This window comes from Homo sapiens, chromosome 4 (genome assembly GCF_000001405.40).
Source record: "Homo sapiens chromosome 4, GRCh38.p14 Primary Assembly".
Classification (NCBI taxonomy): domain Eukaryota; kingdom Metazoa; phylum Chordata; class Mammalia; order Primates; family Hominidae; genus Homo; species Homo sapiens.
The window spans coordinates 135,863,999-136,008,177 of NC_000004.12; the positions used below are offsets into that span (position 1 = coordinate 135,863,999).

At 33.3% G+C, this 144,179-nt stretch overlaps 1 long non-coding RNA gene and 1 pseudogene across 2 annotated transcripts; both read right to left on the bottom strand.

The window, feature by feature from the left end:
* Window positions 1-2,984: 2,984 nt before the first annotated feature.
* On the bottom strand, window positions 2,985-49,682 carry LINC00613 (long intergenic non-protein coding RNA 613). 2 transcript variants are annotated; one of them, NR_103762.1, is made up of 4 exons: window positions 23,973-24,095; window positions 21,419-21,514; window positions 3,838-3,908; window positions 2,985-3,184 (listed from the first exon to the last, which is right to left on the bottom strand). It is a non-coding gene; the product is annotated as a long intergenic non-protein coding RNA 613 (long non-coding RNA). The 2 variants fall into 2 exon arrangements; NR_103763.1 differs by lacking the exons at window positions 21,419-21,514; window positions 23,973-24,095 and adding an exon at window positions 49,624-49,682.
* Window positions 131,931-132,094, bottom strand: RNU1-89P (RNA, U1 small nuclear 89, pseudogene; annotated as a pseudogene).

The following is a 144,179-nucleotide window of genomic DNA, read 5'->3' on the forward strand; positions in this document are numbered from 1 at the left end:
TCTCTTCGTTCCCAGGTAGATCGGCAGTTTGAAAAATAAGACACACAGAAGATAGTGAAAGCTGGGTCCAGGAGGGTCACCGCCTTCTGGTCCCATGGTGCCAACAATGCACTGGATATACCAGCATTTATTATTAAGTTTAGTGAGGGTGGGGGTAGGTTAGTGAGGGATTTAGGGTCATTTGATTATGAGGTGAGATGGTCACATGGGGATGAAGTAATTCTTTAACATAACATTTGTATGTAAAAATACAGTATACAGAGATAAGAATTTCCAATATAGTGTGTGTGTCAGTAATTTCTAACAGAGCCTTAAAACAGAAAAACAATCTTTCCATAACCTATGATTAGCAAGATATTAATCAGCAGTAACTGTTGCAACAAAAGCTGGTGACAAACAATCCATGGAAACAGGACATGAAACTAGACAACCGGTTAGACCAGAAATTCTCAGAAGGGAGTATGCCTTAACCCTAAAGAGGCCTAGAAGAGCCGCAGCAAGATGAGGGCGTTTATAGCCCTATCTTATCCATATGGACAGGCGCCCCCATGCGTCCGTTTATAGGCTCTCCACGTGGGTCGCGTTCCATTCCCAGAGCTATGAACATCTGCTTTTCTGGGATAGGAATCTTGGTGATGTGAAACCTCCCTGACTGCACGTCCATTCATAGGGTCTCTGCAGGGGGAAGCACATCACACACTGTGGGCTCGTTCTGGCAGTCCAACCTGGCATTGTCTTTACACAGTCCTGCATGCAATTTTGTATTTACAATAATCAGGAGCATTTTATCTTTTATTCTATAGCGATAGTTTCAGGGGGTCTCCCTACAGAGAGCAAAATAAATTTTTGATAATATAGGAAGTTTAACTTAGGTAGTTCCTGGACTGATGGATTTATTTTCTCTATGGTTTTCACACTGAATATATAATTGCTTCCTCCATTTAAGCTAGGTTTCAATAAAGACACCTCTAATTTATAATGTACCTTTTAATTGACTTAGTTAACTCTGATTATATAACTGCAAATTGGCAGATGTAAAATTTATTTAAATGGTGTTTCTCAAATTTCAGAATAGAAGCATTTCTGTTTCCTTCAACCATACAATTTAAAATCAAGAAAACATGCAAATGTTAAATTGGGAGGTTGGAGTTTGCCAGTATATTTATTTGATTTTAACAAAAAATGTAGCTTTGCATATAAAGTGCATGCATTTCAATTCAATAATGACATAAGTAGGAATAACAGAGATGATTAAAAATGCTACCTCAATTCCATATTCTAAGTATATCTTTATACCTCCAATTGGCTCTATGCTTTTTTATATCCCATCATCTTTAGTGATAAATGACCATAAAATTTTCACACCATAAAGGAGTTTCAAAATTATAGTTTCAAGTGTTTTTTGCATAGCTTCAAAATATAAAAACCAGAAAATTGAATACAATTTTCCAAACTGGTATGGGTAATGGAAAAAGAAATCCCACCCTGATTTCATTAAGATTAAATGCTGTTTCCACCATACAATAAATTGTCTTTACAATTTGCCAACTAAGTAAAAAAAAATTCTATTATATTCTAATATTAAAGCCACCTCATATGCTACTGTCTTCACAGGGACAATAAAACAATGACATTCTATTTTGTGTTTCTGTTTACTGAAGATAATTGTGTTAAAACAATAGGTAATGATGGATATTTTAGAAGGATATATAAATCAAACACACAGAGAACTTAATGTGGAAGTATGTATGTTTACATGTACACACTTATCTACATATAGTCATTAAACACTTGGATTTGCAAGGACTACACAAATAAACATATGTGCCCTTGAAAAAATCATAAGAGGCTGTGAAATAAGCTTTTGTGTAAGAATTAAGTCTATATACTACACTAGTGCTTATTTAAGATCCATTAATGTGACATCTTAGTTGAAGATCATTTTGTTGTGGAAAGAGATTTCTATTGTGGTCAGAGCCCATGATAGAAGGAAAAAAAAAATACTCAATACTGCAGGGGTTTCAGTTCCTTCTCAAATTCTACCTTATAATGTTCATGATATATTCTTATCTTCATGCACTATGATGTATAGTGTTGCCATTAACTTATAAATTATATCGCCAGACATTTTGGAGAAAACTTAAATTTATTTTGAACTATTTCAAGAATATAAAATGAATAAAGAATACAAAAAATTCTGTCTCCACTATTAACAAATAAAGCTTAAAACAGAGTTGAATCATTCCTACATATTTTACTGATTGTATTCTTCTTCCACATAGAGATATTTACATTTCTGAATTTATATTTATCACCCCTTTACATTCTTTATATTTTACTTCATATGTATGCACTCTGAAACATTGTGACTAAACTAGAACTATGTATATGAATATAAATTAATTTTAAAAACATAATTTTTATGAAATATTAAAAGAAATAAGTTGGTGAAAAACTAAGTAGCATATATAACAACCATTACATGAAGTTTTATTCAGTTTTATGTCTACCTATAAACATTGTGTAATTCTCTATGTCTCTAGTAGTTTCTTCTACATATAGTTTGCTAAACAATACATAAGATTTTCTTAACAAATCTTGACCCCACCAACTTCCACTCACTAGTAGAGTCTTATCAACTTGATTCTATAACCGAGGGACCGTGATCAATCTACCTAATTACTATATTCATTATATCAGATCCCTTGGAAGCAACTAATACTTTCTTTCTGTCTCCTGACATCTGATATTGCCACATAACATCTAACAGCTTTATTTATCAAGAGATACCTTAGTTCTGAGGGTCTGTTTTTTTTTTTCAGTGTCATCATTCATATAAACCTTTCATTCTTTTTTTTTTGAACTGCTGATATTTTATCACTGTATCACTATCTGGCAGAAACCTAGAAGGTCTTTTAAAACTTCATACACATTACACTGATATAAAATATAGCATATAGAATAATAACTGCTCATCAATAGCATTTGACGTCAGGATCTATTTTAATTAAGACTCACATTTTCTGATACATGTGAAACAAACATACTTCTCTGTTAAATGGACTGCTTAATACTTTTACACAAAGATCTTCATAAAGTGTGAGAGACCATTTAAGTATAATAATAATCTGGGTTGCTGCCATTTTTCTTCCTCTTTTTATCACAAAAGGCAATCTGTGCAATCCTGTATTATAGAAGGACATAGAGCATAGAGAGAAAAAAAATTAAATTAATTACATATTCTAAGCAAGATTAGAAAGCAGTAATAACCCAAAGAGAAAGATAAAATACCACTGAATAGTGGAATTCTAAAAACCGTAAAGACATTTCACATTAGAATTAAATTACATAAAAAACAAAGTTACCCCTAGCCCTTATCAAAAGTTCCTGTGTCTTGTGAGAGCAGAAACAATCACATCAGACACATATATTGAGAAAATGTAATGAAGAGCAATGAAACTTAATTGAAGTGCTTTTGGCCATTAGGGTCAGGCCTTCAGTGGATTAGAGGCACATACTATTAGGCACTGCTCTTGCTATTTCCATTTAATGTCAGTTTAATGTAGGTGCACGCACTGGTCTTCTGCTCCAATTAAATTAGTCAAAGTTATATTTTGAAATGTTCCAATACAGAGTTAACCTTGGGGAAATATACTAATAATATTAGAAGATGATATATTTTAAGAAATATTTTACTAAAAGAAATAATTGCATTATATTAACAATCTGTTATTTCACTGGAATAAATTATATTGGCTTTCAACATGTCTACATTTAAATATTTCATCTGCCTTATTCATCCTGAAGTTACACACACACACACTCAACAAGTATCACCTGTTTGCACCTGTATAATGAAGGTTAGATCTTTTCTTCTTTTCTTCAAATATTTTTTTCTGTTCTTTGACCTGAAATAAGATTTATTCTCTTGTGAATTTATCTAGTCATTCCAGTTGTAGCAGTTGCCTATTTGAATAGATAGCTTGAGGTCAGAACTTCACACCAGGAGAGCCTCAGAGGACAATGTTTTCTTTCACTGTGTCTCTCCACTGGGACATGACTGTCACCCTCATAAGTAATAAATAAACAAATACCAGATATTGCTAAAATTGTGAATTGAGATATGTAAATAATCAAGTAGAGATTAAATAGCAGAACAAATGTGATGCATATAAATAAATATGTTATTGATTTTCTTCCAAATATAAAATTGACAAAAGTTATAAAATTAATAGGTGAAATAAAAAGTGGTGAATTATTGGCCTTCTTTCTAATATGTGATTGTAGAAAATCACATAGATATTTAATAATTCCTATTGTTTTCAAATAACTCTGGACATTTATTAACACTCTTATGTTTAAGACTCCCCACACACTCACATATAGAGCAATAGTGCTTTGCTATAAACTCTGAAAAGTTTGAGGTAACTTATGAAGAGCAAATTTCATGAGTTACCAAAAACAATGAAATAAGATGAAGGAATTGATGTTATTCTTCAGATGCCTTAGCCTTTACCCTTGCTGTTCATTTTTATCAAAATCCAGATGTCAAAAACTTTAGTACTTTGCAAGAGAAACTCATAGTTGAAGATGATCTTGACAGACTGTAACATGTGCATAATATGACTTGTTTATGGTTTAAAAGAATAAATATATAGACTTACTAATACAGGCTAATTGATATGACAAAACACATGAGAAAGCAAAGTCCCTGTGATTTAGAATTAATGAAAATACTATTGATGGATAGTTAGGTTGATTCCCTGTCTTTGGTATTATAAATAGTGCTGCAATGAACATGCAGGTGCATGTGTTCTAAAATAGAATAATTTATATTCTACTGGGTATATACCCAGTAACGGGATTGCTGGGTTGAATGCTATTTCTGTCTTTAGGTGTGTGAGGAATTGCCACACTCTATTGTGAGAGCTAAATGATGAGAGCACATGGATACATAGAGGGGAACAACATGCACTGGGGCGGTTCGGAAGGTGGAGGTGGGAGGATGGAGAGGATCAGGAAAAATAACTAATGGGTACTAGGCTTGATAACTGGGTGATTAAATAATCTGTACAACAAAATCATATGAGACAAATTTTCCTACATAACAAACCTGCACTTGTACCCTCAACTTAAAGTAAAAGTTAAAATAAATAAGAATAAAATACAAAAAACAATAATGAAAATAATATTGAGACTCCCTAGGAGCTCTAGTTACAGATACAGCACATACAACTCTGTATGTAATTTAAACAAAATAAGAATACAATCACAAAATTCACCACTTGACAAGGACTATTAGGTATAAAAAGACAAATATTAATTTTAATTAAGAACTAAATTTCTAGAAAGATACATTTATTATAGTTTAATATTTTATTTTCAAAGAAAGAATTATTATACTGAATGATAAACCTAAAGACACTGGAAATATTCACCCAAAAAGAAAATGTATAAAAGAGATAGTACAGATAATATTAGGCAACAATGAAATTTGAAAAATAGCATAACATAGGGAAAACAATAAATGCAGTTTGTTCTTTGAAAAAAAATAAGAGAGAAAAATCTCTGGCCAGACTGACAAGAAAAAAACAGGCTCACATAAAAATAATATTAGTAATGATAAAGCAAAGATAACTGCATTTAAAAATGAGAGTACTGTATTATAGTAATAACTTGAGGATTTTGATGAAATACCAGAATTCTTAGAAAAAATAGAACTTGCATCTGAATCACAAAACATCTGAATACCCCTATAAAATTGAAATAATTAAAATATTTCTTATGAAACTACAAGAAAAACACCAGGCCCAGTGATTGCCAACATAAAGGTCTATAAGGCATTCCTAGAGTATAACATTCTAATGATATCCAAATATTTTAAAGTAATATACAAAGGAATATCTTCTATCTCATTCAGTGAAGCCATATCACCTACGTACCAAAAGATGACAGGAATATTATCAGATAGGTATAGTGAATTTCTTCATCAACAAAGCTCCCAATATTTTCCATAAACTGTTAATGTCCAACTCTAGCAGTATATTAAATGGTAATTCAACATGAAAAGTTGATTTATCCTGGGAACTGGCAACGGGAGGTGAACAAGCAAAATATATTAAAAAAACTATTCAGTACATTAACGGAGTGAAGACAATAAAGAGAATACAAGATAGATGGATTCAGAATAAGTATTCTTCAAGTCTGACATGTCTTCATAATATAAAAACCATCTTAAAAAACTAGAAAACAAAGATAATTTCTTTGTCATGCTAAGGATTACCTGCAAATATCTTATTGCATATCATCAATCAATGAGGAAATGTTGGGAAAATTCTTTTAAAATAAGGAATAACACAGGGATCTCTGCAATCAAAGCTTACCTTTCACATTGTCCTGATAATTCTAATAAGCACACTAAAACATACAAAATAAATTAATTCTATAAAGATTGAAAAAAGTAATAAAAACACATTATTTCCCAAGATATCATGATGGGCTGTCATAGAGAAGTCCCCCCCCAAAAAAATTTGCAGGTGCATTATTAGGAAAAATTGACAAGGTATATAGCTATAAAATTCATAAAAAGAAAATAAATTGTGCTTCTATACATGTACTTTCCATCTGTTTCTCAACAGCCAATGTTGTGTGTAGCATATAAAAATTACCTTGTCTATCAAAGATAACTTTTGCCATCTTTATAAGTCTTGCTGTTATATGTCATTGGCCTAACGAACTATATTTTTTTAGATTTTACTAATTGCATCTCACAAAGGGTATTTTGTTTACTTATTTTTAATGATTCCACTTTAAAATTTCATGTGTATTGTAAAAGAATAACTGAAGAGCAGAAGTAAATTTTTGTTATGTTTAGAAACATAAAACATCTTATTAATCATGCTTTAGAAATAACCTATTTATTATTAATGTGTTTATTTTGATTTTATCCCAAATCCTTTCATCCTTCTTTTGGCTTGACAAGGATTTAGCCTTGTCATTTACAGTTGGGACAGTTTAGTTTTGAGAATATGCACATTTCACACAAGTCTGAGCTGAAGGAAAATATCCTCAAGCACTTCTGAGAATAAATATTTTGCGTGGTAGATAAATGCATTGTCCAATGGTGTTCATACTCTCTAGTCAGTTTTCAGATACATACGTGTGATAGGAAGTTACACATAAAGCAACAAGCTATCTCAGAGGGTTAACACATCATTACAATGGGCATTCTACAACACACAATATATGAACGTAACCCTGAGATGAGCAAAAAATATAAAGAGTCCATGGCTCAGTAGTTTCTGGGGCATACTGCAGCCTTTACTGAGTAAGGTGTACAGTTCCTACCTGCAGGACTTTGGGAACATATAGATATGCATGCTATCTTTGGCTGTAGGATGATAGTACTTAGCATAAATTAAGATAATATTAAAGCCATGTAGTGAGCCAACAGAACACATACAGGAAGGCTGCCAAATATGGAGTCAATAATAAGATAAGAGGATGTGTGCAGTAGCTCATGCCTGTAATCCCAGCACTTTGGGAGGGCAAGGTGGGTGGATCGCCTGAGGTCAGGAGTTCCAGACCAGCCTGGCCAACATGGTGAAACCCCGTCTCTACTAAAAATAGAAAAATTAGCCAGGCGTGGTGGCATGCACCTGTAATCCCTGCTACTTAGGAGGCTGAAACAGGAGAATCACTTGAACCCAGGAGGCAGAAGTTGCAGTGAGCCGAGATGGCACCACTGCACTCTAGCTGGGGCAACAGAGCAAGACTCCATCTCAATAAATGAATAGATCAATAAATCAATCAATAAATAAAACAAGATATGAGGCACAGTTCTGAGACATACTGGTATTGTGCATTTTATTCACAAGAAGGAATGAATGCAAGTCAAATTCATTTAAAAGAATAGATTCATCACTTCAGCCACATCATTTTCTAGGTTCAACTGAACCTAGAAATAAAAGTAGAAGAGTTATTAGGATTTTTTACTCAGTTGGAATTAGATAATCAGAAATGAATTAGTATCGAATGTAAAAAGTTGAGACCAAATATAAATTGCTTCAGTCATTATCTAAACTAGGGAAAATACATATTTTATAAGACCTACTGGTGAGGTTTGTGTTACTCAGGCTATGGAAAGAAAGGGAATAGAGAGGCCAGACTAATGACATAGGTTCTTTTCATATTATTTTAAAAACAATCCCATTTGATATTAGTTTATAGATAGCTATCAGCTCCATCCACTAAAGATGTTTGTAAGAAATAAAAGTAAAATAATAATATCATGAACTCAGAAAAAATAGAGCAGAAGTAGATACATCCTTATCATACAACCATTGAATATTAAATGTACTTCTTTTAAAACTTCCTATATGGAATGATTTTTGATATTGTACCTATTTCCTATTAGTCTACACTATTAGCTTTTTACATAAAGGGGCTGTTAGAAAACAATTAAGCGTAGAAACAAAGATCAATTTATAATAAGATTTTGAAACTACCCAAAGACCTTTTATTATTTTATTTTATTTTATTTATTTTTTGAGACAGAGCCTTGCTCTGTCACCCAGGCTGGAGTGCAGTGGCATGATCTTGGCTCACTGCAGCCTCCACCTCATGGGTTCAAGCGATTCTCCTGCCTCAGCCTCCTAAGACCTTTTATTTTTAACAATGTAGAATGAATAGAAGAGAGGGGCTGCTGTTTTAAATGCCATAAATCAGTTTGGGGATTTTATAATGTCTGTGGGAAATGAATTCAATTTAAAGTACTAACATGATCATGGTGGATAAGCTTTTTGATGTGCTGCTGGATTCGGTTTGCCAGTATTTTATTGAGGATTTTTGCATCGATGTTCATCAGGGATATTGGTCTAAAATTCTCTTTTTTTGTTGTGTCTCTGACAGGCTTTGGTATCAGGATGATGCTGGCCTCATAAAATGAGTTAAGGAGGATTCCCTCTTTTTCTGTTGATTGGAATAGTTTCAGAAGGAATGGTACCAGCTCCTGCTTGTACCTCTGGTAGAATTCAGCTGTGAATCCGTCTGGTCCTGGACTTATTTTGATTGGTAAGTAAATAATTATTGCCTCAATTTCAGAGCCTGTTATTGGTCTATTAAGAGATTCAACTTCTTCCAGGTTTAGTCTTGGGAGGGTGTATGTGTTGAAGAATTTATCCATTTCTTCTAGATTTTCTAGTTTATTTGCGTAGAGGTGTTTATAGTATTCTCTGATGGTAGTTTATATTTCTGTGGGATCGGTGGTGATATCCCCTTTATCATTTTTTATTGCATCTATTTGATTCTTCTCTCTTTTCTTCTTTATTAGTCTTGCTAGCGGTCTATCAATTTTGTTGATCTTTTCAAAAAACCAGCTCCTGGATTCGTTGATTTTTTCGAAGGGTTTTTTTGTGTCTCTATCTCCTTCAGTTCTGCTCTGATCTTAGTTATTTCTTGCCTTCTGCTAGCTCTTGAATGTGTTCACTTTTGCTTCTCTAGTTCTTCTAATTGTGATGTTAGGTTGCCAATTTTAGATCTTTCCTGCTTTTTCTTGTGGGCATTTAGTGCTGTAAATTTCCCTATACACACAGTTTTAAATGTGTCTCAGAGATTCTGGTATGTTGTGTCTTTGTTCTCATTGGTTTCAAAGAACATCTTTATTTCTGCCTTCATTTTGTTATGTACCCAGTAGTCATTCAGGAGCAGGTTGTTTAGTTTCCATGTAGTTGAGCTGGGATGCAAGGCTGGTTCAACATATGCAAATCAATAAATGTAATCCAGCATATAAACAGAACCAAAGACAAAAACCACATGATTATCTCAATAGATGCAGAAAAGACCTTAACGGGTGAAGCACACCAACATGGCCCATATATACCTATGTAACAAACCTACACATTGTGTACATGTACCCTAGAACTTAAAGTATAATGAAGTATATAAAGTATAATAAAAATATATATAAAATAAAAATAAATAAATAAATAAATGCAGCTTTGTTAGCAATGACAAAAAAATAAAGTACTAACATGTAGAAAAAATTATTTCAAGTCCTCTTATATTTGAAATGAGTAACAGTGTTTATAAACTGTCACTATTTACTATATTTTTATGTTTTTTTGTGTTCACAAATAATTAAAATTCAAGAGCTTGACATTCATAAAAATATAAATATTTACCATTTAGACCAGTCAATCTCTGTAATAAAACTAGTCAACCAGAGTTCATATTTATTTCTATTGAATGGAAACTAAAAACAGCAATAGAAATAGAAAAATATATCCTTTTTGATAAAGAGCTTAAAACTTTAATCTCATCAAGAAAATTTCTTAAACTGATTAGTGAAATAAGGTTTTCTGTTCAGTAATAAATTCTCCTTTCAACTCATAGAAGAAAGTTAAATAATTCACCTGAATAAAGAAAGCACTTCTAAGTTCAAAAAGTGTGCTTCATAATAGCTTTCTTTAACTAAAGCGTTGTTCCTTCTAAAAGGGAGAAATATCTGTGATGCATTTTTCTTTCTCAGAGACTTATACTACATTTTTATTGACAAGAGCATACCGATTTTTCTAAGTATATTTTTTCATTTACCCAAAGGGAATGAATCTATTGTTCTACATTATTCATATTATCAATAACATGTAAATACCATGTTATTTTATTAATCAAGTATGCTTACCTGTGATTCATCTGTTTATTCATTAATTTCATTAAATTACCTATAATTTCCTTGTTGTTAGAGACCTACTTTTTTACTTATGTTTTTTTCTTGTACTGATTTCAATTTGAGAAGATATAAATATGAAGTTGATTGTTTTAAATATATAAATAGGAAATGTATACATACATAGGTAGATATAAATATGGGGGATGGCAAATCATCCTCCCATATAAACCATGCTATTGTAGTGTGTGTCTTGACTTCCTGTATTGTTGAAAAAATATCTCAAATGACATTTAATTATTACTTTCTACACTTTTTTAAACATATTATTTTGTCATTTTTTGATCTTTTAAAAATATTTTGACTGGACATAGTGGGTCACACCTGTATTCCTAACAATTTGACTGGCTAAGGCAAGTGGATCCCTTGAGCCACAGGAATTCGAGACCAACCTGGGCAACATGGCAAAACCTTGCCTCAAGAAAATATACAAATATACAGAAACATGTGCACTCCTTTGGTTCTAGCTACTTTGGAGGCTTAGGTAGGAGGATTGCCTGAGCCCAAGAGGTCGAGGCTGCAGTGAGCTGTGATCAGGCCACTGCACTTCAGCCTGGGCAACAGAGACAGACCCTGTCTCCAAAAACAAAACAAAACAAAACAAAACAAAACAAAACAAAACAAAAAACAAAAAAAACTGCATATATGTACAAATATATATATATATTCTTAACACACAGTCTTCTTAAAAATGGGTTTTCAAATATATGCTTATAATTTAAAATGCATTTGTCCTGTAAATAATATAACCCAAAGTATACTATATAATGAATGCAGACATCAATTATAAATTAACCAGATTTATTTTTTTCATGCTCAACAACTCCACATTCATTCATCCTATAAACCATTTATGCAAAAATATATAATATATATTGAATGCAGCTCTATACATTTTCCTAATTAGTGCATGTTTAATTTATCAGGTTTGAATACAAAGCCTCATGACTTTAATTTTTAAGTAAGTTAAACATGGTTTTTATATTTCCATTAACTTCAACATACAATGATACTATATTTAAAAGTTTATTGAATTTTGTAACAAAATCAATGAGTAATTCACATTTACTTAATTACTTTCTTCAGAAGCAGTAAACTCTTCATTAACTAAGGGGTTATGGTTTATGTAAAACACTATAGATTCATTTCAATTTTTATAAAATGTTAAATAGGTACACATAAAACTTTTACAGAATTTGAGCCACAGTCAATATTTGCTTCACCTAACTTTGTAATTCAGCTCTATGCTAGATAAATTATCTTGCTCAATAATACTCGAAATAAACTGCCATTACTAAAATCTGTTGAGAACCTACTGGCTTTAAGTATCTAATTCTTTACCTGTTGGGTCTATCTGAAAAAGCAATGTTCATATTGAGTTGAAAACATATTTATCAGACTCCTGATATGTACCTGGAATTATCTACCCTTGACACTGAAGAAAAGTTGCTGAATAAAAAAGACAAATTCTTGTCATATTAGAGACTAGATTTCGAGCAGGGAGAGAAACAAATACACATACACACTCATACAAATATGGCTCAAAAATACAGCAGCATTAATTCTAATAATGATAAGCACAATAATGCGATAGAGGGAGTGTAACAATAGGTGTTCTATATTCATGTGAGCAAAGGAAGATCTCAGATATGATGGCATTTGAACTAACACCTAAAGGATGAGAAGGAGTCAGGCATAGAAGGAAGGAAAGAAAGAGGAATATGGCAGAAAGAAAAATTAAGTGCACAAGTTCTAAAGCAGAAGCGAGTATGATGTATTTGAGAAACTGAAAGAAGACCAGAGTGGCTGGATCATGATGAGAGATAAGAGTTGAATTCAAAGAATTTGGAGAATACAAGCTACAATCAAACTAATCCATGTGTAAATACAATGTTAGAGACCAGCTTTTACAAATACATAGAAACATAAAGAAGTATGTTTCTCAGTAGAAACAAGGTCTCTTGTGTAGGATAAAGTTAAATGACTTGAACAGGCTAACATTACTAACAAATATACCCCTCAATGTGTAATGTTTCTAGACTATAAACTTATTCTCAATCAAGTATCCAGATCAAGGAATGTACAGGTTGGAGGAAGTGCTCAGTTCTATGTAGTAATTCAATAGCAAAATGTCAGTGACAATACAACTTCAATATGTCTCCTGGAAGAATTTCCTAGTCATCAACGTTCATGTGGCAGAGGGAAAGAGCATAGAAGACCATGGGTGGAAAGTTGTTTTATGTGTCTAAAAGCTCATAGGTTACATTCATTTGCCTCTACTTGAATATAACTCAGTTGCATGGCCGCTCTCAACTGGAAGGAAGGCTGGGAAATACAATCTAGGGAGAAGTACAAATGATGTTTTAATAGACCCTGCCACCGTGCGGCAGTTCTAAATTTGAGATCATGTCATTCCTGTATTTATTAAAGGGACTTTGCTTCCTTATTGTTTGGGCAGTAGGCAGGACCTGTAATCTACTTCAGTAAATTATATGTAAGTTGTTTTTAGCTGATACTTATAGTTTATGATAGCTAATAAAACAACAGTATTTTAAGTAGTTCTTGTCTGACAGCTACATGAATACTATATATTTAGTGATTTAAGACAAAAAAAGAATTACAAGCCTGGTATAGAGAATGATTATTTTGTTCATACAGTATAACAAACAATATGTATCTCGAAATTTGAGTTAGCAAGAAGAAATATTCATACACTAAAATGCCTTCCCTGGAATTTTGATGAAAATCAGACTAACTGTGCATGTACAAAAGAAATATGTACTTAAAGCTTGACCTCTTCATGATCTTCAGCAACTACTTTGAACCACCTATGGTCTAAATTAAAGCGACCATCAACTCTAGAGAAATTTCTAATTATATTTGTGCATTGTCTGAATTTTAATGCATCTGAATGCACCTTCCATCAGCATTTCAGAGTCAGTGCTCTAGCCTGTCATCTGAGAAGACACTTTTCTATGTTGTTCGTCAGTCCCCATAAATATATTGATTTGGAGAAATTATCTGTGTTAAATGCTTTAGATGATATTTAATATAGCCACTCCTCTATGTGATTTTTTTGTCTGTCCTTGAAAGCCAAACCACACAGACATAAGCTCACTGAGCTTTACTTTAGCATTCAGCACTTGGTTGTTGTCTAAAGAAGTTAAACTATCCAGCCATTTGAAATCTGTGATTTCATTATCTGCATGAAGACTGCAGAAAAAAGTATCACTCTGTGCTCTTAAGACAGAGCCTCAGGTGAAGATTTAAGTTCATATTGCTTTTAGAAGAGGTATGCAAGGCACAATTCACATCCCCTAAGGAATCAATGTTCTTTCTCTTTCTGATGATGATAATCCCATAAGTGACCACATGGTACTGTTTCCTCTTGCTTGCTTTTAAAAAAATAAGCAAATAATTAGAAACTAATTTATGGCCTATGAATTTGTGGTCTTCATTTTCTTTGTTATATTTATCTCATACTTTTTTGAGACTAATGCTTTTTTTATTTCTATTATAACTTCCTTTGGCATTCTTACTATTATTTGTCTCAATGCTTTCTTAAAAAGATTAAGAGCTGCACAAATAAAAATGTTACAAACTCTAAGTTTTTCTGAGGCAATTGTTGAAGGTGGGAGTTCAACAGAATTGCTCAGGGCTCTCATCACTCCACATGTCTATCGGTACTATAGCCTGATTTTATGTTCCTCCAAAATGTATATGTCGAAACTCCAACCCCCAATGTGATGATGTTAGGAGATAGGGCCTTTGGGAGTTGACTAGAGGCCAAGAAAGTGAAGCCTTCATGAATGGGATTAACTCTATATAAAGGGATGTAGAGATCAGAGTTCTGCCCTTCTGCCATGTGAGGACACAGTCAAAAGATGGCCATCTATGAACCAGAAAGAGGGCAATACTGAATTTGCCAGTGCCTTGATCTTGGACTTCCCAGACTCCAGAACTGTGAGAAATATGTATCTGTTGTTTATAAATGACCCAGTTTATCTTATTTTGTTATAGCAACCTGAACTAACACAGTGGACAACAACACTTACTTGGATGGATACTTTATTATTGTTTCTATTCAAACTTATTTGAGGATTTACATGGCAAGTTGTATCTCCATATTGCTCTGCTCTATATGTATTAAAAGAACGCAAAACCATTTCCTGGAGTGGATGAGAGAGCTGTCTCTAATCATAATTTTACTGTTTCATGTCTGTGATGTCCTACCTTGTACTAATGTGCAAATACACATATATGACTGTTGTCCTTGGGTTTAAGCAAATCTAAAGATTTTTCAAACAAAAGAAAGAATAGACAAATTAAGAAAGTCTAGAAAGAACTTTCAATTGTAGAGCCAAAAAGGAGAACCAAAATTGTTTGAAGTAGGTTTCTTTCAGCATTGATGAAATGCAGACTCTTCTGAATTTCTCTTTCTTAAATCATGTCTCCTGTCAAACTCTTAGAGCCACTGAAGTCCTGAAAAAATTCTGGAACTACTGAGCACTCAGTATCTCAAATACCTGCTAAGAAAGCACAGGCTGGGTATTTATGCATCAGGAAGCTTGAAAAGGGGGCAAATTTAACAATATCCATATAGTGATTTACATTTTACAAGTTGTTTTTACATAGAATATCTCATTTGATTCAGGGAAAAAAGAAAACAATAAAAATGAATGAATGAACAAAGAAACATTATGAGATGAAGAAAGAAAAGCAGAATTAGTCTTTGGATTTTATATTAATAGTTGTGGAATTTGAATGTCAGAGAGGTTAAATAACTCCTCAGGATTCCATGGTTGAACAACACTATACTAGATCAGTCTATAGATAGATCGCCTCATTCAAGACCTGTGTATAGTTTTGTAATTAAGCTAATTACTTTTCCAGTTCCCCATGTCTGAACACACATGAAAGATTAAATCTAGCTAGACTTACCCTGATAATTTTAGTAAATAATAGTGTCAGAATTGCATTGCAGTTTTAATTTTAGGTCACATTAAAGAAGTCATTTGCTTAAAAGTCCCTATATTTTTACTGGAAGATTATAAACATTAATGTTTGGAAGAGTATAGTGCAAAGTTAACTTTCATCTTGGTTTTCAAAGTTGTATTATCTACTATTAGTATCTACTACTAGTATCTATGTTCCAGGTCTCTTTGCTTGATTTTATCTGTTTGCTTTTCTAGACCAGAAAACAAGAATTTTCATTTTAATATTAAGACAAACTTTTAAGTAATATGTCAAAAGAGAAAATACTCTGGTCTAATGTGCAAAAATAGTACTCTGCAGCAAATTGCTTTATTTTCATTTTTCATTACATAAAATAGGAAAAGTAGATTATGTGCTTGAGAAGGAAAGAAGACATTGGAATACTAATATTTGAATGAATAATTTCATCTTGAGGAATATTGCTAGGAAAAATATTAATAAATATTAATTTTCCAATTTTCCTAAAGATTTGTGTGCACGCAATTGTCAATTTGTGAATTACTTATAAATAGCTATAATTTCAAATATTCACTGATATAATTGTGTCTGGCTGCAGTAAACTTGCATATAGTACTCTGTGTATCCCTCATTCATCATGAAGCATGTCAAATGCAATGAACACTAGAGCATAGCTGGCTTGTGGAAACTTCTTTCCCTTTCTATGCTTCACTGCTTTCTGTCTTGACCCAAGAAAGAATACCAGCATTTTAACATCACAATTAAACTATCAAACAATACAAGTTATATCACTAATCAAGTTGAGGGAGAAAAAAGAAACTATTGTTATTTTGCTTTATAATCAAAACTGATATTTTTTAGGAAATTTATGAACCACTTTAGCAATATTCATTAAATTCCATAAAATAATTATTATGAAGTGTAGGAGGCCCCGATTTTAAGTAATATAAAAAGTTTGTATTTCTCAGCAAAACACTTTCACTAAGAGCAAGATCTAAGAATTAAAGATGAATAAGATATAGTTTTAAATTACATTCACTATACAACACTTAAGATGTCTACATCAGGTGAGAAACATTTGAATTTTCCCTTTTATGACATAAATGCTGTTGGGTAAATATAATTAAAAATAAAATTTACTCCCACCCTAGAAAACCTCTCTGCAAATGTAGAAGTAAAAGAAAACAACTTTTATAACTGAATAGGTATCAAAACAGAATGTGATGTTCATCACAGACAATCTGCTAAGGGAATGCAAAGACAGGAATAAATACTATTATTTTGCATAGTGAAGCAGATCTAATCCATTACATATGTGTTCTCAAGATAAACAATAACTAGTGCTCAAATAAGAGGCCCCGACAGCACCATTTAACACACAAAGGTCATTCTATAATCAACTGGTCATTGAAATGGCCATCTGTGTTTGTTAATAGGCTAATCCAAAATTAATAAATAAATCAACTTTTCACATCCTTCTCATGAGAGAATTTTACATCTTGGAGTGAAGCACCCACTGAGTTAGGCTCCTTCCTTCACAAAAAACTGGGATATAGAGGCATTATCTTTCTTGATGACTACATTTCAAAGAGAAGATTCCCAAGACCTGGAGAAAGATATTCTTGGGTTTTAAACCTGACAGGAAGCTTATTTAACTTTTAAAAAGATTTCCATACATTTCAAAAAGACAAAAAAAAAAAACTTAAAACTATAAGTAATATAAAATAAATGCTATAGGAAAGGGGGGAGTCTCTTCTCTTATTTTAAATATAAATAATTAAGCCTCTTATTTTTTTATTTGTTAGGTTTTATATTCCACATAGATTATGTATCTGTAGAGTGATTAAGTTTTCAATACATTCTACTAAATCATGCCATATGATAAAAAGCTAATTTTTAGGCCACTTTTCTCATAGGCAAATTTTTTTTGGAAATACATTATCTAATGTTACTAATAAGTACTATTCGTTATTAGTAACTACTAGCAACTTTAATAACTATTCAAAACTCAGTGACGGTGGGGGAAAGAGGTGTCATGCAGCATATCAGTGGATGTTGCTTTCAGTAGGCAAATGGAAGCATCATAATGAATCTGCCCTTTTATTATTAAATAACATGCTTTCCTCTGAGACCCTTTAGGCTATTATGCTATTTAAATGATCTGATTTCCTCATCATCTTCTTGGACACCTTGCAGTCTGTTTACGTATGTATATATGCATAAGCATTCAGTAATTACTAATGAAGTTCAGTATCTTTTCATTCATTTCCCAGAAAGGAGGAGGGGAGATTTACATTGAGCTGGACTTATCAAGCCCGAACATGATAGACATTCATACTATTTTTGAAGAGAATAGTTGTTTGCTTTAAATTTATAATTCAGTTACTTTCCAAAAGTTAAGCCTGCAGTGATGTAAGTTTACTATCATAATTAAATTGAATTCACTATGTGCTAAAAATTTTGGATTTTAATGAAAACTTCAGGAAGGTTATGATTCAGGACTTCAGCTTTAAAGGATATATTAGTTAAGTTTAAAGATTGAATGACATCTTCATCTATATGTGTTGTGTGTGTGTGAAATTAATGTCTGTGTATATACATATATAGGTAAAATTACCTATCTATAGGTTAAAAATTATATATATATGGCTAGTCTCTTATCCGTAGGTTATCAATGTCTCTTTAAAACTCACAGTTTATTCAATACAGAAGTTTATCACTTTACAAAAGAGACAATGTATTTGAGGCATTACTTTTTATGATTGTTGCTACGTCCTTCAAACTTTGAAACAGTAACTACTGTTGATTAAATTTCCTGATTTCTAATTTTAGATTACACATAGCGTTGAGATAAAAATCAGATAATTTGTAGCCCCATTGCCTAGAGTCCTAGTTCCAATAATTATTAGCTGTATGACCTTGCGCAAGTTAAGCTCTATGTCTCGGCTTCCTCATCTCTAAAATGAGTATAACAATCATAGTTTCCTCATAGGTAGTTGCAAGAGTTCAGTAAGTTACTACACATAAGAAGGGAAAGTGTAACTACTAAAGGGATTGTGGGGCATGATCCTAACCTCTATGTCTAAAGTTCTTTTCTCTCCTTTAAAAAAATAAAAATTAAAAATTAAAAAAGGCCAATCTTTGGTAATTGGTAATCACATGTTCTTTAATTTTAATTGGCTATGAATTAGAATTCTATTTTCTTCATCTCAAAGACAATACAAAACAAATATTTTTATTGCATATCATGGGTGAAAGTATCTCATAAATTGCAGATATATTGACGGCATATGACAACAATAACAAGATTGCACTAAGATATCAAAATGTAATTTCCTGTATTCTTGACTTAAAATTATAGTTTTAAAATATTTGATTACAGAACACTTTATTTATATGAATTCTTTTTTTTTTTTTTTTTTTTTTTTTTTTCTCGCTCTGTCGCCCAGGCTGGAGGGCAGTGGCGGGATCTCGGCTCACTGCAAGCTCCGCCTCCCGGGTTCACGCCATTCTCCTGCCTCAGCCTCCCAAGTAGCTGGGACTACAGGCGCCCGCCACTACGCCCGGCTAATTTTTTGTATTTTTAGTAGAGACGGGGTTTCACCGTTTTAGCCGGGATGGTCTCGATCTCCTGACCTCGTGATCCGCCCGCCTCGGCCTCCCAAAGTGCTGGGATTACAGGCGTGAGCCACCGCGCCCGGCCTTATTTATATGAATTCTTACTCATGCTCCCAATATTTAGGGGAGATAGAAGAGCCCATTCACCCCTTCCAGCCTGTCTTATACACCAACCAAGACTGCCTTTCATGAAGTGCGACAGAACTCACTGGTCTAGTAGAGTCTAAACTAGTGTTTTGGCCACCATCCAGTGCAATAGATCACAAAAGCGTATTCCTCCAGTCTAAATGAAACAATATACCTTTGACTAATATATCTTACTTTCCCATTCATATATGCAATTATTGTCAATTAAAATTAATTATTAATTATTAACACAATAAAAGTAAAATACACAAAAAAGTGTGATTTGTATAAAGTGAAATAATTACTTATTATTTATCAGTGTAGTCTCTTTTTGGTACTTACAGCTACCAAAAATGGCCGTTGCTTTTATAGTTATTTTAAGAGTACTATCAGTAAGATAAAAGAATCTTATTAATTAGAATAACAAAATGCGTAAGGTCAAGCAATCAGAGACACCATGTTTTGTTGGAATGCAGCAAAGCAGAGGGAGTGCACCATAAACTAAGAAATCAGAATTCTAAAGCTAGGATTTTACCAGGATTTGTTTTGTTATGTTAAACAAATGAAGCAAACTCCATCAATTCACTGACATTTGTTTTAAACAACAAACAGTTCCTGCTGCTTCTTAGATCTCAGCAAAAACTATTTTTAATGTAGTGTATCAGATCCCCAAAACAATTCTTAAAAATATATTTTTTAAAGGAAAAATACTGCAGATAGGCTCCGACTCACAGATTGCTGTGTTTGGTATTATTTTTCTGTACTACATCTAGTATTTACCTGGATCTCTGTTCAGAGTCCTGAGTATCTATTAAGTCAGCAAACTATGACCTTCCTCCTGCTCTCTTGTTTTTCTTGCCCGTTTGTATACCTATTTATGACTTTTATTCTAGTCCTCTCTCCTGTTTCAACCTAACACTAAAAACCATTAAAGCCCTCTGTTTTTAGGGGATACACTCTGTAATCCTCATTTCCTATTTTTTTTTATCACAACCCAATCCAATTAAATACAAGTCTCCCATGATGTATTCTGTCCACTTTGGAAATGTTGTGACTATGCCTCCCTCACTAGAACAAGTCTCTATTAGCTTAGGGGCTTTGGGCATAGCTGAAACCTAAGTTTGTCACACTCATTAAATATTATAATGTGAACTTCTAATGGGTAACTGCTATTGATTTCTCTATTTCTGCCTCTCTTATACCAGGTTTTCTCTTTCTATTATGACCTGCGTCCTTAAAGCCTCACCAGGCTTCACCATAATCTAAGGTTTAATATAAAATTGTCTAACATGAGTTTATTATGAAGATATATAAGACCATTTTGTTAATATTAAATGGTACATAATAACATTTCATTTGATTTTACATGAAATTTCTTAAAATAATACATTCAAATATGTTACACAAATGAAGAGAAACATAAAATCTATAGGATGTTTTTCTCATAAAAATCAGTAAAACAGTGATTTCTCATAAAACAGTGATTTCTCATAAAAATCAGTAAAACAGTGATGTTGACCATCTTGTAGCAGCAACAGACAAAATATCCATGTCATAATCAAAAATGTCCTATTCATATAACTTTCAAGTGACATTACACTTTTGGCAGAAGATAGAGTTTCGGGTAGAGCTTCAGGGTTTGAAAATAATGGCTAACCACTAGACAGATTAAGCATGTATACAGAATGGCAGACAATGGCTGAATTTCACACATCAGATGTTTTCAGTTGCACTATACACATGAGTGATTTTGCATCACATATACATAGATGGTAATTGTAATTTTCTAATACAAAGGACATAGGCATAAGCTAAACTCTCTTTTTTCCCTAGCATCTTGGGTAGAGATAGAAAATTTCTTAATATTAATGCTAATTTTAACAACTCCTAGCATTGTAAAATGATTTATATCACACAGTAGTAATAGCACAAAGAACAATGAACCAGAAAACAAATTGATCATGGTTTTGTTATTGTCTTTTAGGCCAAACTCACCTTCCCTTAAGCAATTGCTCAGTGCTCAGTGAACTGAGTTTAAAAATGCTCATCACCTTCTTTTTCCAATCTTGAAGGATCTGGAAGAGACAGCATCTTCAAGGATGAACAGGGTTTAATAGATTTTAAATTGTTCCCAGAATTCAAGAAACAGTTTTTCATTTGCTTTGCATGCTGTGACACCCAAGGCATTTATGGAATACATCCTGTGTGTGTGTGTGTGTGTGTGTGTGTGTGTGTGTGTGCGTGCGCGCGTGCACTCATGTGTCCACTGGGACGGGGAAAGGTATAATATGAAATATTTGGTAAGGCAAAATGATCAATCCAACAGCTCAGTTCATAGCTCAGTATGTGCCTTAGTGGCTTGGTTTGACATAGTATCTTTATACCAGTTAAATCCTGTAAGACAATCAATTTTAAAAAGTTATAACACAATGTAAATATAATTCAATAAATCTTGGTTTGTTAACATTCATTGACTATTCAATTACCTAAATAGTCTTTGGAGGATCTTTTTAGAATACTAGATTTTATCCTCCTTGTTCTTTTTGTTTTAACTGTTTCAGTTATTTAAGGACCCGTGATCTGAAAATAGATTATTTATTTATGAACAAATGAGACTTGGAGGATGAATTGGAATGTCAGAGGCATAAAAACATTAAATTGCCTAGGATTTTGTCCAGGTGTCTATTCACAGTATATAATCACTAAGCTTGGTAAATACAGAATGAAATAGCAGACGCTGTGAAGAGATTGCATCCCTTCTTGCTCTAAGCCTAAGATCACAACTAAACAAAAGATCTTGTATACCTCATAAATATTGTACCAAAACTTTCTTGACATGGCATTTTCAGAGGTTAGTTAGATACAGGATCTTGAGAAAGAAAGCAAAATTATGAATTTAGAAAACCTCAAAGTACAACAAAGCAAAACTTGGGAAAAATAAATAATCAAACAGCGATTTAGCTAGCAGAACAGTGTTAAACATATTGCAGATTTGCACATACATGTATAGATGTCTGAAATATCTTTGTGTCCAAGAAAAGAAATAACCAAGAGTAGGAATACTATTAGTAATAAAGAATACTAACTATTTCTTTTCTCACTGTCTGTCTGTGTGATCATGGGCAAATAACTTATTTGGACCTCATTTATTTTTACATGTGTTTTAAAACTTACAAAAATGAAAGAATAGTAATACTTGAAGTGAAATATTTCTAAGAACAGACTGCAAAACAGCATTTTTAAAATATATAATACTACCACACACAATTACAAATGTCAAAAATTAGATGGATTTTGGTCAAATATAAAATATTCAGCTAGTTATTGGTTCATACTAATAAAAGACAGCTCATGACAGAATTATCTTTTTTCTCATTTAGAATTAAATATCCACAGCTGTAGTTACACAAATGCACTAAACTTCTCTTTGCAGAGTTTGCATATTATTCAACAAATATTTTAATGGTTAACACCCCAACTTGGTCAAAATCAGAGAGAAAAAATGTTTAAGACAAATGATAGTGCCAGAAGCACATGCAACAGCTGACAAAAGAAAAATGATAACTGCCGTTCCTAATTGCCTGTTAAAAACCAGAAATGTTTAAGTTCATAAGTCAATTTTTCTTTGTGAAACATGGAGTCAACAGTTTGCAACATTAAATTTGGAATATTCTTGTTTGCATTAGTAATAGGGGAACATCCCTTTATTTGGAAAAAGGTTTAATGTATTTTATTTGGGGCCTGATTTATCAACAAGTCACAGAGTCATTTTACAGAATTGTGCTGAAATTAAATGAAATGCATTGAATGAGTACAGCAGAGCACTACATTTTGTGAGGTACAAATATAAAACATATTATACTAGACATATAAACATAACGATTCTGAGAAAATAATAATATGTGAACACATGTAACATAGTGTAGGAAAAGGAGCTGTTGATATTAAATTTAGTAGACAAAGAAGATAATATGGCATAATGGATTGGTTGAGAAAAGAACAGAATTGGTAAGAATTGAAACGTGATATTAAAAAGTAGAAAGTAGTGTAATTATGGTAGATTTTTTTCATATGAGAGTATTGGTTGGATAGCTTTTCATGAAAAATGTCTGTAAGAATATACATTAGATTTGGCAAATGTATTAGTTTTCTATAGCTGCAGTAACAGATTACCACAACTTGGATAGTTTACAAGAACAGAAATTTGGTCTCTGACAGTTCTGGAGACTAGAACTTCAAAATCATATTGTATTTAGTAGATAAAGAAGATAATATGGCAGAATGGATTGGTTGAGAAAAGAACAGAATTGGTAAGAATAGAAACATGATATTAAAAAGTAGAAAATAGTGTAATTATGGTAGATCTTTCATATGAGAGTATTGGTTAGATGGCTTTTCATGAAAAATATCTGTAAGAAAATACATTAGATTTGACAAATGTATTGATTTTCTATAGCTGCAGTAACAGTTTACCACAACTTGGATGGTTTAAAACAACAGAAATTTGTTCTCTCACAGTTCTGGAGACTAGAATTTCAAAATCACATACCAGCAAAATTGGTCCCTACAGAGCTCTGAAGGGGAGTCCGTCCCAAGCTTCTTTTTCTGCTTCTGAGAGTTACCAGTTACCCTTGGCCTTCTTTGGATTATAAATGCGTAAGTGCGAGCTCTGCCTACGTCCACATGCAGAAATCTTTGCTCTGTGTCTCTGTCTCTTCTCTTTTTATAACAATAGCAGTCATTAAGGGCTTACTCTATGCAATTATTGCTTCATCTTAACTAATTATATTTGCAATGACTCTGTCTCCAAATAAGGTCATATTCAGAGATTCTGGTGGTTAGGACTTTAAGTGTTGAGAAGGGAAATTTTTACCTATAACAGAAAGTAAATATTTTATATAATAGGGTTGTATAATATCAATATTAGCTTGAAGTTTACAGGAACTCATTAGATGTACAGATTAGGAGAAAAGCAATTTTGAAAGTGGAACTTTGGGATTATTTAATTGTTTGGAGAATTCTACAAAAATACAAATATGAGGTAATTAAAACATATATAGTAGAAATGGAAAGAACATATTAAACCAGTCTCTTGTTAAAGAATGATATACCCTAATAGTACTGCTGCAAAACAAATAAAAATACCAAGAAACTATAAAAAAAAGCATAACATAAAAACATAACTTTGCATCTATCAATGATATGAAAAATAATTTAAAAATTCTCAGAGGCCAAACGGAAAGTAAAAAGAGGCAAAGATTCTAAAACGGTCGTCAAATTCTATTGATTTTAACCTTCAATTTTTGCTACCGTGTAGCAGAAGACAAAGTGTAGAAACTGACTTTATGGGAAATCTGATAGAAGACTCAAAAAACAAAGCTGACACCTGTAAAGACTATTCTCTTAGTATGACTGTGAACTAAAGAATAATAGCAAAATAATAATAGCAAAATTTGATGTGCAAATGTGACTTAAATTATTGATTTTATTTCTTTTCTAAAAACAATATTAAGGCTATGTAATAAATTTAAATCTTTTAAATTATGCATGTTGAAATGCTGATGGTAAACACTTTAAACAAAACAAAAATAGTGTATTTAATTTCTAAATTAGAGGAAGAAAGTAGAAAAAGAAAGCAAAATAATATCAAACAAACCAAAGTTATTACAATGGAAAGAAAAATAATAACATAAAGCAAAATAAAATTTTGAGCCAAAGAAAGTTGTAGAATACATACATTGTGATTTAATTTATATACAATTCCAACTACAAAGCCAAGTAAGATAAAAAGGAATGCACATATATATTCCAACACCACATAAAAAAGAAAGGGAGTGATTAACATAGAATTGGGGTAATACTTCTCTCCTGAACAGAGAAAGGGAAAAAGAATTGGAAAGGAGGCATACAGGGGATCTAATATTGAAAATTAGGAATTTGTATTACCCGCATTTCAAAGAAGATATACAGTTATGTGTTTTATTATTTGTATTTAAAATTAACAAAAATAATTTGTGCATATTCAAAAATTAATAAAATATTTTAAAAGAGAATAAAAAGATTGTAAAATTATACTAAATTTAGAGAGATACCTTTGCCAAAAGTGGAAATTTGTTACAGGATTTGTTCGTATACTAACATTCTCAAACGGCGATTTTTGTCCTTCAATGTCACTTTCTGGTTGTTATGATTGTTTCTAGACAGAAAGTTGAGGTTTGATGCAGCAAGCTTGTCCTCCTCTAAAATTGCTTTGCACAGTCTACCAAGAAATCTAATTTTCAGGTGTAGTGAACTCATCATAGAAGCATATATGTATGCATATATAATCAAATATATAAATATATATTTCCAATCAAATTAGACAAAGACACTGTCTTTAATGATACCATTATTTAGTATGCTTTATGGTTCTTAGAAATTATAGATTTGTCCCCTTAATCTTTGGTAGAGTCAAAAGTAATGTCTTATTAGTGTCTCTTGAAAACTAGTAAGAGACATTGCCATTGTTCTTAATCTTTTATATGTTTCACTTAATCTCATTCAATATTATAACTTTATTCAGCTCTTGTAAAATTTAATATAGTTGAAATGAAGGAGATATATACTGAAAGATACATTTTTAGAAGGAATTATGGAAATATGTATATATGTTCTATTCACTGATAAATACATATTAATATTAAACATATATAAAAATAAAACTACATAAAATAAAGAAACATATTCACTATGAAGTGAATTGAATTACTGCAACTAATACTCAGTTTGATTGACTTGCCTAGAGTAAAAATCTATAGTAAAAAAAAGAAATCTGACAGAACAATTACACAGCTCAATATCAAAGAGAGGAATTTCAATTATTCAAGAATGAACTTTTATTTTTATGGTCCTTTAAAATTTCTTTATACAAACATTTAACAATACAATCTTTAAATCTATGGATAAATATGTAAATAAGATACTATCATATGTGCTTTTTTTAGTAGTTTTTTTCCTTTTACTTTCCTTTTTAAAATTTGTGTAAGTAGCCTCTTCTCTTACTTTTCATAAAACTGCTACCAGTTGTTAATCCACGTTAGTTCACTAAGATACCTTCTTGTATTTGCCCTTAATTTGTATATCTGAAAACACAGGAAGAATTAAGATCAATTATGACTGTGCAAAAATTGGGTCATCTTACTCATAATTAACTTAATCACAGAAATCTCTCTAAATCAACTGGTATATATCTACCATTGTTGGTTTTGACATTTAAAAAAAAAACTGTCTTTAATGATGGGCGTTTCTTTGCTTCTTTGTCTCACAGTGTATCTTTTTGGGGTGATCGTGTGTGTTTGTGTGTGCGTTTAAATGAATAAATATATATTTGTTAATATATAGGTACTTTGCATTTTTGAAAGTGATCATCTGTTGTTTAATTGTGGGATCAGAGTTTGTGCTACTTAACCTTGATTTTAGTAAGTTGCTAGTTTTCAAATGACTGTAATATTTAAAGTATATGAATACTCCTTAATCCACCATATACAGGTATTTCTAATTTGGAAAATTCTGGTTGTATATTATGACAGGCCCGATATGTCACTAATGTTCGTGTTGAGAATTTCACTATTGGTTAAATAACTAATCTACTTCTCACTGAGATAATACCAACTTCATAATGCAATATTTTCACACATTTTAAGTTCTATTCATATTTTTGTGTAGTTTATTTTGTTCTTTTGATCTGCATACCTTTTCCTATGCAGTTTCCATGTCAACTTGTTTTCAGAGGCTTTATGATTTATTCTCTCAATTCATACACAGTAAGTTTTTAAATATTCTCGCCAGTTGTTCTGTATTCTAGCACAGCTGTTATGCCCTTTGATTTTAAGATCATTTTATTAAATTTCAAAAGCAACAACTAAGACGGTGCTGAATCTAAAAGTAAAACTTTAATAATGGAGCTTACTTAAGAAATGCCACTATAATGGAGATTATTCATAAAAAGTTACCATAGATGCATAAATAATATTCAGTTATGTCATGTGCTAAAACATCATTAATTGTCATTCTTTGATTAAAGCTCATATATTTTATATAGCTGTTAGTCAAAATGTTAGTAATAAACACAGATGACTTCGAAATATATTTCTAATTATCTCTCAAGTGAGATTTAGATAGAATTGATAATTGGATAATGAAAAAATATGCTGTCTGACAGAGATTGGTACTCTATAATTCTCTATAGGTGATTGAAGAAGGATATACTTGTATTTGAAACAAGAACATTACACGGTATAATTGAAATTGTCAATATTTTTTTCATAAAGAAGTACATATTTCAAAGTTTAGTCATAGAAAATATATGAAATAATATAATTAATAGTGATTTGAAAGAGAACACAAAAATGAAAAAAATATGTATAAAAATGTTATAGTCATTGGTGGTTCCTGGAATATGTTAAGTTTACTCGTTGAAGGAATAGAATTATACTAAGGGAGTTAAGCTGAATGGGCATGTTCTCTTATTTTTGTGGGAGTGCTGGTGAGATGGTTTGTTGCTACATTTCTTTTTGTCTTCCATCTTCATTAATTTTCTGCTGTACTTTATTCTATTTCTTTGCTTTCCCAGAAAGTCAACAAGATTATTGAGTCAATGCTCATGTTAAAAAATATGTATGGTTATTTAATAATATGATTTCTAATTATGATGCTTCTGTCATCTTTTATTATGCATGACTTAAAACTTTTTTATAATGAACATGCATATTTTCAGTGCATTTAAACCAATATTCTAAAAGTAATTTAGTCACTAAAAATATTTGATCGAACAAAAAAAAACAAAATATCTAAATCGATTGTTTAAAAAATTGCTACAAACAAAGCCATTCTTTATTTCTGGATTTTAGGATTCATTTCTTAGAGTGCCTTGATGTTATGTTTAATAAATAGTTACTCGCCATAACCTAATAGCATTCTATTTATATGATAGTTATTCTATATACTAATGATTTATTCTGTATTGCATAAGTACATCTTGACTGTCAATTTTCTTCCTATGTCTGTCTTGCTGTGCCTCCCTTGTGGTCCCTCAGAGTAGTTTTGTCCATGATTCTGTCCTTGGACTTCTTCTCTTTCAGCTCTTAAATTTTTCAGCTCATTTGAAAATGACCTTAAATATCACCAAATACCACCTACAAGCTCATCACTGCAGTAGTCCCCCATTATGCATGGTGTTACCACCATGGTTTCAATTATGTGTGGTCAACCGAGGTCAGAAAATCAGTAATTACAGTACAATAAGATATTTTTAGAGAGACCAGATGCACGTAACTTTTGTGACAGTGTATTGTTACAAGTGCTCTACTTTATTAGTAGTAATTGTTGCTAATCTCTTATTGTGCCTAATTTGTATATTAAACTTATCATAGGTATGTAAGTATAGGAGAAACTTGGTAATTATAAAGTTTGGTACTTTCTGTGGTTTCAGGCATCCAACCAGATCTTAGAACACATTCCCTGCAGATAAAGGGGCATACAGCTGTACTTAAGGAGTAATTTCTAGCCAAGAATCTCTCTTCAAGTCACAAATGACCATCAGAAAGGTCCATCAAACGTAAAGATAAAAATTAAATATAATCATCATTTTTACCCTGATACTTCTCCCAGTATGAATGCAAATCAGGTCCACAAAATATTCTTTCTTCTCTAACACTTTTCCCTCTGAAGAGTACTATCCTCCAAATCATTCGAGTCATAAAACTAGCGCCTTCCTATTTTAATTATTCTCCTAACTTCAATCTCCATCCGTCATTAAATTCTATAGATCTTATCTTCTTTATACTTCCCATATCTAGTCTGCCTGTATCCAGTACTCCTATATTATTCAGACAGGTATTTAGTCCTGAGTTATTATCTTCTAAGTATTCTGCATGCCTGCATTCCCACATCACTCACAAACCTTTTATACCTGTTCCAGAGTAATTTTCTTCCAACATAGGCATGATTATACTACATCCATGCTTGAAACTTTTTCATGGGCGTTGAGCTAATTTACACCCCTAACAGTGTTTAAGCATTTCCTTTTCTCCACTGCCTTTCCAACATCTGCTATTTTTTGACTTTTTAATAGTAACTGTGCTGACTGATATGAGATGGTATTTAATTGTGGTTTTAATTTGCATTTCTCTGATGATTAGTGCTGTTGAGCACTTTTTTCATATGTTCGTTGGCTGCTTGTATGTCTTCTTTTGAGAAATGTCTGTTCATATCTTTTGCCCATGGAAAATATTATGGGTCTTTGTCAAAGAACTAAAAATTGATTTACCATTTGACCCAGCAATCCCACTACTGGGTTTCTGCCCAGAGGAAATCGTTATATCAAAAAGACTCATATGTTTACCACAGCACTATTCACAATAGTGAAGTCATGGAATCAACCTAAGCATCCATCAATTGTGCATTGGATTAAGAAAACGTGTTATTTATACACAATTGAATACTACACAGCCATGAAAAATAATGAAATCAGGTCCTCTGTGCCAATATGGATGGACCTTGAGATTATTATCTTAAGTGAATTAATACAGAAACAGATAATTATATACTGCATGTTATTACTTATAAATGGGATCTAAACAATGGGTACACATGTGCATGAGGACAGAAACTATAGACACTAGGGGACTCCAAAGGGAAAATGGAGAGAGACGAGTAAGAGTTGAAAAACTTCCTATTGAGTACTATATCCACTATTTTGGTGATTACTTCACTAGAATCTCAAACCCCAGCAAAATGCTTAAAAATCTGATATGTACTCCAAAATGTAATTAAATTTTTTTTCATAGCTTCTTCACGTTCTAAATCAGGAACTAGTAAACTATGGTGCATGGGCCAAATCTGGCTTCCAGCAGTTTTTGCAAAGTTTTCCTGGAACCAGCCATGCCCATTCATTTATAATTGTATGTAGCTGCTTTGGTCTATAATGGCAGAGTTGAGTAGCTATGATAGGGACCATGTGGTCTACAAAGCTTAAATATCTGGAACTTTACAGAAAGTTTTGATACCCTGCTTGAAATCCTAAACTCTTAATGTTTGACATCTCCTCCGTATAAATCTGAGTTATTTTCAATACCTTATGCTATAGCTATCAGAATACACACTGATAATAAATATGTATCAGAACATACACTGATATCACCTGAGGTCAGAAGTCGGAGACCAGCCTGGCCAACATGGCAAAACCCCGTCTCTACTAAAAATACAAAAATTAGCTAGCGTAGTGGCAGGCGCGTGTAATCGCAGCTACTCAGGAGGCTGAGGCAGGAGAATCGCTTGAACCTGGGAGGTGGAGGTTGCAGTGAGCCGAGATCTTGCCACTGCACTCCAGCCTGAACGACACAGCAAAACTCTGTCAAAAAAAAAAAAAAAAAAATTCTACACTTTTCATGTTGCATCCTAAATCCTCAACTTCTTGATCATTGGGTAATCTTTTAAGATTCAGAACAATTTTTCACCTTATCGTTGAAACCTAACCCCAGGGGAAACTAAATTAATTTCTCCTTGCCTTATGCCCTCTTTTCCTCTCTATGCCCTGCACAAGGTTATTTCCCACACATAAAGGGTTCTCCCCTACTTAATTCACGTGGTTCTGTCTTAGCCTCTCTACTACCCTGTGCAGAAGCAGGGGGCATGTTTTATACTTTTTTATTATTCCCAACATATAACCCAGTGCCTATCGTAAAGTTAGCACTCAACACATAGTTGCAGCATGCATGTATACATAAGTGAATATCTATATATATTTTGGGAAAAATATTTTTTAAGAACAACGGTAATTAGTATCTATGTTATTGGAAAATTGTTGCTCCCTATCTTTCTTTCCCCATACAAACTTTTCTTCTTAAAGGAGAAGACTACAGTCCTGAATCAATTTACTTTCAAGTTCCATTTGATCCCATACTATTTATCTTTGACACTGTTTCCTTCTTTCATACTAATAGGTTACATTGGCTTATAGGAATAAAACTGCATTCCTCTCATTTATTTTTAAAAATATTTTTCTTTCTTTTGAAGTTGATTTCTATTCATTTTTTATTGGACTTAACTTATTCAAGTCTTAACTCATTCCAAGAACTTAACATTATTCAAGCTTTATTATAGCCCTGGCACTCCTGTTTCTAAGAGAACACATTAATGATTTGCTACTAAGAACAAAAGAACAACAAATCTGTAGACATTAATAGTTGTAGAACAATACTTTAATAGTTCACAATTAATTTTGTCTTCATTGTATATGTCTCTGTGGGAAATATAGAAAGATGCCCTAATACATATTCAGTTCACAACTTTTTCTTCCCAGTGTTGTTGGTTAGGTATTTTTTTTCTTAACGATAAAATGAGAAAAGATAGGTTGAGGATAAAAGTAAAGTTATTGTTTAAAACAATAAAATTTTAATGGAATACTGTACAAGCAAAAGGATAAGATCACACATCTGCTCCACTTGCCACTTCTATTATTTATGTAAATTAAACAGGATTTCTTCTATCCCTCACTAAAAATAATCATGGGTGAATGCAAATTTAGGCATACTTATGAACACAGTTTAATTCCCTGTATCCAATTTTGGAAAGAAAAAAGTAACATATACATTAATCAAACTGTTTCATATTCTTAATAGGTAGGTAGATAGACAAATGCATATTATTTCTTTAAGAATATTTTCCCATATTACAGTCATGATTGCATCTGAAGAATCAGACACTATATTTTGGAGAATTATTCAAAGATAAATATTGCAATTAGTTCAAAGATAAAATAATTCTTCAGATTGTACCTGAAGAATCAGACACTATATTTTGGAGAATTAGTTCAAAAATAAATAATGCAATTTATAGGTGGTAAAATATGTACTTAAGGAACCAGTACAGTACAGATGCCAGTTTATCCTGGACTTTACATGCATGTGCACATACACATTTTCAGCAAAATGTTTACAATAAGGTAGACCGGTGTGTATTTTATAGTAATTTATTATAGGTTGGTGAAAAGTAACTGTGGTTCTTGACATTAAAAGTAATTGCAAAAACCACAATTACCTTTGCATCAACCAAATAGATAGGAAATTAGAAAATACAAGGCTAAACAAGGTTGATCTGGTTTTTAAGCTATTATGCTAAATATCAAATAGTTAAATTCTGCATAACATATAATTAAACAGAGTAAATTATATTGTATTGGTTTTAAAATGCTTCACTGCTGTGTACAAAAGCCTTCATTTTAAGGTAGGCATAAATTGTGGCATCAACAAATGTTTATATTATTCACAGTAAAAATTTAACATTAATTAAATAAGAAAATAGGCCAGGCACAATGACTCATGACTGTAATCCTAGCACTTTGAGAAGCCAAGGTGGGATGATCGCTTGAGCACAGGAGTTCAAGACCAGCCTGGGAAAGGTGGTGAGACCCTGTTTCTACAAAAGTGAAAAAATTAGCCAGGTGTGGTGGTGCATGCCTGTGGTCCCAGCTACTCAGGAGGCTGAAATGGGAGAATTGTTTGAGCCCGGGAGTTTGAGGCTGAAGTGAGCCTGAGCAACAGAGGATCATCCTGTCTCTACTTTTTTTAAAAAAGAAAATTGTAATGAAGAAAGTGCAAGTTTACATTTATGCACTGTCTAATAACAGAAAATTATTTTAAATGTCCTATTACATGGACCTTAATTATATTTAATTATTTGAGACACTAAATTTCACTATGCGTACACATATGCACATGCACACATGACTAACCTTATAACTCTAAGTATACAGGCAAATCAAGTCAGTTTGTTTTAGCTACCTTATTCACAGCAATAAAGCAAAGTGACTAGAGCTATGCATTCACAATTCCTATTTTCATCAACGCATTAGCAATTCCTGTTTGCATTGAAAAGTATTTATCAAAGTAAATTTTTAAAAATATTTCTGGTATTCATTAATTCTGTTACGTATACTGTTTTATATACAGTCAAGCCATACATCCATCCAGCAATCTATATCTATAGCTATATATATCCTACATACCATGTCACGGGTGCTTTTATACTCTCATAAAGGTTAGAATAGATCAGTGAATAAAAACAGGCAAACACATTATTCTCATTGAGCACACTCTTCAGTGAGTGGAGGCAGACTCTAGACAAGATAAATAAGTAAAATATATAGTACATTACATGGATATTAATGTTATGAAAAAATTTGTGTTACAAATGGAAGTTGGAGGTGATAGTAGGGCCTTCTTAAGAAGGCCCTTAAGAAGGTAGGGTCTTCTTAAAAAAGACCCCAAGGACACAAAGAATAAATGTGGAGATTTCTGATGTAAGAATGTTCCTGTCAGAAGGACCAGCACACATTGCTCACTACAAGAGTGGCTACAGGAATAGCAAATAGGCATGCATAACAGAAGTGGAGTGGAATGAGTGAAGTAAAGGAGAGAAGGTAAGGGAGGTGGTTAGGGCAGAAAACTGGGCAAGAAACTCTAAGATTTGATTCTGAATTGTTCTTTTGTAGAGGTTGAAATAAACTTTATTTTTATAGCAATAAGATATAATTTATATTTTAAATAAAATTCTGCGTTTTTTTTTTTTTTTTTTTTTTTTTGTAGAAACTCTCTCTACTGCAGTTCTACATCACTTAGTATTTTGGTCCTGTCTTCCATTTACGCTAGTGAAGTGGTGTGTTATTTGCTGGTTTTCTTCCTTTCAGTGGGGAAACTAACTAATATGTATGTTTTCAGAGACTGTATTCCACAATAAATATCGTTTTGGGAGATTTTGAGGAAGGAAGTGCCATCCTCACTGTAAGGAGTGAGTTCTTAGCCTGTTAGTTCCTGGGAGAGCTGATTATTTAAAAAACTCTGGTACCTCCTTTCTCTCTGTCTCACTTTCTTCTTCTCTTGCTATGTGAACCCTGCTCCCCTTTGCCTTCCACCATGAGTGGGGAGCTTTCTGAAGCCCTCACCAGAATCAGATGCTGACACCATGCTTCTCGTACGATCTGCAGCACTGGTAACAAAACAAAGTTCTTTTCTTTATAAATTACCTACCCTCAGTGTTTTATTTATAGCAACACAAATAGGCTAAAATAACAAATTGGTACTGATGAATGGGGCATTGCTATCCCTAGCATCAGTGTCAAATCCAGAAAAATGTATTTCCTAAAAATATCAGATAGATACCAGAAAATGTATAAAGACATTTGGAATTAAGTAATGGACAGAAGTTGGAAGAATTCAGAAGGCTCAGAAGAAGATAGGAAGACAAGGGAAAGTTTGGAATTTTTTGAGGCTGGTTAAGTGGTTGTGACCAAAATGCTGATAGATATATAGATAGTAAAAGCCACGCTGATGAGGTCTCAAATGGAAATGAGAAATGTACAGGGAACTGAAAAAAAGAAGTCATTCTTGTTCTGCCCCAGCAAAGAACGTGGCTGCTTTGTGTACATGTCCTAAGGCTTTGTGAAAGGCCAAACTTAAGAATGATGATTTAGGTTATCTGGTGGAAGAAATTTCTAAATGCTAAAGCATACAAAATGTGGCCTGGCTACTTCTAACAATCTATGACCAGACATGGGAGCAAAGGAATGATATAAAGTTGGATCTTGTAACTAAAAAGAAAACAGAGTGTATAAATCAGGGAAATTTGAAACCTGGTCATGTGGTAAAGAAGGAAAAAGCATTTTCAGGACAGGAATCCAAGGGGACTGGGAAGTAACAACTTGCTAGAGAAATCATTATGACTAAAAGCAAGTCAGGTGCTAATAGTCAAGGTAATGGGGAAAAATCCCTGAGGGCACATCAGAAATGTTTAAGGGAGCCCCTCTCAACACAGAGCAGAGGCCCAGAAGAATAGAATGGTCTGGGGAGGAGGCAAGCCCAGGTTGCCTGTGCTAACTCAGAGTGCTGCTCCCCACCAAACCCCTGACCAGGCTGCTCTGGATCTAGGCTCAGCTCAAAGGGTCCTAGGTACTGCTTGGATAATTACTTTGTGGGGGCACACGCCATAAGCCTTGGCAGCTCCCATGTGGGATTAAGTTTTAGGTGCCTAGAATGCAAGAATGGTAGAAGCTTGGCCATTTCCAAGGTTTCAGAGGATATACGGAAAAACATGGGTGCCCAGACAGAAGCCTGCCGTAGGGACAGAGCTTCTGCAGAGAGGCTTTACTAAGGCAGTACTGAGGTGAAATGTGGGGTTGGTGGCTCCACAAACAGTTCCCACTGGGAGACTGCCTAAAAGAGTTGTGAGAATGGAGCCACATCCCTCCAGACCCCAGCAAGTTAGAGCCTCGAGCAGCATGCACACCTGTAGCCTGGAAAAGCTGCAGGCAATTGCCTCAAACCCTAAGAATAGCCACACGGCCTACACGCAGCAGAGCTGGGGAGACAGAATTGCCTGAGGCCTTGGAGCCCACCTGTTACACCAGTGTGCCTAGGATGCCTGACATGGAGTCAAGGAAAATCATTTTGGAGCTTATATTTAATGTCTGCCCTGCTAGGTTGTGCATGTGGCCTGTTACCCTTTTTATTTGTTTGATTTCTCCCTTTTGAATGGGAATGTTTACCCTCTGCCTCTACCACCATTGTATGTTGGAAGTAAATAACTTGTTTTTGAACTTATAGGCACAGAGCTGGAAGGAACTTGCCTTGACTCTCAAGGCTTTTGACTTTGGATCTTTGAGTTGGTGCTGAAATAAGACTTTTGGGGACGATTGAGGAAGAGTGATTGTATTTTGCAATGTGAGAAGGATACAAGCTTTTGGGGTGAAATGATATAGTTTGGATGTGTGTCTCCTCAAATCCTCATGTAGAAATTGGATCACAAAGATTGGAGGTAGGTTCTGATGGGAGGTGTTTGGGTCCTCAGGGTGGATCCCTCATGAATAGCCTTGTGTCATCTCTATAATAAGTTCTCACTCTATTTATTCCTGCAAGAACTGATTATTAAAAAGACCCTGGCACCTCCCTTCTGTCTCTTGCTTCATTCTGCTCTCACTATGTGATGTCAGCTCCTCTTCACCTTCCATCATGAGTGGAAGCTTCCTGAGGTCCTCACCAGAAACAGAAGACAGTGCCGTGCTTCTTGTACAACCGGAAAAACCATAAGCCGAATAAGTCTCTTTTCTTTATATGTTACGCAGCCTCAGGTTTTCCTTTAGAGCAATGCAGACTGCTACAAATTTACACCCACCATCTCTTTTTAACTGCTGGCCCTGTGGACTCCTAAGCCCAGCATCAGACACACACACACAAAAACAGACTTACCAACCTCCACAAATGCTTATGGCCTAAGCCTTGACTGAAAACCTAAGCAAATATTCAAATTCATAAAATGACAGATATGGATAAATTGAAATATAATTAATTTACTTTGAAAAGTGAATAAATGATTGATATTTTCCCCAAGTGCAATTGGTTAAACTTTCAAAAAACAGAAGCATACTATGCACAAATGTTCCCAGGGCAGAGAGAAAATATTATTTTATATCAGCATATTAAAATGCCAGTATATTATCTACTAAAATACTGAAATATTTCCATGTCCACTCATAAAAATAATATTACATTTATTAATTACCTCCACATGGTTATAGAAATCAGACATACATTGCCATTTCAAGAAATACATTTTTCTGGATTTGACACTGAAGCTAGGGATTCTACTGCAGCTATTTTATTTGCTTCAGTTTTCTGGCATTGCCACTAGATTTAGTCTTCCAGAGGAAAGGGAAACTTCCAAGTTAAGTTAAAAGGAATATGTTGTGTAAATCTTTGAGAGAAATGCCTAAGGGGAAAGCTTGACTTAGTTCAGATTGCCTCTGCAGAATGTGTTGGGGTCTATGGTGACAGACAAATGTTTTCATGATAGCCTACTCCCAATGGTTTGTGATATTTGAAAAAAAAAATCCCCTAAGTATAGGCAGTGCTTTCTATCCATTTTCAAAAGTTATCACGAACAAGCATCAACTTGAGACCTTGTTTACAAACCTCTGCAAGTAACAGTGGATCCACCCCTTCCATCCTCTTATCACAGGTACCATAGTTGCATTTGTGTACACATATAACTTGTATAATCACATTATCTTATGTATATGTATATATATATCCAAATATACATTTGTCAAAGTAATTAATAGACAAAAATCTGAAAACTTCACATGCAGAAACATAAAAATTTAGTGAAATTTATGTCTATAAAATAACATAGTTAAGTATTTGGGAGGTATAGCTTTCTAAATATCTATTTATCTGTTTATACCTATCCATTTACCATTTATCCTTCTATCAATTTATTCATCCACCTATTTCTCCTTTTATGTACTTATCTATCATTTTAGCTGTTTTGCTGCATTATAATAGCTTAAACAGAAAATCACGGAAGACATTCATTGGCTTTCCTGCCATTATTTACTATTTGTTCAAATGTTTATTCTTTCAATAATGAGTTATGCAGAAGAGAAGTTAAAAAATAAAAAAATGGACTGCAAATAGAAAGTAAACATTTAGCTATTTTTAAATGAAATTTTGTGACAAATGATAGATTCACAATAGAGTAAATCATTCAGTGACTAGAATATTTATCTTAAATTATACCATTATTTTTCATATTTATGGCTATTGTTAGCAAAATCGTTTTGGTCTGAATCATCATAAAGTGATTTACTTTATGCCATCTTTGCCCCAAGCCCTAAGGAGTAATGATATCTTTTAAATAAGCAAGAACTACAATAATTCTTAAAAGCAATATACAATGTTTCTCTTGAAACAGATAGAGTAGAATTAAAATTCTACATGGGTTTTTGCCCAAGTTTGTCATTTATATAAATTTTTAGCTCTTCTACTATTATTACTATAAATTTGTCTATAAGAAAGCACACTTTAAAATCCCACAGAAGCCATTGAAACAAGAGGCATTAAATCTGTACTTCATAATTCATGTATGTAGTAATGTTATCAGTAAACATACTGTGTTTAACGAAGACACGTAGCTAACTCTATCATAAACCTATGTCGTTGTGAAATAACTACCAGCCATTTGGACAGTTATGAGTCTTGTTTAGAACATAAATGTAAAGAACAGATACATTTACCAAATAAAAATAAAATCTCTGCTTTGGATCAAGTGAAGGTTAATTAATCTAAGATTCTAATTCAATCCAATAGTTAATATGCAACAAAATTTTTACCTCATCTCTCTCAAAACGTATTATATTTTTATATGTGAATAGTTAATGAAATTCCACTTCTCATTATTAAAGAAACTTGGAAAAATTATTGCATTTTAAATGCACTGTGAAATGCAATCACATTTAACCTTCATTTAAAAGTGTAAATATATAATTTCCTGTTAATATAGAACAGAAGAACTCTGAAAAATTAATCAAAACATTCTGACTTAATTTCTTAGGGCATCAACACAAATTAACATAAAATATTTGCTCAATAATTCCGTAAGGCAAATAATAACAAAGCTCCTAGTAGAAATAAGCAGAAGAGGATGAGAAACAGTAGCATATAATTTTAGGATACACTGTATTACAACAGTGATGTGAAAGTTTATAATTGATTAATGGACATTGTACCATAGACCAAATCCTTTAAGCTCTTATTTATTCTGTTACCATACTCTGGTTTATAAGCTGGAATATTTAAACACTATTTCAATTTTAGAGGAAAATAGTGGCTAGCTAATAATCAATTATACATTTTGTTTTGCATTATATTTTTTGACCAGGGATGTGGTCTTTGATGACATATATTTGAGGTTCCTGTGGCAGAGACTCTGTGGTATTTCCCTGCATGCTGTTTGTCAGTCCAGGTAGTCTATTAAAACAGTTGATTTCTTCTTTGCTTAACAGCAACAAAAAAGGCTCTTTTAAAGATTAATTTTATAATGTCATGAAAAATATTTTTAAAATATACTATTTGTAATATCAATATAGTTGCTTAGAGATTAATGTACTTGTCATTGAAACAGCCTGGAATATTTTTATTAATTTTCCAATGCTCTAAAAAGATATTATAGAAATGTTTTCTTTGTAGCATGTCTAATGTTTCGGAACAGTTATTGGATTACTTTAGAAAGCTATTTGTTAATGCTAAGAAAGAGAAGCATTTTGATTAGATATGTTGAAGCTTGTTTGGAAAGACAAGTGATAAGGCAATAATTTCATTTTATTGTTACTCTTTCTTTTGAAATGTTTTGAATTTATAAGAGCATAACAAAATAACGCAGATTTTTTTTCATGAAATTAAGTGTTCTTTACTGCTGCCTTCGTGAGGTGGAGGTGTAACAAATCTATTCTTTTCTTAGAATAAACATATATAGGCCAGGCATGGTGGCTCACACCTGTAATCCCAGCACTTTGGGAGGCTGAGGCGGGCGGATCATGAGGTCAGGAGTTTGAGACCAGCCTGACCAATATGATGAAACCCCGTCTCTACTACAAATACAAAAATTAGCCGGGCATGGTGGCAGGCACCTGGAATCCCAGCTAGTAGAATTAGCAAATATGGAATCTGCAAATAATGAGGATTGACAATACAATATTAGAACATCATAAATAATGGAGGTTTCGCTTCTTTTGAAAGCAGAGTACAACGAGGGAGTTCGTGAGTTCCCAGGAAAGGTGTAGTTGTTATTTTAAATGGGTAAATCAGGGCATCCCGGAGAAAATGAAATTTCAGTAAAGGTCTGGAGCAGGTAAGGAGGGTGGGTATTTGTTATCTAGTGTGTAACATTCCAAGAAAAATGAGTAAAAATCACCAATATGTGAAGCTAGAAGCATTCCTGAAATATTAGCCCAAGAGCAAGGAGGTCATAGGGCCTGGAAGGGCAGAGAGAGAGAGAGAGAGGAGTTGCAGAGGAGGTCAGAGAAGTAATATGAAGAATCAGTTCCTGTGGGTTTTTTGTGCCCCACTAAAGATTTCTGCTTATATGTTAAATACAACAATAAGTCATTGCACAAGGACTGACTTACATTTTAAATCAGCCTCTCTGGGTGTTCTGTGGTGAAAAAACAAAAGGAGGAGGGAGGGATGATGGTCAAAGGAAAAAAGCAAAAAAACCTGTATACATTAGGCATTCTTTGTGGTGTGTGGAGAGTAGGGGCAAGAGGTCAGATTCATATTCATATTCATATTCATATCAGTGGAAGTATTGAGAACTAGTAACGCTCTGAATATAGTTTTAAGGTATTGAACGTAGGACATGAGAAAAAAAATAAAAAGAGAATAGGAAAAGAAGAGCAACCAGTCAAGGTGACTGAGAAGGACTACTAGTGAAGTAGAAAAAAAATGAGGAGAGAGTGGTGTTTAGTACCCAAAAGAAGTAGTGCGTCAAGATTGAGCATGTTAAGCTTTGTCAAAGGCTACTAATAAATAAATTATATTGAGAAGGGAACATTTTGACACTTAATTTGACAGCATAGAAATTATTGTAGTATTTATGTGGAACTCTAGGAGGGAAATCTTGGTTGAACTGGATTTAAGAGAGAATGGAAAGTGAGAATTTGAAGGTGGTTAGCCTAAAGTATTTCTTAAGAGATTTGCAAAAAAAATGGAAACAGCTTTGGTATATAGTGATTCAAGAAAAAAATGTGTTTAAAAAATTGTAAGATAGGAAAATAACTATGTTTTTATGACGATGAAAAATCATTTTTTTATGTGGGGGAGAGCCAAAAGTATTCCCGGGCCATGTACATAAGTAGTCAAAAGATGAAAGAAGAGAAGGTAAACTCAAAGAAAACAAAGTATTGAATTTAGGCAGAATCATGATAGTATTACATCTATAGCAACATCAAGAATACAGTCAGTATTTGCAAATACTGGCAAGTAAGAAAAATGTGCTTGTGAGAATATGTATATACTTTTTAAAAAACTTTTAAGTTCAAGGGTACAAGTACAGGTTTCTTATGTAGGTAAATGTGTGTCATGGGATTTTGTTGTACAGATTAGTTAATCACCCAGGTATTAGGCCTAGTACTTATTCATTGTTTTTCCTGATGCTCTTTCTCTTCCCACTCTCCACCCATCAAAAGGACCCGGTGTGTATTGTACCCCTCTATGCATCCATGTGTTCTCACCATTTACCTTTCACTTATAAGTGGGAAAATACCATATTTGATTTTCTGTTCCTGTGTTACTTGCCAAGGATAATGACCTCCATATCCATCCACGTCCCTATGTCCCTGCCAACAAACAAAACAAAACAAACAAACAAACAAAAATTGATTTTTCTTAATGGCTGCATAGTTTTCCATGGTCTTCTTTTGAGAAGTGCCTGTTTATTTCCTTTGCCCACATTTTAATGGAGTTGTTTGTTTTTCACTTGTTTGTCTAAGTTTCTCATATTTGCCCACATTTTAATGGAGTTGTTTGTTTTTTACTTGTTTGTCTAAGTTCCTCGTAGATGCTGGATATTAGACATTTGTTGGATGCCTATTTTGTGAAAAATTCTCTCATCTGTAGATTATCTGTTTACTAATTTGATAGTTTCTTTTGCTGTGCAGAATCTTTTTAGTTTAATTATATCACAATTGTCCATTTTTACTTTTGTTGAAATTGCTTTTGGCATCTTTGTCATAAACTCTTTGCTCATAGCTATGTTCTGAATGGAATTGCCTAGGTTATCTTCCAGGGTTTTTATAGTTTTGGGTTTCCCATTTAAGTCTTTAATCCATATTGAGTTAATTTTTGTATATAGTGTAAGGAAGTGGTTCAGTTTCCATCTTCTGCATGTGGTAAAACAGTTATCCCAGCACCATTTATTAAATAGGGAATCATTTTCCAATTGCTTGTTTTTGTGAGGTTTGTTAAAGATCAGATGGTTGTAGGTGTGTGGTCTTATTTCTGAGTTCTCTATTCTGTTCCATTGGTCTATGTGTCTGTTCTTGTACTTGTACCATACTGTTTTGGTTACTGTAGCCTTGTAGTGTAGTTTGAAGTCAGGTAATGTGATGCCTCCAGCTTTATTATTTTTGCTTAGGATTGCCTTGGCTATATGGACTCTTTCTTGATTCCATATGAATTATAAAATAGTTTTTCTACTTATGTGAAGAATGTCAATGATAGCTTAATGGGAATAGTATTGAATCTTTGAATTGCTTTGGGCTCTACAGCCATTTTGTTGATATTGATTCTTTTTTTTTTCATGAGTATGCAATGTTTTTCCATTTGTTTGTGTCATTTCTGATTTCTTTGAGGAGCGGTTTGTAGCTCTTCTTGTAGAGATCTTTCACCTTCCTGGTTAGCTGTATTCCTAGGTATTTTGTTTCTTTCTGTGGAAATTTGAATGAGAGTTTATTTGTGATTTGACTCTTGGCTTGACTATTCTTGGTGTATAGGAATGCTAGCGACTTTTGCACATTGATTTTTTTATCCTAAGATATTGCTGAAGTTGCTTATCAGCTTAAGAAGTTTTTTGGCTGAGACAATGGGGTTTTCTTGATATAGGTTTATGTCATCTGCAACTAGGGATAGTTTGGCTTCTTCTCTTCCTATTTGAATGCCTCTGTTTTTCTTTTGCCTGATTGCCCTGGCCACAACTTCCAATACTATGTTGAATAGGATTGTTGAGAGAAGGCATTCTTGTCTTGTGCCAGTTTTCAAGGGGAATGCTTCCAGCTTTTGCCCATTCAGCATGATATTGGCTGTGGGTTTGTCATATATGGCTCTTAATATTTTGAGGTATGTTCCTTCAATACCTAGTTTACTGAGAGTTTTTAGCATGAAAGGATATTGAATTTTATCAAAAGCCTTTTGTGCATCTATTCAGATAATCATGTGGCTTTTGTTTTTAGTTTTGTTTATGTGATGAATCACATTTATTGATTTGCAAATATTGAACCAACTTTGCTTCCTAGAGATGAAGCCTACTTGATCATGGTGGATAAGCTTTTTGATGTGCTGCTGGATTCAGTTTGCCAGTAGTTTGTTGAGGATTTTTGCATCAATGTTCATCAAGGATATTGACCTGAAGTTTTGTTTGTTGTATCTCTGCCAGTTTTTAGTATCAGGATGATGACTTCATAGAATGAGTTAGGGATGAATTTCTCCTTTTCACATTTTTGGATTACTTTCTGAAGGAATTATACCAGCTCTTCTTTGTGCATCTGGTAAAAGTCAGCCATGAATCCATCTGATCCTGTCATTTTCTGATTGGTAGGCTATTTATTACTGCCTCAACTTCGGCACTGTTTATTGGTCTGTTCAGGTATTGAATTTCTTCCTGGTTCAGTCTTGGGAGGGTGTATGTGTATCTATGTATCTATTTCTTCTAGATTTTCTAGTTTATGTGCATAGAGTTGTTTATAATATCCTCGATAGTTGTTTGTATTTCTGTGGGATTGTGGTAATATCCCCCTTATGGTTTCTGATTGTGCTTATATGAGTCTTGTCTCTTGCCTACTTTATTAGTCTAGATAGTGGTGTACCTATTTTATTAATTTTTTTTCAAAAAAAAAAACGGCTCCTGAATTTGTTGACCTTTTGAATGTTTTTTCATATATCCATCTCCTTGAGTTTAGCTCTGATTTTGGTTATTTATTGTCTTCTGCTAGCTTTGGAATGTGTTTGCTCTTGGTTCTCTAGTTCTTTTAGTTGTGATGTTAGGTTGTTAAATTGAGATCTTTCTAACTTTTTGATGTGAGCATTTAGTGCTATAAATTTCCATCTTAACCCTGGATTAACTGTGTTGCAGGGATTCTGGTACGTTATATCTTTGTCCTCATTAGTTTCAAAAAACTTCTTGATTTCTACCTTAGTTTCATTATTTCCCCAAAAGTCATTCAGAAGCAGGTTATTCAATTTCCATGTAATTACATGGTTTTGAGTTAATTTCTTAGTCTTGAGTTCTAATTTGATTATGCTGAGGTTTGGGAGACTGTTATTTCAGTTATTTTGCATTTGCTCAGGAGTGTTTTACTTCTATTTATCTGATTGATTTTAGAGTGCCATATGGCAATGAAAAGAATGTGTATTCTATTGTTTTGGGGTGAAGAGTTCTGCAGGTATCTATCAGGTTCATTTGATCCAGTACTGAATACAGGTCCTGAATATCTTTGTTAATTTTCTGTGTTGATGATCAGTCTAATATTGTCTGTGGGTTAAAGTCTTCCACTATCATTGTGTGGGAGTCTGTCTCTTTGAAGGTCTCTAAAAACTTGTTTTATGAATCTGGTTGCTCCTGTGTTGAGTGCATATATATTTAGGATAGTCAGCTCTTCTGGTTGAATTGACTTCTTTAATGCCCCTTTTTTTGGTCTTATTTCATCTTTGTTAGTTTAAAAACTGTTATGTCAGAAACTAGGGTTGCAACCTTTGCTTTTTTCTGCTTTTCATTCACATGGTAGATTTTCCTCCATCACTTTATTTTGAGCCTATGTGTGTCATTGCAAGTGAGATGGGGCCCTTGAAGACAGCATACCAATGGGTTTTGGTTCTTTACCCAGCTTGCCATGCTGTGATATTTTTACTGGGGCATTTAACTCATTTACATGTAAGGTTAGTATTGATGTGTGTAGATTTAATCTTCTCATCATGATGTTAGCTAGTTATATTGCAGACTTGTTTATGTCATTGCTTTATAACGTTACTAGTTTGTGTATTTCAGTGTATTTTTGTGGTGGCTGGTAATCGTCTTTCCTTTCCATATTTAGCGCTTTCTTCAGAAGCTCTGTTGGTAACAAATTATCTCAGTATTTACTTCTCTGAAAAGGATCTCTGAATCATTTTGAACATTGTTTTCCCGAATTAAATTGTAACTGATAGACACAATTATGTGTTTTTTTCTAGTCATTTGTGTTCATAAATTTGCATGTGTGGAATAGGTGATGTGTTTAATTTGAGTTTTAGTTTTGCTAATAAGTAACACAAAACAGAACATCAAGGGACAGTGTTATATTTATTAAACGTTAAGCATCCAAGACTTCATGATGATCTCATCCAAGATATCATTTCTTTAAATTTGCCTGACACACACACACATAAACTTTCTGCTAACCAGGGAGGTTTTAATCACCTTATTAAAAGATTCAGTGATGCAGTAGCTTTCCAACTGATGGTCTACCTTTTATGTCTCAACGTGCCCCTAGTTGATATTAATTTATTCTACACATTGCCAGCAGATTAATCTTTATGATACACTATTTCACAAATAATATATTTTATAATTACAAAACCATGCATGTCTCCTTTGTGAGAAATCACAGGATAACATAAAAGCTTTGTTTATTACTCTTAACATTAGAGAAAACCAATTAACCTCCTTTTTGCATTTTTTTCTGTTAATTTCATGGAAATTATTATGTGTCAGTGACAGAAAATATTTTAATACTGTTTAAGTAGTGATAACTGTTAGTTAACAATCACAAACAATTTATTTGATCTTGCCCAATTAAAATATTTTAGTCATTTTATGGTTTAATATTTTTTGAAAATATTTGTAATTTCTGTAGTTAAAGTCCTTTATTAGATTCCATTTTATTTCCCAAAGATCCACATAAGCTACTGATGAGAAATCAATTTATTTCTCTAGTAATGACTCATGCCTAAGCTCAAAATTTATATATTTTACTTAGTTTTACTTCCTGCTTGATTTTTCACTTGGATATTGAATGGGAAATTCAAGCATAATATCTCCAAACATCTTGTTTCAACTCTACCATGTCCCTGTCACAACCTACTCCCTGTGTCTTTTGCATTGCAGTAAATTGTACCATTATTCACCTAGATGTTCATTCTCAAACATGATAATGTTTGATTTTACTCTTTCTACCTCACCAATACACCATCGAATACCGTCTGTTCTACCTTCATGCAGCCTCAACAATACAATCTCCCATTTCAGAGTTCTACTCAATTCCTTATCTGGAGTTATGCTTTCAAATATCAAACCTTCTTACAGTTTCTCATCTCTCTTACAATGAGGTTTAAACTCCTACAATGCCCTGTACAAACTGTCTTCTCAAGACCTTTCCAAATTAATCTCTCATTTACCTTCCCATTATCACACACTTCATGTTAGATAGGCTTGCTACTTTTCACTCCATAAGAATGCTAAGCCAGTTCTGCCTTACCTAGGAACTTTACTCTTGGATTTTTTCACCAGAGAAACATTTCCCTCAGATCTTATCACAGTGTCACATCAGTATTTTTCAAATGGTACTTCCTGAGAGATGTCATTAGTAACTTTCCTATGTAAAATAGTCATCAACCTTGTGAGCCTCTCTCACTTCATTCTGCTTTTTGTCTCTTCCTTTTTTTCTAATCTACACTTAACCATCAGATCTCATACTTCTATCTAGATGTACAAATTATCTCACCTTCAATTTAACACACACACACACACACACACACACACACACACATACTTTGTTGTAGTTACTTCTATTCATTTCTAGCCTCTCCATCTCATAACTTTATGACTACAGGACGATTTGTTTTTTTGTTCACTATTCTATCATCAGTGCCTAAATCGAGTTCTTCTTAATATGATAAATGTTTAATAAGTATTGGTTGAAAGAAAGAAGAAAATATGAAAGGAGAGAAGAAAGGAAGGGGAAAAAGAAGAAAGGCATTGCAAAATCTGAATCCCAAGGTATGATAATTTTTTAAATGCCACTTAATTTTAATATCCTTCTTTGACAAAGCTGGAACAACAAAAAAGATGACTTCTTTGCTCAGTTATCATAGGAAGTGTTATGCAAAAAGGAGTATCATAGTAAGGAAAATGCCATTCAATGAGGCATCTGGAAATTTGTATGAGCATTTTGTTGTCACATGTGGATGGTATTTAACGTATATGTATGAGGACTGTTAGATATTCTGCACTGTGGAAAAATAGATCTTTGTCATGTACATATTTTGAATGATCTGATATGTATTTATATATGATAAAACCTAGAACTAATCTTTTGTACATAAATAAAATGTTTTTGGAACCACATTTTGCATGCCTATAGTTTTCTAATAATATTAAAACTGTATAAATACAGAAAATAATTTTTTGTGGAGGCATATGATAAAAAACTGTTCAGTATTCCCCCAAACTTATATCAGCAAAGGCAATGCCACTCTTGATATTCACCTACCACTATCAGTGGCAATTGTCTGTTTAATATGATGCAAAGGTTTGTGTCTTCTCCCAAAGGTATGATTATTAAAGGACATATTATTTTTTAACTTAAATTTGCTTTTATGTTTCCTAATACAGTTAGGGAATTATTTCTTTTTGTAGCTGCCTATGAAGTTGGGTTACAGTTTCTCTGTTTATCATTGCATGATAACAATTCATTACAATATGTGAGAAGTTGGTTTGAAATGATTGAGAATGAATGGTCTAACATTTAGCTTGTTCATATATGTATTTTATATAGGCATTTTATTGCTATTTTCATCAGCTACATCTAATATCACTACTACTTTGTAAAGTAAAATAAAATAATAACAACTAACTGCTGTCTTTTTCTAAGGGTCTTCTGCCAATCACTTTATGTTTATTATTCCATTAATCCTCTCAAGACCTGTATAAGGTCTTGAGAGGATTAATGGAATAATCCTCTGAACAAAGTGAAATTGAAAGAAATGATGTCTTATGCAAATATCACAAAGCTAGTTATCATAAGACATGACTTGATCTCTTGTCGATGTACTTCTTTTCAAACATGAACTTTGTATTTTTATGCTCCATAGCACATTCTAAAGGGTATTATGCAAGTTATTCCAAAAAAAAAAAAACCTCCATTTTCCTTTCATGGAAAAAAACTGGGAGTATGGACAATGTTATGACTCAGACTGAAACAACACCTCAAAGCCATTTTAAGTGGAGACATGTCCATGTTCCAGCTCTTGGAGATATTTGGTCTGGGTCACCTGTTTTCTCTGGTGGCATTCCCGTGACTGCCTGTATGGCAGTTGTTCCCACCACGGTTTCACCAGAGAGCAAGCCCTGTGTCATATGCTTCATACAGAAGATGCTCACATTTGTAATACTTTTGACAATAGTAAACCCCAGTCAAGAAAGAAAACTCTGTTAAATGGTATATTGCTTACTTAATGTGAACTCTTTCAATCTGTGTGTAAAATTCAAATAATTCAGTAAATGAGTCATTCTTTAAATTAAGCCTTCAATCGATTAAAATTGTTTTTCAATTGAAAGGAATCCTAGTTTGAATTAAATGTGTGACATAATGTCAAGACAGTGTTTAAATTTCTTGAATAAAAAAATGGTAAACTCACACTGAATTTGGAATTTGATTTTCAAAACTGATTTAAAACAACTGTTATCTACTTGTAGCTAAGCATTTTAAATGGTTTGAAATATTATTTTTTAAAATCAGACTAGGTATCTAAATTACAAATTTAAAATTATTTTGTTCAAAATATCAATGAAAAGAAACTAATTTTGTATTAGTTAGATATATGCTAACATTTAAAAAGTATACAACTGAATTTCTTCAGGTAAAACAGGAAAATTCAATCCCTAATTTTTATCAATCTTTTGATTTGGAAATGTGACAGTAATTGTAAATCTTGTTGACATGATTTCCCCATGTTCTGGCAAATATTTGAGCTTGTATTTAAACAGCCAACACTCATTATCTGTTACTCTGGTTTCCTTTTCATTTTGGGGAATATATTCTTTTTTCTTGTGTTGCAGGGTCATTCTAACTAATAGGTTTGTATTACTAAGTATGAAGAAGGTGACTACATAGATGATGTTGATAGCATGCCATCATTTTTATATTTATAAAAAGCAATTTTTTAAAGGTAAGAATTCTTAAGTATTATAGGATTAGCAGTAACAGGAATAGATAGTGTCTGTCATAGCTTAAGCTGAGCAAGGGAACCCATTTCTGCTTTCTTTTTACATTTGTTTAGCTTTAGCAGTAACAAAGCACTATTTGTCTAACAGATCCTCACTAGGTAAGAGGCTGCATCCAGCCTATGATATCAGCATTTTCACTTTAAAATTTATTTGATTGATAACACAGTATCCCAGATGTTGTCTGATATATCTTAGCTCAGTGACTAATATTTATTTTGAAATGCAGGGCACAATAAATCAGAAAAAATTAAGTCCATTTATTTTCTATTAAAGCTATTCAAAATAATACTTCTAATTGAATGATGACAATAGGATTGAGGGAACAAAAGAAAGATAAAATGTTCTATAATCCTTCTGACCAGGTTTGGCTGCAGATGACCTCTTGTTCTTTCTCTGATTTCTCATTGTTCCACAAGAGCCTGTACAGAACAGAACAAGAATTCTTTAGTCTCTCTCGTGCAGCATTAATAATGCCTCTTATCTCTTATGACATTGACCTATAAATAAATGGGAGTTAAAGACTACACAGCACAAGATCAAAAGTATATTTTATGTAGTGACAGCCTAACCATCAGATACATTAAAATATTGAATATATACCAATCCTAGGTCAGTAAGCAATTTCTGGTATGGAATAATAATAAAACTCTCAATATGTGAGATATGAGTGGGAATTATTGATTAGGCTCAATTAAAAATTAGTGTTCAAGACATAAATTTTTTTAGATTTATATTAAATGTCCCTCTCTATTTCTTGTACAATGGCTTGTCTTGAAGTTTATTTTATCTGATATTAATATAGCAACACTAGTTTGCTTATTATTAATGTTTGCATGGGATACATTTTAATATTTTACTTGTGATTCATTCATGTCTTTACATTTGAAGTGCATCTTATTGAAAGGAATAATTTTGTATGGTTTATCATTTTTTGTTTTCAGAGTTTGGGCTGGCAATTTGGAACAATCTGTACATTTTAATTGAACTGTACCTTCAATTTATATTTGATGTAATGCAGTTGTATTTATATTTACAATTTTCCATCCATATCTATTGATTCATTTTTTAATTTTCCCATTTTGTATTTATCATTTTTATTTTCTTGAATTGATCAACTATTTTTTTAATATTCCACTTAAGTTCCATTAATGGACTTTCTGCCATATCATTCTGTATCTATTGTATGCTTGCTGTTGGGATTATTTTATGTTTGTTTACCTCAGTATAGGGTCAATATTTTAACACTTTATGCAAAATGTATGAATTTTATAATATTTGTATTTAATTTACCTCAAATTTGTTGTACCATGGACATATATTTTGCATCTACATGTGTTAAAACATAATCATACAAGGTTACATTTTTGTATTAAATTATAACTTGTATATTAAGGTAATTAAGAGAAGAATAAAAAGTAAGTCTTTTGCATTTATTCAATGTATTTATCTAGTCTCAGCCTCTCTTTTGGTCAGCTCCATTTGGAGTCTGAAAATTTCTTATAGCAGTTTTTGTGGTACAGATCTTTTGATGATAAATTGTTTTAGCTTTCATTTTCTGAAAAGATTTTTAATTCACCTTGCTTTTTCAAAGCATTTTGACTGGATATAGAATTTTTGTTTCTTTTCTTTCATTTGTTTCCTTGTTCACTTTTCCTATAAGCACCTTAAAGATGTTGGCCCATTCCTTGTGTGCTTGCATTGATATTTTCTGATTCTTGGGAATTCGACCATTATTTGTGTCATTTCTATTTTACTCTGACTGCTTTCAAGATTTCTATTTAGTTGTCAGCAATTTAATTACAATATGTCTAGGTGTGATTCTCTTTGCATTTGGCCTGCTAAAGGGTTCCTGTACATCTCGAATCTGTGAATTTGTATTTTTCTTCTTCTTTGGGACATCTTTGCCATTACTTCCTCAAATACACATGCACGCATGCGCATGCACACACACATACACACATATAGTCCCCTGTCACATTCTCTCTTTCCTAAGAATCTAATTACACATATTCTGAACCAACTGGATACAGGCATCAAATTTACTTTTTTTTCAATCTGTTTTGCTGCCTGTGTTGTTGCCTGTACTTCATATTTTATAGTTTTTTTGATTGATTAATTGATTTTTAGAAACAAGGTCTTGCTCTGTCTCCCAACCTGGAGTGCAGCGGCATAATCATAGTTCACTGCAGCTTCTGACTCCTGGGCCCAAGTGGTTCTCCCGCGTCAGCCTTTCAAATAGCTAGAACTATAGGTATGCACCAGCACAACCAGCTAAGTTCTTTAAATTTGTGTAGAGATTAGGGTCTCACAATGCTGCCCAGACTCATCTCAAGTTCCTGGACTCAAGAGATCCTCTCTCCTCAGCTGTCCAAAGCGCTGATATTACAGGTGTGAGCCACTTCACCCAATTGTATACCTTCTATTGATTTGTCTACGATGTCGCTGAATCTTTCTTTGCCATCTTTAATCTTTTGTTAGTTACATCCAATAAATTTTTATTTTAACTTCTTAGAACTTTCATTTTGTTTTTTAGTAGTTCTATTTTTAGTTTTACTTATTAAGATTTGCTTTTCTTAAAGTGTTTGCACATATTTCAAACAACTGCTTTAAAACTCTGCCTACTAATTTCTATTTCTGATTTATCTTGGATTATTTATTTATTTATTAATTTTCCTTCAGTCATATTTTCCTAGTCCATCACATATTTAATCATTTTTATGTATTACTAGACACTTCGGATGGTATACTGTGCAGGCTCTCATCCCAGATTAGCCAAGACTTTGAGGAAAGGTTATACCTAGGTATGGATATCTTTCATTAATTTTTTGAGCTAATATGTTAAAAATAAGGTTGATTAGACTTTAAAATATGGTTTTCAAGAAATTATATTACAAGAATTTTATGAAATTTTTTCTTTAAATACAGAAAATGCCTATATAAGTGTAAGTATATATGCATATATTTGCACATATATAACCTTTATAGTAATTAATATTTTATAGCATTATGTTCAATGTTGATCATGGTAACAATACTTGAATAAAATCAATCGCTGAAATGTAATTCTTTCCCATTTTTGTATAAAATTACTTATCAGTGTAAGTAGTGCTGGGAAAACTGGATATCCATGTGTAGAAGAATAAAATTATACCCACACCTATTATCCTATACAAAAATCAACTTAAAGTAGAAGAAACACACAAATGTAAGACTCAAAGGAGTTGAACAATGAGGACACATGAACACAGAGAGGGGAATATCACACACTAGGGCCTGTCAGGGGCTGGGGGGCTAGGGGAGGAATAGCATTAGGAGAAATAGCTAATGTAGATAGCAGGTTGATGGGTGCAGTAAGCCACCATGGCACATGTATACCAATGTAACAAACCTGCACGTTCTGCACATGCACCCCATAACTTAAAGTATAATTAAAAAAAAACCTTAGAATAAAACATATGGGAAATTTTTCAGGCATTCATATAGGAAAATATTTTATAAGACTTCAAAAGCACAGACAACAAAAGCAAAAAAAGAAAAAATACGACTTTATATCAAACTAAAAAGCTTCTGCATAAAAAAGAAACAACAGAGTGAGAAGACAATTTACAGAATGGGAGAAATATTTGCAAACTATTCATTCAACGGGTGTTTAATATTCACAATATCCAATGAACTCAAACATCTCAACACTAAAAAAAAACTGATTAAAAAATGGACAAGTTATCTAAACAGACAATCTCGAAGAAAACAAAAGTGTTGTGGGCATTCTCTAAAAGACAAAAATATAAAATGCTGGAGAGGACGCAGATAAAAGGGAACCCTTATATACTAGTGGTTTGAATGTAAACTAGTACAGCCACTATGGAAAACAGTATGAAGATTCCTCAAAAAACTAAAAAAAGAATGACCATATGAGCCAGCAATTCCAACTACTGGGCATTTATCCAAATGAAAAATAAGATCAGTATGTTGAACATCTGCATCCCCATGTTCACTGCAGAACTATTCACAGTAGTGAGTTAACCTATAGGTGTCCAAAAACAGATAAATTGATGAGGAGAATGTGATCTATACACAATATCACATTGTGTGATATACACAATATCACATTGTGTGATATACACAATGGGATACTATTTGGCCATAAAAAGATTAAAAGAATGAAAATCTGTCATTCATAACAACATGGATGTAACTGGAGGGCATTATATGAGTGAAATAAGCCAGGAATAAAAAGTTAAACACTGCAGATTCTCACTCCTATGTGGAAGCTAAAAAAGTCGGTCTCACAGAAATTAAAAAGTAGAACAGAGGAAGGGTGTGGGAAGGGAGGAATAGGGAGAGATTTATTAAGGGGTATATAATTATAGCTAGATGGGGGGAAAATTTCTAGTGTTCTATACCACCGTAGGATGACTATAGTTGACAATGTGTTATACAGTTTCAGATAACTAGAAGGAGGATGTTGAATGTTCCCAACACAAAGAAACGATAAAGGTTGGAGATGCTGGCTATGCTAATTACCTGGAAAATAGTATACATCACTAACTGCTGTTAGTGGTCTAGTCACTATACAGTAATACAAAATTACTAATAGTAATTAGTTCTTCAATTAATATTAGTGATCTAATCATTTATATATATCAAAACATATATTCCATTAATATGAACAATTATTACATGTCAATTAAAAAAATTTAAATGCCACAGTACTTACTTTTCCTATAGTCTAAGGTGAAAGCATAACATTTTCTTCTACCTATAATTAGATATTAGTACTAATTCTCATAAAACCTGCTAAGCTTCCTGGGAAAGTCCCATTTAGACCTCTAAACTACAGAAACTTGAACACATTTCGGCAACCATGGTAATGTGAAGGGGTGATCCCTTCACATTTATGATATTCATTAGAATCTCTATGATTTGTGCAGATCATATTTAAAGCAGAAAAAAAGTGTTGTGGAGTTTTACTTGTTAATAAACACTATAAGCTTATTTTCCATACAAGATCTCTTTCCTATTTTTCTTCACATTTCCCTTAAATAATGTGTTTCCCCTTCTGCTGTTAAATTAATTTATGTTTATAAAAGTTAATCTACTTTCTTTTTTTTTTTTTGATTTTTTACCTCTAAAATAAGTGTGAAATTATTTTGAGTTTCTCTAAAGATTGTTTGTTATGAGATAGAGTAAGGCAAAATACGAAGAGATGAAAGAAGACAAAGCCTTTGCTTTAGAAGTAATGAGATGTCGAAACCACTGAAAGACTCAAAAGTAAAGGACTCACGGTCACTTTTTGTTCTGGTGGCTCCTATGTGTACAGAACCAGCTTAACGCTGCCCACAGGTAATCCAGAGAACATGCGTTGAAACTAATCCACTTTTATATTTTGAAAGTATTTACAATGTTCATTTTTGTTACGTTCTGGCTTAAGATAAAGAAAATAATTTTTAAAAATAAAATTTCAAGGTACCCAGAGAAGATATACTGTATTTTAAATGCCACAGAAGCAAGACATTTCAGATTTTTTTTTACAAAGTAAAGAGAGCTGTGTAACAATAACAAACACAAATAATCACAAACATTAAATAATAATAATAGTAATAAAGATAATTAGTAATCAGACTGATGTAAACAGGTGTTTTATGAAAGAAACTCCCCATCAAATTATTGATGAATAAGACAATAAAAAGCTGAAAAGTTAGGCAAATCACCAATTTCTAATGGAAATGTACCAGCTCATGAAATTAAAACAAACTAACCAACCAAAGCCAATTAATAAAGTCTATTAAGATTTGTTTCAGGCAGATGATTTCAATGATTTTTATAAACTCATGATACATATGTAATCTTTCTCACTCCCCAAATATGGAACAACTTCTAATGCTCTGATTCCTACATTCAGACATCATTCCTAGTTCTATGCACTTGACTTTATAAGCTTTTTTTGAGAAGTCTATTAGACATTAATATTTATTTATTTTATTTTGTTTTCTGTTAAAAACTTTATGGCATTAGACTCTTCATATGCTATGATAAAGTTGAGCAAATGAGAATTTGAAAATTGAATTTTGTTTAGTGTGAATTTATTTCTCATCTTGGTTATTTAAAGTATAAAATAATCAAAATTTATCTTATATATACTTTTCTAATATAGACAATCATCTTAAACAATATAAAATAACAGATATCTATAAATGGATAACATAAAATATAGACAAAGATTTCCCAAAGTACTGAATAAACTCATTCTCAATATTCATCTGAAAATTGACATTAACTTTTGCATTTTGGCCACTACTCATCTTCACACCCATTTCTGGAAATCCCTCTCATATGCTCTTTATTTCCCCTGTGGTTTGATAAGAACATAGTGAATGTAGAGCATACTTGGATTCCACGAGAATATGGTTGAATCATAAATATCTCTATAGCAGAATCCATTTAAAAACATATAAATGAGTAGTTGGTTTGGGGTATGTTCAATGTTTTATGTGAACTATTTCCCTAAATATTAATTACTTGTAGTAATGCTTTCTTGGAAAACCAAATGCTACAAATAAATATTGTAAATCAGAATTAGTGCCAATATTAGAATGTTGTATACAGTAACTATTATATATAATTTATTTTAGGTAATACAAAGTACATATGGTAATAATATATTGTAAATATTCAAAATATGCTTAGATCCCCTTATTATTATTCTCCACTATGTTTTAGAGTATTTTAAATTCATAATCTAAAAAATTAATAATCTATTTTTCTTACATCAGAAGTTTTATGAAACTTATAAATTGTAGAATAAACACTATCAGGATTTTTAACTGACTTGCTTATATTACATACGAGTGCTCTTTACTATGTCTTGGCCTGAATTATTTTATATTTTATATTTGTAGGATGTGGGATGATTTTTACTTCCATAATTGCTTTTAAAATTATTTTTTGATCTGACCTTTGATGCATTTTTACAGAAAGCATGGCAAACATAATTTGATTTGTTTCTTCAAATTGTTGATGCAAGACTAAGAACAATCAAATAATGTGGTTAATAAAAACTACAATGATTTTTAAATAATTATTTGAAATATGCATTCAACGTTTAAAAATATAATTAAAAAATTGAGTTGAGTATCTTCGCTGATACTTTTTAGAATAATAATATAATGGACTGTTTTTCATTTATTCATTTATAAATTAAGAGTACAAAATTTAGTAAGAATTTGTTGAAAATAGGTTATATGGAAAGCTTTGAGAGATATAATTTTTGGAGGTTGAAAATTACTTTAGTCACAATATTAATTCAACATAAGTAAAATTAACAATTATATTTAAAATGTGATAGTTATTTAAAAAACTCGCAATTTTAACTTATTGTGCCTTAGCAGTTACTGGTGTAAGTAATGAATTTTTTGTCAATTAAAACACATCTAGTAACATCTACTGATGAAAAGCTGCAATATTAAAGGTTCAATATAACTAAACTGTCACCTGAAAAATTTTAAAACATCTAAAATTTATTAATATCTTCTTCCTTCCAAACAGTAATGAGATTGCCAACTTTTATCAGTATTTTAGTGACATTTTGGTATTTATATTTCCTAATTTGTCATAGTTACTATTACTGTTTACAGTCAGCACTTGTTTATTATATAATCAGAATAGAGTTTCAGTATTAACCATTATATAATTTGAAGATAAATAATCTTTTGAAAAAGTCTGTGATTTCAATATGTTGGGTCTCATAAAAGTGATACTAAAAATCTAATGCTTTACAATCTTTTTCTGTCTTAGTAATCTAAACTGAAGTATCTGTAGCTAACATAGTACCAATCATGGCAACATATGTAATAAGAATATTTTCTTGGGCTTTAACTTACATATGTGTGAATTATAGAATTAGTTACAGGCAAGGGTGACTGACTCTGTCTTAAATCAGACTGCTAACATTTACAGTCACAGCCACAAGATAAAAAATACAACTAGCACTAACTGGAGCACTTCCAATAATGGCCTTTTTGAAGAGGATTTATTACTGTGGTGCTAGGGCCCTGTTCAGAAGTCCTGTTCTGGGGTGTTGTGTGCTAACCAGTGAAAATATTCATTATGTATTATATATACTGTGTGTACTTGCACTCACACTGTGTGTATGTAAATACATAGCACATGTACCTAGGAAAATATAAGAAAGATAATATAGATTTCACTCAGACCCACCATACCCTAGTCCATATATTTTAAAACTTGAATTTGTCTATTGCAAATTTTCTATTTTTGAATTAGTTAGCTCTTTCCTTGTCATTAAGGTCTAAATAGAAACAGGCAGGTGAACTGTTCTTATGACCCATTCCTTATTTGCATATTTTTTCCTGAATTAATTTAAAACTCAGCACCAATTTTTTTTTATTGAGTTATTAGTCAATATACGTTGCAATTCATTCAAAGTCTTCTAAATATAGTTCTCTCTTGCTTGGCCTCCACATCCACTTTGAACCCTGCCAACCCTGTTTTAGACTCAGGACGCTGACATAATGTGGGCTGTATCAACAGGACTCCAAGACCCTCTGACTTCTAGTTGAGTCCCACCAATGATTAGCCCCAGTAGGAAATCTAAAGGGTGAAGGAGAGATAGGTCAGGAAAATTATCCTCAGGCTCCCTCTTAGTAAGATCACAACAGTTGGTTGTGTTCCTTTACTGAAGATAACTAATCCTCAAAGCTGTATTTTTTCTTGTTCCTATAACCTCAACCTTCCTTTATTGTTTAAAAATTTCAGCTAGTGCAGGAATCTGCACTAACACTTGAATTTTCTTACACCTTATTCACACCTTTATAATTTATTCTTACATAAATAAAACCTCTTCAAATTATCTTAACTGAAATGTGCTATGTGTCTCCATTTGGTATGTGGATTGATACATTTTCAGTCATAGAATACATACTTTGTATAGTATGTACATAAGGATACATCAATGTGCTTGAAATCTAAGACAATATTAATGGAGATCTAATAACTTTGTCAAAACCGACAGTTGATAATGTGTTAACACCTACTACAATATAGTTATTTAGTTTTCAGGAGAATTCACAGGGCAAAGCACAGAATACTGTGAAAATAACTTGAACATATTACTAATAGGCAAAATTTTTTTCAAATTATTACTTAAAATTAATTACATAATTTATATTATGGAACAATTTATCAAATGTTAGAAGATCATCTTCTGTGGTCAAGATTTCTATTTAAGCCCATATAAATGCATTTAAAAACCAGTATAAAAATTAAGTACTTTTATTAATTACTGTGTTCCCTATGTTCAAAGAAATAATGAGGTTGTACTACTTCAAAATTTTTGTTTAATTGCTTTTTAAATAATAAGATTAGATTTAGATGTTATCTCAAAAGATAGATCAGCATGAAAAGAATTTTAAAAATAAGTGTTTAAAATACATTTTATTTCATCTTCATGAAATATGTCATAGTCATAATAAAATTGAATTAATAACACCTGGATGGAAAACTAAATTAAGTGCAGAAATACTGGCTATTTCAGTTGAAATTTGAGTATGTTATTTCCTTTACTTTTCATTTCGTTGTGTTTTCCAAACTGGGACCTAAGTACTAATTTATCAATTTCCCTCTCCAGTTCCACACTGTTAATCACTCAGTGTGTGAACTGTAGGTTTACAGGATCTGGGCATTTGGCTCAATTGGTGGGTATATTTCTCTAACGAAGCCAAAGATCTATGCCCAGTCCCAGTAGAAGCCACTTTGTTTCACATAGGAACAGTAACTACATAATGTATCTTTAAACTCAATACTAACTGGAAAAAATCAAACTATTCATATGCAAGCTTACTTTCATATTTTTGCTTGAGGAAATAGTCTCTACTTCATTATTAAATAAAATAATAATAATATCAATACTGATACTACTGATGAAGCATTTTAGCTTATCATTTCCTGAATACAGCACTTCATCTTAAGCTCTCTCAAGTAGAAGGTGCTCATTTTCCATATCTCACAAAATTGGGGGTCAAGGAGATTATATAGGAACCTCCACGATCCCTGCTGCTGTGATTCTATTTCCAAATTATAACTTCTCCATTTTTATGTGAAAGCATCTGTGAATTAGAGGCTCTTAGCATTGTGTTATATATCATATTCTGTTCAATTTTTAACAGTGAATTTTGAAACATTCAATTTACACAGAAAATTAAAAAACATTAAAAAGAACATGTATACAAGTTTTACTTGTATCCTATGTATTTTACCAAACTTCTGTTCAATTTCTGTGTATTTTCTCTCTCACACACACATACACACATTTGAGGGTAAATTCTAAGTGAGCTGCTCCTTTACCTGTGAATGATTTTGTATATAATTGTGTGTGTGTTTATTAAAAGGACATTCTTTCGGCCAGGAGCAGTGGCTCACTCCTGTAATCCCAGCGCTTTGGGAGGACGAGGTGGGCGGACCATGAGGTCAGGAGATGGAGACCGTCCTGGCTAACACGGTGAAACCCCGTCTCTACTAAAAATACAAAAAATTAGCTGGGCGTGGTGGCGGGTGCCCGTAGTCCCAGCTACTCGGGAGGCTGAGGCAGGAGAATGGCGTGAACCCAGGAGGCGGAGCTTGCGGTGAGCTGAGATCGCACCACTGCACTCCAGCCTGGGCGACAGAGTGAGACTCCGTCAAAAAAAAAAAAAAAAAAAAAAAAAAAGGACTTATTTCAAATAACCACAGTTTAATGACAGATATCACAAAATCACATTGATAAAGTACTATTTATATAATGCATAGATTATTTTTTAATTTTACCAGTATGTCCCACTGGCGCTCTTTTTTTTTTTTTCTAGTCTAGAATTCAATTCAGGTTGTCATCATTTGTCATTCTTTTAAGGCCTCTTTAAGATGATATAATTTTTCAATCTTTGTTTTTTCTTGACCTTGGTATTTTTACTGACATCTCCTTAACTCTTTCTCATTCATTAAATTACTGAGCACTGGCCTTACATCTGCCTTTTCCACGCTGACATCAAGCTGGGTAACTTAAACAGAACCTGACATTATCTCTAATACTATTCACCTTCTGCATATTTCAGCTCTCCTTTATCATGGCTACATCATGGCCTTAGTCAACACCCAGAAGTTTCCTCACATCTAAAATATTAATGCTGTGATTCCTTTCCTGTGTGACAACATTCTTGCTATTGACAGTGATTATCAACCACTTCTCCCAAAACTCAAATCTTTCTTGTCTTTATCCTTTTTGGATTCCTCCTGTCTTCATTTTCCTCTTTGTTCAGTAAATATTTTACAGTATATCACTCTACGTAAAGCTTTTCAGCACTTTAAGTTCCTTTATTCAATTCATTTCTGTGTCCTCACGTGACAAAACACCTATTTCAGATTAATCAAATATTTTGCAAAGTCTTGCCTCTATCATTAAAGCAGACATAATTATGACCCTGCAAGTTTATGATCTCAAAGACCAATTAGATAAACAGTACTACCAGTCGATTATTTCTATTTTTCTTTCCAAGGAAATAGAAATTGACCCTATGGGCAACCAAACGGGAAACAGAGCAATCAAAAAACTATCTCCTCTTCCTATGCATAGCACTCCTGTTTTTGAATTATCCCTACTTCCTTACCAGTGACAAACCTCACCAAGCTTTAATATTCCAGCCTCCGGATAAAGATTTTTGAGATATCCAATCACCAAATTAACATCACTTCAAATTCAGAAAATGGCCCATCTTTTGAATTACTTCTTTAATATTATAAAGTCCCTCCCAATTGCTCCATATTAAAATCTTCCTGGCTATTCCCTGGGGTGTGTTTCATCTTAAAACAAACTAAATAAACCTGACTTTGTTTCAGTAAAATTTATCCTGGATTTACTCATAAGATGCTCTCCATTTTCCAAAAGGAAATACAATAATTATTATCTGTCTTCAGATAATAATTTTCTGTTCTCAGATAATAATTTTCCCTGGCTGTGTTATAGGGAATAGGTTGCAAGGGAGTTAAACTTAAGGTAAGAAAAATGGTTCAGGCTGGGCATGGTGGCTCATGCGGGTAATCCCAACACTTTGGGAGGCCAAGGCAGGTGGATCACCTGAGATCAGGAGTTTGAGACCAGCCTGACCAATATGGTGAAACTCTGTCTCTACTAAAAATACAAAAATTAGCGGGGTGTGGTGGTCAGTGCCTGTAGTCCCAGCTACTTGGGAGGCTGAGACAGGAGAATTGCTTGAACCTGGGAGGCAGAGGTTGCAGTGAGCCAAGATCATGCTGCGAGACTCCATCTCAAAAAAAAAAGAAAGAAAGAAAAGAAAAAAAGAAAAATGGTTTACATTTTCAGGCCAGAGAATACAACAGTCGGGGTTAAGCACTAGGGTGGAGTTTCAGAGAAGTAGTCGGAATTCAAGGAAATTGAGGAGACACAGCCATGAACTTAACAGCCAGTCACTACACCCCTTCACTCCTACTACAAAGATTCGTAGGTTTGAGATAGCTTAGAAGAGAGAGGAGACAAAGTGAATGAGAGTTCCCTTTAAAGATACTGGCTTGGACATTTTGTTAACTGAGTATAGATTCTTCTTGGCTGAAAGTGATGCTATTGTACACCAAAATTGAAAGGCCAGTTGGAGAGTTCTTTCTAAAATGGTGAAGAAGAAATAATCCATAGAGTATTCAGAAAGAGAAAGAGAAAGAAAACATAAAGTTTTTTTTTCTAGGTTGTACCACATTGAATTCAGCTCATTCAGTAGGTTATTTATGCATGCCATTTTATTATTTCTGATTTTCCACTTTAAGTATTATCTACTGCCTCTTCACTGTGTATCATGATCCATGCTGGGGCAATAGAAAGGCATCATTTTCTATCACTCCATCTCCATCCACACACATAGACAACTGAAATATTCACACATTTACAAAGATTTTTTTGATGTGTTTCTGATTTTCATTGGAAAAATACCGGAAAATTATTTCAAGACTTGGATAATAAATTATTCCTCCAGAATGCATAGGGGTTTACATCTTTCAGTTAGTCAACTGGGCAACTATTAGTCCATGACCATTTTAAATAAATTCATGGCTTGATGTTTTTAGTTTTATTTGTTTTGTTTTTTTGCATAGTGCAGATAATATGAATTTGTGCTGCAAATCCACATGATGGCATGTTTATGATGATAACTTCGCATGGATAATTATTTTAATTCCTTGACTGTGTGATAGTATTTTCACTGCAGTCAGCTAAGGTTGTGAGGTCAAATTTGTTTGCTTCCAGAAGGGATAAACCCATGGGATCCCTGCTATAAAGGATTTGTCTCCTATTTAACTCTCCCTTTGGTTTTGGGCTTTGCCTTTTATTCCCAGCAGCCTAAAAAGGAAACTAAAGCCCAAACCTGGTTCTGTAAATGACCCCAAAGCAAATGATCTCTGGTTCTCTGCTTATCTCTGTGGGTTCTCATTTTCTCTAAGACTTTAGCTGAGTAATAGCTGAGTAAATAACTATCATGCAAAGTTTTTAATGTCTTTACTGAGAAATATATATATTTCTTCTTAAAGTAATTTAACTTGCTTTTTTTACCCTAGTATATCTGGCTAAGTATGCTTTTAAAAACATCCCGGGGCCTGTTGTGGGGTGGGGGGAGGGGAAGGGATAGCATTAGGAGATATACCTAATGTAAATGACGAGTTAATGGGTGCAGCACACCAACATGGCACATGTATACATATGTAACAAACCTGCACATTGTGCACATGTACCCTAGAACTTAAAGTATAATAAAAAAATAAATAAATGAAAATTTAAAAATGCATGAAGACATACCTAGACAGCTACAAATTAGAAAGAAAAACTCCAATAACACACTGATATTATTTTGTGATAAATGAGATTTAGTGTACAATACATGGTTCAATATCCACTTTCCAGAAAGTATAATGCACAAATGTTCTGAAAATTGTATTTAATAGGTATGTATGTATATATGCATATGTATGGATGCATCTGTGTATACATATGCAAAAGTGTACACATACATAGCAGTGGTAACTTCAACTTATAAAAAAAAAACTTGCCAAAATTACTATTCTTAATACTTATTATGCATGATAATACACTGAAACAGACACTGAAATAAAAATGTTGATCATAAATTATAAGCAAATCTTTTCAGAGATCCATAGTATTTTATATAACAGCTGTATTTTAAATGAATGTTTCTTGAATTAGGATTTAGGGTGTTTACTTTGTAACAATTTCATTTTTTTTCCTTGCCAATGTTGAGAAATAATAGATTTTTATTGCTACAATTACTCATAAGAATAAATCATGATATATTCATTGGGATGACATTTAGAAATGTCTCATATAACCCTACTTTTAAAGATTTCTTTTATTATTAGAAGAAATTCTCTCTTTAGAATGTAATGGCCCATGAACACAGTCAATCCACTAAATTTATTCTAGAAAACACAGGAGAGTTGAATCTCCACATGACTAGAAACTGAATGTATAGGTGCTTTTAGCAAGGATTCAGGATCAATCATATGGGGCTAGCTTCAAAGGAACTGCATAAACATGAAACAAAAGTCACTCTGTTTGCAGTATTAGTCACAAACCACTTGTTTATTTGTTCAGTTTATTTCACAGTGAACATTTATTTCTTTTGCAATTTTCATCATATTTCAAACTCTTTTCCTCAGTAAAAGTTATCTGTCCATAAGTAAAATCTATCTTCTATATTTCTGGGCTTTAAAGTGTAATAGAGAAACTACTGAGAAATTGAACTCCTTTGGATGTTTATCTGTCAATGCCAAAATTAATCCTAAAGGTTGTTTTCCCAGTAGGTACAAATTCTTTATTTATTTAGGTTACACAATTTAAAAAATACAATAGTCTAGCTTTAGTGCTTATTTCACTTAGAATTTTTTTAAAAATGTGCTAACTGGTAAATCCAGTTGTTTATCAATAGGTCTCAGGAACATACCTTCTCTTCAAAAATAACAAAGTTAAAAAGGAGGGATAAACAGAAAAAGTAAAGAAGAAAGGGAGATGAAAAAGAAAAAGGAAAAGGCAAAAAGGCTTCACTTCTGGGACAATGAATTCATGATATTATGAAAAGTTATTTGAAAATTATGACCACCACAAAATATATTTTTGTATTACCATGATAAAATTTGAGGACTATATTAGAAAATTAAAGTGTGGTACAATTTGTTGAATACTTGAGTTTAAAAACTTACAATGTACTCACAGATTCAGCACTAACATATGAAAAGTAGGGAGATGAGGCAAATTTGAAATTGCTTCCCATCTCAAAATGTGTAGCAGAGGATATTTCTATATGAAGCCAACACTAAGTAAAAATGAGTTTACATACAAAGCCCCTAAAAACTCTTTTCAGGTTCATCCCTTTTTACCCTTTGGCCAATAGCTAAATATATTCCATTACCATGAAACTGGTTTTCCATTTCCCCTTTGAAGCATGTTTCCATCATGCTTTTGTGCATTATTGTAAGCATATTTATCTGCAGTTTTTCTGGATGGTGAGGATATTTGATATAGAGGAAAAAATAAATATTGACTGAAACGATGGAGAAGTGATAAGATTTCCAAAGGAGCTTTTCTAATCTTGAACGATTAGTTCATCATGTAGAGAAATTCGAAACAAAATATTCAAAGTGGAGAAAAATTATCCTCAGGGCTATATTTCTTTTTTAACAATTTATTTTATTTTATTTTTTTAAGTTCTGGGGTACATGTGCAGGATGTGCAGGTTTGGGACATAGGTAAAGGTGTGTCATGGTGGTTTTCTGCACCTATCAACCCATCACCTAGGTGTTAAGCCCAGCATGCATTAGCTCTTTTCCCTAATGCTCTCCCACACGCCCCACCCTCCCCCAACAGATGTCAGTGAGTGTTGTTTCCCTCCTTGTGTCCATGTGTTCTCATTGTTCAGGTCCCACTTATAAGCGAGAACATTTGATGTTTGGTTTTCTGTTCCTGCACTAGTTTGCTAAGGATAATGGCTTCCAGCTTCATCCATGTCCCTGACATGATCTCATTATTTTTCATGGCTCTGTAGAATTCCGTGATCTATACATACCACATTCTCTTTAGCCAGTCTATCATTACTGGACATTTGGGTTGATTCCATGTCTTTGCTGTTGTGAATAGTGCTGCAATGAACATACATATGCATGTTTCTTTATAATAGAATAATTTATATTATTTTGGGTATATACCCAATAATGGAATTGCTGGGTCAAATGGTATTTCTGGTTCTAGATCCTTGAGGAATCACCTCACTGTCTTCCACAATGGTTGAACTAATTTATAGTCCCACCAACAGTGTAACAGCATTCTTATTTCTCCACAACCTCTCCAGCATCTATTGTTTCTTGACTTTTTAATAATCACCATTCTGGCTGGCATGAAATGATAGCTTATTGTAGTTTTGGTTTGCATTTCTCAAAGATCAGTGATGTTGAGCTTTTTCATATGTTTAGCCACATGTGTCTTTTATTGAGAAGTATCTGCTCATACACTTGGCACAGTTTTTCCCCTTGAAAACTAGGACAAGACAAGAATGTCCTCTCTCACCACTCTTATTCAACCTGGTGTTGGAAGTTCTGGCCACAGCAATCAGGCAAGAGAAAGAAATAAAGGGTATTCAGATAGGATGTGAGGAAGTCAAATTGTCTTTGTTTACAGATGACATAATCCTATATCTAGAAAACCCAAATCCATTGAGCCCCAAAATTTGTTAAGCTGATAAGCAACTTCAGGAAAGTCTCAGGATACAACATCAATGTGCAGAAATCACACACATTCTACATACCAAAAACAGACAAGCAGAGATCCAAATCATGAATAAACTCCCATTCACAATTGCCACAAAGAGAATAAAATACCTAGGAATATAACTAACAAGAGAAATGAAGAACACTTCAAAGAGAACTGCAAAACACTTCTCAAGGAAATCAGAGAGGACACCAGCAGATGGAGAAACATTTCATGCTTATGGATAGGACGAATCAATATCGTGAAAATGGCCATACAGCACAAAGCAATTTATAGGTTCAATCCTATTCCTATTAAACTACCATTTACATTCTTTGCAGAATTAGAAAAAAAGCCTATTTTAAAATTCATATGGAACCAAAAAGGAGCTTGTATAGCCAAGACAATTTTAAGCAAAAAGAACAAAGCTAGAGACATCATGTTATCCAACTTGAAACTATACTACAATGCTACAGTAACCAAAACAGCATGGTACTGGTACAAAAACAGGCCCATAGACCAATGGAACAGAATAGAAAACTCAGAAATAAAACCACACACCTACCACCATCTGATTTTTGACAAATCTGACAAAAACAAGTAACGGAGGAAGGTTTCCCTATTCAATAAATGGTGCTGGAAGAACTGGCTAGCCATATGCAGAAAATTGAAACTGGATCCCTTCCTTATATGTTATACAAAAATTAACTCAAAATAGATTAAAGACTTAAACTTAAAACTCAAAACTATAAAAACTGTAGAAGAAAATCTAGGCAATACCATTCAAGACCTAGGCATGGGCAAAGATTTTATGATAAAATCACCAAAAACAATTGCAACAAAATTAGAAATTAACAAATAGGATCTAATTAAACTAAAAAGCTTCTGCACAACAGAAGAAACTATCATCAAAGTGAACAGGCAACCTACAGAAAAGGAGAAAAATTTTGCAATTTATCCATCTGACAAAGCTCTAACATCCAGAAACTACAGGGAACTCAAGCAAATTTTCAAGAGGCCATACTTTCTACTCTTCTTTGAAAAAGATCAGGCACTGTTCTTTTTTAGGGATTTTAGATTTTATGTACCCTCTAACTGGAGTTGCAAATAACTTCATTTCCTCTTGAATAACTCCTTCAAGTATTTTCTTAAATGTTTTCTAGTAAGGGCACTTGTCAAAAATTGTAAACTTCTATTCCAACATTCTTTATTTTGCTTCTTTATTTTTTCTTCCCAAATATATTACCATTAATACATAATTTATTTTTTAATTTATTTTTCTATTTGTCTTCTATTTCTGGAAGGCAAGTTTTTAAGCATTTCTCTCTTTCTCTCTCTTGCTCTCTTTCTCTAACGGCCCTAATCACAGTATCTGGAAAAGAACCTAAGCCCTCAAATAAATCTAGCATACAAATGAATAAATTGGCTTAGATAAATATGAAAGATAGAAAACTCTGAATTAGTTTTAATTATTGACATTATTGTTGCATTTGTATCACTCAGGATAAGCTAGGTTTTACTGCATTCGCAAACAAACCCTGAATTAATTAGCATAAAATAATTATCATATGCCCACAATAAATACTCAAAACAAGTCTATGGGAAGTTCTGCCATTATAGACGGAAACTTAGACTGACAGAGGATGAACTTGAGCTTTTTTTAAGTGTTTCACCCCCAAATAAAGGGCCAGTTGGTGTACCTTGTACTCTATACTATAAAGAAAGAGGCACACTTCTTTATTGGCCACATTTGATAATAGAAGTGACACAACAACTTCTGCATGTGCTGTGTCGTCTGCCTGGAATGTCATTCTCCCAGAATAATCCATTTACCAAGTGGCTTTTTAAGCTTTCAGCTCTCAATGGCGGGCAAAGAAAGAGAAGGCTTCCTATCAAGTATGAGCAAAAGTGTCAGCTCTTCTGCTTCTTTGGCCAAATGATCTAGTGTATCTTATACAATTTCAAGTTTCCTTGGCAGATAAGAAAGCTTTATGGAAACTGTCAATTACTGATGGAAATATCATGGCACAGACACTTACTGCTATGAGAAAGCTTTGGAGAAGACTATGTGCTTTTCTTGAGAAAACTATTCCACCTTTTAAAGACAGAAATCAGCTTATGACTGGGTCCCTATGGAGACAGAATACTTTATTGTGGGATACAAAACTTATGAACCTGAGCTACTTAACCTCTGTGTATATAATCCCTAGATTACACCAAGTGTATGGCATGTAGCAGAATCCTGTCTTTAGAAGACAATTGGATTCCTAATGATCCTGAAGGAACCAGTATTTGCTTAAGTAAGTGGTTATTGTTCCTATAAACCTACTGCTTCTATTCTTTTTCTTTTTAGCTATCTCTTATGATCTCATAGAGTTCCCTCTCAGCAGCTTAATAAAGAAACAAAAACAAAACAAATATATGTTTGTATATGTTAAGCGATTCCTCTCCTTTCTTTATGCTATCATTTTACATGATTTTATCTGGGATAGTTAACTTTGCATTTGAGTCTTTATACAAGTTATCAAAGGACATTGGTACTAAGTTTAGTAAGTTTAAATGACATCTAGATAAGCATAAAGAGACTAATGGGACTGCTTGCCTATAATATCATAGAGATGATAAGCAAGTTTTAATTTGTACTATAGTGGTTGATAGTATTAAGTAGAAGACTGATAGAGTAGTTGATGTTTAACAGCTCTAATATAGATAGAAGTTTGTATAGGTTAAAAGTGGAACAAACACGTAAAACGTTGGAGACTCAGTATCATTTCTGTAACCTTTTACCTTCTCTCCTATGTCATATGGAAAGAAGTTTGAAAATGAATTTCCCTAAATCTCTTCACAATATATCTATAGAATAGAAGGTGACAATTAAAAATCTAAAAGATGAGAGAGAAAGAAATCTCATTTTCTGGCAATAGCTGCATATAGGTAGTTGAATTTCTAAACTGTGGCTTCCAGATGTTGTGGGATTAATCCATTTTGGTGCCTTAGGTATATGGGATTATTTGTAACAGTTCCCTTGCAATTATTATGGAATATCTTTTGCCAAAGAAGAATTAAGATGAGTGCAGTTTATACAGGATATGTTAAATAATTACCATGTAAAAAAATAATAAATGAAGATACATGTTTAGTTAAATGAGTAGAAAAAAACAATTTGCACCCTAGTATTAAAACTAAGAGAAAACAATAATGTTTTACTCATTTAAACATACCTTTGCAATAGGTTAAAACTAGAGTTTATTCTAATGTTTGTAAACATAAAAATACAATTGACAAATCTGTTAATTAGGCTAAAGACCATAGTACTATTATTCAAGATAATTGTAAGGTAACTAAAATCCCATAGATTCAACAGAACTGACAAAGTAAAATAAAATGAAAGAGTGGTTTGAGTCTTGAGTACAGCTAAGGTAGGGAACTTATGAAGTGTGTAGTTCAAACATTTTAGTTAATTTCATGAACATTCTTTGTTTCAAAAAAAATTATAATTTTTTTGAAAAAAATTATAAAATTATAAAGAAATGGCTTATAGTAAAAAAATCACATAAACTTATGCAATTGAAGAGCTTCTCCCTACTTGTTGACTCTATATATTAACTGGCATCTGTATAAAAGTATAAATTTATACATCAATACATATGCATGTATATGTCTGTGTCTTTATGTATCTGCTCTGTGTACACTCATTAAAAAATTAAATCTCAATTTATTAGTAATTTAGAAACTTTCGTTGTTTTTGTCTTAATTTAAAAGAAGATATTTTAATTTCATTTTTCTTTTTAAATATATATGTATAAAACAAGTAAATGCATAGCATGCTGTATTAACAACATATTTACTTGAAAAAATAACTTTGAAATTGTAAAAGCTATATAAAAATAATGCTGTGCAATCTTTAAGTATGCCTTTTTAAAAAGCACTTAGTAAAATAATAATAATTAACTATGTAATCTAAAGATGAGACATGTTATAAACATCATTTGAATATATAATTAAGAATATAAAAAAGTAATAAAAATAGCACAAAAATAGATTCCACTATGCCTAAGCCTCATCCTCCTTTCTGCAGATGGTCTGTTGAGGAAAACATCTCTGGGAAACTAGCCATTAATGGAATCAGTGGAAGTCGACAGTTAAACATTAGCTGGAGGATTTAAAAATTACTTGTGTCTGCTTGGCAAGTACACTATAACTGATGTTATAAACCCAATGATACAAAAAGTCTTGCTTGAGTGGAAGGGAGGCATTCAAGGACCAATGGGATTCTCAACTTATTTAGGTGGTATCACTGGTGATGATGTATCTTCATAAGAATTGAACAGAAAAAGATGCTCTTTTAACCAACAAGATAAATGTATTTGTTTGTTAAGCTTTTTTTCCGCAACCATTTTTATGCAATTAAGTTATTTATACTTTAAAATTGTAAAATTATTTAATCTCTCCATGCATTAGTTCCATCTTCTGTGAAATAGGGCAATAATTTTGTCAAACTCATAGAGTGCTTTTTGGATTAAATGATATAATACAGGTGGAGCATTTAGAAAAAGTACCTAGAAACTCAGCATTAGTAAATACTACTGTAATCAATATTTTATATATATATATTTATGTAATATATTGTATAATATATAATTTTATAAATAATAAAATTAAATTATATTGGGAACTTGTGTCTCATAAGACTGTCTATTGTTAATCTTCCACCTTCTACAATCTCCCAAATGAGAATAATCAAATAAAACTCAAATAAATCAAATAAAACCATAAATAAACTTTAAAAAAATGCAACTGATTTTTAACAAAGGTGCATAGTCATTTCAGTAGACAAAGGAAAGTCTCTTTAATAAACAGTGCTACAATATTTAGTTACACGTATGCAAATAGTTAAGCTTCAATCTATAACTTGTAAAATGTACAAAAATCAAAGCAAATTGTTCATAAATCTAAATGTAAAATCTAACTCTATGAAACTTTTAGAAGAAAGCATAATGAGAAAATCTCCATGAATTTAACATAGACAAAATCTCAAGATACAACACCAAAGCATGATTTATTGGAAAAATACGATAAATGTCACTTCATCAAAAGTAGGCAATTTTGCTCTTTGGCAGAAACTGAAAGAATGAAAAGGCAAGTCATAGAGTGGGAAAAAAATGCAGTACAAATATGGGATTTAAAAAACCACAAAACCAAAAGCCTGGTATCTAGCACATATAGAGAACTCAATAATAGTGATACCACAACCCAGTTTTTCAAAGTTTACAAAACATGTGAGCATACAATGCATTTAGTAAATAAGCACATCTATAGATATTCAACGTTAGTAATCATTATGGAAATGTAAATTGAATTCACACTGAAAAGCATTAGAACTCTATTAAAATATCCAAATTTAAAAGATTCATAATAGAAAGTGCTGCTGCTGATGAGGTACCACTGGAACCGTTATAACTTGCAGGTTGAACGTGAAAGGGAACTACCACTTTAAAAAATAATTTAGCAGATCCTTAAATAGATAAATATATCCCTGCCACATAACCCAGCCATTCCTCTATTCGTTTGTCAGTTCTAGAGAAATAAAAGCATACATCTATACTAAGATTTTTACACAAATGTTTATAACAGCTTCATCTATAAGAGCTTCAAACTGGAAATAACCCAATTGTTGAGCAATATACACTGCAATATTAAAACGAATGGTGCTTGGCAACAATGGAAAAATATTAACAGTTGATACATGGATAATCATGGATGGATATTAAAATAATTATGCTGGATAAAATAAGCAGAAAAAAGGGTACAGGCCCGAGGGTGGAATCCTCACCAGAAACCCCGCCCTTCTCCTCCTAGCACTTCCCTGCCCCACGCCTGCATCAATGGCATGAGTTTACCTATATAACAAATTTGTACATGTAGCCTTGAACCTAAAACAAACATTAAAATAAAAAAAGCAGAATTACCATTAGATCCAAAAATCCCACTATGGGGTATCTATCCAAAGAAATATAAATTGTTTCTCCAAAAAGACACACGCACTCATATGTTCACTGCAGCACGATTCACAATGCCAAAAACATGGAATCAATCTAGGTGCCCATTAATGGTGGATTGGATTTTAAAAATTTGGCACATATACACCATGGCATACTATGCAGCTTTAAAATCAGATTTTTTTTTCAGTAATATGGATGCTGCTGGAGCCCATTAATTTTAAGCAAGTTAATACAGTAACAGAAAAACAAATACCACGTTCTTATAAGTAGGAGCTAAACATTGGGTACACACAGACACAAAGGTGAGAACATTGGGGACTACTAGAAGAGGGAGAGAGAAAGTGGAGAGAGGACTGAAAAACTACCTCTTGGGTGCTATTTTCAGTACCCGAGTGACAGAATTAATCATACCCCAAACCTCAGCATCATGCAAAATACTCATGTAACAATCCAGGACATGTACCCTCTGAATCTAAAATAAAAGCTGAAATTATTTTTAAAAATTGGAAGCACAAATAAAGTAAGTTACTTTGATAAGGTCTCACAGCTCACAAGTGGCAAGGCAAAGATTTGTCTGTCTCCTTGCAAAACACACCTGAAAACTGCAAAGTACTAATAACTGTTTTATTATAGTTTTGAAGGATGTTTTGTTATTTGTAATGTTTTCACTTGGAAATTGTAATAATATTTTACTTTAGAAATGTATATATGTAGAATTTCTTATGTACTGTCATTTTGATTCTAGTAGAAATCATGCCTGCTATGACCCCTCTGTTTTGGAACTGAGACAATGAAACAGAGAGATGGGAAAATTCACTTTCTCTCTAAAAGCCATCTCACATGCCAATGTAATTGATCAGATGACACTTCAATATCCAGCTTTAGTGCAACCAATACAATAAATTCAATCAATATGTTTTATTGATGTGAAAATCGGAGAATTACATGTTTCAACTCCCAAAACAAGTTTCTAGGGAAAGACAATGGAAGAGACAAAAATAAGGACCCAAGAGGGACATATAGCCTCTGACACGTACAGCTACAGCAAACGGTGAGCACAGCATAATCTCTAGCCAGATAAACATAAAACCTCCTTAAAGGCCTACTGACTTCTCTTCCTTTCACCCACTAAATCATATCCAGTTTTCAACAAAAGCTTACAAGGCATACTAAAAGACAAAAAAAAAAAAAAAAGAACACATTTTGAAGAGACACAGAAAGCGTCAGAACCAAGACTGTGACATGAAAGATGTTATTATTATCAATCCTGACTTTGAACATAACTATAATTAATATGCTAAGGACTCTAATAGAAAAAGTAGACATCATGCAAGAACAGATGGATAATGAATGCAAAGAGATGGAAACTCTAAAAAAATGAAGAAAATGCTATAAATAAAAAACACTGTAACAGAAACAAAAAATTATAATTACTACTTCAGTTACAAAAATAGCAGGCTTTGTTTGAAGCCTTTTGTGTGAAAGTTTGTGAATGTCTGTGAACTTAATACTTCTAAATATCACTTGGATTTTGGAAGAAAATTAAAATTAAGAGTTCTAGAGATTTTAATATTTTTTTATTTGCTTATAAGTCATAAAGTGACAAGTTAACATTATTTCTCTTCACACATGTATGTACTTATTTTCTATGGGAAGTGTTAATAGTTTGATTTAGTTCTAACTTTGATTCAAAGCCTTTATCTGGCCCTGTGAGCACATGAAAAAGGTCTCCATGCCAAAGTTGTGATTAACTTTATAGATTCAGGGGAATTATGGAAATGCATCATGCAAAATGCCTACTTGCCAAAATTATTCCATGACCTTGTGCTTAGGCTGAGTTTTAAATAATTCAGTGATGTATTGAATGAATAAATTTGTATTGCTTGTTACTCTAAACAGTCATGCATTCACTTTTCCTTGCCATTTTTAATAAAGCCTAGTTTTCTAATATTCATGAAATATTGCATTTCAATTAAATTACATAGGTTTTGAAAAAATAGTTTGCCCTAAGCTGTTTAATGTTGACACCAACTGTCATTTACTTTTTCTTTGGTATAATGCTCAAGGAGTCTTTGAGTACAACTAATGCAAAATACTGTCACTTTTTTTTTTTTTTTTTTTTTTTTTTGAGACGGAGTCTCGCTCTGTCGCCCAGACTGGAGTGCAGTGGCGGGATCTCGGCTCACTGCAAGCTCTGCCTCCCGGGTTCACGCCATTCTCCTGCCTCAGCCTCCCAAGTAGCTGGGACTACAGGCGCCCGCCACTACGCCCGGCTAATTTTTTGTATTTTTAGTAGAGACGGGGTTTCACCGTTTTAGCCAGGATGGTCTCGATCTCCTGACCTCGTGATCCGCCCGCCTCGGCCTCCCAAAGTGCTGGGATTACAGGCGTGAGCCACCGCGCCCGGCCAATACTGTCACTTTTTAATGAGATACTTTTTGATCATGTATAACAGAACACTGTTGGAGGAACTGGATAATAAATACAAACTATTTTGTGTATGGGGTATATGATGTATTAAAATATCCAGAAAATTTCAACTTAAACTTTTGCTAATTTATTGGAAATTATAAGTGTATACTATCCCAAGTCGTCTTAATTTCAAGTGTATGCACATAATACATTATTCTCAAACTTTTCATTTTTCTCTCATTCACATTACACATCTTCATAACACAAAAATAACTGGACAAGACCAAGTGGCTTTTTGGATTATTAGACTTATTTGCTTTTTAAAACCATGCACTGTCATGTAGCTGTTACATTTTACTAACCTGTTGAATTTGTCCTATATTTAATGATATTTATGCCTCAAATAATTTTGATGTTCTCAGGTTATTTCTTAGTGAATCAGAACAGTAGTTCTTTAATTGAAAAAAAACTTTCTATGATTAGAAACAGCAGCAATAATAATTCTAGTTATTATATGTTGTACTTTACAGGTATTATCCTATATTTAATTATAATACATATACTTAATGAACTGGACCTTGCATATCAGCATACTTTTATCCAACTTTAGGCATAGTAAAACTATAACAGCCATCCCATTAAACAAAAGAAATATAAAATTGAAATGTGTGATGTTTTACACGTGAAAAACCATGAATTATCAGCATCTACATACTAATACGCACTTTGCACATGTCTTTTTAAAAAATGTATATACCATTGATTTTGGTAGCTTTGAATCATTTCACATTAAAATTATTGGCATTTTCATAACAAAACATCCCTTTTAGGTATCCTCCCATTCACCTTAGCTCTCTTATTTTATAAAGGCAGGTGATTTCAGGCAGCTGGGATTTGATGCCACAAAAGAATTTTAAATGTATTCCGTTGCAGAGGGCTTAGAAAAAGACACAGTCAGAGTCTGTCATGAGGATTTTGTAAAGCATTTTCATTTTTATAAAAATCAAGGAAATACAATCCTATTCATTTATTCTCTTTAATTCACTCGATCTACACTGTAGCAGCCATTAGTGTAGCAGCATCAGAAAAGGGTAACTTCAGATAGCCCAAACTGCCACACACTCACTCATTTCTTTTGTGTAGATAATTATTAAAATAACATATATTATATTAATATAGCCAAATATAGTGTAAAATAAAATCACATCTGTATAAGGATTTTAGATTTATTAAAGTTGATCTCATTAACATACTTTGACATTTCCCTCAGCCCCTATGCAAAAAGACTCATTTTATCTCTAGCCACATACATGAGCAGACTTCTAAGGTAATCCCTGAGACTCCTGCCCTGTTATACATGCCCTGTATGTATAAATTTGTATACATACCTTGTACGTGTTAAATTTCCTCTTTTTGAATATGGGGGAAGCTGTTAATATAATATGATAGCACCTCCCTTGATCGTCCCTTCATATGGCAAAAATGATGATATAGTCACCCCCATGATAATGCCACAAAGACTCCTGTTTATTACACTGGATAGCAGAGACACTCTTCTGCTGTCTTTGAAAAAGTAAACTGTCATGTTGTGAGAGAGCCAAGTAGCTACGATCTAAGGGTGGCCTCTGGGGCCTGTGAGTAACCCCCAGAAGACAATCAGAAAACAATAAAGACCTCAAGCTGCAACCACAATTAATGAGTTCTGCCGACCACTCGAGTGAGCTCGAGGAACCCAAACCTTAGAAAAGACTGCAGCTTCAGCGAACACTTCTATATCCGTCTTTTGAGCAAAGAACACAGGTAACCCAAGTTAGGTTTTCTTACCTACTGGAACAGTGAGATAAATGTGTGTTGTTTTTAAGTGCTGAGTTTGTACTGATTTGTTATGCTACAATAGAGAATGAGCACAACATACAAGGGTTTCAAATTTGAACAGGTATCAAAAAATCATAACAAATATTTCAAAGTGTCTTTCAAGATATAACAATATTTATCTTTGCTTTAATGTATTGGAAGTTATAGATGTAAATTCTAAATAAAATACATTAGAAAATATTACAGCCCAGGATATTTATATACATATATGAGTGTGTGTGTGAATGTCTGTGTAAAATGACACATATGCTTCCCTACATATATTCATGTTTACACATACACACACACAGACATATCACAAATATTCATCGCTAAATGATGTAAGGAGATATATTGCCCTAAATAAAGTGAAAGTTTAAAGTTAACCAATGTTTTATATCTTTATCAGAATTAAGGGAGAATGCCTGCAGCAGAAAAGATGAAAGAATTGTGTACATTAGAGGTTTATTACCATTTTCTACTGCAGAAAATCAATGTTGCTGATAATGTACCTTTACATTTTCAGCGTAAATAAATATGAATATAAAATATTTAATTGAAAAAATAAAATTATGTTTCAAGTGATGCGATTTTTAATTTAAACCTTAAAAGTCATTTTAAATGTTAAATAATTTTATTGCATTACATTCTAAAAAGCAGATACAAACTTGAATCATTTTGAATCATTTGTAAATTGAATAAGAATAAAAAGTTTAATGCATCAAAGTCAGTGTATAAAATAATAGATTAGCACCATCCTCTTCGTGCTGATCTGGTGATAGAGACTGAGTTCTCATGAAATCTGGCTACTTAAAATGTATGACACCTCTCTCCTTTTGCTACTGTTTTTTGCCATGTAAAGTGCCTGCTCTACTTTGCCTTCTGCCATGATGGTAAGATTCCTGAGGCCTCCCCAGAAGCAGATGCTGGCACTGTCCTCCCTCTATAGCATGAAGAACTGGAGCCAATTAAATTTTTTTTTTTTTTTTTTTTTTTGAGACGGAGTCTCGCTCTGTCGCCCAGACTGGAGTGCAGTGGCGCGATCTCGGCTCACTGCAAGCTCCGCCTCCCGGGTTCACGCCATTCTCCTGCCTCAGCCTCCCAAGTAGCTGGGACTACAGGCGCCTGCCACTACGCCCGGCTAATTTTTTGTATTTTTAGTAGAGACGGGGTTTCATCGTTTTAGCCGGGATGGTCTCGATCTCCTGACCTCGTGATCCGCCCGCCTCGGCCTCCCAAAGTGCTGGGATTACAGGCGTGAGCCATCGCGCCCGGCCCAATTAAACTTTTTATAAATTATTCAGTTTCAGGTATTTCTTTATAGCAATGCAAGCGTGGCATAATACAGAGACATCATGTATGCTGAATTCGAATTTGTATTTGTAATACAATGTGGCGTTTATGTATTACCAATATCATTGATTCATATATTCTAATTTAAAAATAATAGCAAAATCTTCTGTTAGTGTTAGGATAACTATAATATCATTCTATTTATGAGCTAATAGAAATTCATCTAAGATATTGCTTACATTGCATTTAGAGATACTGAGAAGAAAATAAAACTTAACTTTGGTTTATAAATACTGAAGTTTGTGCCATAGTCTAGCATTAGGTGAATACTAGAGTATTAGATTTACTCTATAAATGGGCTAAAATTTAAAAATCTGAAAATATATTTGGAGATATTAATTGTAAACTTACATTGGTTATTCTTAATGGAATCACTGCCTATTAGGAGAGATTCTGACATTAATTATTCCTTTAATAAACTATATATTTGACAGCAGAGCATAAAGAAATTTAAAATAAATAAAGGGTCTAAAACTGATTAAATATAAGATTATGTAGAAAAAGTGAAGCTTTAAGATGAACCCTATGTAAAATCACTAATCCTACCTTTCGGCCTAACTTTTGATTTTTGGTTACTAAATATAAGCCAATATTCAACTCCAAAGCAATCTGGAATAATTATAAAGTTAAGCACTTTATCGCTTAACATTTGAATTTTCAAAGGAAATAACATAATTTCTGAAGGTGGTTGTAGTTATGTTGTTCTTGTTGAAATACATGATGATTTCTTATTATTAATTTTACCTGTATTGCATCATTTGACATTGTAGTTTTGGGAGGTTTTGCATAATATTTTAATGTTTAATGTTACTAAATATCTCCTTACCAGTATGCCTTGACATCAAGCAATGGTGAGCCTAAGGCTCAAATCTAGACAGTTCTTATTTTTGATGTTTGTATTTTCTTTAGAAGAACCTTATAGGTTTTTAACTAACTTGTTTAAGAAAACTCAAAATTTGTACACTTTCTAAAATATATATTTTGTTGTTATTACTATTTAATTATATACATTTGTAAAAATTTATTTAATTTAAATTTATATTTATGGGTACATTTAATTTTGATTGGTATGTTTGCATGGATAGTAAATCATTCTAATCAGTCTCTGATAAATTTGAAATGCATTTCTTAATTACTACTCTTGGGAAATTTGTTGATATCCTCATCATTCCAGTTTTACATGCAATGAATTAGACACTAGGGAGAACCCGATATTTTTCTATTCCATGTGAATATTGTTCCAATAGCTTTTTCAACACCTGTTTTGTATTTTGTTATTGTCACTGTATTTTAATTAATAAAATTAATGCTAACATTTCATAATATTAATTTATGTAGCATTTAAAGGTACTTTCATCTTTCACCTGGAATTTCCAAACACTACATATTCATATCATAACTGATATTCATGGTTAACTTCTAAAGCAATTAAAAAACATTTTGTGACAGGGCCTATTCTTCAGTTGCCTGAATGTATACAAATATTATTTCTTAAAATTTTAAACTTTATAGAGCATACATTGAATCACATACATTGAATCACAATTATATACTCATTGTACAAATCAGTATTTTTCTTTACAGTTAATACTATTAATTTTCCCTACCAGATCTGTGGTTATAGTAAAACCTTCCTAACAGCATATATAAGAGATGTCTAAATGGAACTGTAAAATTTATTTGGGAGTAGTAAATGTCATTTTTTTCAAAATTATTTTTATAATAACATGGTAAGAATATTGGAGCTACATTTCGTGTTTTTTGGAGGTTATATATGATCTTTACTGAATACATATATAAATAATGATAATATAAGCTGTGCATCTCAGTAGTTAAGTATATTACAGCAATATATATTTTACTAATAAAGACATTGCTTATTAGCGTAAATAAGGAATAAAATCATTTATTAGGACTTCATAAAGTGTAATGATAAAAAAATGCTCTCATTATTTTTCAAAAAACCTTTTTTTCATTAATGGAAAACAAATATTGTGACCAAAGTACATAATGCTACATATTTATAGTACATGTTAGTAGTATTTTAGTGTCAATTATTTATTTAAGAAAAGAATTATCAGTTAAAAGTTTCAGAAAGTAAGTACAGAAAAATGACAAACCCCACGTTAGAAGCTGAGATGTGTGAGAATAACTTTCTCTCAACTTAGCACCTTCAGCCTATGCTCATATTTCTTATTCTTCTTTGTGTTTACATTAGCATATTTAAACACAGACCATCTACTGTGTCAAATATACAATGATGACAGTGACAGCTTGAAACTATAGAATATTAGTATAAAATTACAGCAAGTTACCAAATAAGAACACAACAGAGAAATTAAATAGAGGTAACTACCAGTCTTCAGTTTATCTTTTTCCCCCAAATCCTGAGAATCTCTCCTTCTTTGATTCATTCCACTTTAATTTTATTTATCTGGAACTGAATAAAGTAACACCTAATTTATCTATGAGCTATGTTTAAAAAAAACTGGGAGTTATCTATTCAAATGTGTCCAGTTGTCTTGCTTGTGTGTATTTTAATTGATTTATAAATGTTATTTTCATGTATTTTAGAACTCCTTGCTTATATGTGATATATTGAGGATTGTCTATGTGTTCACTGGTTACACATGATTCATGGTATACATGTTAAAGCTTCTAAGAAATGTACTGATGTTAACAGTGCTATGCTTGGCTTAAGTTAAATCTGGCTAAAAATAAGTATTTTTGTGTATTATTTTTAGTTCTCTTTATATTTTCTCCTCAAAGGAATGTGCAAATTCAGAGAATTCTAGATGGCAAATGCTTTTTTTCTTAATTTTTGAGAGTTAGCAAATAATTGTATGCTTTAGAATAGAAAATAATTGGGTAGCCACTGTACTTAACTTTATTCTTTAAATTGATCATCTTTTTAGATAGAGTAAAATTATTTGAACATGAGGATATGATTAGCTGATGGAGTAGATTACATTTTATGTACCATTGAAACAGTTATTGATGCTTCTTTGATTTGGGGCAGCTTATAAAGAAGTCTTGTGTGCATCAAGAAACACAGAAGGAAGCACTCGCACAAACACACACATACACACACACCTGACATATAAACATTTAATTACCCTTGCTGTGTAAATTCACTAAACACACTAAGAAACAGCGGATGGTTATTAATAGCTTATAGCTGATCTCTGTTTATGACCTAAACACCAAGGGAAAAATCTGGCAAATGAATTAATTTGTGTTGCTTATATATCTTTTATTAAATATACTTATTTGGTTGAAAATTTGGTTGGCTTTCTTCACTTATTATAAAACTAGAGTGCCCAAAAGAAACTAGGAATATGAAATATAACTAAAGCTCTAATTTGGTGTTCACTTTATTTCACAGAAATTACTAGTTTTGGTCAAAATTGTTGCAGTCTGAGAGAAGGCACTTCATGAAGACATAGATTATAAAGACAATAATTTTGAGTATTAGGTGTTCTATTTTTAATATAGTAATCAGTTTTATGTCCAGGATAATTATGAATGATACTTTTATTATTTCATAAGGTATGTAGAAGATCAGAAGTACTATTTTGTTTCATCTATCATGTTAAAAACTCATTTCACATACAACAATACCCAAAAAATTAAGTGGCATTGTTTGATGAAATTATTTTTCAAGGATATAACATTTTGCAGGATCCTATTCATGCATATTTTACCATCAATGGTAACTGATGCTTTGCAGCTCCTGCAATCTACCCTGCATTTGACTTTTAAATTCTAAGGTCTAAAAGTAAAATCTATTTATTTTTATTACCTAGGACATAATCATGCTGAAAACTAATTTACATTACGTAGTGATTTCCTTTCCTTAAATATTATTTGGTGATGGGGACTGAACTAGAAAAGCAAAATGTACATCAACTTATAATCATTTAATTTACAAGTGAGAAATTTAACCTAAAGTAGCAAATAATAGGTAGTGTAATAAAATTGGCCTTAATGAGCTTTGCATATTTAATCTGTCCAAAGAACATTTCTTACAAAGCAAAGACAGAATAATATTGACTATACTGCAAAGGCTAGATGACCTTCTGACTATATTAAAGTTCTACCCTCCCTGCCTTTATTTGAAGTAGCGTAATGCATTTTTCTTCAGGTAAAAAAATACTAATCATTATTCCCTTTTCTAGAATTTTAAACATGCCTAGCTAAGCTCGTATTCTTTCTCAAAAGCACTAAACTTATGAAGTTAATTTAAAAAAAAAAGTCTATCCAGTTTGGGAATACTAACATTAAATCTACTGAATCATATTTTCAGATAAAAAACACTGAAATTTAAGTGTATAGACAGAACTCAGAAAGTAAAAACACTCAGTACTCTATATCTTAAAAATACATTTTTTTCAAGATATTAATGTAAAATTTGCATTGATGGATTTTAAAGCTACTTCTATTAGAAGACATCATTTTCACAGCTTAAAGATCAATATAAATGACAATTAAGCAGGAAAAGTTATTAAAATGTTACTTTTTATGTAAGATTATATTAAATCTGTAAAATATATTATTTCCCCATTTTCAAAGTAAAATTTGAATATTTAATGAAGAACAAGAGGATAAATCAATTTCAATATTTACTTTGAGAGCAAAAATATTCATGTACAGTTTGGATTTAGGTACTAAATTTATGACATTTTTATTGTAAAAGTTAATTAATAAGTAATAAATTAGTCATTAAAAATAATATAAAACATAGTTGTTTATGTAAAAATGGTTTTCTTTGAGAAGCTAAATTTAAGAGATCATTGTTTTAAGTTCATATCTGATCATAATAGTTGAGCTGTAGTACGAGAATTTTAGGTAATGTTGGTAAGAATAAATAATATTGAGTAATTTAGAATTACAAAGCATTCTTGACCCTCTTAAGAAAATATTATTTCTGACTGAGTTTTTAAATTCCATATAGTCTTCATAAGAACAGACCTAATTGGATCTTCAAACAACCTCAGTCTTCTTTCTACCTGAAGGTCTTCACATAACTATTGTGTCATCATTGTATTCTATTTTGCCACTTCTCTTCATGACTCTGATCCATCAGGGGCTAAAGTAAGTATCACTTCCTTGCTGAAGAGTTCTCTGAGCATCTATTTCCACTTTCTCAGGATCAGTTTAGTCCCTCTATTACACACTCTCTAAACATCATGACTTTGATTATTATTGGTGACACTTATAAAATAAAATATATTTTATTAATTTGTATTATATTAAATTTCTTTCACTTTTCTACTATAACTGTAAAGGCTCATAATATCAGAGATTTCTTTCACCTTTTCTAGCTCTGAATCTATGACTAAACGTTCACTAAGTAACACAAATTTTGAATAGAATTATTTTATTTCAATAGTTTAAATATAATTCTGGTGTTGATAGATTATGTATATATCTATTTAAAAATTATATAACAGATTGATGGCCATGTGTATATTTAAAAAACCATCATTTCAACTATTTTCAGCTTACTTGAATCATGTTTTATTGCTAACCATAATTCAAAAGCTGCCATAAATATTCTCTGGACTTTTTGGTTTAAAATTTGACTTCTTTTAGAAGCTGTGGCTCTTATGCCATCAGGATTCATAGTGTGAGTGAAAATATATAGTACCTATGAATCACTAATCAACACTGATGAAAATGAAATATTAGGGAGTCCCAAATTAAGATTCTTTGCTCCCAGCTACCCTCACCACGTTGCTTGGAAACTTATCCTGCAAAACTTCATTTTAAAATCTCCCCTAGATAACGCTATTCCACTGAACGTCAGACCTCAGACCTGCCCTGTAGCTGAGCATTCCATCCTGTTCATCTCACTTTATCTAGTTTATAGATTTGTTATATACTGTTGTGAAGGTTATTACACAGTGTTTCTACTTTTTGAACACTTTGCCTCCAATATTATACATTGTTGAACTAAGAGCAGGGACAGTGTTTGATTCAATTCTATATATCTCACAAATCTTTCATTTTAAGTAACTAAAAACTGTACCACTATTTTACAGAATGAAAAAGAATTATCTAGATCAATTTTATAAAAAAAACATAATTATTAAAATTGTATTTATTAGCATGCTTTTGAAATTCCTGATTTACTGATTCATTGTGAATGCTGGTAACTTATTCTTACAGGTCAGTAATAGCGAAATGTAGTAGGCTTCCAATGTTTGAATCCATGCCCCTGTTTGACAGTAATGAGAACCTCATCCAAGAACATTAATTTAATTTCATCTGCCACATCTCAATAGTTTTAATGGAAAACAATTAATTGGATGACCCTTTATTTAGTAGAATAACGTAATGCAGAACCCAATCTAGATTCACAGACAGCTTTTATAGAAGGGGTTGAAGTGATGAGATCCCACCTCCTCCTCTATTTCCTAAGATAGCAATCTCTCTTCCTTTTTACAAAATTCCTGCTAATCAGAGGCTATCATACAATGAAAAAAAGGAAAGAACGTGGAAACAATAGAATAACATATAGCAAATAAATTAAATTTCTTCTAGTAATGCTCCACGATGGAACACTAAAACTGATGTCATCATTTTGGAACCACATTATATATTACGACTGATGATTCCCTGCTTCTTTGTACCTGACACCTTACTAATCACCTTTTATTTCCCCCATATGTAGCTTTTAATCCAGTCTCCGTTGTTCTTCTCTGTGCTCTTTTAAATGGCATTGCTCTCACAAAGTCTCTATTCTAGGTTAAAATTAAAAGAATGAACAATTTTTGCTAATTTTCTCTAATAACATTTATTGGTCTTTTATATAATAACATTTTTGAAAGACTTCTTAATCTTCTTTTCAATTAACGACATATTTAGTTCAATTGTGTAAATGAATTATTTTTATAAAACATCAATTTCTTGATATCAGTACTTATTTAAAAGCGAATTTCACTATTTTACATTACTACCAAATTTAGTAACATACTACATATTATTGTGTATTTTTTGTCAAATTTCTATTAGTGATGTGTATTTAGTAATATAAGAATATATTTGTATTCATTTGTAATCTTTATAGGTTTTACTTTATAGGTTACTATAAAGTAAATCCCTTTATAGGTTTGAGAAAATTAAATAGTTTGCCTTTTCCTCAGAAAGACTGGTTTTTAAACAATGCAATGAGATAATTTTCTAAAGTAATTGCATATAGCTTGTTTGAGTGACTTAGAAATAAATGGCAGAAAGTCTCCATCAGCTTTTTATTCATGACATTATCCAATATGTTCACTGCCATTCACTGATAATGTCACAAATCACTCTGTTACCTACCACTGGCTTCCATTCAGGATGTTATTACTTACTCTCACATTTCTGCAGCCACTTATTATATAATTCAGTGGAGGGTAACCAACATATTTGAAAGCTTTCCCTTTCACCCCGCCCCTTGATTGACAGAATTCCTGATTTCTATTAGGACTGGACTCATTTGTATGTAAAATATTCTGTAACATCCAATTGCTTGCATAAAAATTTAAAACAAACAAGAATCAGTGCAATTTTGTCCTAGTTTCAAGTGACAAGTACTGGATGTTGCACACATTGAAGAACCCGTCAGAGGAATTTTTGTGTATATGACTATTTTAAAAGAATTTAAGAATATGTATTTTAACTAAAATCCAAAAGAAATATTTTAAGAGAGGAAATATCAATAACAGGGGCATCCTGGATTATTTGATTTTCAGGCTTGAAGGTAAACATAATTCAAGTGACAGATGAATGTACGCCTCCAGCTGTACCTCTGAACATTGAACTGCATAATTTTTAATGTGACAGCAAAAGGTTGGATGCCTACTGACTGTATAGTTAAATAACACAATCTATATTCACAGCTTGCAGATAGGACAGTTAGATCACAGAAACCATTCACTTACTAGTATTTTAATGTTTTATTTTTGCAGCCTTCTTACACTGTATTACAATTTAGGAAATATGCTTTATTTTTCATTCTAGAAAACAAGTGTCTCATTGGTAATAACCACAGCCTAGACTATATTACTAAAACAACAGAAGGCAAAGCTTGCGTATTAAAATAATGTATATATTCACAGTTTTTATGTTGTTGAAAGTAACTAAAGATTTTTACCCAAAGTTCCCCTTGTTAAAAATTATATCATCTAAAAAGATTAAAATTGGACCCTCAACAGCAGTAATGTTATATGCTTTTTAAAGCTTAGAAATATAATGTCCAACTATGAGAATAAACTGAAAAGTTCTATCGTTTAGGAAAGAACACACTCTATAAAGCAGTCTAATTAACCACAAGAAATGTGTTTGACTATAGATTTTATTTTACATTTAGCCATTTGGATGGTCTTCAAAAATCTGGTGATTCATTGGGGAAAACGGCAATGACTGAGTTTAATAACTAATTAATTGAGCTGCAGAAACTGACTAAGGATTAACTTCCAACATAACTCTCAAATGGAGCGTGAAGTAACACAAAGAACAAGTGGATACATTCTAGAAATATTTAAAAAATAAATTCAAAAGGGCTTAAGCATTTCAACTGGTTCCCCTTCTAAATCATAACTTCTCTGATTTCATACTATTGAATAGGTTATTTTGATGTCAATTAAATATAACAAACCCTCTCTATCTGCTTAATGTGTGTGCATATGTAAAGCACTGATGGATAATTGTAATGACATCACCAAAGCTATTAACCAGCAATTAGGTAAAATATTACACTGTGGAAGTAGAAAGGCATAGCCAATTGTCACTTATCACCCAACATCATCTAAGTATCTATGATATATCCAATTACTATGTTGCCTAGAAACATTTTATAAACTATTTTCTACTTACTACATGTTTTACTGGCCCTGTAAATACTATAATCATTTTGGGGAAAAAAACCAGGATATATAATTCCGTCAAATTCTAAACATTAGGTAGAGCTAGGTTGTCAGATTTCAGTTATTCATGCTTAAGTATCAAATAATGATTTTTAAGCCATTTATTTTATTTTCAAACTTTGAAATCTTAAATAATTTAAATGTGAACGTGTGAAAAATAGAATTGTGAGTTTGTACTTTTGTTTGTTTATTTGTTTGCTGTTTTGGTAGCATATCCTTTTTATCAGCGAGGTTTTTGCTGCCAGAAACAGATTAAATGGGAATTCGCTTTTGCCATTTTTTCATTCACCTCTCATGTTTTAAGAAGTGTAAGGTATGAAATATGCTGATCTTGTGCTCAAGTAATGTGTCAATTGTGAAGGAAGGTGACCAAATATGCAAAAGGTGAAGCTTAGAAAAAATTAATTGTAATTGTGATACATAGCTTCTCAATACATGAGCTGAGGAAATCTCAGCATAGAGAGACATCACATTGGTAGAAATAATCAGAAAATATTTTGTGAGAACTACGACCTAATGGAAATTGTACACAGGTAGCGATAGTTAATCCATAGATTAGATACTCTAGAAAATAGGGCAAGTAGAATTTTACCATAGTGGTGAGTTAGGAAATACATTTGCCTGCTATTGACAAATTCCAAAAGTAATAATGGTTAAAATTAGGTAGAAGTTATTTTCTTCTCAAGTTAAAAAAATAAATAAATAAATAAAGAGCACTGAAAGCTCTGTTCATTTCAGACAAAACGCCAGACACAGAAGTCACAGGTTTCCATATACTGCTTAGTTAGCTTTCAGGATTGTGTAAAGTGCAATATTTATAATCAACTACATATTAAATAGTATTCTGCTTTCTTTTAGTTTAATCTTATTCTATTTCCCACACTGGAGTGCAGTGTCAAGATCATAGCTCACTGAAGCCTCTAAATCTGGGCTCAAGTGGTACTCTCACCTCAGCCTCCAGAGTAGCTGAGACTACAGGTACATGCCACCACATTCAGTGAATTTTATTTTTATTTTTGTAGAGACAGGGCCTTGCTCTGCTGCCCAGGCTGGTCACAAACTCCTGGCCTGACGTGATTCTCCTGCTTCAGACTCCAGAAGTACTGAGATAACAGGAGTGAGCCACTTCACCCAGCCTTCTGCTTTCTGATCAAAGTCTGATACAGAATTTGAAACCAAAAATTATTTTAGGCTGGGCATGGTGGTTCATGCCTGTAAACCTAGCACTTTGAGAAGATGAAGCAGAAGGACCACTTGAGCCCAAGAATTGGAGACCAGCCTGGGCAACATAGGGAGACCCCATCTCTACAAAAACATTAAAAAAAATAGTTGGGTGTACCAGCACACGCCTGTTGTTGCAGCTGCTTGGGAGGCTCAGGCAGGAGGACTGCTTGGGCATAGGAGGTCAATGTTGCAGTGAGCTGTGATCTCATGACTGTACTTTAGCCTGGACAACAGAGTGAAATTCTGTCTTAAAAATAAATAAATAAGTAAAAATAAGATAGATTGTTTCAGGAAAACAGAATCATACAAATTAGTTCACTGAATAGGTTTTGGATTATATGGAATGAGTTCTCTAATTTAATTTGACTACAAATTATATTAAATTTTGATTTTAGTAGATCATTGATGACCTCATTTCCAGAGGAAAAGTGGACAATGTATTGGAAAATCATTAAATTATTACCTGTGGATACTTATAATGAAATTATCATTGAAAATGAGGCTTGGGTTAAAAAATAGTCACTCTCAGAATATTTTTGCTAAAATAATGAATATAATGCAATTGGTTGCTTCTATGTTCACTGGAGAATGTGGGGAAATAAAATAATAAGCTCAGTGCTTTAATTTTTAAGATAAAATATTTGAGTAAAGAACAACAAAAGGTCTATGATTGTGCTTAACAGTCATTATTGGCTGTGGCTGCAGGGCTGATATTGCTCAAATCCATAGTTAGAGTGTAATCCTATAGGTGGCTGAGTTACAATACAAATTGAATTTACAACCTTGCTAAGTCTATTATTATAAAATTAGAACATTGGGAAGGAATGGAACCCTGAAAACTGAAATGAGAGCATGTGGGCAGATTCTTATCAAATTGGAGATATTAAAGTCACAAATTCCTTCTGATTTTCCTGGTCAATAAAACCAGACTTTTTTCCTTTCCTTGAGGAATTTAGTCTGCCGTTGCCTAAATAATCATTAAATTCCTTCTGTGAGGAAGTTGCCTACTGGAATGTTTCTGATCATCTTCTGGACCCATTCATATAGGCTCTTATTGCCTCTAGTACCTTTCAGCAGATTCAAGTGCCAGCATGTCCCAAAGGGAAAAGTAAAATATGGAACCCATCAGGCATATTATGACAAGTTACCTCAATAAAAATGGGGAGAAATGTTCAGAAAGAAATCTTAAGGGTATTGTGTTAGAGTAAAATCAGTGCAGTGTTTTATCAGGTTGAAATCATTGATAGGGATACACTGATAAGGCATTCTAGGTTTATCATGTTAGCTAGAGTGAATGGGAGTGTCTCTCACAGTTTGATATGCCAAATAAAACCTAGACCCAAAGGTTACCTATATTAAATAAAAGTAAAATGCTAAATATTTCTTAGCATATGGTAAAGAAAGTCCCCAGAAGACTGGGGACACTAGAATGTTAGAGTAGATTTATCATGCAATAACCCCAAACTATGTCCTTTGGAAAACTTCAGAGAATACTGCTTTGTAAAGGCTTATATATATATATATATATATATATATATATATATAGAGAGAGAGAGAGAGAGAGAGAGAGAGAGAGATTTATCTCAAAACCTATATATATATATATATACCTCAAAACCTATATATATGTATATATGTGTGTGTATGTATATATATGTGTGTGTGTGTGTGTGTGTGTGGAGATATATATATATATATATGTTTTTTTTTTGAGATGGAGTCTTTTTTTGTGTGTGTGTGATGGAGTCTCACTCTGTTGCCCTGGCTCGAGTGCAATGCCATGATCTTGGCCCACTGCAACCTCCACCTCCAAGATGGAAGCAATTCACCTACCTCAGCCTCCCAAGTAGCTGAGAATACAGATGCCACCACCACACCTGGCTAAATTTTGTATTTTCAGTAGAGACAGGGTTCCTCCATATTGGCCAGGCTGTTGTAGAACTCCCAGCCTGAAGTGATCTGCCCACCTAGGACTCCCAATGTGCTGGGATTTACAGGCATAAGACACTGCTCCTGGCCTTGATAAATATATTTCTAAGAAGAATCCTAGCATTCTCAAACTCCAAATTGTCTCTTCTCTGTAGTCCAAAATTTATTTTCTCTTCTCTGTAGTCCAAAAATTATTGTGCAAAAATTTGCATTTGAACTACCTAACTCCTTAAATTTAATTCAGAGGATGGCCCCCTGTGTGGCAAGGGCCAAGTGGTAGCATGTAATTGTCAAAGATAAAGTAGTTGTAGTTACTTTAATGGAAAGCACATATACACCACAACCATAATGATTTGCCCTGCAGAAATATTTGACATTGACTAACTAACCATGGTGACCCTAGAATTGGAATAAATGGTCACCTTACATCTTTCTTGAGTTATATAAATAGAAAAGATCTTGATCTGGTAAACACAAGTATGAGTAAATTACTACAATAAAGAGTCACAAACCCTCAAAATATTTTCAAATTTAAGGCAATTCACAGCACAGAAAGTATTATATTTTTTAAGCCAGCGTCTTGCTCTTGTTGCCCAGGTTGGAGGGCAATGGTGTGATCTTGGCTCACTCCAACCTCTGCCTCTTAGATTCAAGTGATTCTCCTGTTTCAGCCTCTCAAGTAGGTGGGATTACAGGGACCCACCCCATGCCCAGCTATTTTTTTTTCTATTTTTAGTAGAGATATGTTTCATCACGTTGGCCAGGCTGTTCTCAAAATCCTGACCTAGGTGTTCCGCCCACCTCTGCCTCCTAAAGTGCTGAGATTATAGGCATGAGCCACCACACCCAGACAGCACAGAGATGATTGAATGAAGAGGAGGCTTCATCCTCTTGAGGGAGTATCCTACACTGACAGAAATTTATAATGTAAGTCTTCTTTCAGCCTTCCCTTAAAACAACCTCACATTATTCATCAAGATGGCTGTATACTGAAGAAAGGAAATAATCAGAATATTGAGGCCCACCTAATACTGGTTTTAAATTGAGGCCCCAAATATCTCTATAGTGTACTAGTCAGAACACAAGTTAATAGAAGTCAATCATTCAAAAGAGTTTTGTTGAGACCAGCTCAGTCGTGGAGACCCTAACCCAGTGGTGCTAGAGAAATTAAAGGCACACATACAGAAATGTAGAGTGTGGAGTGGGAATCAGGAGGCTGACAGCCTTCAGAGCTGAGAGCCATTTACAGAGTTTTACCCACATATTTATTGACAGCAAACCAGTGATAAGCATTGTTTCTATAGATTATAGTTTAACTAAAACAGGAAACAAAGGGATGGGCTCTGGATAGTTATCTTCAGCAGGAACATGTCCTTAAGGCACAGATCTCTCATGCTATTGTTTGTAGTTCAGGAATGCCTTAAGTGGCTTTCAGCCCTGGGTTGCCCTCATTCTGGTAAACGAACAACCTTCAGTGTGGGTGTCATAGCTGTCATGAGCACGTTACAGTGCTGCAGAGATTTTGTTTATGGCCAGTTTGGGGGCCTGTCTATGGCCAGATTTAGGGGCCTGTTCCCAACATTTCCCCCTTTTTGTTTTTGCAAGACGATAAAAGCAAATGTGGCTTTATCACAGTGAGCTACTTCTTGCAGGAGTTGGGATCCACGTGTACAGACTATACAAAGACAAACAACATAGATTAAAAGCACAATCATCATTGCCATCACAGAGCCTCCAATTGCTTTTATCCATTTTAATGGGTTAATAGCTGCTAATCTGTCTGCAGCTCTTCAAGCACTCCAGTTCCTGGCATTAAGGTCAGGTGTGCCTGGGATGCTTTAAATATTTGTTCTTTTAATTTTGCAATATCCAAAGACAAGTTTACAGAGTGTCCTTCTAGATGCTTTTTTATTCTTTCCCAAATTTTGATCTTATTAACAGCCATTAATAGTTTCCACAAATCCTTATGTTTAGCTCCTAGAGCGGGCCACATCATTTGAGGTTGAGGTGCCACTATACCTCCATGTTTCCTGATAATTGGAACTCTTGCCATACTTCTTACCATTTCTACCATATGACTGTTTTGTTCAGACCAGGTGAACACAGTGTGTCCATGGCACACAGACTAAGAAGTGCAATTCAAGATAAACATTCCCTCAGGAGACCAGTTAATAATGATTCCATAGGAATCGTCGCACAGCACCTCTGCCTGTTCTGCAATGCAATCTTCCCAAACAAGGGCATTCATTTTTTTCTGACCAGGTCCAATCCTGTTTACAAATAGGTTTTTGAGGGTGGTATGCCTCAATTATAGGAGCAGATTTATTATGGTAAATACTGAGACCACAAAGTATGTGTAACTGTGTCATCCAGGCATTAGTGCCAGTCAAGATTGATAGCAAGGGGGTAGGCAACTAGTGGCCTTTCCCAAACAGATAGGCAGGTGTTCAAATCCTAAGGAAATATTCGTAACAGTTCCTTCCTCATGTGGGCGAGATGGGCCTCTATCATCTAAAGGACCAAGCATCCAAGAGCTATCATGAGTATATACCTCCATTAGGGGTCTAGCGAAGTTACAGGCCATAGAAGTGGTGGAAAAGGTAAATATCCCCAATAACTATAATTGTTCTCTGTGCCAGCCCTTGCTAAAGGAATACTCATGGCAATGGTGATCACCGCTATCATAGCTATCATTAAATTACTCACTGTGACTGGTTGTCCCACTTTCCTCAGGTTTTCTTCTGCCATCTGTGACAGCTTCTTGATCTGTCCCCAGGTAGGTGGCTATGTTCGATGGGTGTTGCTAATGACAGTTGGGGTCCTCCTCAGTGTCAGTCTCAACATGGCTGCAACTGGGGGATCTTTGGGATCCTTCCAAAACCTCTTCCTGGGTATCTGGCTCATGACAAGTTTTCAGGTGTCTTGATGGTATCCAAATCGGCTGCTGGTTCTGGCCTAGAGAAACACAAGCATAACCTCTACCTCAAGTTATTATTTTACCTATTTCCCAACTTTTTGTTATCGGATCTCTCCACCAAACCAGTTGTTATGCTTCTGTTTTTTCAGCTGGTTTCTGTAGATGCTGTTCAGCTGCTGATAGCATCTGGCCTTTAGGCAGGCTCAAAAAGTTTTAAGTCAATAATGCATACGTGGTGTCCCATAGTCCCTGTTTCCCCCTTTTTGCTTTTGCAACTGCTGTTTCAGGGAGAGGTTCATTCTTTCAACTATGGCTTATCCTTGAGAATTATATGGGATACCAATAATGTGTTTAATATTCCATATAGAGAAAAATATAGCTAGAGCTTGGCTAGTACAGCCTGGGGCATTCTCTGTTTTAATAGAAGCTGGAATGCCCATCACCGCAAAACACTGCAAAAGGTGACATTTAACATAGGCAGAAGACTCTCCTGATTGGCATGTAGCCCAAACAAATTGAGAAAAGGTGTCCACACATACACGTACATAAGCTAGTCCCCCAAACGAAGGAACATGGGTGACATCCATTTGCCAAAGAGAATTAGGTTCCAATGCACCTTTTGGCAAGTTGGGCATCACTGGATAATAGCTTTCGCTTCTTGTCAGGTAATGCTCTATCTGTGTTTGAGACCAGAGGCATTAACATAGGTAAAATTGTGCAAGTGTCTAGCATTAGATATTGCAGTAGCAACTAGGCGATCAGCCATTTGATTCCCTGCAGTCAAAGGTCCTGGGAGAGATGTATTAGCCCTAATGTGAGTGATGTAAAAAGGGTGCATTCTACTCCTAACTTCTGTTTGCAATTGGGTAAATAATGTCATCAGTTGTTGATCTGTATGGAATTGTAGCTGAGCATTTTCAATTAATTGTGTGGAATGAACCAAGTATGAACAATCATAGATCACATTAATACGCATATTAAAAGCAGTCAATACCTCAATTTCAGCTACAAGCTACGCTTTTTGAGTAGGGCATACTTTTTGAAGTATAGGGCGTCTGAAAATCTTTACCTTTCAAGCCAGAATAAGAAGCTTTACCATTACTAGACCCATCTGTGAAGACATTTTCAGCACCTTCACTTGGTTTAAATTTAGTTATTTTAGGGATAATCCAATTAGTTACTTTCAAAAATTGAAACACTTTCATTTTAGGAAAATAGTTATTGAGAATACCCACAAAGTCAGCTAAATGGGTTTGCCGAGTAAGACTATTTATAAAGGCTTGCTGTATTTATGCCTTTGTGAGAGAGACAATAATTTTTCCACAATCATATCCACGTAATTTAACAATCTGAGTTCTCCCATTTCCTATCATAGTAGTGATTTGATCAAAATAAGGAGTTAGAGCCCTTGAATTAGTATGTGGTAGAAAAAGCCACTCTACAAGATCTTGCTCTTGAACAGTGACACCAGTAGGTGACTGCCAAGTTGAAAAAATTAGCAAATCTAGAGTCTTCTCTGAATCTGTTATATGTATTTGAGTCGTATGCACTTGCTTCTCAATTAGCTGTAACTCTGCTTCAGCCTCCTTTGTTAATTGCCAAGGGCTAGTGAGACTAGGATCTCCTCTAAGGATAGAAAATAGATTACTCACAGCATAGGTAGGAATGCCTAGAGCAGGTCATATCCAATTAATATCACCTAGTAATTTTTGAAAGTCATTTTATGTTTTCAATTGATTCCTATGTATGGTTACTTTCTGTGGCACTACTGTAGTGTCATTTACTAAGGTCCTCAACTAGGAGTACAAAGTAGTAGTCTGAATTTTGTCAGGAGCTATAATTAAACCAGCATGAGAAATCTAATTTTGCTAGTGATCATAACACTGGAGTAATATTTCTTGAGCGGGGGCAGCACAAAGTATATCATCCATATAATGGATAATGTAACACTGTGAAAATTTTTTATGAGTAGGTTCAATTGCTTGCCCTACATATGTCTGGCAAATTGTTGGACTGTTTAACTTGTCTTGTGGCAACACTTTCCAATGAAAATGTTTAGCAGGTTGCAGGTTGTTTACTGCAGGAATTGTAAATGCAAACCGTTCACAGTCCTGCTCAGCTAAGGGGATAGTAAAGAAACAGTCTTTTAAATCTATGACTATTAAAGGCCAATTTTTTGGAATCATAGCAGGAGAAGGCAATCCTGGCTGTAATGACCCCATAGATTGTATAACTGAATTAATGGCTCTAAGATCTGTCAACATTCTCCATCTACCTGATTTTTTCTTAATAACAAAGACTGGAGAATTCCAGGTGGAAAATGTTGGAGCTATGTGCCCTTTTTCTAATTGTTCAGTAACTAAGTCCTCTAAAGCCTCCAGTTTCTCTTTACTTAGCAGCCATTGTTCTATCCAAATTGGTTTATCTGTTAACCATTTTAAAGGTATAGGTTCTGGAGGCTTAACAATGGCCACCATCAAAAATGATATCCTAAACCTTGGCGGGAACTTTATCTTTCCACTTGAAGTGGTTCCTTCAAACCTTGCAAATTTTTTCCTAGTCCCATACCAGGGACATACCCCATTTCATGCATCATATGTTGACTTTAAGGGCTGTATAATTGCTCTGGAATTAGAACTCGTGGTCACCATTGTTGTAATAAATCTCTTCCCCATAAATGTATAGGTACAGAAGTTACAATTGGTTGAATAGTCAAGGTTGTCCATCGGGCCCATCACAATGCAAAATATAACTGCTTTGATATACTTTAGGGGCTTTACCAACTCCAAATATGTTAAATTGGAGGGGTTGAATTGGCCACGTGGATGGCCAGTGCTGTAGAGAATGATTGAAATGTCTGCTCCTGTATCTACCAAACTTTTAAATTTCTTTCCTTGAATAGTTTTTTCACAGGTAGGACATTTATCAGTAATTTGACTCACTCAATAATCTGCTTTGCCTTGTTTATTTGTGCTCCCAAATCCTCCTGTTCATTTAGTTTCACTTTTCCCCATTTCCACATAAGGCGCAATCAGGAGCTGTGCTATATACTCTCCTGGCTCTGCTTTCCAGGGAACAAAAGTAGATATAATAATTTGAATTTCCCCATTATAATCTGAATCAGTGACTCTTGTATGTACTTGCACTCCTTTTAAACTTAAACTAGATCTACCTAGAAGTAAACCTACCATCCCCATTGATGTCATCTGACTGGAGACAGCAACATTCTTTAACAGTCCCATTACAAAAGGAGAACCTGGTCCATATTGGTTAATAGCTTGTTTAAATTCTTTGAGTAATTTAAAAGAAAAAGGCTCAAATGTAGCTATAATATTTCCCTGTTGATCTAGAGGGGTGTATCCTAACAGGGAACTGCCAAGCCTCACTTTCACCCTCTCATCTAACTTGCTGAAATCCTGCCTGAATAGAACTGAGAGTGGTCACTTGTGGCACTGCTCAATCACTGGGGCAACTACTTTTGCCCAGCATCCTCCGGAAAAGGAAGATCTGGAGGGTCAGGCCACTCTTTTTCTTCAAAATAATGAGGGGGTGCAGAAAGGTAGGGACAGGCCTCTCCCTACTTTGCTGCTTTAGCTTTAGCTGGCAAGCAAACCTGCTCTGTCACCTCTTCTATTACATTATACTCGCCTTCCTCCTCATCATCAGTGTGAAAAGTTTCCAAGGTGGAACAAACCAGAGCCTACACTTGTTCCATTGTTACCCTGATGCTTCTGAGCTCCCCTTCTTACTCACCAAGGGGATTGCTTAAGAGTACTCTGGTGTCCTCCAGCATAGTTCCACGTTTTCCAACCATCGTTCTGGTGACCCTTTGACCTGGGTTTGAGCCCCATGTATGGGCACCACTTGCCAAGACCAGCTCGGTTGTGGAGACCCTAACCCAGTGGCGCTAGAGAACTTAAAGACACACACACACACACACACACAGAAATATAGAGTGCGGAGTGGGAATCAGGGTGCTGACAGCCTTCAGAGCTGAGAGCCACAAACATAGTTTTACCCATATATTTATTGACAGCAAGCCAGGGATAAGCATTGTTTCTATAGATTGTAGATCAACTAAAACGGGAAACAAAGGGATGGGCTGTGGCTAGTTATCTGCAGCAGGAACATGTACTTAAGGCACAGATCGCTCATGTTATTGTTTGTGGTTCAGGAATGCCTTAAGCGGTTTTCCGCCCTGGGTGGGCCAGGTGTCCGTTGCCCTCATTCTGGTAAACCAACAACCTTCAGCGTGGGCACCATAGCCATCATGAACATGTCACAGTGCTGCAGAGATTTTGTTTATGGCCAGTTTGGGGGCCTGTCTATGGCCAGATTTGGGGGCCTGTTCCCAGCAAGTGTGGTTTGGGTCTACCTTCCTGTGAAACCAGTGAGAACCTGAGGGCAATCTGTGATTATTTCCTCAGTTTTGTAATTAAAAATATTCATAACTAGTAACTCACATTTCTACATTGATACCCTGATCCATAGAGTTAAGACTGTTATGGCAATACAGGTGAATTGGAAGTGATTATAACTGCCTCTATCAGCCAAAACAGTCAATCAAATGTAATACCATGTTACTTAAGGAATTTCAGAGATTGATGCTACCATCGCGATGTAGTGGAGGTGAATTCCTTCGTATGTTCACTCAACTTGCCTTTTTTACCTGTGCAGAAGACAGATGAGTCTTAGAAAATGAGAGTGGATTACAGAAAATGTAATTGGTTATACTTATTGCAGATTATGTTCTAAATGTAGTTGAAGCACTGGACCAAATTAGCACATCTGGCACCTGATATGTAGGTATTAATCTGACAAATGCTTTTTTCCCCAAAACCTGTTTATAAAGATTATCAGAAGCAGTTTTCCTTTTTCTAGCTTGGCAGAAATAAATCTTTACTGTACTACTCAGGGGTACATTAATTATCAAGGCCTGTGTTAAAGGACCCTTGAATGCTTCTCCATTGCACATGATGTGATACTGATTCATGAAATTGATGATATGCTGATTTAATGGATCTACTACCATGCCTGGTGGCCATGATTAGTAGGCAAGACTGCAACCCTATATTGGTAGAACCACTGAAACCCTCAGCCTCTCAAGAATAAAGGATTGTATCACTCCACCAAGAAGATAATTATTTCTAGCTAGAATACAGAATCTGAGGGAGCATGAAATGTTTGTTGGAAGTTAAAGATTTGTAACTGTAAAAATAAAGTTTATATAGATTCTCTTTGTATTTATTTCCTTGGATTGCAATGTGTAAATCTGTATCTGTTTAACAAATATTCCCACTACATATCCCCACCACTAGCAACAAATGTATGATGGTTAAATACACCATAAATTACTCACTTTTTAAAATATTGAAAATCAATTGCAATGAGATTAATGAGGGTTTTTATTCTGAGAAGCTAAACTTAAAGTAGGATACTAAAATAACTAATACAACTTTGGATATTCTGTAATACTTGAAGGAGACATATAGTTTTGTTTGTTCCTGGAATATTTTTCTTATGTTAATCTTGAGATTTCAAGAATTATATTAGGCAATAAAGATGTATGCTAGGCAATGCAATGACTTTATTATAACAGACATGTGATTTTTGTCTTGGCCAACCTCCTCTTCTTGATTGTCTTATGTGGAATTACTTCATTGTTATCCAATGGAATTTGGTTGTATACATTAAGTTACTCTTTCTCAGCTACAAAAGGCAAACATTTTTCTCAACCTTGGTCAATTAGAAGATTTCTCCCTGTAATATAAATCTTCAACAAAATGATAAAAGAGCCTGAAAATTCAGAAAGTAGCTTTACTCTTTATAAGGCAGGATCCTATAGTTTTCTGCTTTCTGCCCCTGTGATGCTTTTTTGGTTTTGGCAAACTTTCAAGCTGGGTTTTCATATTTCCATAGATGTAAACTCTCTGTACAATTTTGCTAAAGATAACTAAAGTTGAAATCTGTTGCTTGCAACCAAAACAACCTTAATTTAAAGAGCATTCTAATAGTTACTTTCCTCTCCTCTATTTTTTAACTATCCTATGTCAGCAAGTGACAGAATCAATTGTAACATCTTTGCCTAATGGTGCGAGTTCCTTGTCTATTCTTTGTATTGAATTGTATTGCCACTGAGATTTAATCTTTACCTTTGGGATATATGTGCATTTTTATACAGACAGACACAAACAAATGAAAGCAAGATTTTGTTTGTGTGTTCTCTTGAGAAGACACTAGAATGTGGAAGAAAGGATGAGGGAGCATTTCATTACCTCAAACTGATAGAGAATTCTCTAAGGAGACAAGAAGTAATATGTCAAATGTTAGTGTGGACTATTGCAATTCAACTCCTATAATCCCCAGGGTGACATTCTTATTTGTGTATTTTAGCATGGCTAAAAACATTTGGTTCATAGTTGCTAAGAGTTAAATAAAGGAAAATAGGTTAAAAACCAGTCTCTCCTCAGAGAGAAGGGAAGAAATAAAGAAAGACCAAGGAACATCTTGGCAAAATGTAAAATGTGGAAGTGGATGCCCAGGGGAAAACTCAGCTTCCCCAAATGAGACAGCAAGAAAACCTGCCAGAGACACACAAGGGAAATATGCCAAGATAACATATTTTCTCCGAGGGAAACAGAGTCTGAGAGGAAAAACAAATTGAAATTGGGGAAATAACTGAAAATAAAATCTGAAGCAGTAAGGAGACAAAAGGTAATGAGCATAAGACACAGAGGAGATAAAAGATGAGGTTCCATTTATTTGCAGATGTTTGTTTTTATTTGAATACATATGATAATTATTTTTCTTCCAAAATAATATTGTTAACAAGAAAAATTTAACTATTCATGCATACAGCTTTATTACTATCTTATTATATAATGAATTATTGATGATGAATGTAACAAAGTGTTTATTATTAATCACAAATCTGCATTAGAGTTAAGATTCAGTTAGTAGCAACATAATTCCCAGTAGTGACTAGAATGTTACAATGTACTTCTTGTGTGAAGAATATGGTTGCAATATTATGAGTATTATGAGATCAGGTTTTCTGTTTTTTTTTTTTAAGCAAGCCATTCTACTACTTTAAAGGCAAACTATAGAAATAAAAGTACACTTAGGAACAATGAAACATCCCAAAATTATAATAGCATGGTAAAATTATAATGAAATCACTTTAATATCTAGCACTTAAAAAACAAATGTAAATTTATATATAGAATTGAACTTCCAAAATAATGACATTAAATTTTGACAAAATATTTAAACTTAAAAAAACATCCTAGAATAATCATCCACGAGTGAAGAGACTACAATGTCAGCAAAAGAATAATTACTCTTATTGATACTTTATAACTGAATAGATAATTTCACCAAAATGTCTTTTATTAAGACAAGGCAGTAGTAATTTCTCACTGTGTTTTTGTGAGAATTGAAGTCATATAATATCCATTAAAGTGTTTTGAGAAATAGGTTTTGATAAAGATAATTTTACTATGATTTTTTAAAGAATCTGATGAGTAATCCAACGTTTAAAAATGATAACCCAATAACATTTAGAAAGATATATAAAGGCATTTACTATCCTTTAAGGTACAAGCTAATGAATATTGTAATGAAAGCTAGCAATCATATATTTTATTTAATATTAAATTATATTTATTTAAAATATTAAATGGCAACCTATTTTCATATTAACTAGAAAATGAGCAACTGTTTTTCAGCTGAAATTCAAAAGTGTTTCTATTATTTTACATTTATGAATAATCATAAGAGTTCAAGGAACATGAAGCATTCAAGTATGAACCCATTTTAATAATGTTCAGCCTATTGATTAGATAAACACAGGATTACTGCTGAAATATATCGAAAGGTAGCCAACCTTTAAAAATTATATTTCTTTTCCAATATATTATCTGAAATGACAAATGTGCTTTTGAAATACTAACATCCTTATGCATTATGATCTAGGTTAGGTCAAGCTATGTAACAGGCAACAAATGTTTCTTTGCAACGCCACATTGAAAAATGTGTAAAAAGAAATAAGATAAAAGTTATTCAGGAACTTCTTTTTTTCTGGTTTCTGGGTCATTTATTTATTGTTTGAAAATGTCAGGGGCAAGACAAATATTAATCATTTCTTTTATTTGTTTAAAAAAATAATGTTGAAATGCTTTCTTTTTTTAAGTTTAATTTATATCACAAGTAGTGGTGGAACGTTCCAAAGCTCTTATCATTTTCTACAGCCTTTACATTTCTGGCACTGAACTGAATGTAATTGATGATATACAAGCATTTTCAGGTTAAAAGTTTTAGAAAACAGGTCAGTGCTACAAGCTTTTTTATTTCTATACTATCCTACTTTTTTCCATACATACATACCTGCTGTGTTTTTTTAACATAAAGAATATAAAATAAGGTTAACGTAGATTTAAAATAACCTGGATAAAATTAGCTAACTTCCTGTAACATTTATTTTTACGGTACACAATATCTTTTTTTCTCATACGAATTGTAGCTAACAACTTGACCCATTTTTTTCAACTGAATTGCTTTCCCCAAATTTATGTGTTGAAGCCCTAACCCCCAAAACCTTATAATGTTACTGTAAGAAGACAAGATTAGGACATACAGAGAGAGAGATACTAGAAAAGGCTACTTGAGAACATAGCTAGAAATCGTCTATTTGCAAGTCAAAGTGAGAGGTCTCAGGAGAACCCAAACCTGCCCAAAACCTTGATCTGAACATTTAGCCTCCAGAACTAAGAAAAAATAAATGTCTGTTGTTTAAGCCACCCAGATTATGGTATTTTATTAGGCAGCTCTAGCAAACTCACGCACTCATAGAGACTTTTTTTTATTTTTCCCTTTTAATTTGCTTTCCTCTGCCATGAGAAGAAAGTTATTTCTGTAATGAATCAGGTATTATCAAGTTTTTAAATTAGACAACATATTTGTTTATGTTGGGTATTATTTTTATATAAATCAGAACTCTAAGCTATCATATTGAAATAAACCAAAAAACCAATAATATTACTAGACTTTAACATGGGCAACACAGGTTATTTTAATTCATTCTGAAGGTTATCCTTTATAGTCAGCAAAGTTTTAAAGAATCACTGTCTAACCCAACCAATTTTAGAGAATGGTAGGTGTAACAGAGATACTCAGTTTCTTGTCAAATTATCTTCAATTTTATACTTGTAACTTTTTATGATACAGTGATATAGCAAGATCCTAGAGTGGCATAGGCGCAAAAATAATACAATTGAAATACATAAAATAAAATTTTATTTATAGACATCTACTATTATGTTTTATTGTAATTTTATATGAGTAATTTGTTTTACAAATTCAGTTTATTTATGCTGAATTGGCAATGCTCATGGTGCCATTTAATTGTAGAAAATGAAATCAGAACAATGCATCACTTAATGTCACAAAGGAGGATTGCTGGTAAAAGATTATTCGTTAAAGAGACACGAGCTCTGAGTCAAAGACCAGGTTCTAATAAGCTGTGTGACCTTGAGGGACTCACTTAATCTTATTGGCTTCACATCTACACAAATGAGACACTTAGAAAGAATAATTCTAAAATCCATACAGCTTTAATATTCTATGATGGTCAGACATAGAATATTAAGGTTGGATGAAGTATCTTTTATGCATAAATATATAATTCTATACATTTTAATAAAAGTTGAAGTTTTAAAGCTATGTGTTTGTGTTGTTTGTACTGTCCAATATTTAAATATATTCACTGATGTCATTACTTGATTATCTAATTCATAGACCACAATTTACAGAATAAACATGCAAGGATTTGACCATCATTGCCTTCTAGTACTAGAAGATATAACTGAGGGATTAGCAGCAGTGATTGATGGCCATGCTCACACAAGATTAGAAAGTGGCTAGAGGATGATGGTAATAATAATTAACTTTCTAGGGAAGTATGCTGAACAAAATCGTTCTCTATGACAATGCTGGCATATCTGTCACAAGTTAAATGGAACAACATATTTTTCCTAATATGTTAAGGACTATGTGCCATGCTTTGGATTAGATGTTTCACATGCAGAAATAAGATTCTCTATTTTCAATATGAGGAGAGTTTATTTTAGCAGAGTACATAACTATGTATATAGGTATGAGGGTGTGTAAATATATATATATATATATATAACTTATTCTGTAGAGAAGTTTTAGATTCACAGTCAAATTGAGAAAAAAGTACCAAGAGTTCTCATATATTTCTTTTCCCCCAACACGCACAGTCTCCTCCATTATCAACCTCCCACCCCAGATTGGTGCATTTGTTACAATGGATGACCTTCCATTGTCACATCATTATCACTGAAAGTCCATAGTTTATATTGGGATTCACTGTTGGCATTGAACATTGCATGGGTTTTGTCAAATGTGTAATGGCATGTATTCACCATTGTAGTATCAAACTGAATAGTTTCACTTCCCTAAAAATCCTCTGTGCTGCCTATTTATCCCTCTCCTCCTTCAGATCTCTGGCAACCACTGATATTTTATTGACTTTATAGTTTCACCTTTTTCAGAAGTTCTTTTCAGTGGAACTATACAGTATGTACCCTTTTCATATTGGTCTCTTTCTCTTAATAATGTGCACTTAAGTTTCTTCCATGTTTCTTAAGGCTTTATAACTCATTTCTTTCTGACACTGAATGATATTCCATTGTCTGCTGTATTACAGTTTATATATTCATTCACCTACTGAGGGATATCTTGGTTGCTTCCAAGTTTTGGTAATTGTGAATAAAACTGCTATAAAATCTGAGTGTAACCACCAAAGAGCATGATTGCTGAACCATGTAGTATGTTTAGTTTTGTAAGAAATTGCCAAATTGCTTTTCCAAGTGGCTTTACCATTCTGCACACTCCCCAGTAATGAATGAAGAGTTTCTGTTGTCCCACATTTTTGCCAGCATTTGGTGTTGTCAGTGTTTCAGATTTTCACCATTCTCATAGGTGTGTAGTAACATCTTATACATTGACTATGCAATTCTCTAATGCCATACGATGTTGAGCATTTTTAATACACTTATGTGCCATTTTTATATCTTCTTTAGTTAGGTCTGTTTTCACGTATTTTGACCATTTTTAAATGTATACATTGTGAATAAAACCACATATGCAAACCACATATGCTCCACATTAAGAATCTCTGCTCTGGTAGACTACCACTAAATGATATTAAGATGTGTTATTGAGACTGGATGCAGTGACTCATGCCTATAATCCCAGCACTTGTGAGAGGCCAAGGTGGGCAAATTGCTTGAGCTCAGAAGTTTAAGACCAGTATGGGTTACATGCTAAAGCCTCATCTCTACAAACAACACAAAAATTAGCCAGGTGCTGTGGCACACACCTGTAATCCTAGCTACACTGGAGGGAGGGAGGACCCCTTGAGCCTGGGAGGCTGAAGTTGCAGTGAGCAATGATGGTGCCACTGCACTCCAGCCTGGGTGACAGAGTGAGGTGCTGTCTCAAAAAAAAATAAATAAATAAATAAAGTATTTTTAATTAAAGATACTTTAATAAAAATTAGAATTAGATTAATATAAGATGTATGTATTTAGTGATTTCAATGACCTAATGCAATACTTAAAGACAAATACAATACAGTACATAAGAAAAGTACTTGGCAGATCATTTGACCCCCAAAATTCCTAATTTTCTGATACTAGAATTGAAAAATAATTGAACAAATTGTAGTATAAAAAGAAAAGGTTTTTAAAAAATGATAGTGAAATGCCAAAAACTAAATAGGAAACTGTGCTAAAAACAATTTTTTAATAGAGAAGGAAATCAATACAAAACAAGACAAATTTAAATAATGCTTTTCACCTATTAAATCAGTAAAATATTTGTTAAATTTCAGTCTTAGAGAAATTGGAAAGCAGTTACTTTCGTAACTTTTTGGTAGAAGTATAAGTAGTTTTAATTAATTTGAAGGGAAATTTGATTTCATTCATAAAAACAAAGACTTCTGCTGAGACGGTTTTTAAAAAGGGCACTCAGTTACTGCTTTGAGGATATCTAGCATTCACATTGTGATGACCTATACCAGTCTACAGTGAAATAAACCAAGTTTCTTTGGAGAAGTAGCCATTCTAATGCTGGGTAAAAAATACAAGATAAGCCTGTAGGATTTTGTAATATCAGAAGATAGAAGCTAAAAAATAAATAAATAAAAATGTTTAAGAAATTGTAAGAGTACATCAAAGGATATAGGAGAAAAACTAAAAGAGTTCTTAAGGGCTAAAACTGGAACAATTTGAGGAAGTAAATAAATAATGTAACATCAAATAATAACCAGAAGAAAAAAATACTATTTATTGTTTATTCAATTATTTATATTAGTAGAAACTCCATACTCCATGTCCACACACATATAAATCATTGAATAGATAAATGAATAAGGCCCATACTAATATAAATAATTGAATAAATAAATAAATAATAAGGTCCATACTAATATAAATAATTGAATAAATAAATAAATGGTTGGGGAGATACAATTCTTTCTTATAGAAAAACTCCGGATAATTTATGCAGATACTTCTCTCATCAAGAGGTGGAATTTATTCTTGAAAATGGAAAAAAAGAAAAATAAATTTAAGATGGAGGAACTTGGCAAAAAGTTGACCATGTGATAAACTTAACATCATCAGTGGTGAACCATGCTGATAGCTTGGCTCCTGATAAGATGTGATGAGAAGATTCTTTCTCTCTGTGATTTTTCTCTCAGTAACCCATCATATCCGGTGTGTAAGTGATAAAACCCAGGTAGAACCCTCAGGGAGTCATGCTCCAGAGTCAGGGGTCTTAAACATGCAACACTTTCCTTATAGCTAGACAGTACAAGTTTAATTTAGCTGCATCCCTATGCAACAAAATATATTCATATCGAGTTATTTAAACTATGTTTTTCACTTATAAAATATTTGTCCTCAGAAGGGTGCCCTGAGGCAAGTATTCCCAACAAGTGTGTTCTGTGGGGGCATTGTTGGGTGATAAAAGTCTATAGTGATAAAAACTCAAATCTATAATTTACAGCCATAAATAAATTTAAAATGCCTAGAATTTAATTTTAACTCCACTGTTTTTGTTTCCTGAATGCAAAATTTACATTGTAGTGTAAGCCTTAGGAATACCATTCTCACTAGTGGGCATGCTTAAATTATCATGATCTTTCACTCCCAGATCATGGAATTAAATTATTCCAGTTAATTTGATTAATATGTAATATTCATTTGTTTACCCCTAGAAAATTGTTTGTAAAGCCGTCATAAAGTATAAAACATAGAAGGGACTCATGATGCTTTTGTTATTAGCATTACTGTTGTTATTACTAGCAGTAGTAGCATCTGATATTAAGTTTCTATGAAGAGAAATAGTTGATATTTTTCTCAATTACTACATATATTTACTAATTTATTTATTGACATTTTATTTTAACAAGTAGCCAAAATCTACTTATGTTTATTTACTTTCATTTAACAAAGAAAAAATGTTTTAAAACAAGTAAATCATTCTATAAATTTTAAACCAATTATTTTACTAAATATTTTCTGTAGCCTTAGAGATCTAGAAAATTAACTTAATATTGTATTGCATGCATATGTAATATTAATATTTTGTGCAGGTTTTAGAATTTTAATTGTGACTCTCACAAGTATGAATACTTTTTAAGTTTTTATGCTACCTGTAAATACCTGATGTTTTTGGAATATTTAACAACGATAATTTTTTTTTTTTGATGGAGTCTCACTCTGTCACTCAGGCTGGAATGCAGTGGCATGATCTCGGCTCAGTGCAACCTCCGTCCCCTGGGTCCAAGCGATTCTCCTGCCTTAGCCTTCCTAGTAGCTGGGAGTGCCTGCCACTGCACCTGGCTAATTTTTGTATTTTTAGTAGAGACGGGGTTTCACCATCTTGGCCAGGCTGTTCTTGAACTCCTGACCTCGTGATCCAACCGCCTCACCCTCCCAAAGTGCTAGGATTACAGGCCTGAGCCACCGTGCCCGGCCTACAATACACATTTCTAAGGACCCAACCACAAAGTGTTTAAAACACTGAAAAACTTATTTTCTGAAGATTTAAATATTTTATATGCAAATATTTTAATTTTTACAGATAATAATATTTCTACCTATATGAACTATTCTCTAGTAATTTCAGAAAGTTTTCAGTTTCACCAAACAAAACTGAAAAAAATCAATCATAATTAGGCAGTAAAATGTCAATTATCCAAATTTAGATTTGTGAGTCTTAGTAGTTATTGTCCTCATACTAAATACTTTATGTAAGGAGTGAAAATACCCGGTTGGCCTTGGAGGCTCATTTTTCTTCCCCTTTTACATAGCTTAGTCAAAAACTGATTCAGGTAGACTAAGTCAGTCTGTGGAGATACACGGACTTTGGCTTATGTCAGCATTACTGGCAAGTAATGTCCTCATAGGGCCCTCAGTGTGTAGATATTGATCCTTGACATGTACACTTTCAGGTCCTGGGCACTGTTCCTGAGTTAGAAGAGTCTTTGATACACTTTTGTTACTGTTATTACTACGTAGGGAGCTAGGCCATACTTAATCCCACTTAGGCCAGCCTATAAATATATAACATTTTGGGAGGCATGATTATTTATGTGCTAATGTGGTAGTCACGCACCTCTCTAGCTTTCTTGTCTAGGCGAACACCTCTGTTTTGGAACTTTGGCCCTAGAACATACTCAGAGTATCTATTCCTGGCCTATGCTATGGAATCATGTTTGTGACTATTATGGGGAGCAGTGTGCTGCTTCTTTTTGTGAAAGTTTATCCCTAATATGCTTATGCTGCATCTGCCCCTTCTAGCAGTACTGATGTGTTCCTGGGATCTTCTTTGCAAGTCAGTTGGTGATCAGCCTGCAGCAAACATTACAAATCCTGGTGGTACATGTTCTGGGAAACTACAGGGTTTAACTGGAGCACCTGTGTGTTAGAAATTTTTGATAACATCTGATGCTGGGTGTACAGTAACCCATGAATAGGTAGGCCTACCAAGGAATCCTCTCAGAACCTTCCAAGGGTACAAAGATGCCTGCCCCACCACAGTAACCCAAAGGAGTAAATAACAGCAACATGTGTTGGTTATTTGAAAGAAAGGTGTATTTTCTTCAACAGAAAAATGCTGTCAAGTGCCTGCATTTTTACTGGGTGGAGAGAGGAGTTCAAGAATTTCAGAGTTAGAGGGGGAAGCAGTTGTCGTAGAAGAACTGCAAAAATGTATATGTTTTATAAATCCCAGGAGAATTACACAATTCAAAGAGACAGGCAGAGCTACCTGAGATGGAGTTGTATTGGCTGCTCAAGTGCAAACATGCAAATAGCAAATTCTGGATAATACTGAAATCTGGAGTGAAATTCAAAAAACTATAGCAATGTAATGTACAGTAGCAAGGACTAGATTTGGAACATGATCCCCCTCTTTATTCCTAAGGACAGACCCAGAATATTGTGAAATTCATGAGTTTAGATCACTCTTAGATTACTTATTCTGGCTTCTGTGTCTGTACTATTAGTCTTTTGTCATCTTTTATGTATCATGTGGATGTTTTGGACATTCCAATAATTGGTTAAAGTCATTACATCCCCAGTTTTTGACTTTTTCAAAACCAGGAAATTGCATTGCCAAGAATGGTTATATCCAAGTACAATTGATGTACTGCCTCTGGCTAGAGGAAGAAAAGTATTTGGTTTACTCACAGAAAAATTAGCAGAGTCAGAGTTACTATGCAATGCATCCTTCAAGGTTAATGGCTCTGACTAGACACTGGAAGTGACTATGCCTAGAGCCTTACTGTGAACTACATAGTCTTAAAGAAAAGGGAGCCACTGTTGTTCCCACACTATCTGACATCACGAGAGTAACTCTGATGTATTTCTACTGCCACTATTTGCTCTTGGCATGCAGCCTTAGGCATTGCTGATGGTTTATTTTTTGTATCATTTTGGAAAGAAAACCAAAATCAATTTGCCCTCCCTGCCTGGCAAAGCATGCCAATGACAGATTATTGCTGGATTGGACGAACTCTAGTATAATATAGATTTCTGGTGAATGTACAAATATTCTGTTACAACGAGTTTTTGATAAGGACTTCATCATAGTTTGTTTAATATCACAATAAAAGAATACCTGATGCTGGTAATTTATATAAAATAAAAGATTTATTTGGCTTACACTCCTGTAGGCTGTACAATAAGCATGGCATCAGCATCTGCTTTTGGTGAGTGCCTCAGGTTGCTTCCACTCATTGTGAATGACAAAGTGAGGCTGGCATGTGCAGAGACAACATGGTGAGAAAGGAAGCAAGAGAGCAGACACAAGAGAAGTGGTGGAGATACCAGGCTCTTTTTAACAACTGCTTTTTGTAGGAACTAGTAGAGTGAGAACTCATTCACCACCTTCCTGGAACCCTGGGAGGGAATTAATCTATTCCTGAGAGATCCTTGCCCATAACCCAAACACCTCCCATATGGCCCCATTTCCAACATTGGGACCATATTTCAACATGAGGTTTGGGGGACAAACATTCAAACCATAGCAGTCCTCTATGAAAAAATTGCTGTGCCTCAAATGAGAACAAAGTCCAAGGCTACACTATCTAGTGATTACATTGGGAATTAAATGGACTATAATCCCAAGAAATTAAAAATGATCTACTGTTTCTGCATCCATCAAATACAAGAAAAGGAGGCCTACCTACTTGTTGGGCTATCTGGATATTGACGGCAGCACATCGTTCACTTGAGGTATTTTACTTCAACTTTCAAAGTCAGTCACACTTGAATGGGAGTGCCTGTCCAAGATGCCTTAAAAGACAGTTCAAACAAAAGTAACACATGTTGTCATGTATCCCCATCTCTCCTTCAGATCCCATTGCATCTATGTTTTTGTACATCTTCTACCATTCTCATAAATGACTGGAGTCTTTGGCAAAAATATTCCACCAACATTCCTTGGTATTAAGAAGTTATGGTTAGGCTGGCTCCTAACAGAGAAAGAACGTCTCGCTAAAAAAGTCTTAAATCTTACACCTAATATTCTCATACTAAAATGGACCCTCCAATTAATGGATAATACCAGCCCCTGAGCTCTTAGTCCTCTCACCCACAAGCAGCTGCTCATTCATTAGATATACATTCTTACTTAAGACATGACACAAACTTCTCACAAGGCTTAGTCCTTATAGTGTGGCTAGCTGGGAGAAACAGCCAGCATTCAAGGTGGCCAAGTCCTATAAAATACAGGAATGATCCACTACAGTGAAGATGAATTCTTAATGCCTATGTATTTGGATGTTCTACATAGTAAGCTAAAACTCAAATGTTATTCCTGGACATAAAGCATATCAGTATAGTACTTATAGAAATCTACCTGTACAGAGTGATGAACCAACAATAATAGTCTAATTCTATGGTCACAGCTTTAGGACTATATTACTAAAGACACATACATATAGAGTGAGATATTTTAATAATTATATCATGTTCCCTTACTGAATCTTTATCAGTTCCACATGCCAAAATAAAGCAACCATATCTTAGGAGAAATAACTGGACTTTCAAAGTCAATTAAATATGTGCAGATATCACCTCTCCTATGGCCCAAATAAATGGTGCTCAAAAACTGCCATAATACTGAAAACTCTGCAAAAAAAAATAGGGTGCACACGAATAATATTTTTTGATATGATAGGGACCACTGTTACCTCCAAAGTGTTCACTCTATGCCAACCATACCATCCTCTCCAGCTAAACCCCTATAAGATTAGCTGATCCTGTCATTAACCACTTACAAGTTACATGTGCCACATCCTCTCTCCCTCAGCTGTGTGTCTAGGAATCAGAGTCAGATAGTAGGGAACAGGAATGTGAGAAGGCGCTGTATACTTCCCTGAATTTTCAAAACAATATAATTTTCTTCAAGACTAGTGCCTTCTCAAGATGGACTGACAGTTCATGAAGTGCCTGCTTTTGACATCAGAAGCTGGGAGGAGAGATCAACACTGCTCAGACCAAAGACATCTGGGCAGACATTTACCTGAACACTGAGTTGGCCATGGGATGATACTTCTGTTCTCAAAGATAAATTATAATGTAACCATGGTGCCTCCTGTGTCTTTATCAAATCCTAGAAAAAAAGGAAAAACATTCAAGTTCTTCCAAAAGTGGATGACATAATTTAATTGGTTGGTTATGAACATGCTGTATGCTGGGAAGTGAGTGATTATTTCATTTTCTAGTAAACATACGGGTAAATAACCCCAAATAGTGTTTCACAGCTACTCTTAGCAATGTCTTATAGTGTGAATTCCTAGGAAGTGTTAATATTTAACTTCCATCTGACCCAGTGGTATGAGATCTCATTGATACCACACTACAAGTTGATATTGGTCATAGCCTATGAAGTCACTTATATGTTATAAGCCCTCAAAGTCCATGGAAAGTCTGATAAAAACCAAATATGGACACCCCTTGGGTCATTTGTTTTCCTCTTTGAGTAACCTACTCTAGTAGACAGTGAGCTCACGTGAACTGAAGCCACCCTGCAAGGTTGTTCCCTGTGTCCCTGGGATGCAGAACCTGTTTCCCTATGTGCACTCCCCTTAGTATTTCTCAGAGAGCCTAAAAAGCCCTGATACTGTAATTATTATTTAGAGAAACTAAGTTTTATTTAACACCTATTACTGTAACCCCATGCATACATGGCATGGTTTGTGAGCAGAAGTCATTCTCTCTGAAGATACTCATCTTGAAAAAAAAAAATTATGTTCAAACAATATGCAGCTTTATTCACAGAGAAACTCTCCCATATAGTTGAATTATGTTACCTCCAAGGTGAATTAAATTATGTTATGAGTGTTAAATATAATAACATTTAAGTTTATACAACTTGTACAGTTTTCAAGTTTACAAGAAAAAATGGCATATTACTCTCTGCTATTTTATGCTAAAGTTCGTTGGTATCTGGAAGAAGGGCTCTATGAAGAGTGTACAGGCAAAATATTTGAAAATATGTTGGCAATGACACTAATTTGCAAGTTTCTGGAACAATACTTTTGCCTCCAAAAATAATTTGTAAATTAGAGATTGTGAGCACTTTAACAAGTGCAATTGAAAATTAGCTACTGTGTTAAATATGTTCTGACAAATTTTATAGATTGAGAGAATAAGTCAACTTTGAGTTTCAAAGTGCCTCAGTTTTATCGATTGAATGGTGTTATAATTTCATTTCTACAGCAGAATTATTTAAACTAGCAGAACTATATCCATGTAGACTTAAGAAAAGACCTCATTAGAGTGAGGCTTATGCAATCTTCAGTATAGAAAATGACTTGTGTTCATACTTACTTTACATTATCATAGTTAATTTCATCATTATATTGTTCAATTAAAGAAAAGACTGATAGAACTATGGAAAAACTTTTTCCTTTAAACACAATTTTCAATAATTGACATGGAAAAATTCTAGTTAATGGAAATAAAAAGTTTCTGTCAATTAGAGAAAAATAAATATTGTTCTGTCATTTGCTACCACCCATGTGTACAAAGATTCTTATCAATTGAGACTCTCAGAATGTGAAGAGACAATCTTTTAAAGCCTTAGTCAGCAGTTGGGTGAGAGTATTGTTAAGCATTATATATTGATATAAAATTATGTTTGTAGTAGTATATCAACTATCTCATCAACAGATTTTAAAATATTTTATCTTGATGTATATATATAAAACTTAATATTTAATATATTCCCTTAAATACATATTCATATAATCAGAATAGAACTGTATTGCAAAAATGTAGAAGACATTTTCACCTTGCATGACATTGTTGCCTGTATTTCTTTACAGTTTAACTAAAGCTACTACAAAATTACTATTCTTTTCTCTCTGTGTGGATTTGATAACAATTATTGGCATCATCATTGTAACTTTTTTAACTATTCCATTTTCATAAACACACATATAATCAATAATGAGTTACTTCTGAAAATATATTTTTCATGTAATCCTTGAGAGTTATTAATAAACACATATTGAGAAATCTAGACATAAATATCCTTTACATGTTATTTTGTGACTCTTTAAACATAATATGTCAATATTTTATGCCCACAATTGTCCTTATATAAGTAATGTAATGTTAAACCAACAAAAGATGCATTATATCATATAAATGTATTTAAATTCATATGCAATAATTTGTTGTTGAATATTCTGTTTCTAAATATTTTATGTCCAGGATCAGAGGGTATGCTGGTTTTTATGACTCTTGATGCAGATTTTAGAGTGCCCTCTGGGCTTTGTATATTTAAATTTTCTAGAATAGTCAGGTTCAACATATGGCTTCATGTTCACAGATGTACAATAAATGGCATTTGTAAATTCTATTCTATCTGAAAAATCTTAAAGCATATGTTACTCACCATTCTGAAGTTAGTATTTCTATGCATTTTCATGTAGCAATGGTTTTTGATAAATAAAACATCTTCCTCTTCCCACAAAAAACTTTTTGTAAGAGAAATTACAAATTGATGCAGTATCTACATATAATACTTGTGCTCAAGATTGTGAATGCAAACTGTATTTTAAAACATTCATCTCAGGTTTAAGGTTGTAATCAGAAGTTTCGAAAGCCAGATGCTCTTTCTGTTCAGTAAGAATATAATTGACAGTTAGCTTGGAATCTTGCACTTATGCTAGAATGTTTTTCAAAATCGACATTGATAATGAGGACAAGTGTAACAATACCAATTACCTGGTATTTACAATATCACTAACAGAAAAATGTAGCAAGACTTTGAAAACATAAAAAAATATGGATTTACTGGCGAAAATCTTCACTAAGTGGCCTTCACTTAAAAGGATCAATGAGAATCATAAGTGAGAGTGCATGAAGAAAAGATCCTTGAACCATATCTTTAGGTCAGAATTAACATTATCTTTCTCTGTGCTGACAAAGATAATTGGAAAGAATATTTTAACCAATAGATCCCTGAACTTATGTAATTTTCATTTTCTTTAGAAAACACTTAAAAGACAGGTGCATCCACTGAAAACATTTACATGTACTAGAAGGGACCAAATGATAGCTGTCTGTCATAATGACAGAACCTTATTATTGGGAAGACTTTAGTTAAACTTCTAAGAGCTTTTAAAAATTTTTATTCCAATGGAGAAGTAAAGGAATTAATATCCCAAGGACATTTTCAAAGGATGTTTATAGCAATTATCTTGACCCAAATTTTCTTTTCAATTATTCTGATGAGTTATAATTCATTTACATATCTATATGGTAATTATTTTTAAAATATCATTTTACACTTTCCCAAATGAAAAATAGAACAATGCAAATCAGTTTTATCAAGAAAACTGTTCAAACCATTAGGAGGCTGTTATTCTTAATATCAAAGATTAGTTAAAAATAATCAGTAAATTTGAATCTCTAAATAATACAGAATTGTAAATTCCACCAAATTAATATTAGATTAAATAAATGTAATTTTTAGATAAATCTTTGAGAAATAGAAAATGCCACAGTATTTTATTACTGGTCACACCACCTTACTTAATAGATAAATCTTGTACATAAAGCATGTCAATTATTTTTCCCTGCAACATATTCTTAGATATCTGTTTAATCTTAAAAATATTTCCATACACTAGCTTAACCATACGACGTGAATTATTGTTAACTTAACATTGGCTTCTAGGATTTTAACCACTTCATAGCTAGTGTTCTTTTAACAGGGTTATCCAAGTTTATCAATTACTCATGAAACTTGCTCTAATTACATAGGTCTTGCCCAAGCCCAACTAAGCCAAAAGCTCTAAATGAACACCATTAGACTCTTCATGGATAGCTTTGACTCTTCATAGATTTATGTGATTTGCATCTGTCTTCAGGATAAAAGTGTAGAGGGTGTTGAGGATCTAAATGATATTCAGACTCAAACTTCAGATTGATATGTTAATTATTATTAACATGATTCAAATTAAAATTATTACTGACATCATCAATAAAACATAATACTTTAAATATAAAGCCTAGTTTATTTTCGTATGGGCACCTTTTTACATTAAATACACACATAAACTCTATAAAACAAAGCAAAGAAAAGCAATGCAAAATATCCAGCATTAGCGTAACAAAGATATTCATCTAAACATGATAACTATAAGCCATAATAGCTTCCATAAATAAAAAAATGGCATGCTTATGTCTGATAATGTTTTAGATCTTAATAGCATCCGGGCATAAGTGTTTTAATTTTTTGAAATCATTTTCGATGAGACTATTAAAACTATGCTTCATTTCTAAGTCCTAGGGACAATTTAGAGTGCAAGAACAAAATATTAATTTACAAAAAAGGATTTTTGTATAATAATAAAGATAATTGTGTTGTATTAAAAAAAAGCTTTCTATCATAGCCTTTGCCTTTACAAAAAATGTGAAAATAAGTTTTACAAATTTTATTTGCATTAAAGTTATAATATATCAGTATTTTATTCTATTATTTCTAGATTTTAATAGAAACAAAATCACTAAAAATAACTAATTCACTTCACCAGCAATATAAAGCATATTTTGAACATAAAGAGTGGCAACTCCATTAGAACAGTTCACTCATGGATGCATACATCGGGGAAAGTCCCAGTTAGATCGTCCATCCTAAGGCTTCTGGTTATCCAGGAACTTTATCTACTTCCAAGTAAACTAGAAAATACTTATAAGTGGCAGAATTTTTTTTTTGTTTTATTATTATTATACTTTAAGTTTTAGGGTACATGTGCACAATGTGCAGGTTTGTTACATATGTATACATGTGCCATGTTGGTGTGCTGCACCCATTAACTCGTCATTTAGCATTAGGTATATCTCCTAATGCTATGCCTCCCCACGCCCCCCACCCCACAACAGTCCCCGGTGTGTGATGTTCCCCCTTCCTGTGTCCATGTGTTCTCATTGTTCAATTCCCACCTATGAGTGAGAACATGCGGTGTTTGGTTTTTTGTCCTTGCGACAGTTTGCTGAGAATGATGGTTTCCAGTTTCATCCATGTCCCTACAAAGGACATGAATTCATCATTTTTTATGGCTGCATAGTATTCCATGGTGTATATGTGCCACATTTTCTTAATCCAGTCTATCTTTGTTGGATATTTAGGTTGGTTCCAAGTCTTTGCTATTGTGAATAGTGAACAGACACTTCTCAAAAGAAGACATTTATGCAGCCAAAAAACACATGAAAAAATGCTCGTCATCATTGGCCATCAGAGAAATGCAAACCAAAACCACAATGAGATACCATCTCACACCAGTTAGAATGGCGATCATTAAAAAGTCAGAAAACAACAGGTGCTGGGGAGGATGTGGAGAAATAGGAACACTTTTACACTGTTGGTGGGACTGTAAAGTAATTCAACCATTGTGGAAGTCAGTGTGGCGATTCCTCAGGGATCTAGAACTAGAAATACTATTTGACCCAGCCATCCCATTACTGGGTATATACCCAAAGGATTATAAATCATGCTGCTATAAAGACACATGCACACATATGTTTATAGCGGCACTATTCACAATAGTGGCAGAATTTTTTAAAAAGTAGAGTTTCCTGAGAAATAACTGGAGAAAACAGAACAGGAGTTTGTATCTGCAATTGGCAGGCTTAATTTCATCAAACACATGTTTATCACAAAGACTTGGTAGCACTAACACACTGGTGAAGCTCCATTCTCATTATTTTATATCACTGCCACAATGAATAGAAAAACCTACACAACCCATTTATTCACTAGTAACCATTTTTTTAATAATATAAAAAGATGTTTAAAGATTGCACTTCTAAGATGTAAAGATATATTTATATGAGTCCTGCTGATTTATTCAAACTTAAATAATAACTTGATATTTTAGAAATCTTTAGGTGACCAAAATAAATGTCAATTTAAAATATGAATTAATCATTATAAAAATTATGATGGTAAAAAATATCAAAGGAAGTTTTACAGACTTGTTAAGCTTAGTGCTGCACCATGTCTTGCACCTGAATATCAAACATTTGAAAAAATATCATTTTATGAGATAGTAAAAACATTAAGACAACTGTCAGCTGATAAATAATTGATGTAATCACTTTTCTACGCCCATACTTTGTGGCATTTTTCATTTGTGCACCAGGGCTTGTGGTTGTTTCACTTTTATATTTTCCTGTCTTTCCACAAGCAACTTTCCCTGCCTAAAATGTATTTTCCATCCTCTAATCTCATACAGAATGTTGCTATTTTTTGAAACGCCAGCTTGTCTCATCAACTCCATGAAACCCTACCCAACCACTTCAATTCACTTTTTTTCCAAAGGTTTTTGTTTGTTTATTGTTGTTTTTGAGACAGAGTCTTACTCTGTACCCAGGCTGGAGTGCAGAGGAGCGATCTCAGCTCACTACAGCCTTAACCTCACGGGCTCAAGCAATCCTCCCACCTCAACCTCTTGAGTAGCTGGAACTACAGGCATCTCCACCATGCCAGGTATTTTTTGTTTTTTTTTGTAGATGGAGTTTTGCCATATTGCCCAGGTTGGTCTCCAACTCTTGGGCTCAATCACTCCGCCTGCCTCGGCCTCCCAAAGTGCTGGGATTACAGGCAACAGCCACCGTGCCCCACCTGGTTCCAAACTTTATAATGTGTAATCCATAAGCAATATTTATATCTATTAACGGTGCTATGTTTTCATTCTGCATCATGTATCTTGTGTGTGTGCATCCTAATATTGATATATTTTTTAATGAATGTTAATTTAAGAAACTTTAAAGCATGTGTATAAATTGCACTAGGTTGGCTTCTACGGAAACAATCATCAGCCAGTGTTTTGGGTACACGATATTTCTTAGGGATCAACACTATGCCAGAGTTGAGCAGCAGGTCATCCCTTGAATAGAGGTTGCCTCTACAAGTATAGCACAAAAAAGTATACAAATGATTACTGTACTAGGCTGAATAGCCTCAATAAAAGACATAATTTCCTGAATTTTTTTGGCTTTTTTAGTTGGTTTTGGAATAAGTATCAGTAAGCTGCAAGAAGTGTCAATATGATGACCCCAGTTATACATATATGTTGGGCATGAGATAACTGAACATATTATAGCTCCCACATTTCCTAGTGAAAATCTCCATTTTTTAGTGGGCTGCCAGCCTTAGGGTTATGCAGTCAATGAGCTGAAGAACAAAAGGTGTTTTCAGCTACCTAGAAAGTTAATCAAATGAACCAAGCAATACAAATTGGGTCATATATGTCCCATATTATGCTTTCATCTCATATCTACCAATTACATCCAAGCGTCAGGGCCAATTAAAACAAAATCAACTAGAGACGCTGAGGGCAATTACCTGGTTGATACATCCTTAAAATGCTGAAACAGCTCAGCAAGAGTGCTAATAATTCTCCAAGCAGCTAACTAATGTTTTGTTACATATGTTAGGCAACATTAGTAGTGAACATGTAAGATTGAGAATAATATAGAGCAGACTAATATTAAATCATTAAAAGGATTAATGAAAAAAATGATCCCTAGTCTTAAATCATATTTTACTATGTAAAAAAATTAGCAATTATATATATGTACACATATATATACATTTTTGTATATAAACACGTGTGTATATATGTAGATATACAGTAAGAGTTATTTTTCCTTTTGCTACTCTATTACATTTATAGAGAATAGTACTAATCATAAACATACAACCTGATGAATCTTTACAAATTAAATGTAATTCTTTAACCAAGATGGAGATGAACAAATGAAACAATACCAGCACCCCCAAAGTATTGCTCATAGCCTTTTGAGTCACAATTTCTCTAAGGATAACCATTTTGAAATTTACCACCATATATGAATTTTATTTTATTTTAAAATAATTTGTTTTGAAGTAATTTCAAAGTTTTAGAATAACCTCAATTACAGTGAAAAGGACTGTCATATATTCTTCACTAAGATTTCCCATTTTGCCATCTTTGCTATTGCTCCTCATCTTTCTGCTCCCCACAACACCTCTCTCTCATTCTCTTTGTCTCAAACCTTTGTAACAAGCCACACATATGCATTTATGATTTTTAGCCCCATGTTTCCTGGTACAAGTATGTACTTCCCCAAAACAAGGATATTCTCCATTGTAACAACTCCATATTTCCCCAAGATCGTAAGTCAACATTGATATTGCCCTGCCTTTCTTTCCCATAGTTCACTCAAGTATCCAATAAAGTTTCTTTTGACATTTCTGGTCCAAGGTCCCCTTTAGATGCTATATAATTGTCATTATGGGGTTTGTAATTTCACATTTTAGAACTTAAAAAATGAACAAAAGTCTTTTAAAATAAATATTTGCCACATATTTCATTAAACAATTTGCTCTGAAAGGTATTGAAGAAATAATATATGGATATAAATTCTTCTCTCTGTTCACTAGAAAGTTGCCTGCAGGATATTCTCAATTAATTTCCATTTTTAATATCCTATAAATGTAAGATGAATTGCTATAAATTTTAAATTTGTCTCATATGCCTACTTGTTTTCTTCTGGAACTCTGATGAATCTTAGTTGAGGGAATTTTCTTTTTCTTTTTTTTCTTTCTTTTTTTTTTTCTTTCTTTTTTTTTTTTTTTTTTTTTGTTGAGATGGAGTCTTGCTCTGTCACCCAGGCTGAAGTGCAGTGGCTGATCTCAGCTCACTGCAACCTCCACCTCCTGGATTCAAGTTATTCTGCTGCCTCATCCTCCTGAGTATCTCCACTTACAGGCATGCATCACCACACTAGGCAATTTTTTTTTTTTTTAATTTTTAGTAGAGATGGGGTTTCGCCATGTTTGCCAGGCTGGTCTTGAACTCCTGACCTCAGGTAATCCGCCTGCTTCAGCCTCCCAAGGTGCTGGGATTACAGATGTGAGCCACCCGGCCCACCCGGGAATTTTCTTTAGAGGATGTATACTTGCTTTTGCTGTTTACTCTGGAACACTACCATTTCAAACTTCCTTTATATTAATTAATCTGCTTGTGAATTCCTGGATGATAAAATAATGAAATTTCTGCCACAATCCTCTGTGAATACAGAACAATGAATTTAAATTTTCATGGATGTTTTCCCCACCCAAAGCTGGAATTCAGGCAGAAGAGTTTCATTCTGATTTCCCTTGCTAGGTAACTGGATCTTTTTTCTAATTGAAGCTTCTCCCTAAGATGTATTATTTTTTACAGCCCTGACTTCATGCAAGGATCTCACTTCTAATTCTCTATCTTGAACAGACCAAGGTCTTACTTGTCTTCCTCCAGCTGTACAAAGCAAAAATTAAATTCTATGCAACATTCTGATTGCTGTTTTCTCTTTAGAGCTGTTTCCTGTGGTTTTCCTCAAGAGTATTTTTAGCTGAAACATATAATAATTATGATGTGTGTTGCATCTTAAAACAAAAAAAGTAGAGATGGGGTCTTACTATGTTGGCCAGGCTGGTCTCCAACCCCTGTCCTCAAGTGATCCTTCCAAGTAGCTTGGATTACCTGGCTGGTACGTGTTGCATCTTACCCAGCATTTTACCTAGTTCATAGAAGGACATTTTTCATACTACACACACCCTGTTTTGCTCTGTTGTATTTCTTGTTAAATGCAGACTTCCTCTCTTCAAAAAAACAGAAGAAGAAGGAGGATGAGGAGGAGGAATCTGCTTATTAGATTAATGTTTACTCTAAAGCATTTGTTCCCAAAGTCACCAGCTGCTGTGCACTTAACATGTTCATATCCTTTTTTTTTAAAGTTTAAAGTAACAACACAAGACTTAAGTTGTGCTTTAACAAGTCCTCTTATTACGAGCATTTCACAAGCAGGTCAAACCTTTTTAATATATTTGAAATTTCACATTTTAGAACTTAAAAAAATGAACAAAAGTCTTTTAAAAGAAATATTTGCCACAGAGAATAAAGTCATTTAGAGCACAAAAGTAAAAAGAACTTTCATAGATAATTTATATTTCATTAAACAACTTGCTCAGAAAGGTATTGAAGAAATAATATATGGATATAGATTCTTCTCTCTGTTCACTAGAAAGTTGCCTGCAGGATATTCTCAATTAATTTCCATTTTTGATGTCCTATAAATGTAAGATGAATTGCTATAAAAATGCAAGACATGTGGGTGAGCCTTTATATACATATATCAGTGATGGATTAAACAAATCTAATATGAAAATAAGACAACCTCTCCAGGCTTAGAATATGCTGAATTGGATTATCCAAGCAATGCTAGAAATACACATGAAAAATAAGAAGTGTATCTCAAAGGAAAGAGATTGGAAAGTGTTTTGAAATTGTCTGAATATTGTAAATAAATTCATTTTATACAATTTGTGATGAAGAATTACACAAAAATGAAACATTTTTGTCAATATACTTAACTTTCAAGAATGACCTGCAAAGAGAAATTATCACTGTTCAGAAACAGATAAACACTACCTCTACTTCCTTCATTTTTCTATCATAATTCAAAATGCCAAAGGTATATTCCCCCACTAGTTATATGTATATGTATAATTTATAAATATATATACACCAGTTGTATTTCCATTAGGCTAAAAATTTCACAAATAGCTCAGAAGTACAGTACTCTTCTTTAAGGGCATACATGAATGTGCACCACTATTAAAGTATTTCTGTATCAATTCTAAAAAATAAACACACTTGATTAAAATGGTAATGTAATATCTCCTTGAGTAGTTAGAATGATGGCTGTAAAATCTGCTTTAAATTGAGAATTTTGGTTTTAAAAGACCAAAGCAGACAACAAGTAGAACTGAGATACAAAAAAAAAATGCAGAAATAATTATCTCTCAGTTAAAAATTTTATCTTCTGAAATTTATATGTTCTTTCTTGTCTATCTTCTCTCTCAGATCATTTAAACACTTTAATTGCTCTCTATAATATTTTTCTTCCAATTCTGTATGCAAAGTATTATTTTAAAATGTTTTCTGAAAGTAGGCTTGTATTCATCCCTCTTTATTCTTCTTGTACTCTATTCTAAGGACCAGGCGGCTTAAACCTAAGGTGGCATCAGCAGATGGCTGTCACTTCTTCCTAGCCTCTGGACGTGTGTTGAACTCGTTGTCTTAGTCCACTTTGTGCTACAATAATGGAATAACTCAGACTGGGTAATTTTTACAGAACCATGATTTATTTCTTACAGTTCTGGAGGCTGGGGAGTCCAACATCTAGCAGCCTGCTTTTAATGAGGGCTTTTTGCAACATCATTCCATGGAGGCAGGCAGGAAAGCAATAGCACAAGTGCTTGAGAAAGAGGAGAAGGTAGCTGGACTAATCCTTCTACAAAACACCCACTTCTGCCACCTTATAGCCCCTCTGGTGATAACAGCATTAGTCTATTTATGAGGGTGGAGCCCTCATGACCTAATCGCCTTTTAAAGGCCCCACCTCTCAACACTATTATACTAGGGATTAAGTTTCCAACCCATAAACTTTAGGGAACACATCCAAATCATGGTACTTGTCCTGCCTGGTTTTAAGGAGCCACACAAACCCATCCCTGGCAGAGGCCCATAAGCCCTGCTTTAACCTCTAGTTGTGACATACACATGCTGCTATCTTTTCATTCCAATGGCAGACCTTTCCCTATTCAACAACACTCAGTATTTCTTAAAAATGGAGCATGTTGGGAATCATGGATTCTAGGCTGCTTATCTCATGCCAAGCTGAATGTTAAAAGACTGCCCTTCGATTCATCAAATCGGGTTCTCTCTTATCCTTTGTTATTGTACTACCTGCATATTATGTTAGTTATTCTTCTACTCTGCTATTACAGAGCTTTTTAAATGTATTGAAAATTTCCCCTGCTAAGCCCTGGTTACAGAGGCTTAACTCTCTGTTGAGTCTTCTACCAAACTGATGTTGTTCTTTTCATAAAACTTTTCACCTTCTAAAACACTATATAATTCAATTATTTATTGTGATTATTAGGTATTATGTGACTTTCAACAATTTCATGTGAATTTCAGAAGAGTAGAGATTTTTTGTGTTCTTCCTAGGCTTCCAAAAAAGTACCTATCACTTAGTAAGCTGTCAATAAATAGGTATTGAATTAAAAGATGAGTAAGACTTAACATACCAAAGTAAAGCCTTTTCCCTTTTCCCACAGAATTCTCCACCCTTCCCTTAAAGAATTCTAAGTGGTAAGGATATGTCTTTATCTCATATTCTGCTTCCACTTTAATTTATTTTTATACTGTAATCTCTGTGTTCTTCCACCAGAATCTTATTGTTATGTAAATAAAACTTAAAGAATACAGAAATATTCTGTTAAAAAATAATAGCTTTAGCAAATAACAATTATGCGGATTTGAGTATCCAGAGCCAAACATATGCTAAGAAATCCACCCGCTCAGCCTATTATTTGGCAGCCAGCACACACCTGTCCTCCTTTAAAGAGCAGCAGGAATCTGGATCTAGCGAGGGGAAATAGCTGCACACTCACCATACTAATGTTGTGAAAGGAAATATGGTGGGCTTAAAGTGGCTAAAGTGGCTAACTGTTAAGCAATGCCATTTCTTGCTCTAGTAAATTTTAGTTTTATCATCTCAAATAGGATATTTACATTCATTCTAATTTTCCAGCATCTTTTTCCAAGAAGTTAGGATCTTGTGTATAATTGTAATACAATATTGAAATTTCATGTAATGTAAGGATCTTTTTTCAGAATATCCTTCCAGATATACCAAAGTAGCCGAGGAATCAAACTGATTTTCTCTCTCTTTTTTCTTCTTTCTTTTTTATTTTTTTTATTTTTATTTTATGTTTTTTTTTTTTGAGACTGAGTCTCGCTCTGTCGCCCAGGCTAGAGTGCAGTGGCGCGATCTCGGTTCACTGCAAGCTCCGCCTCCGGGGTTCATGCTATTCTCCTGCCTCAGCCTCCCGAGTAGCTGGGACTACAGATGCCCGCCATCATGCCCGGCTAATTTTTTGTATTTTTAGTAGAGACGGGGTTTCACAGTGTTATCCAGGATGGTCTCGATCTCCTGACCTCGTGATCCGCCCGCCCCGGCCTCCCAAAGTACTGGGATTACAGGCCTGAGCCACCGCGCCGGGCCAGGAATCAAACTCATTTTCATCTTCCTCAAATAGGGTTCAAAAATATTTTCCCTCATTTCTACTGTCCACAATACTGGGTAAATTAGCACCATCTGGGGGTGGGATAGATACACACCTGTGTTTGTCGGAGACTCCCTTTCTCCTACTACTACTTCATGCTGTGGCATGAGAAAAATTTCCTAGAGAAAGAAGGAATAAAATTCACTTAGGTCCTTCTTCTTTAATCCAGACCAGTGAGTCTCAAATTTTAGTCCTCATTAGAATCACCAGGAGGATTTGGTTAAAACAGTGCCAAAAGAATATAAATTATTCTAACATAAAGAAATATGCATGTGTATCTTCATCGCAGCACTATTGATGGAATCAAGCCATGTGCCCATGAACGGTAGACTGGATAAATAAAACGTGGTACATATATACCATGGAATACTACGTAGCCATAAAAAAGAATGAGATCATGTCCTTTGCAGCAACAAAGGTAGAGTTAGAGGCCATAATCCTACAGAAACTAACACAGGAACAGAAAACCAAATGCCACATATGCTTACTTACAAGTAGGAGTTAAACAGTGAGAACACATGGACACAAAGAGGAGAACAACAGACACTGGGGCCTACTTGAGGGCGGAGGGTGGGAGAAGGGAGAGGACTGAAAAAAAGCAAATTGGGTACTATGCTTATTACCCGGGTGACAAAATAATCTGTACATCAAATCACCAGGACACACGTAATTTACCTATAAAACAAACCTGCCCATGTAGCCCAAGCTAAAGTTAAAAAATAAACAAATTGTATTATGATGTAAAAAATAAATAAGTAAATAAAAATTATATAAGAATGTTTTCACAGAGCTAACAAACAAAAACAGATTGCTGGAACCCATCTTGAGCTTCTGATTCAGTAGTCTGTGAAAGACACTGAGAATTTCAATTATTAACACGTTCCTAGATCACTTGATACATATGCTGCTGGTCCAGATGACACACTTTGGAAACCATGGTAGATAATTCAACAGCATATCTTTTTAAATTCTTCTATCAGTTATATGATAAAGCCAAAGGAACCACTGCACTATGTAGTGCTATATAGCACTTATATGAGGCGAAATCTGATTTGTCTTAGACAGACATTTCAGGTTGTCTTACTGCTTAAACTTTTATTATGTTAAAAACTTTCATTATGGTACCTTCCTTACTCAAAGACAATCACCTAGTATAGTATCACTTAGTATAATTCCCAACAGTGAACTACTTAACTGTATATTCTTAATGCAATCTTTTTATTATGAGAAAGTAGACAATTTTTAATAATGCTGGTTAAATTCATAGTAACTATATTTTGGGTATAATCTGAGTAAAATGTGAGCAATATTATAATTAATAGCATCTATATTGTTTCTATTTTAGATATTAAGAGGACTTTCTACTCTATTTCAAAAATAACATTGCTGTAAAAGCAATCTTTTGATTTAGATAATATTATTTGAGCACTTATTATATACCCACTGCTATTTCTTTACATTTATAAGCGCTTTTGTAAATGATGTACTATAATACATTAAAATTACACTATTTTAAATAAATACAGTAATTGGGAATATAAAAATAATAATTGCATATAGTTATTTTTCATATTTATATTAAATATATAATTATGGATAAATAAAAAAGCTAAAGACATATATGCTAACTTGTAATATAATACTAAACATCAGTAAATGTTTTTAACAACTCTTTATTAAAGAAATCATTGTAGTCTAATTGTAACAAAATATTGGACTTTAATGTAATGTTTTTACAGAAGGTATCAGTCATGGAGCTATAATATTTTGGCATAACTTCTTGTTAAGGAGTTTGATCTGAGATGCATTCACTCTTTTTGCCATAAAACAAATTTTGCCTAAGGAATTTTACACTTTTAAATTGCTTGGGAGCTATTAAAAAAGTTGGCCCATAAATTGATCGAAGGTAAATGAATTTAGATTTCAAATTTTACTTCTTAATTGGTTAAAATGTTTCTATTTATTTACCCTAAATGTTTATGGAAAAGGAAAAATAATATAAAGGTACATGAAAATTTATATCAATCCATTTTTATTTTTAATTTTAAGTGTTGTGGGTGCATAGTAGGTGTATATATTTATGGGATATATTGAATATGTTGATATAGGCATATGATCTGTAATAATCACATCAGGGTAAATGGGGTATCCATACCCTCAAGCATTTACACTTTGTGTTTCAAACAATTCTATGATATTCTTTTGGTTATTTAAAAATATGCAATTAAATTATAGTTGATTGACTATAGTCATTCTGCTGTGCTATCACATACTCGATATTAATCATTCTTTCTATTTTTTTTTTACAAATTAACCATCCCCACTTCCTTCTAACCCCCCACTACCCTTCCCAGACTCCAGAAACCATATTCTACTCTCTATCTGTATGAGTTCAATTCTTTTAATTATTAGTTCTCACAAATATGTGAGAACATGTGACATTTGTCTTTCCGTGCCTGGCTTATTTCACTTAACATAATGACCTCCAGTTCCATTCATGTTGTTGCAAGTAACAGGATCTCATTATTTTATATGGCTGAATAGTAATTTATTGTGTATAAATACCATCTTTTCTTTATCCCTTAATATGTTGATGGACACTTAGGTTGCTTCCAAATCTTTGCTATTTTGAATAGTGCCACAACTAACATGAGAATGCAGATATTTCTTCAATATCCTAATTATTTTTCTTTTAAGTATATAATTTAACCATCTCCAAGAGCAATGTCATGTATATCAGACCAAACATCAGGTATTCTAAACATCAAAAAGTAGTTAGCATTGGAATTAAACTTAATTGAATATTCTCTCAATCTTTCTAAAGTAATAGTGAATTTGTAAAGTAAACCATTTATATTGATTAGTAGAATTGTGTTTCACGTATACCTTCCTATATGTATATGTATATTTCTGTATTTTTTAATGCTTGTAGTAACGATTGGAAGGTACACATTCTATATAGGTGGATGTGCAAATATTCCCAATTACCTATGAATATAAGGTTATAAAAAAGAGAGCCTGCAGAGTACAAAACTGTTCTTCTTTTCTTTTGGATGCTCAGTCCCCCAAATAACTTTATTTTATCCAAATTATTTGGAGTATTATTTTTCAATACTCCATATATAGCTTCCCCTTATTGTTCAGCAATGTGATTCTCATATCATCCATGTTCATGACATTTTTCCTCAACTTTCTAAATCCCTAAGTGTATGTCTCCTTCCAAAGCTTGGAAATCCATCAACCACTTCTACTAGTATTGCTCAGTAATTCAATTGTTCAAAATCCCATGCTTGGTATATATTTGATGCATATTCTTTCCCCTAGACAAAAGTATACATACATTATATAAGGTATATATACATATGTGTGTGTATATATATGTTAGGTATGGTACAAAAACATTTTTACTTTTCATTACATTATGTACCTATGCTTTTTAATCATTTTTCAATGGACTCAATTTTTGCTTTTGAATAATTGAATGATACATATTTAATGTACACCTTTATTTCAAAATTCAATTTTATTGTGAAAAATCATCCACTACAATAAACATTTTTCCATCATTAATGTTCTCTCCAGAAATTAAAAAAAAAGTATTGCTTGCCTAAAAAAGAGCAGTGTTTCTTTGCTGACAGTGTATTTCAAATTATATATGTTTTGTTTTTAATTTTCCATTTAAAATAAATTGATAACATGTTCAAAGTACAGGCATTACTATGAAAAATTTAAACACATTTTTATGGTGATGTTTTCAAAATTCAATTACATAGTCAATGAAAGACTTTTCATAATTAATTAAGCTTAAATCACTTGAAGCAAAAAAACAATAATTTGTCAAATGCATGTATTTTCCTGTTTCGTGCAAACACATTTTAATAGTTCCAGTACTTCGTATATAAATGTATTGATACAGGAACTTGAAACGTTTCTTTGCTAATATGAAGAAAATATTTACACAAGAGAATAATTTTTTGTCTGTCATTAAATTTAGCAACTGAAATCATTTATTAAAAACTTTCTATTTCAGGAAGCCCACAGTATTTCACAAGGCATCCAATATTCTTCACCTCTGCTTTTGAAACTGTGAAGTGTATTGATCCAATCCAATAAGTTCAATGAGAATGTCAGGACTTGTAATACAATTTCTATACCAGTTTAGAGTTTGGCCAGAACAATAGAAACACTTCAGGAATCACAAGAAGGAAGGAACTTTATTTTAAGTATTGGAGGTTTACAAATCCATTGGGGGAACTAGGGAAGCAGGAGACAGAGAGGTGGTTATGAGTGTTCAATAAATCAATAAGTAGGAATCACAAAAACCAGTGATGATAACAACGACTGTCTGCAGCACCTCAATGGTTGTTTCTCAGAAGGAAAGTAAAAAGATCCTAGGACAATGTGACATTAACCACGTGTCAAAACCAGGTCTGCTTCCCACCAGGACTGATATAAATAAAAATGGCCCCATTGTTGTCTTCCTCCATTCCCATCTCACAAAATGTGTTCCATTAGTGGAAGTGAATCTGAGAACCTGAAACATGTAATTCCCAGGCTTAGCCTCTGTTAACACAGGGAAGACACACAGGGTGAAATGAGGCCTAGTTGCTAAGACAGAGGCTAGCGCTGTCCAAACTTTTGGCTACTCTGCATCTGTATAGCCCTTCTACATTTATAAACTTTTCAGAAATAGTAGTCAAATAGATGCTTCTACCTAACATAACAGGAATATCTCCTGTAAAAATACTGCAGTACTCACCCTTTTCATCTACAAATAAAAATCAAAAATGTCTTTAATTTTTTTTTTATTTCTAAAAGATAGTCTTGCTTTCCAGTTTGGTACTGATACACCTGTGATATCCTATGCAATAAAGAATAAATTATGGGATTAACCACCCAAACCTTACCTCATAAAATATAATAGTACAGAAAAATGAAGAAGAAAAGTAGAATTTGGTTAATTATAACAAATTGAGAAAAATATGCACAGCTGCTATGGTCTTCATTTCTTCCACTTTTCATAAGACCATTTATAAATTCTTATACTACATTTCTCATCCCATTGTGCCTGCAATCAGCTCTTTAAGAAGTTATAATTTTTCCTTACTTCTTCTATGTTTTACTTATTTCTTTTCCTGTTTTATATTTCAAATGTGGTTAATGGAACATTTTTCTTTTAGGCAATCTTAATATCTATCATAACCCTTCTTTTCTTTTCTTTTCTTTCTTTCCTTCTTTCGTTCCTTCCTTCTTTCTTTCCTTCTTTTTCTTTCTTTTTTCTTTTTCTCTTTCTTTCTTTCTTTTTTCTTTCTCTCATTCTTTCTTTCCTTCTCTCTTTCTTTCTTATTTTAGGTATTTCAAATCTTTCTTTCTTATTTTAGGTTTTGCAAAGATAATGTGCACACAAACTTTTAACGTCTTTCTTTTCTTTCTTTTCTCTCTCTCTTTCTCTCTTTCTTTCTTTCTTTCTTTCTTTTTCCTTCCTTCCTTCCTTCTTCTTTCCATCCACTTATTTTTTCTTTTTTTCTTTCTTCCTTTTTCCGTCTTGTAGCTCTCTCTCATTCAGGAACATATGAACACTTTTATATAGAACTTCTTTTCAAAAACTTGTATTCAGTTTTTCTTAAGTATTTTAATGTTTTGTTATATTAACTTTATTTTAGAGTTTTCTTTTTAAATTAAAATTTAAAATAATTATGGATTCACTAACAGTTCTAGAAGATGGTGCTGTGATTACTGGCTAGCCATAAGCAGAAGAATAAAAGTGGACCCCTAATGTATTAGTTCGTTCTCGCACTGCTATGAAGAAATACCCAAGACTGCGTAATTTATAAAGGAAAGAATTTGAATTGAATCACATTTCAGCAGGGCTGGGGAGGCCACAGGAAAATTACAATCATAGCAGATGGGGAAGCAAGCATATCCTTCTTCACATGACAGCAGCATGAAGAAGTGCATGACAACCAGGGGGAAAAGCCCCTTAGAAAACCATCAGATCTCATGAGAACTCACTCACTATTACAAGAACCACATGAAGGGAACTGCCCCCATTAATCAATGACCTCCCACTGAGTACCTCCCACAACATGTGGGGATTATGGGAACTAAAATTCAAGATGAGATTTGGGTGGAAACACAGCCAAATCATATCATTCCACCCCTGGCTCCTCCCAAATCTCATGTCCTCACATTTAAAAACAAAATTATGCCTTCCCAACAGTCCCCCAAAGGCTTATCTCATTCCAGCCTTAACACAAAAGTCCAAGTCCAAAGTCTCACCTGAGACAAGGCAAGTTTCTTCTGCCTATGACCTTCTAAAATCAAAGGTAAATTAGTTTCTTCTAGATGCAATGGGGATATAGGTATTGGGTAAATACACCCATTCCCATTCCAAATGGCAGAAATTGGCCAAAACAAATGACTACAGGCCTCATACATGTCTGAAATTTAAAAGGGCCGTAATTAAACCTTAAAGTTCCAAAATGATCCCCTTTGACTCTGGGTCTCACATCTGGGTCACACTGATGCAAGAGGTGGGCCCCGCTGCCTTGGGCAGCTCTGCCCCTGTGGTTTTGCAGGGTACAGCCCCCCTCCGACTGCACTCATGGGCTGATGTTGAGTGTCGGCAGCTTTTCCAGGTGCATGTTGCAAGCTGTCATTGGATCTACCATTCTGGGGTCTGGAGGACAGTGACCTTCTTCTTTCTCACAGCTCCACTATGCAGTGCCTCGGTGGGGACTCTTCGTAGGGGCTCCAACCCCACATATCCCTTTTTCGCTGCTCTAGCAGAGGTTCTACAGGAGGGTTCTGCCCCTGAAGCAAACTTCTGTCTGCATATCCAGGCATTTCCATACATTCTCCGAAATCTAGATGGAGGTTCCCAAACCTCAATTCTTGACTTCTGCACACCTGCAGGCTCAATACCACATGGAAGCTGCCAAGGCTAGTTCTTGCACCCTTTGAAACAATGACCTGAGCTATACCTTGGCCCTTGTAGACATGGCTAGAGTGACTGGAATGCAGGGCACCAAGTCCCTAGGCTGCATACAGCAGGGGTCCCCTGGGTCTGTCCCATGAAACCATTTTTTTCCTCAGAGGCCTCTGGGCCTGTGATGGGAGCGGCTGCTGCAAAGGTCTCTGGAGACATTTTTCCCATTGTCTTGGTGATTAACAATCAGCTCTTTGTACTTATGCAAATTAAATTCATACAGTAGATTTTTCATGTCATTGTGCCTGTAATTAGCACTTTGAGAAGTTATAATTTTTCTTTACTTTCCTAAGTTTTACTCATTTTTTTATTTCATATTTCAAATGGGGTTAATAGAATATTTTTCTTTTAAGCAATCTTAATATCTATCATAATCCTTTCTCTCTTTCTCTTTCTTTTTTTTTATTTTAGGTATTGCAAACCTGCCTTTCATATTTTAGGTTTTGCAAAGAAAATGTACAAACACATTTTTAATGTGTTTTTCTTTCTTTATCTCTCCTTTCCTTATTTCCTTCCTTTATTCCTCCTTTCCTCCTTTTCTTCCTCCCATTTTTTCATCTTTTTTTCCCTCCTCCATCTCTCTCTCATTCCAGGACATATAAACACTATTTTTTTTTTTGAGATGGAGTCTCGCTCTGTCTCAATCTTCACTCACTGCAACCTCTGCCTCCCTGCTTCAAGCAATTCTCCTGCCTCAGCCTCCCAAGAGGCTGGGAATACAGGTGCTCACCACCAGGCCCAGGTAATTTTTGTATTTTAGCAGAGATGGGGTTTCACCATGTTGGCCAGGATGGTCTCATTCTCTTGACCTCATGATCTGCCCGCCTTGGCCTCCCAAAGTGCTGGGATTACAGGCATGAGTCACCACTCCCAGCCCATATAAACACTTTTGTGTGGTGTTTTTTCAAAAACTTGTATTCAGTTTTTCTTAGGTATTTTAATCCTTGTTATATTAACTTTATTTGAGAGTTTTCGTTTTTCTTTATTTTTTCTCAGGGGAAAGCGCGAATGCAGTCCCCCACTACCACAAATTATGCAGTTGAGTTTCCCACATTTGGGGAAATCGCAGGGGTCAGCACATCTGGAGTGCAATGGATAAGCCTCGTCCTGGGAAAACCACCTTTGTGATCATGGTATCTCCCCTGCCAGGTAAGTATGAGTTTTCTTTTTTAATCAAGAGTTAAGATAATTGTAGATTCATACACAGATCCAAAAAATGGTGCTGAGATAATCAGCTAGTCATATGCAGAAAAATAAAACTGGACCTCTAAATTTTTCCATATAGAAAAGTTAACTGAATATAGACTAAAGATTTTAATGTAAGCCCTAAAACTATGAAAATACTTGAGAAACACCTAGGAAATATGATTCTGGACATGAATTTGGCAAAATTTTATGAATAAGTCCCCTAAAACAATTGCAACAAAAACAAAAACTGGTGTGATCTAATTAAAGAGCTTCTGTACAGCAAACGAAACTGCCAACAGAGTAGACAGAAAACCTAGAGAGTGGGAGAAAATATTCACAATCTCTGCATGCAACAAAGATCTAATATCCAGAATCTATAAGGAACTTAATTCAATAAACAAAATTAAAGTAAAATAAAATCATCCCATTACAAAATGGTAAAAGGACATGAACAGACACTTCTCAAAAGAAGACATACATGCAGAAAACAAATATATGAAAAATGCTCAACATCAAAAATCTTTAGAGAAATACAAATCAAAGCCACTATGAGACACTACCTCATACCAGTCAGAAGGATTATTATTAAAAAATCAAAAAACAACAGATATTTGGGAGATTGCAGAGAAAAGGGAGCACTTATACACTTTTCGTGAGATGGCAAATTAGTTCAGCCACTATGAAAAGCAGTTCAGAGATTTCTCAAAGAACTTAGAACTACCATTTGACCCAACACCCCCACTACTGGGTGTCTACCTGAAAGAAAATAAATTGTTCTTCCAAAAAGACACATGCACTGGTATGTTTATCGCAGCACTATTCACAAAAGCAAAGACATGGAATCAATCTAGTTGCCCATCAACAGTGAGCTGGATATAGAAAATGTGGTACATATGCATCATTAAATGCTAGGCAGCCATAAAAAAGAACAAAATCATGTTGTTTTCAGCAACATGAATGCACTTGGAGGCTATTATCCTAACAAATGACAGGACCAGAAAATTGAAAGCACATGTTCTCACTTATAGGTGGGAGCTAAACATTGAGTACACATGAACACAAGGATGGGAAAGTCGACAGTAGGGACTACTGGAGGGGAGAGGGTAGGAGGAGGGGTGAGAAGTGAAAAGCTACCTATCATGTACTGTGCTCACTACCTGGGTGACTGGATCATTTGTATTCCAGACACAATATACTCTTGTAACAAACCTGCACATATACTTCATGAATCTAAAATAAAAGTTAGAAAAAAACATACAGAGAAATTCTATGTACACTTTACCCAGTTTCTCCCAATGGAACAAATTTGCAAACGACAGTACAATACCAAACCAGACAATTGATATTGATAATATTCAACAATGTATTAAGATTTTCTAGTTTACTTATTTGTGTTTGTTTATTTATGTGCATATTTCGCTCAATGTAATTTTATCTCATGTGTAGATGCATGTACTTAAGACCAAAATCAAAATGCTGAACAGTCCTTCCACCATAAAAATCCCTTGTGTTGCTCATTTATTAACACATCTGCCTGTCTCTCACCATACCCATTCTATCCCCATCTGTTAATAGCGGCCATTAGTCTGTTCTCCATTTCTAAAATTTACCATTTCAAAAATATTGCATAAAAAGAATGATAAAGTTTGTAACCTTTGATGCTTAGCTTTTGCCCCTTAGCAATGTATTTATTGAAGTTGTTTCATGTATCAATAGTTTATTTCTGTTTATTGCTAAGTAGGAAACCATGGTGTGGATGTACCACCCTTTCGCCATCCATGTGTTGAAGGATAGATACCTGGACTGGAAAACCAATTTGGGATTATTATATAGGAGCCTGCTATAGCATTCATGTGCAGTTTTCAGCATAAACATATGTTTTATTTCTCTGGAATAAATGACCAAGGGTGTAATTACTGGTTTGTATCGTAGTTGAATGTTTAGTTTTATGAATAGTTGTACCATTTTAGTTTGTATTTTCTTAATTAAAATTTTTTGAGAAATTGTAGACTCAAATTCTACCTACAAATATTAAATATTTTCTTTAACAATTATATTATATAATTTATATTTTCTCTGTATGTTAAAGTCACATAAATATGTTTTCATCTAATATTTTTATTATTTTTAAAGTTTTTTGTATTGTTGCTTTTTTGTCTATTATCTGCATTATATTTGTGTACCTGTCTAAGTGTGTCTTATTCTGTTTTGCTTTGTTTATTCATATTCCTCAGTAGTAATTTTGAAATAATATATTTTTGGTTCTACTTATGCCAAATTGTTAAACTTTCAATGGTATGTATAAATCCTCATCAATATCACAACATACATATTTGAAATTTGTTCTTCTTCCCTACTCGCAGTAATATTCAAGGATTTATGTTTATTATGTAGTTGTATTAATATAGGGGTGCCAGTTATATTTTAGTCAAAATTATCAGTTATGTAAACTAACTTTTACACTGAGTTTACTCCAGTGCCTATTAAAAAAATGTTTTTTTTTCCTAATACAATCACTCTTCTTGAATTATTCAGGTAAATTTTGCTTACTCGTGTTAAATTGCTGAATATTTTTTCTAAGATTTTCATAAATTTTATAGTTACTGAGCCCATAGATATATGAGAATATATTTTGGCTTCTATATTTGAAATATAACTTATTGGATCTACTTTCTTCAAAGTTTTGTTGTGGTTATCCTATTGTATTATTGTGGACTAACACGTAGTTATGAAATAGCCTAAATACAATCTAGACCATTTTAGCTTAAGAATAACTCAATATTTTCACCTGATCCTGAATACATAAACAATAATTTCTTTATCCTTGAGTATAAATGGCATTCAGAATATTTCTAAGTTTTCTGATTCCACAATAATATTATCCGTAAATGTTGGTATTTTGATATTTCATAATTTGCCTTCGTATAAGAATTAACTTTTATTGGCTCTTCACTTTTTTGTTATAGTTGTTGTTTTTTATTTTTTAAGATCAACTTATTTTACTTATAAATATAGGAATTCAGTTATCTATAAAAGGAAACTCTGTTATCCATACTTGATTTCTGTCCTTTTCACTTTGTTTTCAACTTTTTATAATTTTCTGTGAATTCTGACTGAAATTCTAAAACTTATTTTCTGAATATTAATCCTGAAATTTATGTGATATTGGTTCTACTCTGTATTCCTATTCAATTTTGTAATGCATTGATATCACTTATATGATAATCTCTATTTGTGTTTCACTATAATATTTTCTGGTCCCCACATGAATAGTTTGAGTTGTGACTTCTTAATAGAATACATCCTGACATGCTAATCCAACTGGTATCAGTGAGGTTATTCTAACTTCAACTGTTTCTTTGAAGGTAGGGGACTTAAAGTGAATGCCTCTCAGTTTTGTATGAGCTTTCCTGTTTGTAGAGAGTTCTAGATTTCTAGCACAAGGTTGGGTTTTTAACAAAAGGTTAGCCATACTATGTTTCCTCCTTCATTATTATTGTTGTTGTTGCTCTTGTTGATTTTATTAAGATTTTAAAGTGTGAGACTTTTCAAGACTGCATTTATCCGATTATGTAGACATATTGTCTGTTAAGGCATATAGTTATGGGATTTATTATATATTATTCATATATGTAATACACATTATAATTTCTATGCAAACATGTTTCCAATATGCAGAAAATGCATAATAAAGGTTAAAATGCTCATATGTGTTTAAGTACGTGTATTCATTACCTCTGCATACAATTTATAACTTCATAAATTTGCATGCAGAGATAAACTGACTGACTGAAATACTGACAGACTACAGTAAGACCCTTTCGACAGGGTCAGTTGATCTGTTTCTAAATATGTAAGCAAATGGTATAGGGTTCCGTTCTTCAAATCTTGAATCTAGAAAACTAAAGGATATGAAGATAATGGGAGGTAATGCAGAAGAGGAAATAAACAGACCCTGTCGATTTTTAGTAACTCTTTGTAAACATTGAAACAAGTGGGATTTTGACTTTTTACAAAGAATAGGTAGAAAGAAAAACATAAGTCCACAGTTGTGTATTTTTTTAAAGCCTGGAGAGATTTTTGTATTTGTATTTTATTATCTACTTGTGTTATTGAGGAGAATGTTCCTTTAGTCTTTAAATGGAATGTTAAATGCAGTTTTCCTCAAGAGAGCTATATCTCATGTTCTTTAGGAGTATCCTGAATAACTTATTTCATAAGGAAAAATAATTTTTCGATGTTGCTTTTATTTCTTCACAAATATGTACTTCAAATTCCAGTTTAGAATCTTTTCCAAACAATTCAAGCTAGCCATAGTCAATATATGTAAATATATTTGACAATGTCATCAGAAGAAAAACAACAAAATAGCTTTTACAATTCAGTGTTCCAAAAGCTTTCCTTTTTTGGCAGTGAAGTGTTTTAAGTATTCCAATAATTTTATTTTTATAGCAGTATTTTTAGACTTATAAAATCTTTATTCTTTATTTAAGCTTTTTTAATTTTCCCCATCAGGGAAGAGCAAGATGATAGAGTAGAACAATCCAGTGACCATTTCTCCAGAGAACTATCAATTTGAATAACTAGTCACTCACCAAAATACCTTCACAAAACCTATGGAAACCAGGTGAGAGATCACAGTACCTGGGTGTAGCACAACAATAAGAAAAGACACATTGCATAGGGTAGGAAGGACACTTTCAAATTTTCTATGTCACCACTCCCCTAATGTCAGCGAGCATAGCAGAGAGAGAGATACCATCTACTTGGGGGAAGGAGAGGGAAGTGAGCACAAACAAGACTATGTTGTGAACCCCAACACTGGCCCACCACAGTCAAATCCAGCACCAGGACAACACCCAATGGCCCCACTACTGAGTACATATCCAAAGAAAATAAAATGAGTATATGAAAGAGATATCTGCACTCCCGTGTTTATTGCAGTGCTATTCCCAATAACAAAGATTTGGAAGCAACCTAAGTGTCCACCAATAGATGAATGGAGAAAGAAACTGTGGCACCTATATGAACTTCATAACATCACGATATACACAGTAAATACATATAATTTTATCAGTCAATAAAAACATTAATTAATAATGAATTTTAAAAACAGATTATTTACATAGTCCAGGGCCGCTGAAGTCAGCCCCATGGTGGCCTGGGCCTGAGATCCAGTCTGTCACAAAAGCCTAAAGCTTGGAGCTGTGTGATCCCATTGGTGCCAGAGAAGGTCTAGAGGCTCAGTGTGAGAGAACAGGCCTGGAGTATATGCACAATGGAATACTATTCAGGCATAAAACGAAAGAAATTCTGTCATTTGTGACAACACAGATGAATCCAGAGGGCATGAGGTCAGTATTTAGTAAACCTAGCTAATTTTGCTAGCTTGCAGTGAAGATCACTAAGGGAAAGTAATAATCAAAGTGTTTATATGAAAATAAAATAGAGTTTCAAATGTGAGGTAAAAATGATAATTAATAAATCATATCTTGGCACTTAGTAAGAAATGAAAATAATAGTGCATTCATCTGCAAATCTTACTTTTCCATAAGATAGCTTAGTTTTATACTAACATGTATAGCTTTTATGGTAAAAAACTCATAAAGAGTACTTTAGCTCATAATGCGGTTAATGAAAAAGATCGCTCAATATAAAATGAAACGATTATGTGTTGACTAATACGTAAAGACTGGGTATTGAGTATTATTTAATTATTAAATTATATTTTCAACACTTCTATTAAGTACTAGTGTCTGCTGTCAGTATTACAAATAAAACTTGTAATTTTGTATTCTAGGATTATGGCCAGATAGATATTCAGAGAGCTGTAGAGAAAAGAACAGCATCAAATTTCAGCAACATCAACAAAGCTTGAGTTTATTTGAGGGCACAAGTAAACCACAGCAAATGCCAAACTCTATCTGGTGGCTCAGAGGTTTATGTTTGTTCGGTTCTGTTTTTTTCATCATGTTTTATTCTGATATAATTTCAAAGTTACAGAAAAATTGCAAGACCATGGTTAGGTATCATAAATGCTTTGGCTCCATGGTGAACAAAACAAGAGATTAAATCAAGCACAAGATAAAGTGCTGCAATCAAAAGATATGGGGAACCCAAAATGTATGAGGCTGCTGCCAGCCATACCCTTGCATAGTAAACATTTTTTTGTATTAGTGGAAGGTGTACACTCTAAAATAACAATACAAATTATTTCATAGTAAATAATAAATCAGTAACATAATTGTTAATTCTCATTATCATGTATGATACACTGTACACTTTTATATGACTCACAGCACCATAGATTGTTTACTCCAGCATCACCACAAACATGTGAGTAGTGATGGGACAATGTTGTGACAGCTATAACATCACTAGGTAACAGGAATTTTTCAGCTCCATTCTCTTTCATGAGACCTGCCTCATATATGCGGTTAGTCATTGACTGGAACATCATCATGTCCTGCATGACTGTATTACAAAAAGTTTTCTTATGCCCTTTATCCAGATTCAAAGATTGTTTACATTTTAACTCAGTTGATTTATCCTTCTATCTTATGTATTTATCAATCTTTACATTTATCTGAACTAGTACAAAAATTATTACTTATGAACATTGAGTAAGGTGTAAGTAACATGACTGTTTAATGTGAAATACTTCAATGTATATTTTCAAAGATATTCTTAAATATAATCACAGAACAATTAAAATAAGCAAATTAATATTTATACAACCCTATTTTCTAATCTACAGTTTATTAAATGAGGTGAAATTTAGGATTAAAAAAGCGACAAGGCTAATAAGTATTTTGTAATCAGACTTTAGATTGTGAATATCTACCAACCAAATATCCAAGTACCTATGATCATAAAGCATAATTATCTGACAAAATACAAGAAGAAAATAAATACACACATGATAATGGTAGAATATTTTAATTCACTTCTCTCAGATAACGAAAGGGTCACCAGAACATCAAAAAAAAATAAAGAAAATATAGAAGAGCTATAAAAATAATAACATAGAGGTTATTACTTCCATATGAATTTTGGATCCTGAAGTTAAAGGACAACTTTCTGTTTAGGATCTATGAAACATAACTAAAATTTGGCCAAAAAGAAATTTAAAAACACATGATACAAAAGTAGAAATAATACATGTAGTATTTTCTCATTACGATGCAAGAAAGAAAATATAAGATCATAAAATGAAATGCAGAAAAAGAACTACAAGAAAATCTGTAATAAACTGGTTTTTCTAATTCTATACAAATATATTTGAAAAATGCAATCAAACACATTATTTTCCATGAAAATATAATTGCCTAAAATCTATCCTGGAGTTGAGAAATAATATACATGTTGGTGTGTACAGAAGAACCAGAAAAATTGGACTGTGAATTATTCCCTACAAAATGCTAGGCAGCCTCAGACAGCTTCGTAAAAGTATTCCAACCGAATCGTTAAGAACAGATAATTCCAACACTACTTAAGCTATTCCAAAGCATACAGCAAAATTGATAATTTTTCAAATATTATTTAATAACTCTATAAAGCATTGATGCCAAAAGCGTGACAAAAATTGCACCAAAAATTTACAGATCAAAATCAGTTATGAAAAGACAAAATTTTAAATAAAATAATAGCAAATAGAATCCAAAAATAATTGAGGTGAATGACATATCATTAACAGCAGTTTTCTTACTGGAAAGTTAACAATTATAGAGCACATTTGTATAATTTATTATATTTATTCATCTAGAATTAAAATCATATAAATCCCTCTAGATGAGCTAAAATGCTATTTGACAGAATTTATATCTCTAAGTTGCAATTTCGAGGATAGGTTTTTCTTCCTGACATTCACCTACCCCCATTTCACCATATGTATTTTTTTTTTGCCGTCATATCCGGTATTGTCACAAAATAGGTCGCTGTAAAATAATGCAATTTATATTTCACCAATCAAAATTAGGAACAAAATATCTAGAATCAATTAACTTCTGAAGGTTTACAACTGATAACCTTGGTGTCTGTGTGTAAACATCAAACCTGTTTTGTTTGTTTATTTGTTTACTTTGATCAAATACAAGATCAGTCAATTTCACTCATGTAAAAATGAATCCATTTAATTGATCCAAAATTGTATTTAGAACTTATTTTTAAGTATTGCTTTGACAGTATCGTGAGCTAATGAATGTTTTGGTCAAATTGGTTTAGTTGGTCTTGTTTATTTTTTTTTTCAATAGCCAATACTGATGAATCTATTTCTGGGAATGTTCTAATTTTAAGTGAGAAATTTGTTTTCATTCCACCACAATTTTTTAACTTCCTTTGATGCTTGAGGAATGAGGGGTGTTGTACCTGACCCAGTTTGACTACCTAGTAGTCATCCAGGTCAAAATATTTTTCATCTTTCCCGTGGTATCCCATTCTCTGTTAATCCACTCAGAACTTCAATATCCCTCCAATTAGTCCAAGTCCATTCACAAACTACAATCTTCTTCGAAACTTATCAGTAAAAATTTTAGATCCAGTTAGATCCAGTTTTTTAATAATATGTATCAAACCATTTTATTTGGGGAAGCTCTCATTCATCTCCTTTTTTCTGCTGTAAGCCCTGCTTTTCACCATGAGATGAGATTTACCCTTCTTTTGTTCTGGGATATAATAGACATTACCTTTTTCTTCTTTATTATATTGGAGATGAAGATCCTATCGCATTATATTTGGATTTGTATTGGTTTATCACCACCTATACAGCCCACGTTTCTAATCTTCTAGTGCACTTCCAACTTTAAAAGAGCACTTGACAGGGGTGCGGGTGGGGCAGGGGGAGGAAAAGCATTAGGAGAAAAACAACGTAGATGACGGGTTGATGGGTGCGGCAAACCACAATGGCACATGTATACCTATGTAACAAACCTGCACATTCTGCACATGTACCCCAGAACTTAAAGCATAATAATTTTTTTAAAAAAAGCACTTGACTATGAGGTTAAAATAAGAAGAAAGTATTTTGTATATTTTTTGATGAGACAATATTTGCATAATAAGGCTTTGTCAGTGTGTTTAGAATTTTTGATATGATTTTTAATAATTTCTGTAACTTACTTGAGAAAATTAAGTACAGTGTTTCAAAAATGTTTGGTTATTTTTCTCCCTTAGAGAATAATAAATACAACTTTGAAAACCAATCAACATCTGGCAGTAACTAGTGATGAAGAATGGTCATTTAGTATGGTAATAAATTCTTCATGAATGATTCTACAGTTAACAGATTTAAAATTTGCCATAAAAATATTGCTTTTACTTGAAATGTACTCAATATTGACACTCCTGTCAATAGTATTAATATTATCATATTTCAACTGCTCTCATTTTTTTATGCTTGCTTAATTAAACAACATATATTGAGAGTCATAGAATTAGAAAACTGCAACGAATAAGCAGACAATCTAGTGAGGAATACATCAAAAGAGTCTAAGCCAGTTAAATCTTTCTTGAAAGGAAGAATCAAAAGAGGAATTGCACTCTTTTAATAAAACGTTTTAAGAAAAACATTCAGGGACCATAAATTTATTCTCACTACCCTTACAACTAGAATTTTTTGGAAGCCTTGGGGTTTTTTGAGACACGGGACCAGCACAGTCCTTTGGTTTACAGATTAAAAATTTGACACACAAAGGTTACATATTTGGGTGCCATCTCATAGCTAGCTACATTTTAAAATTAAGCTAGATTTTAAAATAAGATTTTAACACAGATTTCCAATAACTTTTTGAAATAGTAGTTTTCAGTAACCCGTTCATGTTTCCTCTACATCACGTATGCTCTTGCTCCCCATATGTATCTACCCCTGCCGAGTTATACAATCAACTAATTTACAAAATGTAGCTTGTGATCAATATATTTGCTGTACATATGTTTTGGTTAAGCCTTGTAAAACTTAATTAATCTGGGTCTTTATTATTAAGCAATGAACAAATAAAGTTTTATTTGCAGTACATTGCATGGAATGAATCTATATTACAAAGTTAAATTTATGTTCTTAGAAATAACAGAGTAAAATTGTCACTTAATACATTTTTAAATAATAGGTAAACATGGAAAATGTGTTTTTTAATCATGTTTTACATATAAAATATATGTTTTATAGGCAAAGCATTAAGCATGTGCTTTTTCAAAAAGAGATTATAATTTGAGTATAAAAAATGTATTTTTTAAAAAATAAATTTAACATATAAAAGATAGGTGTAACTCTATTTTTGTCGTTTGCCTGATTCTATGCTACCAAATTGATTACTGAGCTTTGAACAGAGAAAAAATTTGAGTAGGGATGCTTTGTACATTTTGTTCCTAAGTATTATTTTTCAATCAATATAATACATCTCAAAATGTAAGATTTGGTATTTGTTTTCTGGAGATCATCTCCACTTACTCTTTTTTTCTAAAGCAATTAGAGTTGTTATTTATAGCAATATTTTGATATCAAATTTGGTTCTAAAAATACTCCCTTTACTGAAATCACAATAAAGATACATAGTAATATATATTTCATTTCTGAGTTTTTTCTTACTCTATTTGCTATTATTGTTTCTCTACAGAAAAGTTTTGCTTCTGAAAGCTGAAGCCATATTTCTGTTTTTCTAGATTCCCTGGTAAGTGGAATGGGCAGTCATTGAAATCAAGATTAATTTAGAATGTCTGAAAAGAGTTTCATCCAAGTTAACTTAAAAAGGAAATCATGTTCTAAAATTAGGGTGTTCTGTGTTTGAAAACTTTTAAAAAATGTTTCCAACATTAGTATGTCATTAACAGTATATTTATCAAGCTGTTATATTACATTAAAAATTAGAATGAATTAACTTCTTATATTTAAAAAAATCAAATATAGAGTATTATATTTTTCTGTATACTGTCAGATAGTTTGTAGCTTACTAATACTTCCACTTCAAGGTGAGGCTATCTAAATCTGTAATGTCTCAATTTTCCCTTTTGTAATTCTGTCTAATGAGGGTGCATATATCAATAAATTATACCTGTTCCCAGATGGAAATTTACTATGCTTTTGATAGCCACCCAGCAACTGAGAGAACCAAAAAAGAACTTGATACTCACTTGTATCTTCAACCAAATGGTCTGTCAGTAGTCATTAAATAATTCTTTTCAGATCATTCTATATTTATTTCACCCAAGAGAATTAATCCCAGAATAACTCCATGTGCTTTATAGCTATAGTATAAACTGAGTTATTTTGTGTTATTTGAATATGATGTATATAAAGATAAAATGAATTTAATTTTTATTGATAATAATTATTCTACTTAGTTTACATGGCATAAAATTAAACATGTTAATCACCATTCACTCAAACTAATTTTAAAAATCAAGTAATTCCTGAAAACTTTACATTAGAGGATGTTATAAATTTGGAGTAATATCTTACCAACAACTTAGAAATTCCTCGAATTTGCGTTAAAAAATATCACGTCTTTAGAGAAGAAAAAAAATCTAGAAAAAAAAAACACAAAAGCATAATAACTACTGTTCAGGTAGAGTCAACAAAAATATATTTCTTTTGTGTTACCTGCCAGATTTTTTCTAAATTTGTATTTTTCTTCCAGGCTGAATTATCCTATGAAAATTTTTGTTTATTTCCTCTTCTGAGTAAATTAGGAAGCAAGCCCCCGGCTTAAAATCTGAAGCAACCTTATCAAACACAGACATTATGTTCATGACTGCCAAAGGGATATCTCAGTGCTTGCACACAAAAAATAAAACTTTGAGAATAAATGGGACAAGTACACAAATATCTCAGATAAATATTTTTCAAAAGCTAAATAACGAAAATAAAACAAATAAATACTCATTTGTTTTTGGAATGTACATCAAAATAAGAGATTAGAGATATTTTGTGTTCCTAAATAGAATCCAATCAGGACTGTCCTGGAATTGATGGCAGTGGTAGCCTGCCTGGGGCCGCCACTGCCAAGACACCTGCTGCAGCAAGGGAGGTGCGGCTGGACTACATGCTCCACAGAGCCAATG